Genomic DNA, 144,179 nt, shown 5'->3' on the forward strand with positions numbered 1-144,179 from the left:
ATCTTTTCCATCTCCATTCTTTTTGTTAGGGAGTAGTTGATGTGTAGGTTTGTTTCAGTGTTTTAGTTGCTGTATTTTTGGGTATTTTGGAGGAGACCCTGGTCTAAGAGGCACTATAGAAAGATACTGGATGGGGTTGGGGATTTAGCTCAGTGGTAGAGCACTTGCCTAGCAAGCACAAGGCCCTGGGTTCGGTCCCCAGCTCCGAAAAAAAGAATAAAAAAAAAAAAAGAAAGAAAGATACTGGATATGACTCTGCCAGTTGCTAGCCAAGAAGAGTAACAGGCGCTCAAGTTTCTGAAGTGAAATGGGATAAAAATATCTTCCCTCAGAGTTTAATAAGACTGCCAAAGGTAACAAACTTACAAAGTATAAAATAATAATAATAATTAATAATAATAATAAAAGGTAACACCACTGTCTCCTCAAAGGAAAAAATAAGGACTCAATAGAGCAAATAAAATAGAGATTTCCAAAACACTGAAAACATTTAAAATAATTTATACCTTGCTGTTGAGTCAGGCGTGATGGTGCATGCTTATGAAATCCTAGCACTCGGAAAGCTGAGGCATGAAGAGCTTGAATTGAAGGCAGACTGGGATACATAGCAAGATCTTGTTTTTAAAACATAGCAGAAGGGCTGGAGAGATGGCTCAGTGGTTAAGAGCACTGGCTGCTCTTCCTGAGGTCCTGAGTTCAATTCCCAGCAACCACATTGAAATTTCCACAACCATCTATAATGGGATCCTATCTCCCCTCCGGCACAAAGGTGTACATGCAAATAGAATACTCATTTACATAAAACAAATAAATAAGTCTCTAAAAAAACAACAAAATCTCTGCAGAAGGACTGAATTTCATTCATCTATAATAACACAATTAGGCTTTGGGGAAAGATGTTAACAGCAGTATAGAATAACTTTTAGCTAAACTTTACTTCTAAGTTCCAAGCCAAGTGTGTTGTTGTTGATGTTGTTGATCTTGTTGTTGTTGTTGTTGATGCTGTTGATGTTGTTGTTGTTGATGTTGTTGTTGATGTTGTTGATGTTGTTGTTGATGCTGTTGATGTTGTTGTTGATGTTATTGTTGATGTTATTGATGCTATTGATGTTATTGTTGTTGTTGTTGATGTTGTTGATGTTGTTGTTGATGTTGTCTGAGGTAGAGTGCAGTGGGGGGGTTGAAGAGCACCCTTTGACACTTGGTAGATATTGGTTAACTTAGATTATCTTTCTAATAAACCCTGTCACACAAATAGATCAGATCTGAGGCAGGCTCTCTCACTTACTGCCTTCCTGTTTCGTCCTCCAAAAATAAATCATGAACATATCAGCATGCTAGCATTCAAATTTACACAAAAAGTAAGTTGTTCCTAGGCCCCAAAAAGTCATAATTATTTGACTCCTCAAAATCGTTAATGGTCTATTTTTCTTTTCTCTTGCTCATTAAACAGTATACATCTCTCCTATTTGAATTTGTGGCTTTCTGGCTGTAAAAGAATCTTACGGCTACAAGTGTAAGAAAGGCCATCTCTCTTGCCTAAACACAGTGCTCTGAACCCCCTGCCATGGCTGAAAATCTCCCTCTGTCACTTAGCAGTTGGTTTTTGGTTGGTTGGTCGGTTTTTGGTTTTATTTTGTTTTGTTTTGTTTTGTTTTTGTTATTAGTCAGCATTCTCTACAGGAATAAAACTGACAGAATGAACACATACCACTGGAGGATTTATTAGATTGTCTTACATGATAAGGGCTGGATAGTTCTACAGTGACCACCTGCACAGTAGAGAGACCGTGGTCCCAGCCCATCACTGAAGGGCTGGGGGCGTCCAGCACAGCCACTGGTCTTCCGTCTGTGCTGAAAGGCTGAAGAAGCTGAGGTGTTGTCTCAGCAAGCCCGGTGGCAGCAGAGACAAGCACACTCACTAGTAAGAAGTGGGGGCTGGCAGGTAAAAGGCACTGCTGTTTGCTTGGACCATTTTACACCAAGGTTACTCCCCCCACTGGGAGAGGATTCTTCCCACACAGACTTAGACACACTGACCATTGAGATGAACCATCACAGATGGCAAGTTTCGTAGCCTGTGTGGTCCTCAACTTTCCCACTTGTAAAGTAAGAATAATAGTAGGCTCGCACCCCAGTGGGTGCAAAGTGCTAGCCCCATAGTGGGCACTAAACGAGAGTCTCTTGTGAGATATTGTGCTGGATACTTTTATGTCAACTTGACACAAACTAGAGTTGTTTAGGAAGAGGAAGCCTTAAGTGAGGATATGTCCAGTCTGGGTCGCCATGTTGGCTAGCCGGTGGAGTATTTTCAGATTAATAATTGATATGGAAGGGCCTAGTTCTGGGGTGGGGGCTACCTGTGGCAGGTGGCTCTGGGTGCTTGCTGTAAGAGTAACGTCTCCTTGAAGAGTGTAGGAGCCAGGTTCCAGGATCACACTGACTGAGGGCTGGAGAGATGGTGCAGTTGCTAAAGTGTCAGTCACATAAGCACGAGGATCCAAGTTAGACTTCTCCAGAACCCATATAAAAAACCAGAGGCGGCAGAGCACTGCTGTATCCTAGCATTGGGTATGTGGGTAGGTGGAAGGAGAGAGGCAGATTTGTGAAGCTCAGTACCTGAATTAATGAGTTTTAGATTCAGGGAGAGACTTCACAAAAGTAAAAGTGGAGAGCAATCAAACACCCCAACATCAGTACCAGGCTTCCATGTGCACCAGCGCCACATGCATGCATTTCTTCATGCACATGCACGCACACAAACACACTAAGAAGTATACACACCATGAACACATACGACAACACACATGTATCAACAGAGACACCACCCTGTAATTGTGCCTTGGTGGAGTTCCCTATATACTAACGAGAGCAGAATAAGAGAGAAGTGACAGTGGGTGATTGCCCAAGCTGGTCTACTTGAGCTCACCAACAGCAGGCTCCAGCTAGCCAGCCATGTGACTCGCCTTGGGGACAGCAATCCTTCAGTCTTGGTGACACCTTCAGGGACCTAAGCCCAGACTGATACATGACTACAGCTTTATGAGAAGGCTCAAGGCAGAGACACTCAGGCACAGTGTTTGGAAAGATAGTAGACAATGGTTCTTATTTTAAACTGTAACTATTAGTGTGGTGTGTTACATAGAAGAATGAAAAATGATACTCTACATGCTCTAAGTGTTTTCCATATAAACACTCATGCTAAACCTATAAGGTTAGCACCATTAAATACTCCCATAAGTGGAAGAGGGGAGAAAGAGAGGGCAGGGCAGGAAAGTGGGAAGAAAGGAGGTGGGGAGGAACAGAGAGACAGAGGACAGAGGGACAGAGGGATGGGGAAAGGAAGGAAGGAAGGAAGGAAGGAAGGAAGGAAGGAAGGAAGGAAGGAAGGACAGAATAAAACAGTAAGCCATTTCATATCTGTGTTCATATCTGCAGCAAACACACTGCCCAGCCCCAAGTGCCAGAGCTGCCTGGAGAAATATGTGTATGTCGTAATTTATTCTGAATAATACTCTGTGTCCTACAAAATATTTTCCTTTCTATTTTGGTATCTAAGCATATGACTTCTGCAGAAGTCGACTCCAGTTCCGGCCATCACTTTTGACTTAGAGTAAGTAGCATGTTCTCCCAGAATGCACTTCTAATTCTACACAGTGTCTCGGGGGGGGGGTTATTCTGTGACTAGAACCTCACTTCCCAGACAGGGAAACACCACCTCTGCTAGGCTGCCTCTGTCAGCCCCAGCGTACACCCGAGGGTCCCCAGAAGAACACAAAACCAGCGAGCATCTGGCCTTCCTGTGGTCCCGTGGCTCTAGTCAATACCCGTGCGTGACATCGAGTGATGCTGTTATTGTTTTCTGCTGATGCCTCCTCTATGCCCAATGATGTTCTTTGAATGAAAGTTGAATGCTCACCCAAAGCACACAATAGGCTCTCAAATGTTCGCATAAGATTTAAAGATGAGAATCATGATATCGGTTCTCTGAACTACTCCATATTCACGAAGTCCCCTCACTCCCAGCAAGCCTCATTTCTACATGGAGGGCTGCTTAACCTCCCCCGTCAGGTTAGGTATTAAGGAATCCTTAAGTTGACCTGCTGTCTTCAGTACTGGACACTGTACCACACAAGGGACACTGGTATGCTCTGGTACTCAGAGAAGAGCAGGTGGGAATGGAGGGGGAAACCTCGCTGAAAAGAACCCTGGCAGGAGCATCAGGGCTCGGTCTGCACTGTCCTTGCAGTACATGTGCAAATATTTGGAAGACTGGCTTGAGGGGCTGGAGACAAGGTGGCTCACAGCTCCCTATAAGTAAGCTCTAGAGGATGGACCGTCCTCTTCTGGTCTCTGGTACCCACACACATGTAAGATACACACACACACACCAAACAAACAAACAAACAAACAAAACGAAACAAAACAAAGCAAAAACCTTAGCTTGAAAAAGAAAATCAGGTTCAGCATAATTATAAAAATGGAAAGTCTGTGAAAAGCACTGTAGGACGAGACTAGCATGGTGGCTTGTGCCTACAATTCCCACACTTAGAAGGTTGACACAGGAAGACAGCTATGAGTTAGAGGATAGTGCGGGTTGCCTAGTGAACACTAGGCCAGCCTTGACTACAGCATAAGTCAGCACCCCATATGAAATGTTTATACATGTAACTTATATATACAATGAAGCAATATTTAAAGTACTGAAAGAAAAAAATGTTGTCTATATGTTGTGTGTGTATGTATGTATAAAATCTCCACATACATATTTTGAAGCAGCCCTAAGGTGTGCTAGACAAAGTAGAGAAGAATATATTAGAGCGGTTCTATCTAAGCTGCACACACTCAGAAAGCTACAGGAAGTGTTGAACGTGTCACCTAGAATGTTGTTGATACCTTTAAGGGATGCATGGTTAACTTACTGAAATGAAAATTATAATAGTGAATAAAAAGTACCCTGACTTGGCTAAATGCAGATTATATAATATAGACAACAGTAGTAAATTCCAAGGCAAAAGCAAAGAATTTTTAAAGAGAAAAAGAAAAAAGCCAGGGGAAAGACTTGCTCGCTCCAAAGTAAACTATGGAATCCTGGTATGTAGAAGGCTGAGGCGGGAAGAACACAGTTAGACAGGGTTCTGCCCTACAGGAGAGTTCCACATCAGCCGGCATTCACATCAGCCCGCATTCACATCAGCCCGCATTCACATCAGCTGGCATAGCAAACACTAACAATGTTAGCTAAGTAACAAAGTAGCAGAGCAGCCGAACTGTGGGAGAGCAGCTGTGCCAGGTATAGATGCAATTATAATTTCCAAAAGGCAGGGGGAGGACCTAAATTATGTATACAATGTAGCTAAAAAGAATCCGAGATGTTCATCTACACAAGACTCATGGAAAAATTAAACCAAGACATCACACAGCCAATTTTCTAAAAATACATATATGAGAGAAAATGTCTTAAAATCAGCCACAGACAAAATAAAGATCTTTATACTTAGGGTGCCATAGTAAATATTTTGACCATTTTGTTGTTATTATTGGAGATAATGCAAATAAAAAATACGACGGAATATTTGGAGTTCTGAAAGAAAAATATTGTCCCCATCCTGGGAAAATACGTCAACGAGGAAAGTAAAGCTAGGTGTAAGGGTCCACATATGCAATCCCAGCACTCGGGAGGCAGAGGCAGGGTGGGGCCAAGGTCAGGTGCAACCTGAGCTACACAGAGGAAGATGCTGCTTCATTGCAGGGTCTGGGGGTGTGGCTGGGTGTGGCTAGGTGGGCACCACTGGGCCATGACATACATGTGGGCAGAAGGCACATAGCCAAAGCTGGTTCTCTTCTTCACTGTGGGATCCTGGGATCAAATCTGCTCACCCAGACTTGTGTGGCAAACACTTTTTTTTTTTTTGGACTTTCTGAAAATCTCCTTTGTCAATTTTTATTTACAAATGTAAGATATATGTCTTTTCTATTTTTTTATTGGATATTTTATTTATTTACATTTCAAATGTTATCCCCTTTCCCAGTTTCCCCTCTGGAAATCCCTTATTCCCTCCTTCTCTCCCTGCTTCTATGAGGGTGCTCCCCCACCCACCCACTCCCACCTCCCCACCCAGGCATTCCCCTACACTGGGGCATCGCACCTACCCAGGACCGAAGGGTCTCCTACCATTTATATCCAACAAGGCCGTCCTCTGCTCCATATGTGGCAGGAGCCAGGGTCTCTCCACATGGACTCTGGCAAACACTTTTACTCACTGAGCCATGTCGCTGGCCCTGTATACAGACTTTAAGCAGCTGTTTACTTTATAGCAATTATACTCTACTGAAGCTATGAAAATTGATGAGAGAAGGTGAATAAATGGCTACTTAAGCCATTTAAAGTAATAAACAGAATAAGAGGTATAAGCAAAGTAAAATCAACAAAAGTGCAGAGACGTGTACACTCACCAGCGGTAGCAGTGCACATTTTTAATCCTGGCACTTAGGGAGCAGAGGTAGGCAGGTCTCTATGAGTAGAGACCAGCAGATCTCTGTGAGTTCAAGGCCAACCTGGTCTACAAAGTGAGTTCCAGGAAAGCCAGAGCTGTGTAGAGAGACCCTAAAAAGAAGACGTTAAAGTATCAAATGATCCTACGAAGCCCACTGTTTTGTCCTACCCGTATACAGATACAAAAATAAAGTTTAAAAAAGAAGTAGGGAAGGGAGATGCCGGGATGAGGAAGAGGCGCAGCACCCTCTCAGAGGCGAAGGGGAGGGGGGACTGGAGTGAAGAACTCTGGGAGGGGGACCAGGAGAGAGGGCAACATTTGGATCGTAAATAAATAAAACAATTAATTAAAAAAAAAGAAGTAATAGCTACCAACGACCATTAAATATAAGTGTGATTGATGCATTAAAAGACAGAATTGAGACATGTTCTGTACACAAGAATGACAAAGACACAAACCAACGATGGAGTTGAGCATAAGGAGTATCAGGGACCACGTGTGGCAAAGACAACAAGCGCTCCCTACTTCCTACCAACTAATAAAACTAATTTAATAAGATTAAAATCTCAAAATGTAATCAAATTAGATAAGGATTAAGACTTGGGATACTTGGGATACATGGCCCAGCGAGTATGTCACTTGTCCCACGTGCACAGGGACCTGCTTTCAGATCCCCAGCATCCCTGTAAGTGCCAGGTAGGCATGGTGACCCTTGTAATGCCATTGCTCATGAAATGAAGATCAGATGCCGGGATCTGGTTGGCTGGCTTCACTAGCTGGATTGAGGACCTCAGGGTTTAAGTGAGAAACCATGTCTTAAAAGATAACATGGGGGGGGGGAGGTGGTTGGGGATTTGGCTCAGTGGTAGAGCGCTTGCCTAGCAAGCGCAAGGACCTGGGTTCGGTCCCCAGCTCCGAAAAAAAGAAAAGGAAAAAAAAAAAAAAAAAAGATAACGTGGGGCATGTGGCCCATACATATACAGCCACCCAATTAGACAAGATGGATGAAGCAAAGAAGTGCAGGCCGACAGGAGCGGGATGTAGATCTCTCCTAGACACAGCCAGAATACAGCAAATACAGAGGCGAATGCCAGCAGCAAACCACTGAACTGAGAATAGGACCCCCGTTGAAGGAATCAGAGAAAGAACTGAAGAGCTTGAAGGGGCCCAGACCCCTTATGAACAACAATGCCAAGCAACCAGAGCTTCCAGGGACTAAGCCACTACCTAAAGACTATACACGGACTGACCCTGGACTCTGACCTCATAGGTAGCAATGAATATCCTAGTAAGAGCACCAGTGGAAGGGGAAGCCCTTGGTCCTGCTAAGACTGAACCCCCAGTGAACGTGATTGTTGTGGGAGGGCAGCAATTGGGGGAGGATGGGGAGGGACACCATAAAGAAGGGGGAGGGAAGGGATTTAGGGGATGTTTGCCCGAAACCGGAAAGGAATAACACTCGAAAGGTAAATAAGAAATACTCAAGTTAATAAAAAAAAAAAAAAAAAAAAGATAACGTGGGGAACAACTGAAGACACCTTCCGTCAGTCTCTGGCCTCTAGGTGCACCCTTCCACAAGTGCACACTCACCAGCACACATGCATATGCATGCACCCACATACATACACCCACACTATACACATACACATGCGAAAGATAACCGAGGTGGTAATGAGAGTATACAAATGCTGGTCCACAGCTGATCCACAGAGGGGGTCTTGAGTTGACTTTTAAATTATCAATCTATCTAATTAACTGTTTTTCAAATGTATATTGCCATACCTAGAAATTCTTCAAAAGCTATGAGTTGCTTAGAGGGCATAGTTAAACAACATTATGCTGATTTTAATCTTTAATTGCCAAGGCTAATTACTGACTCTAGGAAGCCACATGTATTGAGAGTCTTTGGGGACAAATTACAGCTTGTGATGGGGCCATCTGCTCCATTAGCAAATTATACTTTGGAAAACACGGACAGTACTAGTTTAATGTCATTATCTCCATGATTGGCGGCCACGAGATACAACAAACCTTGCATACCAGTCACACCTCCTGCCCTATTTTCTATACAGGGGTGGGATTTCTGGCCACTGAAGTGGTGGATTTCTGTGTTGTTGAGGCAGGACAGAAGGATCGGGAACGTAGACATGAAAGGTGCCCTTCAGCTCAGAAACTGGGTGAAGCCTCTCACCAGCTGAGAACTAAGGATTACAACACAGGCAATGACATCCTTTAAGGCCTTGTAGTAGTCTCACCCACAAGCATGTGGTTTCCTTGGTTCCCAGCAGAAACCGCACTTACAGGAAAAGATGGGTCCTAAACCCTTTGTGCAACCAAGAGGAGCTCCTGCTGGTGTCTTACTGGATTGCAGTCTCACCGAAGGCACCTTCAGAGCCAACGTCTAATCCCAGTAGAGTGCAGAGGTAGAGGTGGGGCATGTCCCTTGGGAACCTGCTGAGCAGTGAATCCCAGAACCCTATACATAGTCACCAGGAGAACTCTCAAAATACAGCTCTCTTGGAGCAGCCCGTACCTGTGTTCTCAGGTGTGCTTTACACACACACACACACACACACACACACACACACACACACACACACACACACACACACAGAGCCCCCAGGTGCCCTCCTTTCTGCTATTAATAAATTCCAACTCTCTCTCCTATTGGCTCGTCCTGAAATTCCTTCCCGTGTGTAAGCCCAGGAGCGGGGGTTCTCCCAGTGGGGGTCTATGAGGAGAACCCAGGCTGCCGAAGGTGAGAGAGTGCAGGGGACAGTGTGGAGCTGTCCTTCTGTCACTTGCTCTCTCATCTTGCCTCAGTTCCCACCAGGGTGGATGTGAGGGAGCAGAGGGATGAGTCCAATCTGTGATGTCCTAAATAAAGGGCTCTCTATAAAATACCCAAACCCAGTTAGTACTTGGCGTTTAGTCCCGGCAATGGGATAGTATGGGACGGGTTTACAAACCTTAGTCCCTTGGCCATCACAACCGCTGGAGGCTTCCCTGAAGCTTCTACGTCTGAGGTCTGTGAGGGGTGCCAGTACCATCAACAAACGCTTGTGTGGTGCTGTGGGGGTGGGGTAGAATCCTTCTCTCAAATTCACTTGGTTCTTTGGCTCTCGGCTATTGCTCTTACCGTATTTTGGGGGAGGTTCGTGAGAGAATTTAGAGGGAGGAAAAGGAAGGGAGAGATGATATCATTGCAATGTTTTATTTTTTAAAAAAACATTAAAAGGAAGAGGGTGGAAGAAACAAGTTCTGAAAACAGCCTGGATGCTGAGCTCAACCCGAAGCACGGGGTAAGCCCTGGCCAGCAGCCCTCAGAGGCTTCCAGCTCAACGGCCCCAGCCTCCTCACTGAAAATATCTAGCATCTGATGAAGCAGCTGCGGGTTAAATTTAGCCTTGGCAAACTCCGGCCTTGGCTGGGTGCTAGAAGCATTGGAGTGGATGGATGGAGAGTGGATGGATGCGTGGATGAAGAATGGATGCATGGGCGGATGGACGGATGGACAGATGGATGGATGGATGGACAGATGGATGGATGGGCAGATGGACAGATGGACAGATGGACAGGCAGATGGATGGACAGGCGGATGGATGGGTGGATGGACGGACTTAGCACAGGTGTGAGAGCCTAGGCTACTGTGGCAAGTGTGGTGATGATGACGCAGACACCTGGGGAGAAGCAGAGCCAGAGAAAGGTGAGTTGGGATGCTCTCCGCTCTCAGTGGCCACCAGCCTGGCGCAGCCCTTTGGCAGATGCTAACTGGGTGCACAGCCAAGGGAAGCATGGAGATGCAAGGGAAAGGAGCCATAGAGACAGCGAGAGTCTGCAGAGCAAGGTCCCTCAGAAAACTGCTGTGGGAGATCATTCAGTAATGTCACATTAGCCAAGCGAGATCCTGCACTGCGTCCACCGATGTCCAGTGTGACCTTCGTCCTAGCTGTGTGTCAGAGGCCACCTCAGGGCTTTTATGTCATCATCATCCAATCGTTGTTTGCTTCCTCAGTGATCTGTTAAAGAGCTAACAACTATGGGCTTTGTGCTTTCTTGGCTAGCAAAGTTACCACCACCAGGCCTGGAGGTGGAGGACAGAACATCAGGGAAGGAGTAATTAGCATGAATAAACTAATGAAGAGAGTGTCTCTTGTATTAATATGCTGAGAATGAAGTAAGCGGCACACGCACACAGTAACTACTCCTGCAGGTAAAGAAATTACCCTCCTTGTTTGGTAGATGAGACATAATTCGCCTTACTTGGGGCTTCCGTAAAGATTAAATGAAAGAACCCAGGACGTGAGATAGGTCATTTCCATAAATGTTGGGTGAACTTAGTTGTCAGAGTGCCAGATTCTGTGGGTCAGGAGTGGCTGGTGTGGGAGAATCCCTCCCACTTCACAGCTTGCCACAGTCTGGATTTGGCATCCTCTGTACCCAAGGTTGCCTGAGCATCACATGGCCACAGTGCCACCTGCCGGCCATCTGGAGTACTTCAGCTGTGCTGCTGTTCCACACAGATGGACCTGCTTCTGCTCCACTGCAGACCCAGGCTGTGAGACACTGAGCTGCACTGCTGTTGGAGAGGGTTACCTGGGACTTCAGCAACCTGGTTTCCAGTCTCCTAAGCAAGGCACGAAGACTGGGGATCAATAGCCCAATAGTTCCCCCGTTCCAAACCTAACTTACAGGTTGCTTACCTTAATTGCGGACTGGGATCTCCTGTACACACACACACACACACACACACACACACACACCCCATCTGCATCCCACACCAGACCTATGTGGGATTAGACTCTGCATGAGGCCAAGGGTGATTCTGCATGAAAAAGGAAACCTCAAAGTCTCAACCCAATTCTGAGAACACAACGCTGATGCCTCTTTGTGCCCCTCCAGTCACCTCCAGCCTTTCGTGGCTGTATAATGATGACATAAGCGGAACTCTCTGCACTTAAAACCAATACAAGGAGCTGGAGACAAGAGGAGGTAAGGAAGGTGAGAAGCGGGAGACGACTGAGCAAACAGAGGGCAAGAAAAGCGGCCACACGGAAGCAGGTGGGAAAGAAGGAAAAAGAGAGGAGGCAAGATTAGAGGAGAGGTGTGCAGAGATGGGAACTGGGCCAGAGGTGTGCAGAGTTGGGAACTGGGCCAGAGTCTTGGAATAGCAAGCAGCAACCTAAACAAAAACCAGTGAACAAATATTAAAGATCAATGTATGGTTAAGAGCTTATCTGCGGTGTTTACCGGAAGTCCCACACCCGCGGATCCCGGCCCGCAGCAGCTCTCTGCTCCCAGAACCCGTGGGAGAGATACCTTACCGCCTGGTCAGGTGGGCACTCCTGAGGCTGCAGAGCAGAAGAGACCACCAACACTGCCCACCCCTGCCCACATCCCTGGCCCAAGAGGAAACTGTATAAGGCCTCTGGGTTCCTGTGGGGGAGGGCCCAGGAGCGGCAGGAGCCCTGCCTGAGACACCGCCGGAACCTGAAGGAAACAGACCGGGTAAACAGTTCTCTGCACCCAAATCCCGTGGGAAGGAGAGCTAAACCTTCAGAGAGGCAGACACGCCTGCGAAACCAGAAGAGACTGCTCTCTACACACATTGCTGATTCCAGAGGAAAACACCGAGGCCATCTGAACCCCTGGTGCACGGAGGCTCCGAAGAGGCGGCGCAGATCTTCCTGGTCGCTGCCATCATGGGAGAGCCCGTGGGCAGAACCCTCATGAGCGAACTTGAGCCTCGGGACCACAGGTAAGACTAACTTATCTGCTGCAAGTGACTTGCCGGGTGGAATCGGGACAACAGAGGCAGAATCCCTCTAGTATCAGGAACGTCCTGCGTTTACCGGAAGACCCGCGTCCGCGGAGCCCAGACGTCAGCACCTCTCTGCTCCCAGAACCCGTGGGAGAGATACCTTACCGCCTGGTCAGGTGGGCACTCCTGAGGCTGCAGAGCAGAAGAGACCACCAACACTGCCCACCCCTGCCCACATCCCTGACCCAAGAGGAAACTGTATAAGGCCTCTGGGCTCCCGTGGGAGAGGGCCCAGGTGAGGCAGGAGCCCTGCCTGAGACACCGCCGGAACCTGAAGGAAACAGACCGGATAAACAGTTCTCTGCACCCAAATCCCGTGGGAAGGAGAGCTAAACCTTCAGAGAGGCAGACACGCCCAAAACCAGAAGAGACTGCTCTCTACATTGCTGATTCCAGAGGAAAACACCGGAGGCCATCTGGAACCCTGGTGCACGGAGGCTCCCGAAGAGGCAGCGAGATCTTCCCTGTTGCTGCCACCGAGAGAGATCCTGTGGGCAGCACCCCTCGAACGAACTTGAGCCTCGGGACCACAGGTAAGACCAACTTTTTCTGCTGCAAGTGACCTGCCTGGTGAACTCAAGACACAGGCCCACAGGAACAGCTGAAGACCTGTAGAGGGACAAAACTACACACACGAAAAGCAGAACACTCTGTCCCCATAACTGGCTGAAAGAAAACAGTAAAACAGGTCTACAGTACTCCTGACACACAGGCTTATAGGACAGTCTAGCCACTGTCAGAATTAGCAGAACAAAGTAACACTAGAGATAATCTGATGGCGAGAGGCAAGCGCAGAAACACAAGCAACAGAAACCAAGACTACATGGCATCATCGGAGCCCAATTCTCCCACCAAAACAAACATGGAATATCCAAACACACCAGAAAAGCAAGATCTAGTTTCAAAATCAGATTTGATCATGATGCTGGAGGACTTCAAGAAAGACGTGAAGAACTCCCTTAGAGAACAAGTAGAAGCCTACAGAGAGGAATCGCAAAAATCCCTGAAAGAATTCCAGGAAAAAACAATCAAACAGTTGAAGGAATTAAAAATGGAAATAGAAGCAATCAAGAAAGAACACATGGAAATAACCCTGGATATAGAAAACCAAAAGAAGAGACAAGGAGCTGTAGATACAAGCTTCACCAACAGAATACAAAAGATGGAAGAGAGAATCTCAGGAGCAGAAGATTCCATAGAAATCATTGACTCAACTGTCAAAGATAATGTAAAGCGGAAAAAGCTACTGGTCCAAAACATACAGGAAATCCAGGACTCAATGAGAAGATCAAACCTAAGGATAATAGGTATAGAAGAGAGTGAGGACTCCCAGCTCAAAGGACCAGTAAATATCTTCAACAAAATCATAGAAGAAAACTTCCCTAACCTAAAAAAAGAGATACCCATAGGCATACAAGAAGCCTACAGAACTCCAAATAGATTGGACCAGAAAAGAAACACCTCCCGTCACATAATAGTCAAAACACTAAACGCTCAAAATAAAGAAAGAATATTAAAAGCAGTAAGGGAAAAAGGTCAAGTAACATATAAAGGCAGACCTATCAGAATCACACCAGACTTCTCGCCAGACACTATGAAGGCCAGAAGATCCTGGACTGATGTCATACAGACCCTAAGAGAACACAAATGCCTGCCCAGGCTACTGTATCCTAAAAACTCTCAATTAATATAGATGGAGAAACCAAGATATTCCATGACAAAACCAAATTTACACAATATCTTTCTACAAATCCAGCACTACAAAGGATAATAAATGGTAAAGCCCAACATAAGGAGGCAAGCTATACCCAAGAAGAGGCAAGAAACTAATCGTCTTGGCAACAAAACAAAGAGAAGAAAAGTACACAAACACAACCTCACATCCAAATATGAATATAACAAGAAGCAATAATCACTATTCCTTAATATCTCTCAACATCAATGGCCTCAACTCCCCAATAAAAAGACATAGATTAACAAACTGGATAAGAACGAGGACCCTGCATTCTGCTGCCTACAGGAAACACACCCTCAGAGACAAAAAGACAGACACTACCTCAGAGTGAAAGGCTGGGAAACAACTTTCCAAGCAAATGGTCAGAAGAAGCAAGCTGGAGTAGCCATTCTAATATCAAATAAAATCAATTTCCAACTAAAAGTCATCAAAAAAGATAAGGAAGGACACTTTATATTCATCAAAGGAAAAATCCACCAAGATGAACTCTCAATCCTAAATATCCATGCCCCAAATACAAGGGCACCTACATACGTAAAAGAAACCTTACTAAAGCTCAAAACACACATTGCACCTCACACAATAATAGTAGGAGATTTCAACACCCCACTCTCATCAATGGACAGATCATGGAAACAGAAATTAAACAGAGACGTAGACAGACTAAGAGAAGTCATGAGCCAAATGGACTTAACGGATATTTATAGAACGTTCTACCCTAAAGCAAAAGGATATACCTTCTTCTCAGCTCCTCATGGTACTTTCTCCAAAATTGACCATATAATTGGTCAAAAAAACAGGCCTCAACAGATACAGAAAGATAGAAATAATCCCATGCGTATATCGACCACCACGCCTAAAGCTGGTCTTCAATAACAATAAGGGAAGAATGCCCACATATACGGGAAACTGAACAATGCTCTACTCAATGATAACCTGGTCAAGGAAGAAATAAAGAAAGAAATTAAAAAACTTTTTAGAATTTAATGAAAAAATGAAGATACAACATACCCAAACTTATGGGACACAATGAAAGCTGTGCTAAGAGGAAAACTCATAGCGCTGAGTGCCTGCAGAAAGAAACAGGAAAGAGCATATGTCAGCAGCTTGACAGCACACCTAAAAGCTCTAGAACAAAAAGAAGCAAATACACCCAGGAGGAGTAGAAGGCAGGAAATAATCAAACTCAGAGCTGAAATCAACCATGTAGAAACAAAAGGACCATAGAAAGAATCAACAGAACCAAAAGTTGGTTCTTTGAGAAAATCAACAAGATAGATAAACCCCTAGCCAGACTAACGAGAGGACACAGAGAGTGTGTCCAAATTAACAAAATCAGAAATGAAAAGGGAGACATAACTACAGATTCAGAGGAAATTCAAAAAATCATCAGATCTTACTATAAAAGCCTATATTCAACAAAACTTGAAAATCTTCAGGAAATGGACAATTTCCTAGACAGATACCAGGTACAGAAGTGAAATCAGGAACAGATAAACCAGTTAAACAACCCCATAACTCCTAAGGAAATAGAAGCAGTCATGAAAGGTCTCCCAACCAAAAAGAGCCCAGGTCCAGACGGGTTTAGTGCAGAATTCTATCAGACCTTCATAGAAGACCTCATACCAATATTATCCAAACTATTCCACAAAATTGAAACAGATGGAGCACTACCGAATTCCTTCTATGAAGCCACAATTACTCTTATACCTAAACCACACAAAGACCCAACAAAGAAAGAGAACTTCAGACCAATTTCCCTTATGAACATTGACGCAAAAAATACTCAACAAAATTCTGGCAAACCGAATCCAAGAGCACATCAAAACAATCATCCACCATGATCAAGTAGGCTTCATCCCAGGCATGCAGGGGATGGTTTAATATACGGAAAACCATCAACGGATCCATTATATAAACAAACTGAAAGAACAAAACCACATGATCATTTCATTAGATGCTGAGAAAGCATTTGACAAAATTCAACACCTTCATGATAAAAGTCCTGGAAAGAATAGGAATACAAGGCCCATACCTAAACATAGTAAAAGCCATATACAGCAAACCAGTTGCTAACATTAAACTAAATGGAGAGAAACTTGAAGCAATCCCACTAAAATCAGGGACTAGACAAGGCTGCCCACTCTCTCCCTACTTATTCAATATAGTTCTTGAAGTTCTAGCCAGAGCAATCAGACAACAAAAGGAGATCAAGGGGATACAGATCGGAAAAGATGAAGTCAAAATATCACTATTTGCAGATGATATGATAGTATATTTAAGTGATCCCAAAAGTTCCACCAGAGAACTACTAAAGCTGATAAACAACTTCAGCAAAGTGGCTGGGTATAAAATTAACTCAAATAAATCAGTAGCTTTCCTCTACACAAAAGAGAAACAAGCGGAGAAAGAAATTAGGGAAACGACACCTGTCATAATAGACCCAAATAATATAAAATACCTCGTGTGACTTTAACCAAGCAAGTAAAAGATCTGTACAATAAGAACTTCAAGACACTGAAGAAAGAAATTGAAGAAGACCTCAGAAGGTGGAAAGATCTCCCATGCTCATGGATTGGCAGGATTAATATAGTAAAATGGCCATTTTACCAAAAAAAGCATCTACAGATTCAATGCAATCCCCATCAAAATACCAATCCAATTCTTCAAAGAGTTAGACAGAACAATTTGCAAATTCATCTGAATAACAAAAACCCAGGATAGCTAAAACTATCCTCAACAATAAAAAGGACTTCAGGGGAATCACTATCCCTGAACTCAAGCAGTATTACAGAGCAATAGTGATAAAAACTGCATGGTATTGGTACAGAGACAGACAGATAGACCAATGGAACAGAATTGAAGACCAGAAATGAATCCACACACCTATGGTCACTTGATTTTTGACAAAGGAGCCAAATCCATCCAATGGAAAAAAAATAGCATTTTCAGCAAATGGTGCTGGTTCAACTGGAGGTCAACATGTATAAGAATGCAGATCGATCCATGCTTATCACCCTGTACAAAGCTTAAGTCCAAGTGGATCAAGGACCTCCACATCAAACCAGATACACTCAAACTAATAGAAGAAAAACTAGGGAAGCATTTGGAACACATGGGCACTGGAAAAAATTTCCTGAACAAAACACCCATGGCTTATGCTCTAAGATCAAGAATCGACAAATGGGATCTCATAAAACTGCAAAGCTTCTGTAAGGCAAAGGACACTGTGGTTAGGACAAAACGGCAACCAACAGATTGGGAAAAGATCTTTACCAATCCTACAACAGATAGAGGGCTTATATCCAAAATATACAAAGAACTGAAGAAGTTAGACAGCAAGGAAACAAATAACCCTATTAAAAAATGGGGTTCAGAGCTAAACAGAGAATTCACAGCTGAGGAATGCCGAATGGCTGAGAAACACCTAAAGAAATGTTCAACATCGTTAGTCATAAAGGAAATGCAAATCAAAACAACCTGAGATTTCACCTCACACCAGTGAGAATGGCTAAGATCAAAAACTCAGGTGACAGCAAATGCTGGCGAGGATGTGGAGAAAGGAACACTCCTCCATTGTTGGTGGGGTTGCAGACTGCACAACCATTCTGAAATCAGTCTGAGGTTCCTCAGAAAATTGGACATTGAACTGCCTGAGGATCCAGCTATACCTCTCCTGGGCATATACCCAAAAGATGCCCCTAACATATAAAAAAGACACGTGCTCCACTATGTTTCATCACAGCCTTATTTATAATAGCCAGAAGCTGGAAAGAACCCAGATGCCCTTCAACAGAGGAATGGATACAGAAAATGTGGTACATCTACACAATGGAATATTACTCAGCTATCAAAAACAATGACTTTGTGAAATTCAGAGGCAAATGGTTGGAACTGAAACTATCATCCTGGGTGAGCTAACCCAATCACAGAAAGACATACATGGTATGTACTCATTGATAAGTGGCTATTAGCCCAAATGCTTGAGTTACCCTAGATGCCTAGAACAAATGAAACTCAAGACGGATGATCAAAATGTGAGTGCAGATCGCTCATGAGAGACACAGCCAGAATACAGCAAATACAGAGGCGTATGCCAGCAGGAAACCACTGAACTGAGAACGGGACCCTGTTGAAGGAATCAGAGAAAGAACTGGAAGAGCTTGAAGGAGCCGAGACCCCATATGTACAGCAATGCCAACCAACCAGAGCTTCCAGGGACTAAGCCACTACCCAAAGACTATACATGGACTGACCCTGGACTCTGACCTCGTAGGGGTTGCAATGAATATCCTAGTAAGAGCACCAGTGGAAGGGGAAGCCCTGGGTCCTGCTAAGACTGAACCCCAGTGAACTAGACTGTTGGGGAGAGGGCAGCAATGGGGGAGGGTTGGGAGGGAACACCCATAAGGAAGGAGGGGAGGGGATGTTTGCCCGAAACCGGAAAGGAATAACATTCAGAAATGTATATAAAAATACTCAAGTTAATAATAATAATAAAAAAAAAAAAAACCGGAAAACAAGCAAATGGACAAAAAAAAAAAAAAAAAAAAAAAAAAAAAAAAAAGAGCTTATCTGCAATAGACCAAACAAAGCTCCCGGATATTAGCAAGAAACAGCACAGTTATTAGCAGAGAGAGCTCCCAGATAAGCAAAGACACCAAGATTCCAACAGCCAACATGCAGGGACTTGGCCAGGTACACAGCTTCAGAGAATTACTTTTGCCTGCATAGTTGACAAAACCCAAAGCCAGTTACTTATTCCCGGGAGAGGGGTAGAGGGAATATTTTCCTAAATGCTGCTGGTAGTTACGTATGTGAATTGTCCCATTTGAACACAGAGAAGCTGGCACCATAGAGCAAAAAGGACCACACATCATTCAGCCCATCTTCCCTGGGACCGGATGCCTTAGGGGCACAGCATCAGGGGAGGCTGGTGCTTACATATAATTGTTACTCTCGGAATACCTGGCTACAGAAGTGCTGGTAGAGAGAAGAAGGCTATTAATTAACACGGTACTGTGGACTGAATGTTGGCGTATCAGGCTGGTTTGATCATGGCTCCATATAGCAGCTACGAGAAATGAGAAAGCCAGGTCACAACTGGAATTTAAGGCATGACGTATTTCTGTGTAAGAGTAATAAGAAAGCAACAATGTTCCCTATGTTGTGCCACTTTGGAAAGTACAGAATGACAGAGTCGTGTGTGTGTGTGTGTGTGTGTGTGTGTGTGTGTGTGTGTGTAGCATACACTGATACAGTAATATTGAATGTTTCAGTGAGTCGATTGTTACACTCCTTCACTATCACCCTGCTGTGTTTGCTACTTTAAATGAGTAGAAGCGTAAGTAAAGGTGTCTTAGGATTTCTATGATGAAACACCATGACCAACAGAAAGAGTTTATTTTCCTTACAATTCCACATCACTGTTCATCATAGAAGGAAGTCGGGGCAGGAATGTAAGTTGGGTTGGGTGGGAACCTGGAGCCAGGAGCTTTGCAGAGGCTATGGAAGAGTGTGGGATGATGTCATCATTCAGCAAGGCAGGACCAGGATAAGGCAAAGCCTATCATTGGATGAGAAGGAAAGGTAGGTGGAGAAAAAGTCTAGAAAGGAGAGAGGAGGAGGAGGAGGAGGAGGAGGAGGAGGAGGAGAGAGAATCAAGATGGAGATGACGGACCAGGATGACCCAGATCCAGGTGGACTAGGTCAATTTTATCTTGTCTAGGTGGGTGGTTTATATCTTTATCAATTGGCAGTGAATTTATTGTGTGGATGTATTGTGGATTGAGAGTTTGACATATAAATCTAATTGTTAAACTACAAGTTTCTAGAGCTTTGATATTTACCGAGCTACAGGGGATGTGAGTAAAGTTCCCGGCAGGCAGAGAGACAGACTGTCCCAGTTCTGGAAGCTATTCTAGGCTATAGAATGCCTGGGGCTAGCATGGTGTGGTGCCACACTAGAACAGCCCGCCGAACACAATGTGTGTGTCAGGAGTGGTAGCAACCCGCCACGGGACCAGTGTGTGAAGGCAGCTGGCAGAGAACATGCCGGAACCCATTCCACCATTTTTTTATTTTTACCACAACAGAAGAGTGCTAGTTACTGGTTGGTTTCTCGTGGCTTGCTCTTACAGCACCCACAACCACCAGCCCAGGGGTGAAACAGCCCACACTGGTCTGGGCCTCCCCCCAATAACCACTATCTAAGAAAATGCTCCACAGGCTTGCCCACAGCCAGATCTTTCTCCATTGAGATTTACTTTTAGATGATCCTAGTTTGTGTCAAATAAACAAAAAGCTGGCCAGCAGAGTGAGAATGGGCACACAGTAGGTTGACAGCATGCATTGCTTGGAAAGGAAAGGGGACCTCTGTGGATGTGAGAATAAAGATGGAGTAACTGACTTAACAAGGAAAAAGAAAAAAAACCACGAAAACCTTTATAACAATTACAATTATAAATTCTAGGTATATCTATAAAATTATATATGTGTGTTTAAGCATGTATAGTGTCTTAAAACACAGCAGTGATGATGGATCTGGTGGCACAGTCCTAAAATTCTGGCTATTCACAAGGCTAAGGCAGGAGGATCACAAGTTCAAGGTCTGTTTTAGATACAGAACAAATCCAAGGCCAGGAGGAGCAATGTAGTGAGCCCCTGTCTCAAAATCAAAAGTGCAAAGATCTTTGAGTACAGTCCAATGATGAGATACCTGCCTACCAGGTACACAGTACAATTGCCAGTACCACCAAAAATCGTAAGTAGCTTTCATGCACTAATCTTTGGAGCATAACCAACCAAACCTAAACTTTCAGTGATGTACTTTACGGGCATGTCTCTCTCACTCTCAGAACTGGGATCAGCCAGGGTGGTCGAATTGGACTGTAGACCTGGTCCTTCCAAGGCACTGTGAACGTTGCTGTGAAACCCGAACGAGCTAAGGCACAGTCATCTCAAGGAGGGTGGGAAGCTCAAGCTAAGCCATGTGACTGTATTTAGATCTGTCCCCCAAGGAGTCCCATGTCTAACCCAACACTGTAGGGTAAGGAAATATACTCCAGTCGGGGATATGTGAGTGGGGGATATGAAGGCAGAGTAAAAACAACATCAACAACAAAAAACTCCCCAAAGTTCAGTGGGAAGTTAAGCAGTGGTAGATGGAGGATGATCTTACCCTCTGCTTGTGAGAACTGGAGGGACAGCGGAGCAGCAGTGGTATGGAGACATACTGTGGTTGGATATTGACTGACGGTGACCTCCACCGCCCACCAGCTGGAGCTGGGTCTCCAGTGTGCTGGGCTTGAGGCTGTGGAAGCTTTAAGAGCGTGGCATACTGGAAGGTAACAAGTCAGGTTAGGATGCTGCCCTCGGGAGGGATGAATGTTGTCCTGGGGTATCTGGTTATACAAAGAGCAAGTTGGCCTCAGCTTGTTCCAGCTTCTGGTCTCTTAAGTGATTTCTGCCACAGGTGTTCTTGCCGTGGTGATGCTTGCTATGAGGTCCCCATCAAAGGACAACACTGAAGGCTAAATAAACGTACTTATCTCTGTGAAATTTCCACCATCAGATATTTTGTTACAACAGAAAATAGGAACTCTAGGAACGGTTACACAAGTGTCACTTGGGAAGTACAAATAGCTCTTTCCTGACACAGAATTACAACAGATGTGACATTTGTCAGTGGAGGAGCATAAAGTGGCACAACGTTTCAGAAATGTTTAACGATATCTCTTGGAACATCAAACTTAATACTTTTTGATCTATAATTTCTCTCTTACAAGGAAATTTTTCTTGTGAATATACCCACCAAATTATATCAAGTAAAGCAATATTTGTACAAAAAAGAAAAGGGAGAAGAGGGGGAAAAGAAGAGGAGGAGGAGGGGAAGGAGTGGGGATGAGGAGGAGGAGGAGGGGGAGAATGAGGAGGAGGAAGAGGAAGGGGAAGGAAACCTGGAACAAGTACCTGATTAAACAAACCATATTTGTAGTTACATTTCTGCTGCTGGGATAAAGTCTCTCACCAAACAGCAGCAGTGTGGGGTAGAAAGAGATAGAGTTCATTGTGCCAGGAAGGCTTGGCCACGGGTAGGGAAGACAGGCAGGGCAGGAAGCTGGCTGAACCTTTTATCCACACACAAAAAGCAGAGAGAGGAAACAGGAAGTGGGGCAGGAAGCAGGAAGTGGGGTAAGACTGTATACCTCCCTGCCCTGGGTGATATATGTCCCCCATCTCCTAAGGGTTCCTCAACCAAACTAAACCGCAGTATCTACTGGCACCTCCCGCTCAAAGGCAGGAGCCTGTCGGGGAACATTTCTCATTCGGACCACTACAAAGTAACGTCCATTAAACGAAATATTCTGTAATTATTTTAAAAATACAAGCATCAGTTTGTATATAGACATAAAGATATCCTCAAGGTACACTACTTACAAGATGGAGGTTCAGAAACAACCTGAGCTAAGAGCACACATATATTTTCTACTTTAAAGCAACTGTGTATGTGTATGTGTGGGTGTGGGGGGGTGCTCTCACTGTAGCCACAAGATACAGTTTCACCCTCAGAAAATTTACAAAAACTGCTTCTGACAAGACTGGCTGTTGGCACAAGCATGCGGCACCAGGGACTCATACACACTGGCAATCATGAAGGGCCTGGCACCCAGTGCTGCTGCCCAAACTGAGTTGACAATGCAGAAACGGCAAGAGCTTTCATTTTCTTCCTTTTTTTTTGATTGTCATAATAATCTAGAACTAATATAAACTAGAAATTGTAGTGAAGCTTTTAAACAAAGGCGGCTTTCTCAGCATTCGCTGGAGAATGTGAAGTTATACGGGTTGAAGATTAGATCAATTAAATGCATTTGATTTGATGAAATAAACGATCAGCACAGACTAATCAATCATCCACAGCAGGTCTCTACCAGCATCCCACCAGTCTCTAGACTAGGTTCCTCGAGTGACCTGACAGATGAACGCATGGCCTGCTCCACTGGACAAATTCTTCATCCAACATGGTGCCCATCCAGCCGATTTATTGGACAAAGAAAATAACTGAAAAGACTTGACAGAGGTCCAGTGAGATGGTTCACTGGGTAAATACACCGGACCTGCCAGACGGATGGTCTGGATTTGACCCTCAGAAGCTATAGTGGAAGGATATACATATTATACGTATATGTATATTTTTATATATGTATGTATTACATGTGTAATGTGTATATGATATCTATTAAGTGTATATAATATTTAATTTATAGTATATTGTATGTAATATATTATATATGCTACATATTGCATGTGCACACACACACACACACACACACACACACACACACACCCAGGAGCAGCTATGTTCTCTCTAAGATCAATACCTGTCAGCACTGTGATATGGCTACCTCCCATCTAATTTAGAAGAGGGCAAACTAATTAACCCACTACTGTGTTCACATCTGGCCTCCACCCATTTGGTGAGGGATATAGAATATTACTTCTAGCTACAATTTATAAAAAGAATGTCTATGCTTCTGGGAAGAATGATCGTATATTTAACTGTCTTGTGGTGCTAAATTCTAGTGCTTCAGGCTCTAAAATTCTCATCACATTTAATAAGAAAAACCAGGTCAGGATGCCTGGTAAACGGCCAAGCCAAGACTCTAATTCTATCGTCCTGTTCTTGACTGGGACACTTCATCAGCCAGCTAGAGAGTGGCCAAGCAGCAGAGGACCAATGGGAGCATCTTGGTGGCATCTGCCAACACTTGGTGCACATCTGTCTATCATGATGTCAGCAGCGGAAATCGACACAAGGCTTGTTCTTGAAAGATGAAAATATGGTGTCTACTGAGGCTGTCAGTGGTCACTGTGTAAGGACAACACTTAAGTAATGTGACCATACGAGGCATGGACACAGGAGACAAAGGTTAAGCACTACTTGAGAGACCACCTAGCATAACCCCTGAACCCCTGGAGCCAGCTGTACCTGAAGACAGAATCCTCCCGGTCTTCTCTAAGAGATGACATATTGCCTCTTTGCTGAAGTCTCTTCTGGTTGGGTTCCTGTCATGCAGGTCTCCCAAGAGACCTCTGCTGATGCAGTGGTGCACACATCCCACGATGATGAAGAGGAAGCTCACTATCCCAGAACCCAGGGTGGTGCCGGCAAGACCACCTGAACAAGCTTTCCCTGGAGTGTATGCAGGGGGATGTCCTGTGTGATCTTTGATGGTATTTTTGGATTTTTTTTTCTGCCAGTTATAAAAATTCCAACCTGGTGAGATTTCTCCCAGCTAATTTATCATGGCTCTGCCCGTATGAAAAGACTCAAAACTTGGGATTTTACTGCTCCCCCCCAAAAAAAGACAAAGACTAGAATCGGCCCCTCCACAGTGCAATCAGTTTAGACAAATTATTGATGCCCAGCTATGAATGCAGAAAGAAACGCTGCAACAATGGAAACTTAAAAGTAAGCTGAAGAGAAACAGCGTATTTTGGCCACAATTTCATTTTGGGGGGTTTGTTTGCATTACCAAGGAAATGGACATAGTGTCTAAACAAAATGTGTGTGTGTGTGTGTGTGTGTGTGTGTGTGTGTGTGTGTGTGTGTGTGTGTGTGTGTGTGTGTGTGTGTAATATGGTCATATATATGGCCAGGAGAAAGCCTACTGTGTGTTGGACTAGTACACTATATTGTGGAAGATACTAGGTTTGTGTATTGCCTTCTCCAGTATCCTGGAAAAATGTCCTTTTCAAACCCCATCACAGCAAGTAGTAGTAATGCACACCATGTATGCTTCATGGATATATCATCTGTGTGTATCCTGCCTAAAATACACCAACTGAGAACATGTTCAGTAATTATTATTTTACATTGTGTGTGTGTATAGGTGTGTGTGTGTGTGTGCGCGCATGTGCGCGTACGTGCGATCTGCATGTACTTGTGCTTGAGTGTGAAGGTCACAGAATAATTTATAAGAGTCAGTTCTCTCCACCCACCATGAGTCCCAAGGATAGAACTCAGGTTGTCAGACTTGGCAGTAGTCACCTTTACCCACAGAGCCATCTTACCAGCCTTAGCAATTATGTTTCTAAGAGAAGGGGCACATAGTATCAGACCTCTAGATCCCAGCAGTGAAGCTCAGCGGTGCTCCTGATGTTTCTGTAGGGAAAAGCTGCCTGCAAGCTCAAGGCATTCCGCCTTCCCCAGCGGCTGTTGGAAGGAGTTTTTGTTTTACTTTTTAAAGTGTGTTTCTAGGGCTGGCGAAATGGATTGGTAGTTAAGAGAAATGGCTACTCTTACAGAGAGCCCAGGTTTGGTTCCCAGTACCCACACAGTGGCAATTGTTTGTAACCCCTGGTCTAAGGGATCTGATGCCCTCTTCTGGACTCCATAAGCATTGTATACAAGTGATAGACCTAAATACATGCAGGCAGGCACACATATAAAATGAAGGTCAATATTTTAAGCAAGTCTCCGACCACACACTTAACTGGCTTCAGTAGGAATTACAATACTTGGATCCTTTAGAGCTTGGGATGGCGGAAATAGGTCAGCTATCTGGTATGCAAACTGAGGGGAGGAAAAGGTTACAAGTATTCTTAAGGATAGGTTACAAATAAAAGGTAACTGGGACATGGTCAAAAGAAATTAGAATGCTTAAAGTGTTAAAAAGTAGCAACAGAGTAAAGCTTTTTTGCTCTGCTCTTGCTAAAGCCTACAGGAATAGACCTGAAGGCCCAGCAAAGCCTGGCTGGGTCCCATCCCATCCCATTAGCCTCAACAGAAGAGTGTTATGGAAAGAGAAAGTAGAGGCCAGATTGTCCTGGGCCCACTCTCCTACTCCTCCCAATACCTTGCCAGAAAGAGCTCTGAGCTGCTGGGCATGGCAGGAGGAGCTGCCCACCAACTCTGGTTCTGTTCCCAGTTCCTCCAGGACCGTGGCTAGCTAAAACCAACCAGGCACGTAGGTGCCTTGGATGTGCCGGCTGTGTTAAGATGGTCCTCTGGTGGTTTGATTACTCTCTTTAGAAATCGCTGGATCTAGGGAGTGGCAGGAAAAAACTAAGCCACGCAGAGGCGTGGGTGGAGGGCTGACTTGGGTCCAGGCAGTATTCCACAGGCTGGTCAGCTGTCTTCCCTTTAAGAGGGTAAGCTCATTAGCCAGGCTCGGTGGTGCACAGTTCAAGGTCATCCACAGTGATTCTAGTCCAGATTGGATTACATGAGAAGCTGTCTCAAAACAAAGATTGTGAGCTCCTTCAGCTCTAACCATCAATATAACCGCTGTGAAAAAGCGGGTAACTTGGTGACTTCAGTCTACAGGCCCAGCACTTGGCAGGCTGAGACAGGAGGATTGGCCTGCTTAAAATATACAGTGAGACCTTGTCTTTAAAAAAAAATAATAATCACAAGTAAATAAAGACAACTTCAAACTTTAGAATCTTGATGTTAGTTTTTACTTGAATCAGAGGCTACATGTTCCACGACTGGCTAAGGAACATTGAGAAAACAGAAACATTCTTACCACAAATACTTTGTGGATCCCAAAACCTGGTCATCTTAAAGGCACCAACAGGCACAAATCTCCCACACTTGTTGGAACTTGGAGTCACCATGAATCTTACATTCTCTTATTTGCTGGCTATGACTTCTCTGTCCTGATGGTAATTAACCAAGCCCAGGGAGAATGGGCTGGCTTGTGGTTAGAAAGGGCTACAGAGATTTTCCTCTCCCCACAAGTCACAGAAGTGGTGCTGTCTGTTTACTCTTTGACAATAAAAATAGTACTATTGATATACAATGCAAGGGTTGGACATTTCCTTCCGCCCAGATCCCATTATTTGGACACTGTGTGATACACGGCCGTGCTCAGCTGATGTTTGCTGAATAACTTATTTGCTGGCTTATCAACACTAAGAAGACTCTGGTGGAAGTGAGAGTTGACTTTTCCCCGGGGTCCCCTGAAACAATTGTCTCTAATTTGCCTCAAGTCTTTCTATGAAATAATGAGGAATTTTTCAAATACATGCCTTCATATTATGAAGCAGGCTGAAATGAGTCAGAGATGAAATTTAATTACATCCGTCGATCTGCTAGAAACAACAGTGGCTTCCAGTGCAGTGGGTTAAAAAGGACTGTGTACACGGAGCTATAAATCAAAAGTCCACTAGAGGGCAACAGAGAGCCAGGAATCGACTGCAGAGCTCTGCATTGGTAGGAGCTGGGCTGACGAAATTCTCTAGGCCTCAGTTCTCTGAGCCAAGGAGCAGACGCCAGAAGGATGAGACACAGCTGCGGTGGTGAATGGAGCGATCAATCGAAAGCTGAAGAGGAACTAGGCAAGGAGTCTATGAGATGGCTCCGTGGGTAAAGGTACTCTCTGCCAAACCTACGGACCTAGATTCAATTCCTGGGTAGGAGAGAACTGAATCCTGCACTCTATTTTATATACGACAAACGCACGCTAATTAATTAAACGTTTAAAACAAAGAAACTAAGCAAGGCAGAACCCAGGAGGCTTGGATGTGGAAGCTCACCTTACTGAGGAACACGAGCGCGGATGCAGTGCTACAAATACCAAGGGGCAGAGAGACCGTGCCAAACCAAGGTCCCACATCTCAATTCACCAGAAGTTCAAGAATCTTGTTGAGAATGGAGGGCACTGAGACCTAACCATCCACTAACCCACTCAGCCTGAGCAAAGAAAAGACTGGACTCACCTGTGGTGACTTCTGAACGGTGTCGGTGGGGACACCATTTCAGGCCTTCGGCATTGATTTGCTGTCCTGCCCTCGCTGGCCAACTGTGTGATCAAGCGCTCCACGTCTCCTTTTCCTTTCCCATCAACTGGGTGTCATAATATGGTGCAAGCAGGACCTTGAAAAAAAACATTTTTAATTCTGTTTATGTGGGGTGGTAACGGTGTGCTCGTGTGAGTGCAAGACCAGGCGCAGAGGCCACAAGAGGGCGTTGGATCCTCTGAGGCTGGCGTTACAAGAGCTTGTGAACTGCCTGACTTTGGTGCTAGGACCTGCACCCAGGGCTTCTGCAAGAGCAGTAGGTGCTCTTAACTGCTGAGGGATTTAACGGAGGTTTGATATCTTACAAACTTGGTTATTTAAAATAACCCATTGATCCCAGCACTCTGTAGGCAAAGACAGGTGGATCTCTGGGTTCGAGGCCTGCCTGGTTTAAAGAGTGAGTTACAGGACAGCCAAGGCTACGTGGGGTAACCCTTCCTCGGAAAAGCCCTAGAATAAAATAAAAGGAAAAAATCCAAATTAAAAGCCCAAAGCATTTCTGTCATCAGATTGACATTTAATGATGCACTTGACCAGACTACCTGACTCTGGCCAGTCATGTCACCTTGGAACTTCTTGATTCTTGACAAGATTTAGGTTGTTGAGGTATAGAGGAGATGTGGACATTTGCTTTATTTCCAGTTTTGCACGAAAGCAAGACTTTAATATTTTTATTGCACATTAGATGATTTCCATTCACTAAGCGTCCCCAATACCCGCCCTTGGACGGCTGCAAGGATTGGATGTGCTGTGCGAACCACAGACAGCAGCAGTCCGTGCCAATCACCTCAGCTCAGTAGCTTAACCAACAACCACTCACACGTCTGGAGCCAGCTAGAGATTGGATCATCCCAGCTAAATTTAGCTTACCTCCCACCCTCTATCCTCCCGAGGTTAGTCACCTACTCAGGGCAGCAGTGAAGGACAGGAAGCACGCAGAAAGACAGACTGACCCCATGGGCTCATGCCCAGAACTGGGTCAGCACAGCTTCTGCCTTTTCTATTACGTGGCCAAGCCCAGATCCAAGGCTGGGAAAATAGGCTCTGCCGTGTGACTCATACCGTGTCTTTTTATTGTGGGTTTCCCACAACCACAGTGTGGATGCCTTTGATCAGGGACAGTCTGTCTGTCTCGTTCATGTTGCTTACCACTGGGAAAGGAAAGGATGGAGAGGTGACGGGGTCATATGGGGCAGGAGAGGCAAGATCTAAACAGGACTGGCTGGCTCCAGAGATCATGACCTGAGTTATTATGTCCCATTACCTGTCTTAATAAAAGATGGGTAAGTTATTACAGGCTGTGTAAGATCCGACAATATTATAGGGTCCTAAGTGCGACCTAATGCATTTTTCCTGAAGCCAGAGTCTCTGGTGGAAGCAACAAATTGCTGTGTTTATTATTGGATTGGGCGGTGACACAGAAAAGACAAAATAAGAAGGCATTTGAAGGCACGGGGGCTAGCCTGGGCAACTTGGCAGGACCCTGTCTCAAGAGTTTTCAAATATAGTTCACTGATAGAAGTGTCTGCCTGGCACGGGTGAGGCTCTGGATTCCACCTCTGGATTCCTCAGTAGAGGAAAAGAGGAAGAGGAGAGGAAGAGGGAAGGAAGAGGAAAGGAGGAGGAGAGGAGAATGGAAGAGAGGAAGAGGAGAGGAAAAAGAAGAGGAGAGAAAGGAAGAGGAGAGGAAGAGGAAATGAAGAAGAGAGGAAGAGGAGAGGAAGAGGAAAGGAGGAAGAGGAGAAGAGAAGACAGTAAGAGGAGAGGAAAAAAGAGGAAGAGGAGAGGAAGAGGAAAGGAGGAAGAGAGAAGAGAGGAAGAGGAGAGGAAAAAGAAGAGGAGAGGAAGATGACATGAAGAAGAGAGGAAGAGGAAGAGAAGAGGAAGAAGAGAGGAAGAGAAGAGGGGGAGGGACAGGGGGTGGGGGAGGAAACAGAAGAACAGAACATAGCCTGTCTAGCAAGTGAGACAGCAGATCGAACAACCTAGAAGATGGAAGAAATACTTGCAAACTATTTCTCTGACAATGAGCTAATAATTGGAACATAAAAGAGATTCAAGCAATCCAATGGTAATAAGCCCCAAACATTGTCAACAGATATAAATAGACATTTCTTAAGGAAGATATGCAAATGGCCAAGAACATAAAAAGGATAATGCTAACAGTCACTCAAGAAACACAAGTCAAAACCGTAGTAAGATGTTGCAAGAATGGCCATGACTTGTAAAAGACAGCAAAGGCCGTTGACTAGGAGGAGAAAAGGGAACGTTTGCACACTGCTTGTGGAAATACAAATAATACAGCAGCTCTGGAAAACAGTAGGGCTACCTGGAAATTAAAAAAAAAAAAAAAAAAAGACTATCCAGCAATCTCACACTTACAGAGGAAGTTAAATCAGGATATTCGAGAGAAATCTGCATGTTCAGGTTTATTCTAGCAATAGTCACAGTGCCCGAGAAATGGAAGAAAGCTAAATGCCACCAGATAAGTGGACAAAGAAAATATGGTCCATAGGCTTAATGGAATGCTGTTTGGCCTCCCAAAACAAATGAAACCCTATCATTCGTGATAAAGCATAATTAGATGGAGGTCATAGTATTTAGTCAAGTAACCAGACACAAGGATAGGAGCTCGCTCACTGTGCAATCCCCAGCATGGACCAGTGGAAGCCAAGAGCAACCTGGTGCCTGAGGATGCTGGAACAGGAGGAGGGACAGATGGGGGTACAGATGATGACCAGGTGGACTGAGTCACAGTACAGAGGGAGAGATAAGTCCAGCTGTGACGTCACTCAGGAGGACTGTCGGCAGGTGAAGATCACATGGCCCACAGGTTTTTAAAGTTATTAGAATTTGCAATGCTTAAGCATAAGTAAATAATAATCGAGGAGATCAGTATGTTTACCTTAGTTTGGACACTACATGATATATATCATTTATTATATAGTATTATATATTACACGTTATTATATATGATATGCATTGTACATAAAGGGTATATAAAGTTTTCAATGTGTTAGCTTGATGGAGGCAATTATTTTATAAGGCTTACATTTATTGAATCAGCATGTTGCTATATATATTAAATATGTGCAATTTTTGTCCATCACTAGAGCTAAAAAATATTTTTTAAAAGACACTACTCATGAGAAAGACTAAGCCAGGCCTAGTGGCCCAATTTATAATCCTAACTATTCAAGAGTCTGAGGCAGGAGGCACAGTGAGATCCTGTCTCAAAATAAAATAAATATTCTTATTAAAAGATTTATTTTATACATGTGAGTGTTCTATCTGCATGTATGCCTGCATGCCAGGAGAGGGCACCAGGTCCCATTAGAGATGGTTGTGAGCCACCAGGTGGTTGCTGAGAACCGAACTCAGGACCTCTGGAAGAAGAGGCAGTGCTCTTAACACCGAGCCATCTCTCTAGCCCCCCAAAAGCACCTTTTAAAAAGGTTGAGGATGCAGCTTAGTGCAATTGCTTGGCACGTGTGAGGCCTTAGATTCCACTGAATTCTCAGAGACGCAGAAAATGAAAAGGAAGAAAGTTGGGAGGAAAGCTGAGGAGGAAAAACAAAGGAGACAAGCCACAGGCGGGAGAGATGACCGGACTGTAAGAGCTCCCAAGACAACCCGGAAGGATGTGGCCCATCCTCTGCCTCCAAGCCGTCCTACGTCAGCCTAACTTAGGAGCGTCAGACCGTTTCCACAATCACCTCTGAAAACGCACGTCAGTGTCTCAGACTCTATCAGCAAGTTTTGTTACTAGTAGACCTGAGTCATCCGGTTTAGCTGCACCATGACTTACAAGGGTGTTCGTCTGTGAGGCTGAGCGCCGGGGTTGCAAACCAGCAGACTGTGGGCTGGAATCAGCCTGCAGACATACTGTATTTTGCCTGCACTGACAAAAAAAAATGCTTTAAAAGTTGCCAACATTTAAAAATAGAGAGTGCTCTATTAAAATTCCAACTGCTCTTTACCGCTGAAAGGGCTTTCTTTACTCAGAATTAACATTCAGTGAAAGTTTGTTAGATGTCACATGTAAAATCTGCACGTGGTGTGCACTGATAGCTGGCCTTTTACTTAAGATCAGAAGACTCCATTTTTCTCCTTACTCTCCTGTCAACTTTAGGAAACTATATTTTCTAAGGAGGCAATGATTTAAGCCTTCAATTTTATTGGCCAAAGTCGCTCATAATTCTCTTTTATTGTTGTTTTCATTGTCTATATCTTTTTATTAATGTCATAATCATTTATCTTTCTCCTTTTTGTGGGATAATGTTGCTGGAAACCTATCCTATTGTTCATGTCTGTGCACCAATTCTCTGTTATTTCTTTGCTATTGTTACTTCCTGTTTCAATCATTTACTTTTATTATTTCTAAATTGCTTTCTTTGTATGTGATATGATGGATTTACTTCTAAATTTTTGACATCTGAATCCTAGTTCATTGATATTTTCTAATTTAATATTTACTCATTGGTTTCCGAGTACTCTCTTGACTGCACCTCAGAAGTTTTGAAATATAGAGTTTTACCAATCAATTTTAAACTATTTTAAGTTGTGGTGGATTTGGTAAACTAGCATTCACTGTCCATTCCAAATCTCTCTATATGCTAAGAAAATATTTCAGAGTCTGGAATGTTAAAAGTCTCATCTGTCAGACTCCCTTGCAGCTATGGTTCTGTGAATTAGGTTCTTCTAACCAGATATACTTTTACATTATTTTAAAGGTAGAAAGTTAATACCACCTTTCTGCTGAAGCAAGGTCATGGTATTTTTACTTCAGCGGCATTCACATTTATATTCTCTCTCTCTCCCTTGTCCCTTCCCTCCCCCTCAGTCTCCCTCTTTCCCTTTCTCCCTTCCTCTTTCTCACATGGGAGCCCAAAGTTGACATTGGGTATCTTCCTTGATCACTCTCCACTTTGTTCATTGAAGCAGGATCCCTCAGGTGAACCTAGAGCTTATTAGTCAGTCAGTCTATCTAGATAGCTTGCCCCCAGGGATACATGTGTCTTCTGAAAGAAGGGGTTATAGGCAACTACTATGCTTTCCTGGATTTTATGGCTATTACATGGGTGCTGGGGATTCAAATTCTGGTCTTTCCATTTGTGCTGAAAGCACTTTGCCCACTGAACCATCTTCCCAGCCACATTCCCACTAATTTTTGTCTGTGTGATCTCCAACTTAAAGTGATATATTTAAAAGTTGTACTATTGGGTTTGGAGACATAGGTCAGCAATGAAGAGAGCTCGCTTCTCTTGCAAGGCCCCGGGTTTGGTTCCCAACACCCAGATGGAGGCTCATAACTGTCTGTAACTCTGGTTCTAGGGACTCTGACACATTCTCCAGCCTCTGAGCACACCAAGCATGAGCATGGTGGACATACATACATGCAGGCAAAATACTCACACACATAAAACAAAAATTAAAAAAAAACTTTTAAAATTTGTACCGTCATGATAGATTTATCACAAGTGATTTGACATCTGGTTTTAAATATTATAATTTCGTGTTGTTAGGTACAGTGTGGGGACCTCTGCGATCTTCACAGGAATCAACATGATGGTCAGCTGTGGGAAGCAAAAAGGCAGTTTGGGACAACACAACTCAGTAGCCAGTGTGGTCTGACTTAGGGAGTCTGACCCCATGTGGTTTATTTTAGGCGTCTTTAAGCACAGTACAGTCTGGTGAAAATTAGTCTTGTGAGGATTATCTCAATCCCATGTGTACAACAAAGCATAAACTAAATCTCTCCGAGGAACGAAATAAGATAAGTACAGATCAAACTTGACTACATTGACATTCTTTGTAAAGCACATAAGCTACCTTAGTATCACACACTGATAACTGTAATTATTTTGTTACTATTTTGTATAGCTGCAGTAACTGTAGACCCCTTTGTATCAATTTTTTAAAATGTATTTAAAATGTGTGTTTGTGTGTGTATGAGTGTATGCCTTGTGCGCGCGCGCGCGCACACACACACACACACACACACACACACAGGCCAGAAGAGGCTATCAGATTCCCTGGACCTAGAGTCACAGGCAATCATGAGCCGGCGGCTATGAGTGCTGGGAATCATAGTCCAATCCTGTGCAGGTGCTCTTAACCACTGAGCCATCTCCTTAGCCCCGTATCAGTGGTTTAAAGAGAACCAGATATGGATACATAATGACACACATTACTAGTGTATTCACCTTTCCTCTCTCTTGGAGATTTCTCTGTTTTCTTGCAATTCAACTTTGAATTTTTTTTTCTGGTGATGATTTCTTCGTAAATTCAAATTTGATTTTCTGAAAAGAACTTGATTCCTCATGCTTGAGAAATTTTCAGTGAGTGGAATTTTCATTTGGAAAAAAAAATGTTTTATTAAAGTCATTTTGCCACTGTTTTCTGGCTTTCATTTGGCTATAAGAATCAGTCTGCTCTGATTGCTAGTCCTTGCTACTGTGCCTGTTTTAAAAATGTATCTTTTTTGTCCTGTTGCCTATGCTTCGCTTATAATGTATCCTGCCGAGTTTCTTGTAACGTAGGTGTGGTCTTCCTGAATCCAGGGATAAACTGCTTTTGACAGATGAAGACCATTCTCGGCCTTCATCTCTTCATGAGCCCCTCACTGAGGTTGTCTCCTCCTGGAGCTGTCAGATTCTTCTCTCTACCCTCCGAATCTCATTTCTCTCTCATCTTTGGACCCGCATCCTTCTGGTCTGCATAATGGATAACTTCTTTCCTTTACTTTCTAGCTCTCTGGTTCTCCTCTAGCATCATCTAGAATGCATTTGCTCCATCATTGGAACGGTTTTTTTTTTTTTTTTCAGTTATGACTTTTGTGCTACCGGAGATTCTAAATCTTTATAAAATTTGCTTGGTGGTTCCCTAGAGCCTCTTCTTCACTCACTCTTTAAAATTTTTGCACTTGTCTGAGCACATTAAGCATGACTGTTTTATCATTTGCATCTGATGATCTAAAGTCTTTAAGTCTCCTCCTGATTTTTTTCTTACTTCTTTTCCTGATATTTTGTTATGTGTTTGTTATTGAAACAGGAACACTACACAGCCCTAACTGGCCTGGAACTTGCTATGTAAACCAGGCTGCCCGGAAGTGGATGCCATCTTCCTCTTCCTGCATCTACCTTTTTGCTGCTGCTGCTGTTGTTGTTGTTGTTGTTGTTGTTGTTGTTGTTGTTGTTGTTGTTGTTGTTCTCTGTGTAGCTCTGCCTGTCCTGGAACTCAGACTGGACTCGAACCCACAGGCCCTCCTGCCTCTGTTGCCCAAGTTCTGGGATTGAAGGCACCACCACCAGGGCCTCCACCCTTCGACAGTGTGTCCCAACAGCTTCCTGTTTCCTGTTTGTTCCTGGTGGCCTCCAGTTGCAAGCCTCTTTTTGGCTCCCTTCCTTCCCCTCTTGATTGGACCTTGTTCTGCTCACTTTCTTAGCAGTGAGGAGTTCCCTAGAGGAAATCTCTTAAGCTGTTGTTGAGTCTCCTCCTCTTGGAAAATTTCAGGTGTGCAGCGGTTCCCTTGGGACCGGATCAGCCCAGGGCAGGTCTAAATATAACAATGTTTCGGGTTGGTTTTTTTTTTTTTTTTTTAACTCTCACAAGGTAATAAATTTAGACCTGGACTCTAAGAAAGCCAGTTTTTCTTTCTAAATTGACAGGGTATTTTGAAGACTTTTCCTCTATCTGGCATTAAGGTAGAAGTAGGGAGTCTCCTTTCTGTCCTTCAGTGTGCCAGGTTTATCTGTGCCCACTCCTACCCTCAAATTGTAGCCTGCTGCGTTCTCACCCTCGTGCGGAAGGCTCTCCTCCTGCACATCTCGCCTCTGACATGCCCCCGCTGGCCCTCATCCTACAACACCATCCTCCCCACGACCAGCAATGACCTTCAAAGTGCACAGCCTTCTCTCCAACCTCAGAGTTCACTGGGCACTACCTCATGAGAGGCCTCTCCTCTCTCATTTCTTGACCCCTGTAGATATCCTTTGGTGGGGCTTACTGATATCTTTCTTAAAGCTTGTAGTCTGCCTGCCATTTTAAATTTTGTTCTTGCAACTGGGAGAGTACGTCCTATTGGCCACTGTATCTGACCATCCGAATTCGATTCCCAAAACACATGGTCAAAGGAAAGAACCAATCCATACAAGCTGTCCCCTGACCTCTACACGCCTGCTGTGACACGTATGTGCCTAAGACACACACATTCTCTCTCTCTCTCTCTCTCTCTCTCTCTCTCTCTCTCTCTCTCTCCCTCTCCCTCTCTCCCTCTCTCCCTCCCCCTCTCCCCCCTCTCCCTCTTCCCCTTCCCCTCCCTCTCTAGTGGACAGATATTATGAGCAGAAAGAAGCATTACCATCCAGTGTCTGCCAAAGGACCTGACCCTCGGTGTGAAGCAACCCATGGGTCCAACTGCCAATTAGCAGTGAGCACAGAGGTCAGAGGACCACAGGGAAGCCAAGCACTCAAAGTAACAAGATCCAGACTACAGGTCAAGGGACTCAGCTGACAAGTAAGGCAAGAGGCAGGAATCTATATTAAAAACGACTCGATAGGATATCAAACAACTTCCAAGAGAAGGGACAGTGTTAAGCTGCGATGTGGAGGGCCACACAGGTAGGTGGCTGACTAGGAGGAAACACAAGGAGGCAGTGCCGTTATTGCCTACAGAGTGGCTTCTGAGGTGGGAAGAAGGCAACTGTTGATCCGGCATCCTTCCCATCGCTCATTAAGCTGTGCTTCTGTGTGGTTTTCTGTCTTCGGTTTTCTTCCACAGTCAAAGGGGCTTCTTAAATGTGAGGTGCAGAGAGGCTTGTTCTCAAAATTCAGTCTCACTGCCCACTCGATTTTTATCCTATCCCACATGAAGGTGTCAGTAGAAGTTTTCAAAGTAGACTCTAAGAAATGCGAGGAAATTTGATAACATTTATGTCAACATACAGGCGTGGATAGAAGTAGATACATGTGGAGCTGGGAATACACACCATCCCCACCTGTGCCCGTCTTATCCCTGCTGTCCCCCGGGTAAAATATTTACACTTCATCTTGTCATGAGTGACCTTCCCTGCTGCCTGTGTCTGAGCTCTTCCTCCCCTGAGCTCCATCCATCCCAAGGTATTCTGGGCTGTTTTATAATCATGTTCCTCTTTCTGGGTCACTGAGAACTGAGCATGTCTAACTGGATGCTTGTGCCCCTTAAGTATGAGTACAGTGCACTGCACAAAATTGTCATCAAGGAGCACCTGTTTTGCAGTGTAAAGCACTTGCTGTCTTTTCTTTCTCAGCTGATAATTAAGTTAAAAGGCCACTGTCACCATTGGCTGCTTTTAACAACATTGTTGCTCATTCTGTTATACTAAAAATGATTTTACTTAGTATGCAGTTATAAGTCATGAAGTCTGTAACTTGTTTGGCAGCTTCCATATGAAACAGAAACATAGTTGCCTTGAAGAACTGGCCCAAGAATTGAAGATTAGCACTGGTCGTGCTGACAGCAATTTTCCAGCAGAGGGCAGTAGAGGGCCGAGGGCCGGGGCAGCAACCCGCCTCACAGCGTTTTGCTCTGGAGGCTTAAAAATTAAGTCTGTGTTTTTAATCTGTTTTAAAGATGTGGAATGTAAGTCTTAGAAGTGTCACAAGACCACAAAGTGGATCATTTTATGAAACCCCTATTGGGAATACTAAAGATGATGGTATAAAGAATAGCCTTCAGGGGCTTGCAACCCCGTAAGAACAATACCAACCAACCAGAACTCCCAGGGACTAAACCACCATTCAAAAAATACACATGGACAGACCGGTGGTTCCAGCTGCATATGTAGCAGAGGATGGCCATGTTGGGCACCAATGGAAGGAGAAACCCTTGGTCCTGCCAAGGCTGGATCCCCCAGTGCAGGGAAATGTCAGGACGGAGAGGTGGGAAGGGGTGGGTGGATGGGTGGGGGAACACCCTCAAAGAAGAAGGGGGAGGGGGAGGGGATAGGAGGGTTATGGACTCGAAACCAAGAAAGGGGATAACGTTTAAAATGTAAATTTAAAAAATCCAATAAAAAATGTTAAAAAATTAAAAAAAAAATAGCCTTCAGGTTAGGAGCCCTAAGTTTGAATGTAACCTTTTGTATGAATTTTCCATTGACATTGTAATGACCACGCACCTTGTAACAACTGAAATATATTATCTTATGTTTCTGAAGGTCAAAAAAATTAAGTCTGGATTCCTGGAAAAGCAGGAAGTCTCCGATTTCAAAACGTTGAATTTCCAGAATTAGAAAATATGGATCTCAGAAGGAGCATAGTTCAACAGGGCCCGAATGTGTTCCAAGTTCACTCATGCGGAGGGTGGTAGTGGGGGTAGTGGGGGGGGTAGTGGGGGTAGTGGGGGTGTTTCTTTTTTGTGTGATATGAAGCAATGTTTTGCCTGACTCAGAACTTCCCTCTGGAAAGCGACCTTTCCTCTGAACGCTGACTTCCCAGAATTCATCTTCACGATGTCTTCCCTTCCTACCAGGAAGGCACAAGTTAATTGTTCCCACTTGAGAGCGTTTGCCTCACCTCAGTCCAGTCATTAGGGCCTTTGCAGAGAAGGTGCCCCTCACTTGCTTTGTAAAGAGGCCAGGCTTAGGGTCAGACCCTTGGAACTCAGAACCAGAGCGGAACGGATGCCAGACTAAGGTTTTAAAACAGAAAACTCGCCACACTGGTTTTCTAAGCATGAAGAAAGTCTTACAAGAGACCTACATCTGGCCTTTGGGGTCTCTGAGTGTCCCTGCTCCACCATCTCCCCACCACCACTGACTATGCTAAAAATTCAGCTTGAAGCCAGTCTGTGACCTTAGTGACTGTCCAAAGAATGCCAGCAGGCCATCCATGTGGACAGAGGAAGAACAGAACGTGCAGAACAAGAGCTTACACCTTTGTTGGAGTTACCATGGATCATCTGTCCCGAGACAGCCGTGCACATGGTGGCAAGTGCCCAACCTGGAGGTACACCACCCTACTTAAGCCTTAAGGTGACCACAGAAACCTACCCTGGCCCTTTGACTATAGCAAAGCGGCCATCCTCCTAAGTGAACTGCTCCCCTGAGACTCCTGGTACCTTCAGTCTCTTGAGTTTCCAAAACTCCATCTAGTCTTGGACAGCTCTGCAGTACTTTTAAGTGAATACCAGGCTGGGGTTGGGGATTTAGCTCAGTGGTAGAGCGCTTGCTTAGGAAGCGCAAGGCCCTGGGTTCGAAAAAAAGAACCCCAGCTCCGAAAAAAAGAACCAAAAAAAAAAAAAAAAAAAAGTGAATACCAGGCTAACCCTTAGGTGGTTAGCTCTGTCAGGACTGTCCACTGTGGGTAGCACCATTCCCCTGATAAAATCCTATACTGTATAGAGAAAGGAAAGTGAGCAGCAGAATTTATCCGTCGGTCTTTCTTCCTGACTGTGGATGCACTGGGAGCAGCTGCTTCAAGCTCCTGGCACTCTGACTTCCTGTCATGAGAGACTGTACCTGAAACTGGGAACTAAAATAAACTATTTCTCTCTTAAATTGCTTCTGTTCTTGCATTTAAGTGCAGCAATCAGAAAAATAAAGCCCACTGGCAATACACAGTGTCTGCAGCCCTGCAGAAGGGGACCTGTGGCTGCAGTGTCACCTGAGCTGAGGCAGGCCCATCTTCTGAGAGTCTGGGGCTGCCAGGGCTACATCGCAAGACTGCATCTAGAAACAAATGGGGGAGCCGTTCCCTCCAAGCTCTCGTGTAAAAGACCTGGACCCCAGCTGGTGCACTACTTTAGAAACTTTAGAAGTGGATTCAAATCAATTAAAGGAAAGAGATAGCATGCCCCTGGGTTTCATCTTGCCGTGGCCCCTGACTGTATTCCCCTCCTCAGCTTTCTTACTGCCATGGGTAAAGAGCTCTCTACTTTGAGTGTTCCCAACACCATGGCATTATGCTTCTCCACGAACCTAGAGACAACAGAGCCAAAGACTATGGTCTGCAGTTTCTAAAACTGTGAGCCAACACAAGCAATTTCTTCTTACGAGTTTTGTATGCCACTGACTCTGTCACAGCAGTGAATACCGCCGTGACAAAGGAGCCAGATAAGAGGAATTTAGCTTTTATGGACCAGAGGGTCTCTGGCAGCTGCTCAGCTCTGCCAGCGTATCGGGGGAAGCAGGCACAATGCACTACCAAGTGAGTGTGGCTGGCTCCCAATAAAATCTATTTACCAAAGCAGACGGCCCCCCATGGAGGTCATAGTTTGCCAACATTCAGAGTGGCAGATGTTGTAATAGAGTGAGGATTTCTCCAGGGTAGAGGAAGTGTGCTAATCAACGCTCTGGTCTAGACATATACTGTAAGCCGAGCAGCAGGCTTTGCATCAGCCGGGGATCAACCGTGTCTACTCCAGGGTGCACACATGTAAGTCAGTGGAGTATGGGTGGGGATAGACTTTCTATGTCTGTCTCATCTAGTTTCATTTTAGATTATTGATCTTTTCTATAAACGTGTGATCTTGGGAATTCGAAGTGAATTATCTCTAACATGCTGTGGTGATTGTAACATGCTTGGCCCATGGGAAGAGGCACGATGAGGAGGCGTGGCCTTGTTGGAATGGGTGTGGCTTTGATGGAAGAAGAGGTTTGCTATGTAGGCAGCCTTTGAGTCTTCTAGTGCTCAAGCTCCACCCGGTGTGGAAGAGAGCCTCCCGTTAGCTACCTGCAGAAGACGCTCTCCTTCTGGATGCCTTTGGATCAAGACGTAGAACTCTTGGCTCCTCCAGCACCAAGCCACCTTGCATGACTCCATGCTTCCCACCATGATGATAATGGACTGAACATCTGAAACTGTAAGCCAGCAGCAGTTAACATTTGCTTTTATAAGAGTTGCCTTGATCATGGTTTCTTTTCACAGTGATAAAATCCTAAGACACAAGCTGATCAGAAATCAGTCTTCTAAATTTCAGAGGAGGACTGGGCAGCACATGTGTTCCTGGAGTAACAGTATATGCCCTTTGCCACTCCAGGTTGGTCTGAGCTGTGCATGTCCACCAGGAACTCTCCCAGAAGGAAAGCAGGGGCCACACCTCCTTACAGGCATCTTGTTCAGAGACTTGCCTCTAGAGGAGTCCTGGACTCACCATTCTGCTTTGAGTCTGGCCAATAGTTACAGCTACTGGTCAGAAACCAACCAAGTGATGTGCATGCACGTGCACTCACACATAACACACACACACACACACACACACACACTGCACAACTTCTCAGCAGTTCAAGCCTGCGATGTCAGTGGACAGGTTACAACTGCACATGCATCACTCACATTGTCATTGTGGCTGACTAGAGCTATGACAGGTTTATGGCATATGTACAGCAGCATCTTGTTCAAACCAGATTGGCACGTTGTGACTGATAGGTTCAGTGTCTAGAAGGAGTGCCTTTTTATTTCCACTAAGGGATATAGAGGACCTAGATAACCCATGCAGACTCTTCTGGGGCAGGAATGTCTTGTGAGTAAGGTGTACTTTGCAGAGGTGGTGGGGCAGGAGGATGGGAGGGAAGGGAGTTGGGGGAGGACTTTTCAGAGCCACCTAAGTGAATCCTGCTGAATGATTAGCATAGACCTCTCAGAGAAAGGGCTTGGAGGTGGCAGTGTGAGCTCAGGTACTGAGATGAACAGAAATAACAGAAAGTATCTTTCATTTGCGGCTGCTACTTTTCCTAGAGAGGCAGTGAGGTGTGGGTGGTAAGGAAAGGCAGAGGGCAGTGTCTTGATGATTCATACAAACAAACAAAAGCTCCTCTTGGGAGGAGCTCCCTCTTCTTTAGGTAATAATTTCCCAGATCGCCTGTTCCACAGCTCTGCACTCTCTACTGTGCTGTCTAGGGAACTTCTAAGCAAAACACTCCATCCTCTACTGAGCAAAGAGGTGGGCATATGGCTCAAGCTCAGAGATTCGCACTCCCTCCCTTTTCCAAGAATGACTAACTCCTATGTCAACCTGACCCAAGAGATGAGGTGTTTTTCTAGGCTGTTTTTGAATACCATTTACATTTTAATCAGGACCTGGAGAGATGGCTCAATGGTTATGAACGTTCTTAACCATTTTTGATCTGGCAGAGGACCTGGGTTCAGTTCCTGGCATTCACATGACAGCTTACAGGGGGCACAATACCCTTTTATGACCTTTGTGGGGCCTCTGATGCATGTACATACCTACAGAACACACACACACACACACACACACACACACACACAGACATACATAAACATACACACAGACACGCACACAGACACACACACATACACACAGAGACATACATACACACAGACATAGACACACAGAGACATACACACACACATACACACAGAGACACACACATATGCACACACACACGCACACATACACACAGAGAGACATACACACACATGGCCATACACACACACATATACACAGACATACACACACATACACACAGACATACACAGAGAGACACACAGACACATACACACAGAGACACACACATAGGCAAACATACATACACACATACACACAGAGAGACACACACACAGACATACACATACACACAGAGACACACACACACACACACACACACACACACACACACACACACACACACACACACACACACACACACACACGGAATAAAATAATGTTTTAAAACATTTAAGAGCTTGTACTGCTCTCCCAGAGGACCCCAGTTTGATCCCTAGCCCCCACATCAGATGGCTCACAATCACTTGTAAATCCAGCTCCAGGGGATCAGTTAATTCTGGACTCTGCAGGCACCCACATTCTTGTGCACATACCCATACATACATACAAGTAACCTAAAGAATTTTTTTATTAAAAAAATCTTAATCAGTAAAACAGACTTCCTTCTATGATGTGGGTCCTCTTAATCCAATTAATTGCCGTTGAAATAGAACAGAGAGAATACTCCTCTCCCAAACAAGAGAGAATTTATTTGAGATTGACAGCACGTAAACCATGCCGTCATGGTTTTGACTGACTGAACGCTGGTTCTCCCTGGGACTCCAACCTGTCAGCCACCGACTACCCAGAAGACCGAACATGCAGCTCCAGATCACAGCAACCATTTCCACATATCTGGTCCTGTGTCTTTATGGAATACTAATAGACTCAGTCTCTCTCTTTTTTCTCATGCCCAGGATCCCCGAGTGTAGACAGTCAAAAACAATGGAGCACACTCCTTCCAGCAGTGGGAACCACTGCTGTCAGGGACCAACCTCCTGCAACCCTTAGCTCTCTTTTCCTGCCTGTTCTGAGGTGATTCTCGGTCTCCTAGCAGTTTCTTGAATGGCCCTGTGTCCTCTGTCAGTCCACATTTACTTATTTCTGTGTTAGCTTCCTCCACAGGAACTTGATCCACAAGCTAGGAGGTGTTGGGGCTGGTACCTTTAGAAAAGGCACCAAAGGACCCGTTCACCCATTCTGTCATGTGAGGACACACTAAAGGCACCATCTGAGAGAAGAGGCTCTCGTAGGATACGGATGTGCTGACACACACGTACATCTTAGACTTCTTCCTCTGAAACTCTGAGGAGTACATTTTGTTCATAAGTTACCCAGTGAAGAGGACTTTCTTGCAGCACCTGAGCGGGCTAAGACTCTTAAAGAAAGTGCTCCTTTCTCTGAGGTACTGCTCTGTCTGGGAAAACTGCAGGAAACAGAGAAAAGGAAGTCATCCTGACTCACAGGGAACTTACCTCTTAAAACGCCGTTCCTGCTCAAGTAGATCAACTTTTCTTTTTCTTCAGATAAGGCTGTATAATATATAGCTCAGGCTAGTTTCAGATTCACTATGTAGCCTGGGCTATCCTCAGATCCCCATTCCTCAACTTCCTGAGAGCTAAGATTACAGACACTTGCCACCATATTCAGCTTCGAGAACTGTACTCCTATCTAAAGTTCCTCCCCCTTTCTTGCCACCAGAGGTCCAGCCAGATGCTCCCTCTCCCTGCAGCCCTGCCATGGATCTTCTTAAACAACCTAGATGCTGGTCTCCAGGAGGCACTGGAGGAGAACCGCAACTCTGGGCATTCTTGACAGTCACTGCTCCATGACCACACCAAGGGACAACCCTGGGACCCCCCCCGCTATGAGGGACTGTGCAAAGAACCTGTTTTTAGTCAGTGAAGGGCTCTACAGGACACTGACTCAGCAAAGTTCCTGCACAGGGTAACCTCGGTCTGAGCAGTGCAGCATTTGTGTCTCATCAGGACTTGTTTTGTGTCTAACATCCTTCACCGGAGCCTTTTTAATGTCTTCTGAAGCCCAGAGGATTTATCCTGGGATTATCGGGAGGAGCTTTGAGGAGCTCTGAAATGGCCAGCCATGCTTTCTCGCCAGGCAGCACAGTTGGCTAACACACCACCAGGCAGCATGGCTAACACAGCCGAAATGATCTTGCAGTAAGCAAGCATGCTATTGGCTTCACCTCGGGGGCGGGGGGCGGGGTCAATGACGATGGCTGGGAATCGTCACAGTTTACTTTAGCGCTCCTGGCACACTTTGGAACCAGTCTGCATAATGCAGTGTCTAAAGAACATGATTCCAGCAGAACAGAGCATGTTCGGTTAAAAATAGAACACAGGCACAGTGCTGTTCATCTATACACCATGAGACTGGGGGGAGGAACAAAATTAAATAATAGTCCCTGGGGGTTCATGAACACCTGCCCCTGTCACTCAAATCCTCCAAAAGCTGGGGACTGCCAGCACATTGAAGCAAGCCCTGCCCTGAGACCAAATGGCTAAAATAAACCAAACTGACCCAGTTAAATCAGGAAACATGAATGCACCTTCAAGCAGGCCACAGTTCAGTAAGCCTCTCTAGTCCAGGACCCTTGGGGAGTTAACTTTGTGTTAGACCAGACTAGACTGCCTTAGCGCCCACATCAAACAAGCTGGGCGTACAGCTGACCGGAAGCCGAGGCTGGGCTGGACCGAGTCTGCTCTCCTGTGTTTCCACTGGGTGTGCACCTGTTACTTCAGTCTGCAAGACATGAAGGGCAGTGCTCGCTCTTAAGCTGTAGGGAGTCACAATGAATGACCCACTGAACAGACTTGCAAAGTGCTAAGAATCAGAAAGGAAATATTTTGAGTTTCCATGCTAGGAAATAATTTTGACAGGTAGCAGGATCTGTTTTGTGTCAGTAAAGAAACAGATATTTGCTGTCTGGGTATATAAAAGGCTAAGCTGTCAAAGACAATATTGTAAGAATATGGGAAACTAAAGAGAGAGGAGGCTGCTTCCGCTCCCACGGTGTCATTTACCCACACCCGACTGGCTGGCTGCTTCGCTTGTGTGACTCATCTGTTTCCATCTACAGCACCATCCCATCCGAATGCAGTAGTGGGGAGACGCTCTGCATCCCCCCTGTCAACTGTTCGTTTCTGACTCTGAGACTCTACAGTAGTAATATTCTCCATGTTTTACAGCCACCTGGGGATGTTTTTAAAAGTCGCAGTGCCAGGGCTGGAGAGATGGCTCAGCATTTAAAAAACACTGGCTGCTCTTCTGGAAGACCTGATTTGATTCCCAGAACTCACGAGGCAGCTCAGAACTGTTTGCAACCCCATGCCCAGAGAATCCAACGCCCTCTTCTGGCCATATGAGCACTGCACACGCATGCAGACAAAACACCCATATGCTTAAGATTTATTTATTTAAAACAAGCCCAAGCAGTGCCAGTAGTGAGTGTAGGGTGTGGTCTGCAGTGGGTAGAAGTGAAGAGCCCTCCCACTGGATGCTAATGTGCACCCAGGAGACATGGGCAAGGGTTTCCTTCTGTTCTGTTCTGGTTGAGAACTAGGTCTTAGATTATGGAACAGGCTGGCCTTGAACTTCAGATTTTTGCCTCTGCCTCCCAGGTTTTGAGTTCATGATCGTTCATGATCGGTGGCCTCACTGTATCAACATACCTATGGAGGATTTCCTTTTGAGTGTGTGTGCGTGTGTGTGTCTGTCTGTCTGCCTGTCTGTCCTCTCTCTGCCCCTGTACACACACACACACACACGCACACACAGAGCAGAGAAAGAAAAGTGTCATTATTCCCTTTTAGGACAAACGAACCACATCCAAAGCCTTAACTTACAGACACAAGCCAAAGAGGTCACTGATAGCTCATGACGAGTAGGGCAATGCTGTACCTAGGAACACTGGTGTGGCTGCCAGACTGGCTCCCTGGTGGCCTGGGCTGGGTAGGAGCCCTGGAGTTGCAGAAATGCAAACGACAGTGTAGTTCTAAGTCCTGAAGCTGCAGACTAAAGGCAGGGCTATGTGGGCCTGCCCAGAGAAGGGGAGCCACTGGTTTCCTCCCCCAGCACTTAGGCTGCTTTGTGGAGGGCCACAACAGAGAAGGGCCTTGCCCTGCTCCCATTTGATGCATCTCTGCGGGCCTTGGTGGCATCTCCAGCAGAGTCCTCTGAACTTAGTTCACTTGAAAGGGTATTCGCCTATCAAACTCATAAAAGTGGCTGTCCATGTTGCTGCACAGGATAAAATTAAAACTCACTTTGTCATCTATCCAACACTGACCCTCATGGGCCCCTCACAGAGGGGGGCCCTGGGCTGCCCGAATGGCCTCATTCTTTTCAAAGCACGCGATCAAGGGACATCGTCTCTGTTTCAGGCCTGTTGATCGCTCCTCAAATCCCAGCTGGTCTTCATTAGACAAGCTTCACTGCTGGCTCAGCCCAGTGTGCCTGAGGCTGTGCTTCATGAAGTAAACTTGAGGTCTATTTGTTTTGTTTTTGTTTCTTATGGACATTTCTGTCTCACAAGAAAACTATAAGACCTTAATTTGCATTTTATACCATTCCAATGGGTGAGGGCATCCTTGGCTGGAACCTCGAGGGTTAGAATAGCACAGGCCTTCCTAGTTACAGCACCAGGCTCAGCCCATGCCACCAGCCTGCAGCCTCTTTCAGGATTTGAGCAACCGAGGCTACAAACTTTGGAAGGAGAACAGCACCACATCACCTTGCAAGTCTCTCCATGTTGATCTTGACAAGGCTGTGTGCCCCTCTCCTTTGTGCTTCTATACATCCTTTGAAGGCCACTAAACCACGCGGCACAGTCAAGCTGAGCCCCCCACAAAGTGCACGTGCCCTGTGAAAAGCAATTCCCTGTCCCCTGGCTACATACACCACTCCAGCAGTACTGTGCCATGACGCAGCCCATGGCCACTGCCCTTAGGAGCTGTCTCAAGACCCTGCTCTCCTTCCAATGGCTCCTACTCTCTGTCGGGTGGATGACCAACGCTTGTTGCTCTGGCACATGAGTGGCATCCTGGATGAAGCCTTGGATGACGAAGTCACTGGTGCAAATGGCAAGGACAACCTCAATGTCACTGCACGGCTGATATCGGGCAGACAGCACATGCATGTCCAGTCCTTCCTGCCCACTCATCAGCTCATACTGAAGCCTGTGGTCCTCCTGCAGAATACCCTCCACAAATGGACCACCCTGCTCTAGGCTTAACTACTGCACCTGGCCAACCTCAGCACCGATGTCCCACACCAACAGTCTCAGTTCTCCCACCACACCCACCCCCAAAATATTGGCTCTAGTGGAATCAACCAATGACTGTATGAACAGTCGGTTTGGGGCAGGTGAGAGGGGTCGGACTATAGGTTATCAATGAGCACCCACTTTGGGCACATCCACTCCACAGAGCCTGCTGAGTCGAGCAGGCTTCTCTGCTCTGCTTCCTTGCTATGTGCCTCCTGGGTGCACAGACGCAGAAGTCTCTGGAGAACTGAACACGGGCGCTACCCAGCAGCGTGCTCTAGTCCTGTCTGTGACCAGTGCACACCAGCAGCTGCACGCAAAGAGTAGATTCCTGACCAAGCCAGTGGGGCCATCTGGCCTGTTCCAAGCTGCAGCCAGAGCAGCTCAGGGAAGTTCAGGGTAGTTCAGAGTCATGGAGGCTGCAAGCACAGGCGATCCTGCCACTGCAAGAGCCAGGAAAAGGTGAAAGATGCACAAACAGAACTCCTGGAGACGCTGGACAAGGCAGGAAGGCAATGAGGAGGCTGGGCAAGCCCCGTTTAGACACTGTACGCCCAGGAGAAAGGCCTCACCACAGGAGGCCGTCAGCCAAGATGAACGAGGTGGAAGGATGTGTTAGCCGACTCTGTCAGAGCCACAGCCAGGGTCAGTGGTGTCCCAGCCTGTCCTGGGAGTCAGAGCTGGAGTGTTTGCCCCATGCCGTTGACATGAAGGGTGGGCCGGTTCATGAGCTAGAGAAGCAATAACTCCTCCTCCCGGAAATTCAGAAAGAAAAAATAATCTGTTATTAGGCCTGAAAACCATCACCCTGGTGCAGGAGGTTGAGGACCTACCATTTCAAGCTGCAACAGGTTGACTGTGTCAAGGCAGTTATGAAAAGATTTACTCCAGGGTCTCACAAAGGAGTCATAGAACAGCCACTGCTGCGGCTGATGGAGGAGTCACCGGACCATCTAGGTTTGGGGCTAGCACCTCCCAGGGCCAGCATCCCCTAGGGCCAGCACCTCCCAGGGCCAGCATCTCCTTTGTCTGTCTACCTGCCTCCACTGGTACCACCGACCCTGCCCTCTGCCGCCCTAGGAGGCCCATGCAAGAAAACGGAATACAGCACTGTTTGCGTGGAGAAGAAGTCTCGTCTCATAGCTTACCCTTGAACAAAAACTCACAGCGAGTGGGCCTCCCGAGCGCTGGCGACACAGCCATGTGCTGTCACTTCCAGCTGGATAAAGGATTGAATTTGCTGTAGAGATAAGCACTGGTCATTGTTTGAAGCCTATTTACCCAAGGTCTTAATGTGAAAATTAAGTCCTCTTGTTAAAAATAATTTAACACGGAAAGATTGTTTGGAGACCTGAGCGTGGACTGGGCTCCCCCTGCGGGATGGGGGAGGGAGGGCCGAGTTAAAGTCTCACAGGCTGCCTTTTGCTCCTTTTAAGACCAGAGAGGAACACAGGTGCTGGAGGTGGCATTGATGATTGTAAGATGTGGGCAGTACTGTTTTTATAGAAACAAAAGCTACATTAACTTCGCGGACTTCGCGTCTTAGCATCGTGAGTTTCTAGAGAAAGGACTCAAGTCATTTCAGATTCTGTTGTTTGCCCAGCCTCTTCCAAAATACCTGCGATGTTTTCGTGGGACTCAGCCACAACTTGTGAAAGCTACTTCGTTTCCAAATTAAAAAAAAAGTCAAAAACTATTTTTTTTAAATTAAATTAAATAATTTTCTTTAAAAAAAAAATCCTTGGGCCTGGGGTCTCTTCCGTGGCTGGCTTTTCCTGGTCACAGCTGCTCTCTTGGTTTCGTGTGTCATGTCCTTGCTGAAGCCACTGGTCTCCAGTCTGGAGCCTCTCTGCCTCACCAGCCTGCTTCTCCACCTGTTGACAGGGTTGCCAGCTGCGGTGTCCTGCGGCTTCTGGGAGTCTCGGCCTGTGACAGCCATCTTTCTAGATCCAGGTAGTCGCACACCAGCTCCTGCTTGCGGTGGCCTTGAAGCTTTTCAGGATGGTAACTGCTCAGAGGCCACAGAGAAGTCCCTCTCTGGAATTCCCCTGCCCCTCACTGTTCCCTGCTCCATTCTCTCCACTGGAGCCTGGGTGAGAGGATCCATGGCGCACATACAAGTTAGGCTCTTCCAGGTCACAGCCATTCATGAGGAATTGGTGCTTATGGTAGGGTGACAGCCTTTGGTGAACATCTCCTCGCAGACCTGGGAGACTCTCCGGCTCTGTCTCTCAAGCCATTGCTGCTTCTAAGCACAGCTCAGCTCCAAGTAGGGCCAGCAGTGCCACTTGGGCTTCAATGGCTGCTAGGGGCCAGCACCATCTCCACAGACAGCCCCTGGGGCTCTGGGGCTGAAAACCCCTATTGTTACAAACTGAGCCACCACCAGGAGAGACAATCCCTTCATCCTCTGAGTGACTCTCCTTTCTTGGTGGCAGAAACAGGGAATCACCAAAGTCATGAGGCTCAGGGGCCATCTGGGAGCTCCTCAGATCTCCAGAGGTCTTCAGCTCCTCTGGGGCTGCTGGTGACTATTATAGTTGGTACGGCCAGAGTGGCCATTTTCCCCTACTCTTTCAGTAGCTGCCTTTAACTAGTGCCACCTCTTGCTGCAGTAGCATCAGCTCTAACCAAGCTGCTTAGGCATTAAGACTGGGAGACGGGAAGGGAAGGGTGTTGGGAGGGGGAGAAGCAGAGAGAAGAGGACAGCCTAGCAGAGCAGTGCCTGCTAGAGCTTGTAGTTGTAATTAGCTTTCAAAGATGGCCTTTTTTAATTGCTTTTTTTTGGTTGGTTGGTTGGTTGGTTAGTTAGTTGGTTGGTTAGTTGGTTGGTTGGTTAGTTGGTTGGTTGGTTGGTTAGTTGGTTGGTTGACTTGGGGAGTTTTTTGTTTTTGTTTTTGTTTTTCAAGACAGGGTTTCTCTGTGTAGCCTTGGCTGTCCTGGAACTCACTCTGTAGACCAGGCTGGCCTCAAACTCAGAGCTCCACCTGCCTCTCCCTCCCAAGTGCTGGGATTCAAGGAATGCACCATCATCACCCAGCTTATTTTTATTGCTTTTAATGGAGACAAAACCCTAAGTAGGACTATGTACGTGTACACAATGTGCATATGTGTACTTTGTCTTAGTTAGGGTGTCTATGGCTGTGAAGAGACACCGTGATCACAGCAATGCTTACAAAGGACTACATTTAATTGGGGCTGGCTTTCAGTTTCAGAGGTTCAGTCCAGTATCATCATTGTAGGAAGCATCACAGAGTACAGGCAGACATGGCGCTGGAGAAGGAGCAGAGACTTCCACATCTGGATCAGCTGGCAGCAGGAAGAGAAAAAGACGCTGGACCTGGCTTGAGCATTTGAAACCTCAAAGCCCGCCCCTAGTGACACACTTCCTCCAACAAGGCCACTGTTCTCCAAGAAAGCCACACCTGCAGAAAGTGCCTGGTGACCAAGCATTCAAATCTATGAGCCTGTGTGGCCATTCCTATTCAAATCACCATCATACTGTATACCTTTAGCTCAAACGTTTAACTTTTAGGCTGCGTTTAGTGCAGGAGCTTTTATAAGCAGCCAGAGGGGCTCACCAGTTCTGATCTGGGCTGCCATGGTTAGTACAGACTGCAGCCTTCACAGAAGGAAGCTTCAGTAATCTGAGCATGTGAAGACACTGAGCTGTTGCTCTCTGAGTCATGATTAATAAAGCATACACTGCTATCCATCCTTTTCTCCAGTCACTCCAACAAATACTTGGAATTACCGACTTAAAAAGAAGAGGGTTGCTTTGGTTCGTGCATGCGTGTGCATGTGGAGACCAGAGGCCAGGCAGTTTGCCCATGCATGTCTGTGACTCCACTGCAGTCGTCCAGCCAGGTCCCTGGAGCCTGCAAATCACTTGGTCCAACAAGCTGGTGAGTCCCTGATTCAGTGAGACACAGTCTTAAAAGACCAGGTAGAGAGTGGTAGAGGCCAACAAACCAGACATTTGCACATGCACACACATGCATGTACTGCATATGTGCACACCCACAGAAATGTAAAAATAAACCCTCAATGGCTCTCCAGTACATTGATCTTTGAAAAACAATTAAAATGTAGCTGAATAATAGAAATTCTGTTAGCAGAATTCCAGACTTTATTCAAGAGGTATTTGGCATGGTGGAACATGCCTGTAATTTAGAGGTAGTACTCTAAAGCTGAGGAGGTTTGGGGTAAACAGAAAGATCTAACAAAAAGTGAGGAAGAGAGGGCGAGGAGGAGGAAGGGAAGGAGGGAGGGAGATGGGGAAGAGGGAGAGAGGAAAGGAGTAAGAATGTGTATGTTCATGTATGTGTGTTGGTGTGCACCTGTGTGCATGCACACGTGTGTCTGTGTGTGTATGTGTGCGTTGGTGCACATGTGTGTGCATTTGTCTCTCTCTCTGTGTCTGTATGTGTTGGTGTGAATATGCACATGTGTGCGTGCGTGCGTGTGTGTGTGTGTGTGTGTGTGTGTGTACATACATATATGTGTTTGGGGGAGCAAGCAAAGGTAATTTTAAGAGCATTAATTTTGCACAGCAGTACAAAAAATCTTTAAATCACTTCTTGTTCTTCTGATTTCTGCTCACTTGGAAAACAATCAAGGCTTCCAGTATCTTTGGACATGGGAAGTGAGACAGGAGCAGGAGAACAGACTATAAGGTGTGTGCCACCCTTCCAGAATTTTCTGCATCTTAAGGTCATGGGGTTAGCTCAAAGGGGGACAGGCAAGCTCTATTGGGGCTGTTTTAACCTCCACGTGAGTGAGGCATTTCATAAGGAGAGCCCCTTCTGAGGCAGTGGCCTGGCAGTGGCCAGCCCTAGCTTCAATTAACCCCTACGTTAAAAAGCCAAACAAGAACAAGAAGAGAAAATTGCAAACATATCAAAGTCTATAAAATGTGAGACTCCAGTAGATTCTACCACACTTCTTAGCACCACAGCCGTGTGAGAGTCTTTTATCCCTGGTAAGTATCCAATCTCAAGAACCAAGGCTGACATTGTAAAGACATGGTGCACAGCCAGATCAGACAGGCAAAACTGGACATAGGCATGTGTTCCCTGGGATTGAAGACTGACCCCAGAACTAACTCACCAGCACACATGTAGAGGCCAGAGGCTGACAGTAAGTTACCTTTCCTCTATCACTCCCTACCTGACTGTTTGACACAAGGCTCACGGCTTACCATTTCAGCTAGACTGGCCACCTGCTATGTTCCTGAATCCATTTGCCCCTGCCCAGCGGTGCTGGAGTTACAGATGTGCATCACCTTGCCTGGCCTTTTTCTCAGATCCTTTACCCGAGGGGCCATTTCCTAGTCCTTGAAGTGGATATTCCTAACCAACCAACCAAGAAAAGCAATTCAGGATTAAAGTAAATCCCACGAGCTACCAAGGCGTCTGGCTGACCTGGGCTCCCTCTGTGGCACTCTAGACACATAAAGGAATGACCATGTGAACAGGTGGCCCTGATAGCAAGTCTTAAGGGAGCAAACACATCTTTGAAACGCGCTGGAAGCCTGCCATCGTGGCCTCACATTTGACATAAGAAGCAAAGGTACCTTCATCCTGCTGGGTGAGCTCTGCCCCAGCACAGAATAAATATTTGATAGGTATTTGAGGAGCCAAATCACCTGCCTGTTTGAAGTACATTTGGAATGTCTGTCATGCCAACAGCAGAGACAATAGCCTGCTGTTAAGCAGGGAGAACATGTGTCTTTCTCTCCTTGGCCCTGTAGTATGAAGTCAGTTTCCTGGGGCTACTCTGTGTTGTGATGCAGTCCCATGTGGAAGATGTTTATGGAGGACGTCAGAGAAAAAGAGGGGAAAGAGAGAGACAAAGAAGAAAAAGGGGAGGGGGCAGGAAGGGTCTGCCTTTTATTTAAACTATGATGTAACCACTCACAGGTAAAGGTGGGAACTGAACCAAATGCATGCTGAGATTGTATGGCCGTTGCCATGGCAACAGATGCATGGATCCCTGTCGCCCGTGAGTGATGTCACTGATGGGTTCGGAGGTGAAAGCCTGTTCCTGATACCAACACTCTGGGTGAGGAAAAGAGGGTGAAGGGATGAGAAGAGGATGGGGTAAGGCCCTGCCCCCTCCACTCTCCATCAACGTCTCAAAGTGCTCTTGATGGCAGGGACAAGGAAGGAGGGGAAGTAAAGGGTTTTCTTCCAGCACTTAGTAGGTACCAAAGATTTGCTGGTTGTGTTATGTGATTCTCTTTCCCAGTTCCCCAAACAACCTTTTAAATATAGTTGTTGCTATTTCCATAAACTATATGAATCTTGAGAGAAATTAAGGAATTTTTCTGAATTCACACAGGAATTTAAACCTGGCTCTGCTGCCCAACTCCTGCTCATAAATGGTGTGTCTTGTCCCCAATGCTATTCTGGCCTAGATGTTCTGCTCAGTGCTGGCTCAGCTGCCACCACGGTATGAACTAAGCCCATCTGGGATCAGGCAGGACTTTCCCCTTTGCTATAGCTGGGTAATCAGTTGGGGTGGAGCGCAGGATATGCAGTTCTGACCTCTTCCAGCAGTTCCAGACTTAGTAGAAACAGAACACAAGCTTTGGCTCCTCGACTGCCAGTCAGAGCAAGCCCACGGGCACCCAGACGTGGTTCCCACAGGACTTTACCTTCCTATTAGAGATACAGACTGACAATGTCCCTCCTCTCCCAAGGACTCTCCAGGGCTCTCTCAAATGGCCTGGAAAGTGTTGTATGGCAAGGCAGACACTGCCCACTTCTCAGCCCTTTCTCTTCCATGTTCTCTATGAGGTAAGCAGCCCTGGACACTGCTTTCTGCCTCCCAGCTCACCATACTTGTCCTTCACTATCTCTGCTCTGAGTTTTCAATAAAGTGTCAGCCTCAGTTTCCCCCAGAATCCAGACTGTTTATGCTTGGACCTAGGGTTTTACATAATTGTTCTTAATATTTTCTGAGTGCCCATGAGCCTGGCACACAGAACAAAAGCTATATTCTTGACGTACCCTCCATTTAGCCATCTGACCCCTGCATCTTATTCTCCGCTCAGGGAAACCATTCAGAATTCCTTTCCTTTTAAAAATATATAGTGTTATATTCATATGAGCTTCTATAATGTATTTTTACATTGTTTTAAATCTATAAAATCTATGTATAAATTTCGGATATTTATTTTTCCATTTACTGTTTATTGCTTAATTGCTAGGCTCAGCCACACTGTTGTGAATTAGTGCAATTCATTTAGTTTTACTGCCATGTAATAGTCAGTTGTAAAAATGTGTCACAATGTATCCTTTCTCCTGCTCATGGGCATCCTCTGACTTTGGGCTTTTGTCTCCTGGATGCTACAGCTGTAGCCATTATTTTACGCCTCTCCATTTTCCGCACCTGCAACTTTCCCTTAGGCCCACCCCTCCCATCCCTGGGTTACATGTAAATGAATGCTTGGCTTTAGGAGATAATGCCCAACTACTTTCCATCACATTGGGAGTGTTCTGGAAAGTCCAATTCCTACTGCCCCATTCCTTCTGATGACTGCCAGAGAGAGAAGGGGGGGGGGAGAAGAGGAGGGAGAGGGGGAGGGAGAGGAAGAGGGAGAGGGAGAGAGAGAGAATTGTTGGCTGAGAACCAAATGTGTTATCCCCCCCCCCCGGCTGTTTTGCATTTTTAAGAAGGTTTGGAGAGGTAGTACTTTAATCCAAAACAATAAGGTTCTCAGGCTGAATCTCTGGAGGGCTTTATCATGTTTGCGGCTGAAATGCAGTCTGACATCTAGGGCTGTAGTAGGCCTGAAGATACAGTAGTGGGAGATAGCAGGCCCATGCCTTAGAAAAAGAGCACCATACAGTGTGAGCACAATCTCAGGCTTCCTAGTTCTTCTCTCTCTCTCTCTCTAAGATCTATTTATTTTTATCTTATATATTGCATTGTTTCAAGGTAAGCTCACCAGAGGCCACCCCCTGCCCCCAGGCCACTGTTAAAGCTAAAAAGAAAGTCTTTATTGCTAGTTGGCAGGCGGCTGCATGGGGAACTCGCCCAAATCATGCAGCCCGGAGCCTTACAGCCTTTGTCTTTTATGCACAAACCCTCATCTTGCTGGTCACACTTCAGTTAGCAAGAAACAGAACTACAGAAGCCGAAAAGCAAGGTTAGTGCAGTGAGAGGCTTCCCTGAACTATGACTAGGTCTTTGACGGATTAGGTCACTGTTCCTGGTTTTGCAGGTGTTAGGGCCTGGGCTTTAAGGTCAGAATGGTGCCTCTAACATGATGCTAGTTGTGCTAAGTCCTGGGGATCTGGGTCAGTGTTTTGCTTGCATGTCATGTATATGTACCACATACATGGGGTTACAGATGATTGAGTTACCATCTGGATGCTGGGAATTGAACCCAGATCCTTTGCAAGAACAACAAAGACTCAACCACTGAGCCATCTTTCCAGTCCTGATTCCTAATGTTTAAAAATATGTATCTTCCTTCAGGTGAGCTAGGCAATACAGGCTAACACGAGAAACCACAAGCAGGCTTCAGAGAGATGGACAGGCATATGGCAATCTTGAAGGTACTCGGGGTCCTGGTTTTCAAGTCCCAGCATGGTCTTTGCTAGTATCACTCCCGTCACTGGAAATATCCCTAGAAAGCTCAGCCTCTCCTCACCAGGGCAACTCATGCTTGGGTGAGGCACAGGCATAGTCACTTCTGCAAAGGCTGGTACCCCGTGCTTCTACCCAGTTTCACCCGCACAGAGATCTCTTACAATGGGTAGAAGTGTCTGTAGGGCCTCTGCTCACTGAACCCGTCCTTCCTAGTGCTTTTGCCTCTACTTGGCTCTCTTCCATTTTTCCTCCATTAATTTATTTATTCACTTTACATCCTGACTGAAGCTCCCCTCCCTCCTCTCCTCCCAGTCCCGCCTTTACACCCTGTCCCTCGTTTCTCCCTCCTCTTCTCCTTAGAGAACGGTACCCACCACCCATCCTAGTGCATCAAGTCCAAGCAGGACTAAATGCGCCCTCTCCTATTAAGGCCAGACAAGCCAGCTCAGTTATGGGAAAGAGATCCAAAGGCCCACAACAAAGCGAGAGACGGCTCTCGCTCCAATTGTTAGGGAACCCACATGAAGAACAAGCTTCACATCTGCTACATATGTGTAAGGGGCCTAGGTACAGCCCCTGCATGCTCTTTGGTTGGTGGTTCTGTTGTACTAAATAAAAACGGAGCACCATCCCACACTACACCAGGCACTGCAGGCCACATGGCGCCCGCCGGTGGGCTATTCTTATCTCGGCAGACTCTCTGGTCTGGAGCTCCCGAAATCTCTCCGCCTGACTTGCTAAGTTCCCATGGCAGGTCGCTACCTTGCCAGACACAGGCATCCAAATTCTGCGACAGCTGGGGTTCTCCGTACCTATCTCTGGAACTCAATTGAGTCACCATGTGAAGGAAAACAGCACACAAACTTAGTTTAGAATCAACAGGTAACTCAATTGCTGGGTGGGCGCAACTATTAACATTCTTTTTTTTAAAAAATCAACATTTGGTATGCTTTATTGAGAGGTGACAAGTAGAACAGGTAAATACAGTGGGGACTGTGTGGGGAACATGGGTAGGACTATGCAGGTGAGATGAAGAAATCGGTACCGGGAAATCCACTTCCTTAGTCACTGACCGTTTCTCCGTGTATTCGTTCACCAGCTCAACTACTAACATTCTAATCAGTAAGCCATACTAAATTACATGCACCAGGATCTGCCATCCTACCAGGGGCCTCTAGTTCATTACATCTTTTACCCCAGCCCCCAAAATTGCAAATCTCCTTCCTCCTCTTCTCTTTCCCCTCTGACCTGGAAGTCTCCCTACTCCTTGCCCAGTGATTGGTCCCCTGAAATCGTTAGTCACTAGGGGAAGGTCCTTGCCACATGGTTCAGTCTTTAAGAGCCCCCATGGGCATGCGGTTGTTGACTCTGTAGGTCTTCTGGTGCCCTTGAGTCCCCTGGCTCCCTCATTTCTTCCTCCCATTCTTCCATAAGACTCCCGAGCTCCTCCATTGTTTGGCTGCAGGTGTCTGCATCTGTTTCCATCAGCTGCTGGATGAATCGCCTGAGGAGACAGTTATGCTCGGCTCCTGTCTGCAAGCACAGCAGAGTAGTATTAATAGTGTCGGGTGGTCTCTCTCCTGTGGGCTGGGTCTCCGGTTGGGCAGCCATTGGTTGGTCATTTCTTCCATCTCTGCTCCATCTTTGCCCCTGATTTCTTGTAAACAGGACACATTCTGGGCTGAAGGTTTTGAGGGTAGTTTGGTATTCCCTCCCCTGGAAGTCCTGCCTAGCTGCAGGAGGTAGCCTCTTCAGGCTCCATATTCCCCACTAAGCCGGTGGGCTCTCTTACAAGCAGCAGGATGGTTTCTCGCTGCTTCAGACCTCTAGAGATTTAGACTATGTACCCACAGAATAGGATACTTTTCTGAAGAGCTGATAAAATACCCAAATATTTCTGCTGGCTTAAATACAAGTTCTCCCATAAACCAATCACTGCTCTAGTGGGATAGAATATGCAGATTAGCTGAGCCTGGACCACATCTTCAAACCTGAGCCGGCTCACATGAGGAGGAATACTTGGGATGTGGGGAGAAGGGCATATGTTGCCCTCAAAGGGATGCTGGACAGACATAAAAACTGAGCTACTAAAAGACAGGAGAATAGTTTTAGCTTCTTTTATGCTTCATTTTCACTAGTAAGTAGGTGAGAATAATCCAAAACCTATTTTATATTGATCTCTGGTATTCTATTAATGCTGGTATAATAAGCCTTGTAATGTAAAAAAGAATGTAAATCAAACCAAATGTGGTGTCATTTGCCTGTAATCCTAGTATAAGGGACTCTAAGACAAGTGATTCTGAATTCAAGGCCATCCTGGGCTATATAGGGAGACGAATAGCCAATAATTAGACCAAAAATCCAATGAAACAAACAAAAAGATAGTAAGTTAACTACTGGACTTTGTCCTGTAAGGCTTAATCACATGCTTTCATTAAGGGATGCCTGGGACTGTGTTTAGCCTATCATGGTCCTTAACACCAAGTAGAATCATAACTTAAGGGTACGGTTACAGTTTTGTACTTAGGCTTCCCACACTGTAGCCAACCTGGCAAGAGAATAATTTTTTTTTAAAGATTTATTTATTTATTATATATGACTACACTGTAGCTGTCTTCAGACACACCAGAAGAGGGCATCGGATTCCATTACAGATGGTTGTGAGCCACCATGTGGTTGCTGGGATTTGAACCCAGAACCTCTGGAAGAGCAGTCAGTGCTCTTAACCACTGAGCCATCTCTCCAGCCCCCAAGAGAATGATTTTTAAAAGATACCTTTATACTATCAAGACTTCAAAGAATTAAAATTTTCCCAGGAAACTTATTGTGGACTGAAGCCCTTGTACCAGCCAGAGGACAAACTTGTCTCTCCACGTAAGATTTTGGATAGTTCTAATAACTTATCAGATGCCACCAGGATAGAAGCAATCAAAGGGGAATGGTAATGGGAGGAACCACGCTGTGACCGGGGCCACTTAGTTAGCATAGCTCTTGTCCTTATTTAAGTCTAAACCTGAGCTCAAGACTCTGAAGATCAAGTCAGTGTGTGGGGACCATGTCCGTGGACCTCACTCTTCATCTCAGTGGCTACACCAAATAACCCCTTTCTATGCTCGTCCAAGTTACTTGTCTTTTTAATTAGTATATTGAAGACAAGTGGTGGCTGAGTCTCCATAGCCCAGGCTTTGACCCTAAAATCTCAGGTAACGACACTGAGGTTCAGGAGCCATTCCGGCCTTTTCTCTTCATTTGAGTTACTGATCTCCAGCTGCTGGGGCTTTCTGAGCAGCTGTCTGGTTAATTTTTTTCCAGGGCCTGATCATATCCCTTCTTCCTTTCTCTCTTAGTCACTAGCTACTCCAAACCAACTCCTTTTCTCTCTCTTCTCTTCCTTTGACCTAGAGTTCTTGATACTGAAGTGTAGCAGAAGCATGGCATGGTACAGGGCTGCGGATGGCAGAGAGAAGCTAGGCCTCAAGGTCAAACCGCACAGGCAGCAATTCCTAGTGGAGGATGTGGAATCTGTAGAATTTCAAAGGCCTGAGAGAGTCATGGGGTTGTTCCGAGAATCTCCCCAGTCAATAGAATTGGATCATGTATGTACATTGTGAAGACTGCAGTCCTTGTTAATTCATCTGTTTCACTACAGATTTTTAAGGGTAATTCAATTATAGATCAGAAAACAGAAAATAGTGTGTTCTCTGTTCTCCCTGTGTCTCCCCCTACTTGACAATGGCTGTCACTGTTTTATTGTTATTATTGGCCTACTCCTACATCCTAAAGGATGTAAACTCTTGCAGAACAAGGACAATATTGTGCTTCTTCTTGTATAATCAGGGCTTATCAAGGTGCCTGGTGCACATGAATGGCTGGTGAATAAATGTTGCAAAGGCCAGGTGATGGTGGTGCATGCTTTTAATCTCAGCACTCGGGAGGCTCTGAATTTGAGGACAGCCTGGTCTGCAGAGAGAACTCTAGTAGAACAGCCAGGGCTACACGGAGACCCTGTCTCAAAAAGCCATTAGTTAATTAGAAGCAAAGAAGGTAGCGGGTATCCAGTCTCTCCTTACAGGTGGTCAACAACCACTTTTGCTACCTGTGCTAGGTTTGCCCTGCTTTTGCTGCTTTCCTTCCCTCAGCACCTAGCAGGCTCTCCACCATGTTTCTAGGCATTCGGTAGCTCCCATGTCACTCCATGGCAGCCCAAACTTTGCCTTGTAGTGAAACCTACCTTCCTTGGATTGTGTCCCAGGCTCCAAGATTATCTCTTCATACACTCAAGTGAAAACTTCCATCAGTCTCACTGCCAGAAAAAGAAAATCGGATGATGTCCTGTTAAAGTGTCGTTCTGTAATAAACCGTGTAATGTGATAATCCTTTGGGTGTTTGCATTTCAAACCATGGAGCTGCTGGCTATGATGACATTTCAGGGTTTAAATGACAACGTAGAATGACAAGTAGATGATAGACAGACAGACAGACAGACAGACAGACAGGCGGATGGGTAGTGGGGTGCTCTAACCTCTCCTCGTTCTTCCAGGCCATATCATCAAGATGCTCACCTGCCTTGATCATAAAGTCAAGGTTACCTTAGGAGATTAAAAACAGCAGGGATGAGAAACAATAGCCCAGAGTATCTTAAATACAGAGAATGGAAACCTTTGCTTTCCCTCCAAGGTAAAGAACACAAACCAAGTGAACTGCTTGAGAGTAAAGACTTTCTTATTTAATTTATAAGAAAATCACAAATGATTATCGCTTTAAAGAGACATGGGTTGGGGGACATGTGGTGTCAAATGTCTGTAACCACAGCACTCAGCAAACTAAAGCAGAAGGTTCGTGAGTTTAAGGCCAGGCTAGGCTACACCCTGGAACCCTGCCTCAAAACGGTGAGCTGCAGGTGGAGAGACAGCCCTGGGTTATTCATTGAATACCACAAAACACAGCAAAAAGTCAAAGTGTAAAAGACACAAAGCTATGAAACAGAACAAACGATCAGAGCAGTTTACCCTGAGGGATCCTTTAAATGACCATCTCCTAAAGTACATTAATAATTAGACCAAATTGCATTTATAATTAACCTTCTAGAAACCCAGCTGGTATGTGAAGTGATTTCTTCTGCCTAAAGCAATTATGTACAAGCTTCCAGTGTTTTCTGTGTTGTTGGTATTTGTGTTTTCCAGCTTGTTTCTACTTTGTCATTTGCATATTCCCCTCTTCGCATTCCCCAAGATGATTCTGTTGTTGCTGCTGCTGAGATTATAGATTTCTGTGTCTAAAGAAGCCAGCACAGAAAGCGATCACTTTTGCTGGTCTGTTCCTAGTAAATGCTGTGATAACACTTCAGAAGATCATGGTGATTCTGGAAACCCAGGATCAGGAGGACGGGCTTACTTTAGACACAGGAAGTTCAGATCCCCAGGCCTTCCTGTCTGATAGGCTTAAAACAAAGCACTTTGACCACCCTGTTCACTGTCCTGGAAAATCTATCACACTCCATGCTCTTCTTGGCAGGAACCCAGGTCTCTGTGAGATAGTAAACAGGAGAAGCAAATCATTCTTTTAGAACTGGTTCATGCTGCTCTTCTCACCTAATATCAAGAGAAAGCCTTCTATATAATACGATATTAAATTTGAAAACTCTGTAGAGACCTTTGAGGGCTCTGCTTTCTGGAGACAATAAAATGTGGAAGTGCTCTGAATAATGACTTCTGAAACAAGTTGTTAAAAACTGGTTTGTACAATGTTCATATTGATGCTGCTTACCAGTGCATCCTGTGGGGCGGGGGGATGATTTGTCTTCATTCACAAATCCTGGTTTATTATCAAAAATACTCAGTGTTAACTGACATATGCAAAATCAGTGCAAAGTAAGCAAAAAAATTGAATAATAATGTTCTGGGAAAGCGTGCACACATGACAAATCCAGTCAGGACCCAGTGGTTTTCCTGGTTTTCACCATCGTGTTTTTGCTTCATGCAATATTGTGCTAGTGTTGCTAACTTGCTGCCTGCTCTTGGTCATTGTTACCACACTGGGGCCTGAGAGCTCTTTACCAGCAGGATTGGAAACACCGCTATTGCTATTGCGCAGTACCAGCTAGGGATCTCTCCTGTTTGTGCTCTAGGCTGCTGCCACAGTGTCTCTTCCAAACCAACATCTCCCCACTTACTCAGCTTTGCTGGAAACTAGCCTTCTGCCAATGCAGTCCACACTTGTAGGCTGGTGTGTATGGCTGGGCTGGTCCTCTACAAATGTTCCCTTTCTCCACCTGCTGCATACGGAATCACCGGACCCCATATAGGACACTCCTCCTTTCAATCACTGTGCGTTGTCCTAGCCTCCTACCTAAGGAAGTCCTACGCAAGCTTTAGTGCTACATCACTTCCTCTGTGAATCCTTTTCTGACATGCTTCCTTCCTCTAAGCCTTGATTCCAGATCATTAAGATATGGATCATAGTTCTTACCTTTATAAAAACTCAAAGGTCACCTGAAACATGACTAAAAGTTCTCCAAAAAGTGTAAAATACTATACAAAAGCCAACTTATACCACTGCAGGAGTTATTTACATAATAAATCTGTTCTCTTTAGAAACTTAAGTGTTTTGATGGTAATAATAACATCTACCGGAGTCTGCCCAGCTGGAAACGGTTGAAGTGGGGCACAGCCTGCAGATGTGGGCCAAAAGATCCATGATCTCTGGCCTTTCAATTCTCTAACTGTTCTGTGCTTCATTAAGTGCAGGCAAACTTAACTCTTACTTTATCAACTTCCTATAGGATTCCCTGGCAGTTAACACATGTCCTATAGCAGCAGGGGATTCACTAGAGGGTCTCTTGCTCCTTTTTTTTTTCCTGACCAGTCAGCCTGAAGCTTCTCGCTGGCCAGGAAGCCCGTTAACTCTTTGTGAACCGGAAAGAAACAGGAAAGATGTCACTCACACAGACACATATACACCAGCTGAAGTGGAAAATGGCTGCACCACCTTTCTTTATTGCTTTCAGCCTTTTATATCCTTAATACAAAACGTTCTCTGTGTGCGAATGTGTACCTCATAGATAAAATGTTACATAAAAGGGGAGTAACAGAACAATATCAATAACAAGTTCAAAGCAGTGTTTCACGCTATAAACTCACTCTAAGTTCAAAGCAATGGTTTCTCATGGCCTTGTCTTATCATAGAGCACACCTGTGGCTTTAGCCCTGGACCTGAATGTTTTCCCTCGAACACAGATTTGTCCCAAGCTTATTTCTCTTTTTAGTGTCATTATGAGAGCTCATTGTATTTCTTATTAAACAGCCTTTATTCACTCTTATGAGGAGTGAGCACCTTCTATTCTTGGCTCCAACTTTGTTACATCTTTCTAGAAAACAGCTAAAACCATCTCTTAAAACTTTCTTCCTAGGATTATCTGAATTAAATCAGGGATTCTATAGAATCATTTATTCATGTAAACAGCATTAATTCATGAGAGTTAATCTTTATGTGGTTCTTCAGGAAATCTGATCAATAGTGTGGTTTAATGCCCCGGGATTATTATATTAATTTAATAATGACAGGAAAGGCATTATCAGCTGCAAGATCATCTTGAGATGAAGGCTCTTTGGGACCTTGCCTCACAGAGCTGGCCAATCACAGACCATGCAAAAGTGGTGGGCCATCTCCAGGAAGGCTCCTGACAAATGTCTACAAATTAGAATGTTTCCCCTATTTACGTATTGCTTCAGTGAATCCAAGTTTCGAAGGTGCTGAGAATTATGCTCAATTTCAAAGCAAACTGTTTAAAGAAAACTAGATCCATACAGAAAGATTAGAATAGCTTAGTTCTGTGTGGTGTTCAGTCATAAAAAAATTATTTGCTTTCTAAAATTCTAGTCTCAAGTTTTATGTTTCTTTATCAATAGAAGAATCTTCCTTACAACTCTCTCTGTCCAATAAAGGATAATCTCTTTAAATAGTTTTTTTTGTTGTTGTTCTAACACTAAGTCTTTGCTGCTTTTTGGCTATCTAATTTGTAGATTGATATAGCTACTGTTTCTGGGACACGGTGATAGTAAAAGGTTACATCTATTCAGTTCTTCTCACAGTATCAGAAACTCTTCATCATCATCGTCTTCATCATCATCGTTGTCATCATCATCACCATCATCATCATCATTAGGTCTCAGGTGCCCCAAACCACTTGGCTCTGCAACAGAATGGAAAATAAGGATTTATTTGCTTCCCAACTGAACATTAACAATCTAATAAGACTAAGTGTGGTTTTCTGGATTGGGTCATAGAGCAGTAAAAGAGCATTGATCTACTGATGGAGTTTGACTATTTCTGTAGTTTAATCAACAGTAATATGCCAATATTAAATTTATTTTTTTTATTTTATTTTTTTCTGGAGCTGAGAACTGAACCCAGGGCCTTGTACTTGCTAGGCAAGTGTTCTACCACTGAGCTAAATCCCCAACCCCTTAAGTTTATTTTTAATTAATCAATTTTTTTCTTTAGATAGAATCTCATGCAGTCTAGGCTGACCTTGAACTCCTGATCTTCCTACCTCTATCTCCTAAGTGTTTGGGGTTACAAGCATGTCACGTGTTCAGTTAATCAAAAAAATTATTGATAAGTGTATGGTGGCTACAGAAGGTGCTAACATTAGAGAAAAGTGGGTAAAATGTATACAGAGCTGTATTTTGTAACTTTCCTGTACATCAACTATTACTATGAAATTGGAAGTTCATGGGCCTGGAGAGATGGCTCTGTGGTTAACAGCACTTACTGCTCTTGCAGAGGGCCTGGGTTCCTAGCTTCTACATGGTAGTTCCCAACCATTCATTAACTCCAGTTCCAAGGGACTTGACACCCTCTTTGGATCGCCAAAGGCACCAAGCATACACACGATACATATATATTCATCCAGGCAAACCACTCATACAAATACAACAAAATAAATCTAAATGGAATAATAAATTTTAAAGACTAAAATATAAATAAAAATATTGCAAGTTTATGTTTAAAGGCTTTAATTATTTTGAGATTTACTGAGTTGTCTCATTTATGATTTCTATTGCTGAGAGAAAACACCATGACCAAAATCAACTGTGTGTGTGTGGGGTGGTATTTTGCTTACTTCTACAGTTTAGTGTAGTCTATCACTGAGAGAAGTAAGAGCAAGAATTCAAACAGGGAAGAAACCAGGAGGCAACAGTTGATGCAGAGGCCATGGAGGGGTGCTGCTTACTAGCTTGCTCCCCATGGCTTTCTCTGCTTGCTTTCTTACAGGAAGCATAATCAAGGAAATCCCAGAATTTTGGAGCCAAAAGTAGGAGGATCTCTGTGAGTTTGAGGTTAGCCTGGTCTACATATTGAGTTCCAGGAGAGCCACCAGGATTACATAGAAATAGCCTGTCTCATTCCCCACCCTGCCTCCCAAAAAAAGATCATGCACCAAGGGCTGGTCCTCAGGCCAATCTAAGAAGTTGTTGTTCTTCTTCTTCTTCTTTCTCCCCTTCTTCCTCCTCCTTTTCCTCCTCCTCCTCTTCTTCCTCCTCCTCCTCCTTCTCTCCTTCTCCTTCTCCTTTTCCTTCTCCTTCTTCTCCTCCTCCTTCTTATTCTTCTTAAAGATTTATTTATTTTATGTATGTGAGTACACTGTCACTGTCTTTAGACAACCAAAAGAGGGCTTCAGATCCTATTAGAGATGATTGTGAGCCACCATGTGTTTGCTAGTAACTGAACTCAGGACCTCTGGAAAAGCAGCCACTGCTTTTAACCACTGAGCCATCTCTCTAGCCCCAATCTAGGTTCTTAATGGAGGTTCCTTTTCCAAAGGACTTCAGCATGTATCATGCTGACATGAAGCTAGTCAGAATACAAGACTACTGAATCCGTGTATTGCACAATTAAATACATGCAGCTGTTTATTCCAAAATTATTGTGGAATCTACTAAATGAAAAAACTATTTGTATATATAAACAAAGACTCAGGTAGGTTTTGAACTTGATTTTGAAGTATTCAAAACTACTTTTCAGGAAAAAGAAACAAAATATTTAGTTGGGAATTAGTTACAAAGACTTATTTTGCCAGTAAGGTGCCAGAAATCTTGTATTCCCACCAAGAAGAGCAAAGCATATTATAGCTACCCAGTGACGTGAGTTTTGTCTAAATATGGCATCCTTTCTGGCCTCTGAACATTCATCTCTCAATCCCAGGGTCATAGCCTGGCAAATGTTTTGTAAGCAGCAAAGAGAAAGTGAAACAGTGACAAATTACTTAGCATCTCCACAGATCTACATACTACTTCAGACAGCGCAGTCTGGCATTGCAAGCGTTAATTCTACAATCACCCTCATAAAAGAAATGGGAAGAGGACTGGAGAAATGAGTTATATAAGATTTTTCGCTACCTTAAGCTCCACTGTAGATGGCCGCAGAACCATTTCCACAGTTACCAGATAGGCACTCTTCCTTTGATGGTCTAGAGACTCTGACTGCTCTTGCAAGGGACCTAGGTCTGCTTATTAGCACCCGTATGGCAGCTCCCTAGTTTCAGAGGGTCTAACTTCGGATACCCTCATCTGTTCAGTCTCCACAGCCTTTCCCCAGATTTGAGGAAATGACCACAGTGGTAAGCAGTGTCGATTCACCATCATCATGAACAGTCTTTCCAGAGTTTGAACAGTTACATTGTCAATGAAATGCTACTGTTATGGGAGTTTTACACCCTTGTTATAGAATCAGCAAAAGACTCTTATAGCTATCTTTTTAACTAATCACACACCCTGGCTCTGCCGCCCACTACTGACTCCTTCTCAAGCAGCAGTGCCACACTGTATGTGACTGAAGACTCATGATTCCTGTGCTTCTGCCAGATCCTGAAATGATTGTCCTTTCTCAGCCTCCTGAACAGCTGTGACTAAAGCAGACCTAGGATCCCACCTGTCCCCCGGGCACTGCCTGTACTAATAAGCGCATTAAGCCTACATTTTAAATGTTCCTTCTGATGTCCATTTCCAGTGCCAGCCATGGCTGTTTGAAAACGTTTATATAAGATTTTTCACTACCTTGAGCTCCACTGTAGATGGCCGCGGAATCATTTCCACAGTTACCAGATAGGAACTCTTCCTTTGATGGTCTAGAGACCCCTTGACTGGTGTTAAGAGACAAATCTGTGATTGGCTCAAAGTAATAGGTAGTATTTATCTAAAACAAGCAGTTGCGTTTGTCCAGTGTTGGTGGACATAATCCTTAGGCTATATAAGAGGAAATTCAGGCTCAGTGTGCTGACTCAGAGATGTGCTGGTGTTAACTCCTCTGGTATTGCTGCCTTAGGCCCCCACACAACTGCTCTTAAGTGGTCTTGCCTACTTTTAGTAGTGCAGGATAAGTTGGTGGCACAGGAATGTAAAAAGCGACAAAGTCAGAAAAGCAGTGGCGGCAAGATGGCCCCCACACAGTAGCAGGTACCCTGTGTCTAAGGCTGCAGAGGTGGGCAGCCCTAGCAGTCTAGATGGAGAGCCAAGACTAACCGATAAAACCTTATAATCAGCCAGAGAAGTGCAAGAGTTCCAGAGAGCTGTTAAGCCTTCGGGGCCAAAGGTCTCATCCTGGGCCAAGAGCTGCCAAGGATGGAGGAACTCCAGTGTTCTCAGACTTACAAACCGGAACACCTGTAGGGTTAAGTTGTGAAGGCTGTGACACTAGAGGGTGCCACTTGGCTGCTGCTTCTGGCTGGATTCAGCCACCTAACAGAAAAGAAGGCTGCAAAGAGACCACTTCCCCTGCCTACCCACAATTCCTATCTATGTATAGTCAAGCAAACCTCCGCCCGCTGACTGGTGTCAGGACTAAAGGGACGAACCATGTGGGTACAAATTATTTCGGACCTCTCAGCTCTATAAAGTTTCGAGATGAGCATTATCCCGTTCTGTTAGCATCTATCTCATTTCGAAATTACATTGAATATATTTTTGAATATTTTTAATATTCTACTTTGAATATTTTTTTATTTGAAGCAAAAGCTAAGTAATCCATTCGTGGGTTCCTACCCAACAGACATCAGCAGAAAAGAGCTTTTAAGAAATGCTGAATGGAATACTCGGAAATACGAGTGAAGGAAGGAGGAAGTGTTAGCTTGATAGCAAATGGTCACTACTTTTAGTTGTAGTTGTTCTGATAGAATAATCCAATGACATTTCGTAAACACAAATAAGTTCCTGGAAGCTGGAAATGGGATCCTCTGTGGCAAAGATCTTCCTTCCTTCGCTGTTGGGTTGATCATCTCACCAAGCATGAAGACAGGCCGCTATCCCAGCCCTCCAAAATATGCAAGGTAACAAGGAAGTCAGAGAAGAGATGTCTAGATTGTCCCCACCCCCATTCTGGAGCAGGAGGGAGGGTTTCCTAAGACAAATCATGAAAGATGTTATCTCGACCCCCAAAAAACCGCCCGAAATACAGGCCTCGCCAGACGGAGATAGAAGTGGAGAGATGAGTTGCCCTGTGAGACCTTGTCAAGTCATGAAAATGGGTGGTCTTTCTCCTACTCTGACTCCCAGCAACTTTCAAATGTCCGCGGACATGTTTGGTGAATCATACTTTCAAAGTACCCCCTCACATAAGGCAGGTTCGCCAGACCGCTGTAGTTTTGCAATAACTATTACTTTAAGGGCTCTTTAACACGACCTTTGAAGCGAGGCTTTGTCTGGGTTCATACTTCATACATTTGTCCAGAAAGTTCAGAGCACGGTGAAGAAGGTGACAGAAGGGCGTTGTGGGGGCGGGTTGTAACAGCCACAAAAGGGCATAGCAACCAGAACGCCGCCCAGGTGGAGGTCCGCGCTGCGCAGGCGCAGGGGGGGGGGTCCCTCCGACCCCACCCCCACCCCCGCGCGCTCGCGACGGCCGGAAGCCAGACTGGGGGGGTGCCCTAGGGAGCGCGCGTGCGCTGTAGAGAAAGAGATAGGCTTTGGGGAAAGGGGCGCGGCACACGCATGGCTTCCAAAGCCTACTTGATGCGCCAGCGGTTCAGCCGGCTGAGTCAGGTGCGGCCCGGGGAGGAGCCAGCCTTTCCCAGCCCGGTCTCAGCCAGGCCTCAGCTCACCCTCTCCGTCTCTTCAGTGCGGCCTCAACCGCCGCCCGGCTCCGCCCCAAAGGCTAGGCCGCCCCGCCCCGAAGGGCCTTCCTCCCAACCTCGCAGACACCGCCCTCAGCCCCGCCCCTAGGCTCGCCGGCCCCGCCTTCCCGCTCTCTCGGCCGAAGTGCTCGGGTGTCGCTGCTCCCCTCCTCCGCCCCGCGTCCTGACTCTTTTCCCTCCTTTCCCTCAGAGGATGTCCACCTTCCAGATCAACCTCAACCCGCTCAAGGAGCCGCTCGGCTTCATCAAGATCCTCGAGTGGGTGAGTGCAGCCTACGACGCGGTCCTCGCCCAGTCCAGCGCGGGGCGCCTTGCGGGGAGGCGGGGCCCCGGTAGTGAGGGAGCCCCCGCGCTCGAAGGCCGCGGGGAGGAGATGGCGGCCGGCGTCGAGTCTCCGGTGCCGGCGGCTCCTCCCGGCAGCCCCTAGCCGCGGAGGCGTGGGAGCTCGCTCGCTTTTTTCTGAGGCTTCACTGCGGTCCGCCAAGGAAGACAGGACTTCCTGCTGCGGTCCAACCGATTACGGACCGCCCGGAGGCCCCTGCCTTCCGCGGGCGAGGCTAGACCTGGGTTGCGTCCTTCGCTGGCGGCGGGTACGGGCTCGTGTTAAAAATAGTGTGTCAGGGAAGCGAAGGCAAAGCCCTTGCCCCGACCCATTTAATACCTGGCCTAGGGTGGACGTCGAGATTGTTTATAGTTAGCTTTAGCCACATCCTGCTTGGAAAGTCAGCTTTCAGCCCTTTCCGGCCAAATAATCATTAACATCAAAAGAGACTTAGTTAGACCTCGTCACGTGCGGTTAGTTTATCAAGCTCTGCGATTTTCCTTCAAACTTCGCGGCCCACTATAGTTCTGTGCTGATTTTAAGAATGTTAATATTTAAACGCTCGGCATTTATTTGCCCAGTGTGCAGTCAGGTTGTGTTTTCATATCCGATAACGCTTAATTCCTTCACAGTTCATTTTGATGGTGAAAAAAATATAAGAACTCCCCAGTTTCGTGCATGTGTTTCATAGGACTTCGAGTTCTCCGATGACTGCTCTAATTTTTATATTTACACTATATGCCTCTAATTTTTATGAAAACTGAAATGCAGCTTTTGTCTTGCAACTGGCAAAAGACATGTGACTTTCTTTGCAAACCTAAGTTTAGAAGAAGGTTGATATTTTAATTCCAAAAGTCAGAGAGAAATCAAAGATGTGTAAAGGTCAAGAAAAGAACCTTACATTTAGTCTCATTGAATGTTACAATTCAGTTTAATAACTTAGATTTTTCACTTAAATAAGACGCAGTTTATATCCTTTCTTGAATATTTTAAATAGTAAAAGTATTCTTACGTGTCTTAAGAAACTAGTGCTTTCAGTTTGAAAAGTTTTTATTACGCAGGCAGTAATTTTGTAGTAAGGCTATAGAGTGCTAATGGTCTAGTTAATATTTACCCAACAAATATTTGAGTATCATATACCAGCACTGTGCTAAATGCCAGCTTACAGATGTGAATAAAACCATCTTTTTCTCATGATCATTCAAGGATGTAATGGAGATTATAAAAATGCCATATGGTAAATTCTTTATTAAGGATCCTTGTGAAGTGTAGTAGGAAGGCATCATTGGGAAAGATGGAAGAACATTTGAAGAATGAGTACTAACTCACTTGGGTGGTGGATAGGGATTGGCTTTCTAGGCAAAAAGAGTCCTGTGTTTAGTGGGAGGAAAGTTGAGGCAGCATAGCCTATGTAAGAAGGTATTTGCTTGAATATTGGGCAGAAGTATGGTCCTAAATTATTATAACAAGATCGAAGCCCTTGTTCCTTCTGAGGTTAGTCTTGAAAAACTGGTCCTTTGTGTACAAGTTATAAGAATATTAGGTCGTATATTGGGTAGTGTCCAGTTAAGCTCAGATTCCAAGTGCATCATTGAAGTTGCCTTTAGAAACTTTCAGTTGTTAACAGTATAAAAATGGCCAAACATGGAGACCTGCTGCTTTAGAAATTATGTGTACCTAAAACTAATTGTAGTAAGGATGGAGATGACTAGAAATTAAACTATGTATAGAAGTAGCACTTTTACGATGACTTTCATAGTTCTGACCAGATTGGTGATGGCCTTATTGTCTGTGGTAGAAATCATTAAGAATAATAGAAAAGTGTTTGAATTGTAATTAAGGATATGATGTTGATGACCCCTTCATAGTGTGTCAGTCCTAGTATATATGAACCTATAGTTTTAAAATACTAGGATAGACTAGAGATTCATCTGCCAGCAAAGAAGAAAGGAACAGTTAGGGAGGTAGAATCATCTTGACATCACTGTTAGAATTTTAAGTAAAGAATGTTCAATAATGTCAGGTACCATGAGAACTTTCTTAGAATAAGAACCAAAGTATGCCCTTGTTTTTAGCACTTGCACTTGAGGGACTGTCGATGGCATTAGCAAGAGCAGTCTCAGTAAAATCAGAACCCGGATTAATTTAGGCTAAGTGGGTGGATGTCTGGTAAGGAACTCAGTGAAGGTTGACCATCAGAGAAAGTTGGTGGTATTACAAAGAAAAATGAAAACTAGTTTCCGTTTACAGTTCATTTGTTTAAATACTTTGTCTAGAGCCTGCCATTGTAAGTTGATATGCAACAAAACACTCTGTTAAACTAACTTTTACAGTTGCTTCACTTTTTAAAAAAAAATTTTGCTTTTAGAGACAGGGTTTCTCTGTGTAGTCCTGGCTATCCTGGAGCTCATTCTTTAAATTAGTCTGGCCTCCAACTCAGAGACTCGCCTGCCCCTGCCTCCCAAGTGCTGAGATCAAAGGTGTGCGCCACCGTTGCCCAACTGTCAAACATATTAAGTGAATCAATTTCCAAACTTCTGGTGTGGTAATGAATACACTTTGGTAATACTGCTGATTTTTACTAAAGCCCAGCAGTTTTAGATTTCAGTCCATTTGCCTAATCAGTGCAAGTGTCAATATACTCAAATAAATGATGTCTTAGTGTTTTTCCAATAAGAATTTGGCCTTGACGGTGCCTGGGGAAGTCTTGGGAACTCTCAGGGGTCTGCAAGCTGAGGTCAATGGCAATGTTGGCAATAAGAACAGAATAGAGGTGAGCCCTCAACAGGACCTCTGGGTATGGATATGAGCACATGAGAAGGTGAACAGAGAGACTGGGGAAGCGGCTCAGTGGATAAAGTGCTTGCTGCAGACACCTGAGGACCTGAGCTTGGACCCCCAGTAGGTACACATCTGTATCCTCAGGACTGTCAGACTGAGATAGGTGGACCCCCAGTGGGTACACATCGGTAACCTCAGGACTGTCACACTGAGACAGGTGGATCCCTGGGGCTCCGGCTTCAGGTTCAGTTAGGAGCCTTGCCTCAGAAAATAAGATAGAGAGCAATACAGGAAGATACCTCACTTGGCCTCTGGCTCCATTATGGGTTGCACAGGTTAGTGCAGTCTTTGTGTGTGTGTGTGTGTGTGTGTGTGTGTGTGTGCTCGAGCGCCACCTAACAAGACCTGGACCAGTCTCCCTGCTGGAGAAGAAACAAATTGAACCTTCATTAAATACCCTGAAACATATGGAGAAACCAGTTTTTTAAATTTAAAAACACAAATTTTATCAGTGGCAACCATTTCACCAGTGTTCCCTCCATACTGTAACTTATTCATGTCAAGCCAGCCAAGTCAGCAGTGATGGTGCTGATTTCCTCTAAGGATCATGAAAATAATGGAAAAGTCTGAATTTTTTCATTATTGTTATTTATCACATGTGGATCAGGATAACTTGCTGGAGTTGGTTCTCCTGCCATGTGGGACCATTAGTGATCCAATACAGGTCATGAGGCTTCATGGCCAGCAACTGAGTCACTGGCCCAGAAAATGATTCTAAAGTAAATATATTTATAGTCCCTGGACTATGTAGCTCTGTACTCAACCAAACATGTTTTAAGAGTAAAGATAACTTAGATGCTTTCAGCATAATGATCTCTTAATCAGAAGAGACTTGTAACTATTTCAGCCATGTCTCAGGAATCTAAGTCCTGAAGGGTTATGGGACTGTTAGCAGAAGTTTGTGTGGTTGCACTGTGAAGAAGTGCAGAGAGTTTGAATAAGCATTCTGATTTCATTGCTTATTTCATGAGAGTAACTTGAAGTGTTCTCAGTGTTTAACTTAGTAAAAGCAGTAAGTGTATTTTTATAGGAACATTCACATGCAGTATATTTTCAAGTCTATTTCTAAATGTTTTGATTGCTTACTTTTTTCCCCAATTTTTATTAAATTGGGTATTTCTTATTTACATTTCAAATGTTATTCCCTTTCCCGGTTTCCAGGCCAACATCCCCCTGACGCCTCCCCCTCCTCTTCTATATGGGTGTTCCCTTCCCCATCCTCCCCCTATTACCACCCTCCCCACAACAATCCTGTTCACTGGGGGTTCAGTCTTAGCAGGACCAAGGGCTTCCCCTTCCACTGGTGGTGCCCTTACTAGGCTGTTCATTCCTACCTATGAGGTTGGAGCCCAGGGTCAGTCCATGTATAGTCTTTGGTTAGTAGCTTAGTCCCTGGAAGCTCTAGTTGATTGGCAATGTTGTTCATATGGGGTCTCAAGCCCCTTCAAGCTCCTTCAGTCCTTTCTCTGATTCCTTCAACGGGAGTCCTGTTCTCAGTTCAGTGGTTTACTGCTGGCATTAGCCTATGTATTTGCCGTATTCTGGCTATGTCTCTCGAGAGAGATCTAAATCTGGTTCCTGTCGGCCTGCACTTCTTTGCTTCATCCATCTTATCTAGTTTGGTGGCTGTATATGTATGGGCCACATATGGGGCAGGCGCTGAATGAGTGTTCCTTCGGCCTCTGTTCTAAACTTGGCCTCCCTATTCCCTCCCAAGGGTATTCTTGTTCCCCTTTTAAAGAAGGAGTAAGATTGCTTACTTTCAAAATGAAATATTAAACATAAAGAAATTTATGTAGATAACTTTGGTTTAATGGTGACACTGAGTAACAGTGAGGATCCTACAACTAGAAGTGCTTTGTTTCGGCACTCATAAATTAGATGAATTCCAGTATTTTCCAGTAGAATTCTGAGAAGGAGCAAGGTGTATAAATAGGAAATAGTACTGTGACTCTGGGTATAGGATAATTTACTGAAAACACCAGGTGTCCCCAGTTTTTTTCTGCATGAACTTTCATTGGTGTAAATACTTTGCACAAAGCTCCTCTATGCATCTATAATTTGGGTGTAAATTTTAATGTTAGTACCTGAAGACATACTATACATTTAGAACAAATTTACATTTATATATTTTATTTTCTTTAGCTTGATTTTTGAGGTAAAAGTTTCAGATAGTCCAAGCTAGCCTCAAGCTTACTTTATAGCCAAAGCTGACCTTGAATTCCTGATCTTCCTGCTTCTAACTCCTGAGTGCTGGGGTACTGAGTACACACATGTGCCACACACCCAGCTTACATTTTTCAGTCTGCATTTAAGTAGTATTACAATAATGTCCCCCCAACTTGTAATTTGATTAAGTAGATTTATTTCTATCTTACAATGTGGCCTCCAATTCTCTTTTGTACATGAATGCATTATCAGTCTGTACATCTTAGCAGATAATTTCAAACCATATCATATAGAGGTTAGTTTGGTTACAGTTATTTTATTCTATAAACTTGTCTAGACAGGGACACTCACATTGGAATATATGAACAATAAAAATGAGAAAATAACAGGTTATTGTTCTGTCCTTCCAAGTATGGGATTCAGAAGCTAGTTTACTACATTCACATATGACCTTCTTAATAATTCAGGCTCAGCAGTGAGATTTTAATTTGTCTAAAACCATATAAATAGAAGTTTAAATGTTTAAGCTAATGCTCAGCTGTAGGTTGAATTCCAGGTCTGTGGTGTCATTATTCTTGGGTAGCTGGGGCTAGGAAAAATGAATTACAGACAGGGCAAGCAGCTAACTGGTGTCACTTATTAATATAGAGTTAATAGTATAGATTAACAGGTTCATAGAGCTACCCATGTAAAGCAAATGAATGGAGCAAACTGTTTGAAAGAAAAAAAATAGTATGACTACTAGCTTTAAAACCCATCTGCAATATAGAGAGCCAATTTGGAAAGTTCCTACCCTGTTTTTTTTTTTTTTTTTTTTTTTTTTCTTTTTTTTCGAGCTGGGGACCGAACCCAGGGCCCTTGGTTTGCTAGGCAAGCGCCCTACCACTGAGCCAAATCCCCAACCCCCCTACCCTGTTTTTAATGTCACTTCTATTCCATCTGATTGCTTCTCAATGAGAATGTGATTCTGATGTTGCATTACCAGGAAACCCAGCTTTTGTGTGAGGTACCCTAGGTTTAATGATAAATTTACATTTTAAAAATAAATACTAAAAGAATTATACAAATCTTAGATATAGGTTGGGTTTTACTGATGGGCATCCAGTATATAAGTTAACTCTTTTGGTATGGGTTTGGGGATTGTTTGTTTGTTTGTTTGTTTGTTTGTTTGTTTTTGTGGTTATTTGAAGCAGAGTCTCATTACATAGCCACAGTTGGTTTGGAACTTGATATGTAGATCAGAGTGGTCTCAGACTCAGAAATCTGCCTGCCTTTGCTTCCCAAGTGCTAGAATTAAAGGTATATGCCAACTCTTCGAGCTAGTATATAACTTCTAATCATGGTCAGACATTCTATAGAATAAAAAAATGGAGAGATGGTTGTATACTTCTCTAAAAATTATTTTGGGTGTTTTAGTTATTATAAATGTGTGCTTGGGCCTTTTTTTCTGGGTAAGGTGAATACAAGAATTGCTAGCATGAACACAACACTTGATAGGACAGTACGATACTCTCTAATTCCTACATTAAGAAACTAAGTGGGCTTTATATATTATATATATAACAAGATACACAAGAAAAATAGTACTGGTAGAGTTATTACAAAATGGGTTAATGTTTGTAGCAGTTCAGGAGAATTTATCAGTTTTACCATAGTGAATTAGAAGCTTAAAAAAAGTTCAGGATTAGGGGCCTTCTCAGAGGAATATGTGTACAACTAAGACATAAATACTGGAATGTTTCAGAAACAGTAGAAGTACACTGTGCAATGATAGCAGTACCTGGCAGAGAACAGAGTTTAGCCAAATCTAGAAAGACAGTTGCAGCTGCATTAGCCATGCCATTTATGCCATATTTGGGAAGTATTTGATTTGTTTCTTAACTATATACCTGAAAATTACTGGAGGAGTCCCCTTTAAACTAGGGTTACATGATGAGATTGCAATTTCAGACTAGTGTGACATCATTCTAAAATAACTTTGTTCAAAAAAATAAAACAAAGCAAACAAAAATATACCAGTCACAGAGTAATTTAATGTTGTGTTAACAAAAGTTCCTGTGTAGGGAAGGCTGACCTTGACCTTCTGAGCCCCCTTCCCCTCTGGAGGGCTAGAATTACAGGCATGTGCCACTACTTCCAGTTCATTCAGTACCAGGGAATAAACACAGGACTTAGTGCTTACTGGGCAACTCACTTAACAGCTGACTATATTCCCAGCCCCAGACTGTGTATTTTTATTTTAAATCTTTTAAATCCATGGCATATTTTCCACTAACAGCATGTCACAATTTAGATGGCAACATTCACTATTAGCAGCCATCAGTAGCTGATGGTGATTTTATTGGATTCTTTAGAGCCCACATAATACAAGATGCGTGATGATTGGAATGAGATTAGAAACAGGAAAAGATTGTTTAGCAACTCCCACTGAAATCTGGTTAAGTGCCAAAACAAAGAGTTGTGGATGTGATACAAGCAGCTTTTAAAAAATTGTTCAAACTGGGTATGCTGGTGAAGCTAAAACATAGAAGTAGAAACAACAAGTTGTACAGTTATATGAGTTGAAGGCCAGCCTCATCTACAACGTGAGGCTTAATCTTCAAAACAAAAGCCTTTTTAAAAGTTTCCATATTCTGTATAATCTTATGCAACATGATTTTTTAACTCAGCATTAGGTTTCTGCAACGCATCTATATTGACAAGCTATAGTTCCCGTATCTTTTTCTCCCCGTCTCCTCCCTCCTCTTCCTCCCTTCCTCCCTCCTCCTCCTCCTCTTCCTACTCCTTTTCTAAGAGTGAGGGGCTCGAGAGATGGCTTAGATATTAAGAGCACTTGTTCTTGCAAAGGACCTGAGTGCCACCCATGTGGCAGCTCACAATCATCCATAATTCCAGTTCCTGGTACTCTGTTGCCCTCTTCAGCCCTTTAACAATACCAGACACTCAGGTGGCTCACAGACATATGCAAGGAAAACTTTGACTAATGCACATCTTTTTTAGAAGATGGTTTGAATATAGTGCAAGAAGGCAGGGAGCCAGGGCAGTAACTAGATACACCTGTACCTTTTTGATACATAACTTTGAGAATGTAAGAATAGCTACCACGATCAGTTTTCCTATTGCTTTTCCCTCCCTCCTCCTTTGATATAAACAGTATTGCTGTGAACATTCATATGTAAGTCTCAGTACTTGAGAAAGGGTCTCCTTGGACCTTTGGACTAGTGAGTCCTTTGTGACATTATTCTTACAAGTATTTCACCTACTTGTGACTTGCTTTATATTCAAAAGTTGACTTTTAATTTATTTTATCTGTAGTTGAAATTAACTATCTTTTATGGTAGTGCTTTTTAAAAGAATCTTAAACTCCTCTACATGGTCGCAGATGTTCTTTTTTAAAAGCGTTCTCATTTAAGTTCACAACTCACTTGAACCATTTTTGAATAACCCTTTACTAGTTATCTATTACTGTATAATAAATTGCCCCAGCTTAGCAACTTAAAACAACAGATATTCATTATCTCATAGGTTCTTTGTGGAAGGGATCTGGGAGTTTGGGTTCAGGGCTTCTCTTGAGGTTATTGTCAGCTATTGGCCAGGGCTTTACTAATCTCATAGCCTCAAGCTCAGTCATGTGGTTATAGGCAATACTTGGTCTCATGCCCTTTAAGTCTCTGAAATTTACTTGAGGGGGTGGAAGGTATAGGGGTAGAGCACTTGGCGTAGCATGCTTAAGCCCTTGGGTTCAGTCCCTAGCATGTGACATGGGGTCAGGGGAGGCCTACATGCTGGACATGGTGATTCATGCCTGTGCTTCTAGCACTCAAGACGGATCACCATGAGCTCCAGGCTAACTTGGGCTAGAGTTATGAGACCTTTCTCAAAAACAAAACCCACAAACGTTAAATAGTCTGACTCTCCTCCCAATTGGCAGTGAGCATCGTGAAGTAGTATTAGAGAAAGTTCAAGAGAGTGCAAGAGACAGAGATTGGCTGCGGGAGGGCAGTTTGCTTGTTTTAGGCAGCCATATGTATCTGGGCTGGCAAGACTGCATAGCCAAAGGTGCCCTTGAATTTATGGTTCTCTTTAACTCCAAGTCCTAATTACACGGATCACAGATATGCATATTTTATTCAGTGTTGGGATCAGTCCCAGGGTTTCTTGCATGGTAGGCAAACAAGCTACCAATTGAGCTACATTCAAAGACCAGAAATAGCAGTCTTATTATAATGTAACATTAGAAGGAACTTGTTTCTTCTGATGTATTCAGTACTCTGTATAGATAAAACTTAAGGGAAATTAAGTTTTCCTCTTGATGGAATTGTGGCAAAGTATCTAGACATACCTTATGGTCAACACAGTCCTTGCTCAGTCCTGTGCAGTGGCAAACTCTGTCAGGTAAAAATGTTCAAGATTCCAATCTGTTTCTGGCCTCTTTAATTTGATCTGTTGGTTCAGTTTGTTTATATTATTTTCATCTTTAATAACCTTAAATGTGAATTTATTCCCAAGACTCAGTTCTTGCCTTTCTCCTGCCCTATATATTTATGTATATTTATTTGACAGAATATCCATATTTATCAGTACCTATGGAATCTTAACAGGATACCTCAAACTGCACACAGGCATTACTTTTCATATGTGTTACCAAATTCTTTTTTGTGTATTTCTTCTTTGGAGGAACCTCTGATTATTACTACAATACTAATTGTAATATTTAATACCCTATAAGATTTAATACTCGAATAACTCATGAGAAACCATATCTAGCTTTCCATTATTTTGAGAGTATTTTCCATTATTTCCAAATAATTGCGAGTAATCTGACTAAAATGAGAACAGGTTTTAGATTCACAGTTTGCATGGCTTTAGTCCATCATTGGCAGACTCAGTCACTGGACCTGTGGTAAGTAGTGCTCGGTTTAGTAGCTCTTCTTCAAGACAACCTAGAAGCAGAAAGAGACACATAGGGCTGGGTTTCCAGTATTTCTTTGAAAAGAATGACCTTTCTTTTAGTAAGACTCCACTTACTAAAGGTTCTTCCATGTCCCCATCATGCCATAGGTTGGCAGTATGTACTGGCATCTAGGGAACACACATCCAAACTGTAGCATCACATATTTAACATTGTAGGCTTTGATAGGAATTATACATAAAAATGTTTCTAATGTTGGATGTGTGTAACATTTAGCAAAGAGACCCCAAATCTCTTTAGTTTTCTATTCTGGGAAGGGCAAACAGTAAGTATAGTACGTAGGCAATCTTAAAGGTGATGAAGAAGAAATAGAACAGTGTACATAGAATGTTAGAGAAAGGTGGTAAGGGAGAATCCTCTCTGCTGAGATTACATCTGCGTAGTGAGCTGAGCAAGTGAGGAAGTGAGCATGTGTTAGAGTTGGAGGGAAAAGCCAGTGAGCCCCTGGAGGAGGTGTTTAATGAATAGCCAGCAGATATGTAATGTGTGGAATGATAATGCAAAGGAAAAAGCAATGTAATATGTGAGTTAAAGATATTAGGGAACTAAGAACTAAGGAGTTGTTTGAGGGCTTTTAGAAGAGGGTATCTACTCTGCCTTATATATGTGTTTAAATTAGTAGCGCACTGAAATTGTGGCAAAGAGGGAACCAGGAACACTACTATTAAGGCTATTAGTGCAGAATCCAGCCAAGAAGTTGATACGATGGCCATTTAGATTAGGAAGTGGTGATAAGTACATTCCATGTGTATTTTGAAAACAAGAACCATTGACATTTACTGAAGTTTTGAAATTTCAGATACTATAGCACCCAAAATAAAGTATTTTTGTTGTGGAAAACAATTTATAGAACAAAAAAAGTTAAATCTTATATCTTGTATTGCACTGAAAAATGACCAATATTAAAATTTTTATGTATAACCCTTCTGAATTTTACTCTCTTTAGGTGTAAATGTGGATATATATGTAGTATATTGTATGAATATTATATTGTACATAAATTCTCTATGTAATGAGAATGTTTCATTAATCATCAATATTGTAATTAAAAGCTTATCCTGTTGTATAAATGAATTCTAGTTTATGTGACTCTCTAGCAATACTTAGAATGTTTCTGGGTCTTTCAGGTAGAATTTAAGGAAGCTTTGTTATATTATAAGTGTATACATAATCAATAAAGCGGTTTCCAACTACTTTTTCAAACCCTGAAATTCGTGAAAGTGATGTTTCACAAGCTCATGAAGTAGCCTCTCGTTTTTAACAGTTCACATCAGTAATCATACTTGCACTCAAACAAAATCCAAAACACCTTTAGTTTTTGCATTTAAATTTTTTTTTTTTTTTTTTTTTTTTTTTTTTTTTTTTTTTTGGTTTTTTTTTTTTTTTTTTTTTTTTTTTCGAGCTGGGGACCCAACCCAGGGCCTTATGCTCCTAGGCAAGGGCTCTACCACTGAGCTAAATCCCCAACCCTTAAATTTTTGATACAGAAAAATGGGTCTTATTTTAATTTCTTTGGTTTTGGTTTTTTTGTTTTGTTTTTGTTTGCTTGTTTTGAGACAGAGTCTCTCTTATTTCTTGCTGACTTGGAACTCTTGATTCTGTGTACACCAAGCTGGCTTTGAACTCAAAGTAATCCACCTGCCTCTGCCACCAGGCCCAGAAGTCTTTTCTAAAGTTCATATTGTATGGGCTAGTATATTATACTTGGGAAAATAAAATCTCATTTGTTGACATTTGTTCATTTTTATAAAGCTTTTTATAAAGTAATTTATAAAGTAATTTCTAGAATACTTATGAACTTGGTTTTAATGATCTCTGTACTTTTGTTTTAATGACCTTTATTTTGGCTGTAGTAACGTTTTGTGTTTTGTTTTCTATTTTTTGGTTTCATTTTATGTAGTTTGCCTCTATCTTTGCTTTTGCCACCTGTGGTGGGTTTAAGGGCAAAACAGAAATTCAAGTGAATTGTCTTTCTGCACCTGGTGAAAATAAGACGGTTACAGCTACTTTTGGTTATCCATTCAGGTGAGTTATCTTTTACTTGTCCAACAGCTGTTCCAATTTCATACTTAGTCATTAGTATCTTTAACAATTCTGGATCCAGGCAGAGGCCTGATATCTCGTGAGTCTCTGCTCCTGGGAAGAGCAGAGATAGGAAGAGAGAATTCCAAGACGATCTGGTGTGGCAAGACACTGCCTCAAACACATGGACTTGGGAATGTTTTCCAACTTTGTTTACTGAAGGTGGTAGAATGTTTTAGATTTGCATGATTACTTGTCTTTAGTCAGACTATGGTACAGACCAGTGCCTGTCTGCAAATTTTTCCTGGTCTCTAGAAGGAACGCTATATACAAAGGGGAGTATATTTATTACTTTCTAGTTGCTGAGACCAAATACCTGACAGAAGGAAGAAGGAAGAATTGTTCTGGCCCACAGTTTCAGAGTCTGTACCACACTAAGTTGACTTCATGCACGTGGGGCAGAAGATCACTTGGTAATCAGAGTGTGTGGCAAAGGCGGCTCTTCATCTCATGGTAAAGCAGGCATGCCCGGAAATGTCCTCCTGCCTCTAGGAAAGCCCTTGGCTAAAGTCCAGAGCCTGTCATAAGAGTGTCACCAGAGAACCAGGCACTCTGTACATGAACTTCTGTGAGAACGTTTGAATGGGCCAGCCATGATGGCACATGCCTTAATCCTAGCACTCCATCTCAGTGAGTTTGAGGATTGCCTGGTTCTACATAAGAAGTTCCAGTTCCAGGACACCGAGGACTACATAGAGAGGCCCTGTCTTCAAAACCAAGCAGACTATCATCACAACACAGTAGATCAGAGATGGGAAAAAATGGGGACTACTCTGTTAGTGAGCCAGTCTGCTACCAGAACACAAACATAGTTTATGAAGATACATATTTCTCGTATTTCCGCAGTTACCAAACTAATAGTGTTTTATGTCATTTTAAGACATACATAAAGAATACATGTTTCTCAAGAATAAAACCGTGTTTATTTTACTTTTAAAGGAAAATGAACAGTAACAAGTATCTCTGAGTTCACTATCACTGAAAAGTTTATTGTAAATATTGTGTCTAGGATATGAATCTTCTCCTTAGCTTGCTTTACTTAACCTGTCAAAGACTCAATTTTCTGCCCAATAAATTGAAAATACAATCTTTTTTTTTTTTTTTTTTTTTTTTCTTTTTTTGAGCTGGGGACTGAACCCAGGGCCTTGCACTTCCTAGGCAAACGCTCTACCACTGAGCTAAATCCCCAACCCCTGAAAATACAATCTTTTAAGAATGTTTTGAGAATTAAGTTTCAGGATTTTACTATGTATCTCTAGTTTGCCAGGAACTTGCTCTGTAGATAGCTGACCCAGGAATTGATAGAGATCTGCCTTCCTCTGCTTCTCGAGTGCTAGGACTAAAGGCTAAAGACACCTGTACTCTCTGCAAATAAAATACTACATTAGAGATCTGTATATCCCGAGAGCTTACTAATCATCAAAGATTTTCCATCTCTTATCCATTTGTTTTGTTAATAGTAACCATCTTTAATAGCATTGGATTTATAATTTATAAATGGGGAAAATGTCAGGCAGTATGAATTTTCATTTAGCTAATAAATCAAGGTTTAAAATATGAACCATGGGTTTGAAGAAATAGGTCAGCAGTTAAGGGCACTCTTTTGGAGGACCTAGGTTCAATTCTCAACACCCACATATGGCTCACAATTGTCTGAACTCTAGTTCTAGAGGATCTCATACACCCCTCTGGTCTCTGCAGCCATGAGGCACACGTGATATACAGACATAGATGCAGACAAAACATCCCCACAAAGTAAAAATTAAAACTGAGTCTCTAGGTTGGTTGAAAATACATTTTTTTTAAAAAAGTAGAATATCATCACAATTGGTCTCCTAGAATTAGTGACACAGAATAGAAATGTAAGTTGTGAAGTATTTTTATAATTCCTCCTAATATGATAAATTTTTATTATAGGAAGATAGTATCTAAATGTTAAAATGTTTAATTCCATTTATATTCAATCTGTCATAAACTGAATACATTTATGGGTATATGTAGTATGAAATTTTTGGTTTAGTTAAACAATTTAAATCTTTTTTTAAAAAGAAAATGTTTTTAGTGTACTTGGGGATCATATTTTGAAATATCAATACTCTGTTTAAGTATTTCTGTGTTCAGAGAGTCCAGTCATTCATTACTTATTTGAGTCTTTTTTTTTAATAGGTTGAATCAGGCATCATTTCATTCAGCTCCAAATGTCAATGTGTGTAAGGTGAATTGGGAAAAGCATGTCCTCATAGGCGATTACTCCTCTTCCGCACAGTTCTATGTTACCTTTGCAGTCTTGGTGTTCCTGTACTGCATTGCTGCCCTTCTCCTCTATGTTGGTTACACCAACCTCTACCGGGAGAGTCGCAAACTGCCCATGATCGTAAGTAACCGTTTTATCCCTTTATACAAAAATAATATGTGCACTATAAGTAAGTTACAGTTCAAGCTAACTACAGATGTTGTTCTCACCAGAAATACAAATTATTGACATAGGTGTTTGACATGAGGAGAGCTTTAGTTATTAAGTTTACTTCAATTTTCATAGTCTGTTTATACTTCAGGGATTTTTTTTTTAAGCCTAGAAAACTCAAATATTTGATAACTTTTAAGTTTTAAGTAGCGAACATTTAAGAACTTAGTATCTTTAATTTGAAGACTTGCAGGACACAAATCGCATTTCTATTTCTCACCCTTTTCTCCTTTTCTCCAAACTCCCTGTATACCACTACCTTTTCTCGGGGAACTGCATGGTCTTTATCAGTAAACTCCGGCCCAAAGGTCAAATCTGACCTTTTAAAATAGAATGTTTTTTAGAATGTGGCTCTACTTGACCCTTTATGTTGTACATTGTATATGGCTGCTCTTATGCCAAACACTGGCCCAGATCCTTCTTATAGTCATTATCACTGGTATCAGTGAGTTACATTTGAATGTCAGCAGAGGATTAGATTTGAAGTCCTGATAGCTTTCTGAGGGCTTCAGAGTCTACTGAGCTAGAAATAAAAGTAATCTTTGAGATTATCAATGGCAAGTCTATCGATAAGCCATGGTTTATGTTAGACCTCCACTATAAAGGAACGGCTGTACGGTCAGTGTAGTGTGGAGGTCTTGCGATACTAGGCATTAGTACCTATGAAAAAAAAAGCACTGAAGTCTTCAAAGAAGTTGTGAATTGACCTTAAATAGAAGGCTGTTTTAATATGAAGGAATTATTAAGTTAAGTTATATTTACCAACTTGTTTTTAATTTTTGCTGCTTGGATCATAAGAATGTTAATGGTAAGTAAAGAAGTAAAACATTTCTTATCATGCAGATTTCTATTCATGTCTGATAAATATAAGAAAGCTAGATGGTTTCATAAAATTCTTCTTGGCTATTAGTTATCTTTTTAAAATGTTTATTCATTACAACCTAGAAGTCTGTAGCTTTGAACATTTTAGGCATTGCCTTAAGAAGTGACTAGATTGATCACAGATAATTTTTTTAATTCTATGTTATTAAAAGATTTTTTTTTTGCATTTTGTAACTACCCCAACAAATTCCTTTTTTACTAAATAAAAAATTAACCCTCTCTTGGGGTTGGGGATTTAGCTCAGTGGTAGAGCGCTTGCCTAAGAAGCGCAAGGCCCTGAGTTCGGTCCCCAGCTCTGAAAAAAAGAACCAAAAAAAAAAAAAAAAAAATTAACCCTCTCTTGTACTTTATCTAATAATTTAAAAAATATTATACTTAAGTAACTTAAGTAAATACTAAGTTGTTTATAGAGAGCTTTCTATATGATCAAAACAATCTAGTTGTATGTCACTCAGGGAGTCATAAGTAAATTTCTATATTAGAGTGATGCTATTGATCATACAGATATTCCAGAGTTGGTCTCATCAATGGTTTTTGCTAATAAAATGTAGGAGAAGTATTTATTTTTTGTTTCTTTTGTTTTTGTGATAAAGAGCCTCATATAGCACAGGCTGTCCTGCTAAGTAGTTAAAGATGACCTTGAACTTCCTGATCTTTCCCCTTCTGCTCTTAAGTGCCGGGAATGCAGGTGTATGCTATCATGCCCAGCAAAATGGGTGCTTCTTATTTATAAAAGTAAAATTCAGGAGCTGGTGAGATGGCTCAGGAGTTGAGAACACACATTGTTCTTCTAGAGGATCCAAGTTCAGTTCCCAGCTCCTATATTATAAGGCTCACAACTGTCTGTAACTCTAGCTCCAAGGGGATCCAGTGCCCTCTAATGGGCTCCCCTCTACTCCCTAGACACACACATGCACACGAAATTTAAAATAATAAAGTAAATTTTTAAAGTTAAATTAAATTTTGAATGATTTAAATTGAATCATAACTATAAAAAGGAATCATATATTTTAAATGTAACATTGACTTTTAGGTACCATTGATTAATAAGCATAAGTTGTTGATTTTTAACATTCTCAATTCTATACTAAGTTATTTTAAGTATTTTAGTTTCAGATTTTTTAGTCTAGGTTTTTATCTTTTAATATAGGACTTTTTGTATTAAGTAGCAGATGGCATAGTGGTGCGCTAAATCAGGAATATCAAAAATAAAACACAGCAAAAAAGGATTTTCAAACTCTAAAATCATTTACAAATCATGCTTTAACTTAGGTTGGAGCCCAGAAGCTCCAGGTAGCTGCATTGCAGGACTCTAGGTAGAACCATTCACTTAGACTGCTGTGTGACTAGAGTCTAGGAGGACATAATTTTCAGGGATCTCAGTAATCCTTCACTTTTTGTATAAACATGGTTTCACGTGGAGGAGTTTAATGAGAGAAGAGGAAAGGAGAGGAGAGGAAAGGCGGGCCATGAGCATGTGGAGGGAAGGGCTGGGGTGGGGAGGACAGGGACAGAGGGGAAGAGAGCAGAGAAGGAAGAGCCATGGAATTAAATGGAAGCCTGATTTCTTTATTGCTGATCTGAAATGTGCTACTTTTAAGTCGATTGCGCACTAACTGCTTATTTTTCTCTAGGACTTTATTGTTACTCTTGTTGCTACTTTTTTGTGGTTGGTGAGTTCCTCGGCCTGGGCTAAAGCTCTTACAGATATTAAGGTAGCTACTGGACACAGAATTGTTGAAGAACTTGATCCTTGTAAGTCAGAAGTGTCATGCTACTTTGTCTCTGTGACTAGTATGGGGTCCCTGAATGTATCCGTGGTAAGTATCTGATACTTGCACAGTTTGTTTCATTCACTAGAACAGCATTGAAGAAAGCAGTAACCTCCAATAATGTGAATACATTGATTCTTGTTTTATTCAGCTGTTTGGTTCTAATTTATATGTGTGTGTATGTATGTATAAGTATACATATATATTTACTTATGGAAAATATGATCTGTAACCAAGATATAAAGACTGAAAAATATTAATAATGATGTGCCACCCATTGTGGTATAGTATCTTAAGTTATTCAGCCATTCTGAGAAGAATGTGAAAGGCAGTATTGTTAGCTTGTACAGCTGAGAAAACGTATGCAGCTCATGCATTATATTCCTCTTAGGAGGCACAACTTTTGAGCCAGATCTGACTTTGATCCGGTTCTCTTAAGTCTGGTTTATTAAGAATATATAAAACTAATATTTTTAAAGTTTCTTAAACCCATAAAATTTAATATATGTAATTCATTGAATATTTTTCTATTTTATCAAGCTGAAATTTATTATCAATAATGTTGAGATATTCTATATTGGAAGGCTTTTAAGAAAATACTTTTATATAAGTTGAAGTCAGTACTGCCCTATAAAGCAATTTACCCACGTTCTTATTTGTAACTTTGTAATGTAAAAGGCAGTACTTGAAGCTCATGCTAGCAGAGTGCTTTGAGTAGAACAAGTTCAGAAGAATTGTGTGTGCACTTACACGAAGAAGTGTAAGGCATTTGCTACTTAGTACCTCAAGCTGCTTACCCAGCTCTTAATTCATAAGTCATCACAGATTGATGGAAGGACTTTGTTAAATAACAGGTAGGTTTAATTTGTTCCCCCTCTGAAATTTCATCTAGTCTCCACATGAGTATATGGAAAGAAAATTTTTGGGTGTTGATCAGTGCAGGATGTAAAGTAAAATTCTGGCTCTGGCTGTTGGAATAGCAGTGAGCAGTCATAAGAGTGAAGGAAATAAGAGATTCAAACTATTCTGAATGAATAAAAATGAGAATTTAAAAAATATGAACTCAGCTTCCCATTGACCCTCTTCACCCTGGATACCAAAGTCTAAATTCAAATAAAAGGAAGATCTTACTTTTCTCACATGCAATCAGAAGTTCTACATGCAGAAATAAAAGGTTTTCATTTTGGTGGTTTTATGTTAGATATAGAGGTTTAACATATTATGCATGTCATACATCTATAATTTGTATAGTGGCTGTATGTAGTCTTCATTTTTTATTCTACTTTGTATGTATTTTAAAGCAAACATTAGATTTTTCATACTTGTTTTCCTCTCTCATAGATCTTTGGCTTTCTGAATATGATACTTTGGGGAGGAAATGCTTGGTTTGTGTACAAGGAGACCAGCTTACATAGTCCATCAAATACGTCAGCTTCTCATGGCCAAGGAGGTGTCCCACCCACTTCTGGAATGTAATTAAAGGGAGAAATACACTGTATGAAATGTGTGCTATACTATGCCTTGTTGCCAACATCTTGAGAAGCATTATTGTTTCTAATAAAAAGTAATGGCTTTTTCAGTAAATTGGTGGGTTTAAAAATTTGCTGCTTTTCTACATAAAACGTGCCTTTTCTAGAAATTTAAGATGTAAATGTATTTTTACATGTAAGTTTGAAAATTCAGGAGCCTGTTATGAGATGATGTTACTTTTAACTGAACAATAATTTAACTAAGTTGCTTCTAAAGTGTTTACACCTTAAACTTAACATAAACCTTCACTCAGAGAACAGTTATGTCGTATCATAATATAGGAAGAATGTTTGGAATATACACTACTGGTAGTTTGTACACATCATATCCTTAAGGCTTGGCTTGTTTAAGAAAACCTATTTGCATAAATCATATTTAGAAAAAATTAGTGCAATTTTATATTTGAATATTGTTCATGTTAAAAAAATTTGAATTGCAAAGACCGGGTATATATTTTGTTTCTGTTTTTCTAAATGACCTGCTGTACTTATTAGGTGTACTAAAATTGTCTTAGAAGCAAGAGTTTGAAAATTGTAACATGTATAGAGTTAGCTTTGCATTTGGGTTGCATGGGGTCTACTCATTATTTCTGGTGGTTTCTTAGGCTTGTGAAGAGCATGGTTCCCAAGATGGTTTTCTATGTGTCCACACTCTCAATGATGCTTGCTTACCATCCTTTGTTCATACCAAGAGAGGAAAACCTACTGTTTTCCAGACCCTGTTTAGAGGGTTACTAAAAATTAAGGTTGCCTTTTACTCTTGAAACATTTAACATTTAGTCAATGAAGTTGCTTCTCCTAAGTTTAACATTGATATTGTGAAAATAAATGCAGTTCAGATTTCTTATTTCTTAAGATTCATTCTTCACCAAAGGATGATTAAGGAATTATGCTCATAAAAAACAAGTAAACTGTATTGTGTGTGTGCTGTCTTTACATACACATTTGTGTGTGTTCAGAATACAGTGCTTTTTGTTCCTGGCTTTTTTTGTTGTACATGGATTCAGACTTCCTATTCTTCCAGGATGATGTTTGTATGTAAAGCACATCTTATGGTATTGCCTTATTTTTGTTGCTTTATTCATGGCAAAGTGTCAGTTTGAGAATGTATGTTTAATAAGCAAACAATAAAAAAGTTAAAATAAAGAATGCCCCGTTGTTATATTGCAATGAACTCTTCATCCTAGAGGTATAATTGTTGGAATATGGAACCTCTTTTCAAAGCAGGAGATAGAATTACAATAGTATTCTTAAGTGCCAATAAAACAGACTAAAATGCTTCAGACACTCATTCTTGTTTGAAAAATATTTATAACTCTTAAGATTGTTTTCCTGGTAAATATTTTCTAATTGGTCACTCAAATAGGAAAGATTACTGATTGAGAAGATAGAAGATACAACTTTGGGCCTGTTTCTCTATTTCTCTTGGCAGACTGCTTGTCTAGCTAGCATGCACAGGGCCCTGGTTTCATTCCTCTGCACGACTGTATAAGCCAGCTATGGCAGCTCAAGCCTGGAATCTCAGCACTCCAAGTTCAAGGTCATCCTTCCCTACTTGGGGAGTTTGAGGCTAGTCTGGGGTATATCAGGCAGGTGTACTATTTTCCTGTTCTCTCTCTTTCCTTACCCCCTCTTTTCCTCCCTCCTTCCACTCTTCCTTTTTCCTCCTCACCTCCCCATCCTCGAGCTAAACTACTGGGATTTGAACCTGCCCTTGGCCAGCTCAGGAGCTGACTAACAAGGTGAAGCTTACATTTGTATCTGAAAACATGGAAATAAGAATCCTGACCTTGGGCTAGAGAGATGGCTCAGGAGTTGGGAGCACTGGCTGCTCTTCCAGAGGACCCACATGACATAACCACCTAGAACTCCAAGGGGGATCCAATGTCCTCTTCTTTTTTCTAACTTCAAAAACATATATGAAAAGCAAATTGGTATAGAGCCGGGAAGCGGGAAGGGCTTCATGCATGTAAGCTTCTCTCTTTGTAGTGTTTACAATTTGGTTTTCCTTAACCAATCCTAAGTGTTTGGGTGTGTGTGTTTTTCTGTTGGTGCAGATGTTGGTAGGGCTAATGAAATAAAAAGTTAGTAGTCCATTGAAATTAGTAAATTCATAAAGGGCTTCTGTTAACCTCCCTCCCCTCCCCACTGCTTTTTAGTGAACACTACAGAGACAGTTTCTAGGACAAAAACAATAAAAGCTTTAACTGCCGAGAAGATAGGCCACAGAGAGCTATTTAGAGACAGACTCATTGCTAATCCTTTTAAAAGGTAAAGATCACATGGATAAAGATTTTTCAGTTTGTAAAGGGTAGGGGTGGCATTACATGATATTTTATGTTTAGGGCATAATTATAATTTTATGTAATAGTCTCAGAAATAGGTGAATGTATAAAGTCATATAGAAGACTTCATATGCTCCGGATTTTTAAAAGAAATAAAATATTGCTAGAACAACTTTTTCCCTTGAGAGAGCGTTGGTACCGATAGCTCAGAAATGACTGTTCTCATCAGTACTTGATGCTGCTAGGTTGTTCATCACTGCTCTGAGTTCAAAGTGTCACCCTTGTTTAAAACCCGTTTGTGATTGCTCTTGGGATTGTCCTCTCTTTCCTGTAGTTACTACCTCCTCTGCTTCTCCTGCACTCCATTCTCATACCCTTAGCTGAGTTTTCTTCTGTGAGCCTTTTCCTGTGGATGTAAGCAGTCCCCTGCATCATCTCGCTAGTAACCCCTTGGTGATTTCGTGGCTGCAGTGTTCTCCCTGCCTATGGCTTGTATTTTCACTGGATTTTGTCATATGAACTTGCTCATTGCAATGGCATGCAACTATCTTCCTCAGGGGTTTTAATTTTCTGCGATGGTTTCGGCTATGGTGAAGTCACATTTTCTTGTACACATTTTAGAATCCTCTTTTCAAGTTCCTAAAGATCCTTTGTGAGGTTTCATTTGTGAAGAATGGCACTGAATTTATACATCAATTAATTTGTGAAGTATTACCAAATTTATAATGCCACAGTTTTGTATTTATAAACATGGTATATTTCTTCACTTATACTTTATGCTTTCCAATAAAGCTGTGTAGTTTTCTACATAAAGATTTAAGACTGCTTAGCCTCAAGAGTTTCCATGCTGTTTACACAGTTACATTAGATTATATTTTGAATTGAGTTGTAACTGTTTATTGCTGCTATATATAAACACATGTATAGATTTTTATCTGCTGATAATTATAGAAGTTGGCAGTTTTTCAAACCTTGAATTTTTAATATGTAAATTATCCTGGTATTTAATGTTTATCATCTACAAATGGTGATAGTTTTATCATTATGTTTGGAAATTACACTAAACTTTCTAATTATTCTCTAATTATAAAGTGATCAGCAAGAAAGCCTGTTTTAAATATGTAAAGTATGCATTTACTGACATACTGAGAACTGCTTCAGCACATCACAGTAACCACAGAACTGCACAGTAGTGTATTGGTAGCTGTATTTACATAAACCGTGGCCAGCTCAGTTGTTTCTTGTAGAGTTGACTCCTCGGTGGGAAACACTGATGGACTTAAAGCGATCACGTGAGAACAGTCCTGTGGCTCTCGAGTTGCACTTTGACTTTGCTTGGATAAGAATATTATTTAGAGCTGGGTAGTGGTGGGGCAGCCTTTAATCCCAGCACTTAGGAGCCAGAGGCAGGCGGATCTCTAGTTTGAGTTTGAGGCCTGGTCTACAGAGTAAGTTACAGAATAGCCAGGGCTACACAGAAAAACTCTTGAAAAATTAAAAAATAAAGGAAAAAAAAAAGGCATTTAAAACCAAAGCCTCAATAGCTTGCTGAGTTACAAAGAATGTGGCTGGGTTCTTTAAGCTGGTTTTTGTTGAGGCGTAGTTGACACATAATAAATTACACGTGTCTGAGGTATACAGTTTTAATATTGAAATGTAGCTAATGAGGGCTCACCACATCTAGAAAATGAACCAGTATCAGTTACTGCCCAGAGTGGCTCCTACCCCTCTGCCTTACCCACTCCAGCAACTTGTCACTGGGTGTTCTCCAGAATGTTATGTGACCCATACTATAATTTTTTTTCTGAGTGTTGTGTGTGTGAATTACCACAACTTGCATTTGTATTCCTTTGTTGGTAAAGAGGCTGCTTGGAACTTTAGGCTAATGACAGTTCACAAGTCCTTACGCTGGGTGCAGTGGAACATACTTACAACCTCAGTACTTGGGAGGCTGAGGCAAAAGAATTTTGAGTTTGAAGAAAGGCTGGACTGTATAATGAAACCCTATTTCAAAAGGTAACAAAAGGACAAAAAAGTGTTAGTTCTGGCACATAACTTTAGACTCCACACTCAGGAGGCAGAATTCGGCAGATCTTGCTGAATCCAAGTCCAGCCTGGCCTACACAGTGAGTTCAAGATCAGCTAGGGTTAGTTACATAGTGTGTTGGCTAGCTTACCTGACACAAGCTGGAGTCATCAGAGCAGAGGAAGCCTCCATTGAGAAAATGCTTGGATAAGGGGCTAAAGGCAGGCCTGTAGGGCATTTTCTTAATTAGTGATTGATGGGGAAGGACCCAGCCCACTGTGGGTGGTGCCATCCCATGGCTGGTGTTCCTTGGTTCTATAAGAAGGCCTGTTGAAGGAGCCAGTAAGCAGCATTCTTCATGACCGCTGTATCAGGTCTTGCCTCCAGGCTCCTGCCCTGCATGAGTTCTTGATTTCCTTCAGTGATGATCGCTGATGTGGAAGCATAAGCCAAAGAAACCCTCTCCTCTCCAAGTTGATTTTGGTCATGGAGTTTTAACACAGCAATAGAAACCCTAACTAGGACACAGTGAGACCCTGTCTCAAAGACAACAACAAGCCAAAACAACAACAAAACGTGTGGGCATCCTTTACTAGTAAAGACCTCAGCATGGTATATTCCCGCCTTTCTCTCACTGGGGAGGGAGAGGCAAGAGGATCTGGGGTTAAAGGCCAGCCTCAGTTACAGGATACCACCCTCCCCATCACACACACAAAAGTAGGGCTGGAGGGTGGCTGAGCACTTAACACTTCAGTCTCCAGTGTCTGTCGGCCATCTAGCTCCTGTTCAGGGCATCCTATGTTCTCTTCCATGGACATAGCATACACATGTGGACACATACATACCTGTAACGGTTTCAAAAGCTATGTTAAAGGAAAACTATTAGTAGAACAGCAGGACCACATGGGAGTGATATTTTAACTTGAGAAGCTGCCATGGTGGTTCTGTACCATCAGGATATGAGACTCCAGTTAACATCTTTACATCTTTTTGGGAACGTGGGCAGAGTTTGGAATAGTTTTGGGCTCTGTAGTAGTGCCGTTGTGGTTCTGATTCTAAAAATAAACCTGCTATTGTATTTTTTTTCTTCACTTTGTCTTTCAAAGAGCAGACTTACTGTTTTGTGTTTTTTAATTTAATTGTATTTTCCCTTATGGATTTACTTTTGATGTGTCTAAACCCTCTCCTCTCCAAGTTGTTTTTGGTCATGGAGTTTTAGCATAGCAATACCAAGTGCAGAGGATTTCCATGACCTCGTTGTAAATAAGATCTATAGTAAGCTTGAGAGAGAGCAGCACCCACATTATTTCCAAAGCAGAAGTACACCAAGGCTCCCAGTCCAGCCCCGTTTAGCCTGTACACATAGGCCAGATCGTCCAGATCAGGACAACACGTCCCTGCAGCTCTCTCCGGACAGAGGAGCTGACTGCAGTGAGTTGAAGGCTCGAAGATTTGGGGCCACCTGGCTCCTCCATCCTCTGTCAAACATCCTGTGCAACCACACGGGATGTGGAACTTCCTACTACCCCAGAAATCAGACCTTTCCTCTGGGGGAATTGATCAGAGATTCCTTGGTGGGGTACTGGGGGAGGAGCTTTGAAGAGGCTCCTGGCCCTGCCCCACTCCCATCCCTCTCATGCCCTCTTTCTCTCTCATCCTCCATGAATGAATCATCTCTACATGCCTTCTCTTTAAAGCCACGATGAGATGAGCTTAGATCTCCTTATATTGCTCTCCCTCCCACCTCTAGGCCTTGAGCCGCTCATACTAATGGAGGTAACTGCCTTGGCCTCCTTTGCAAACCACAGCTGCTGCTTCCATTCATTTACAGTTAACACTCCCATCCCCACACCATACACCTTCTAACACACTAAAGTTTTAGATTAGCAAAGGCTCCGTTCTTTTTTGCCAAGAACAGAAAGACCCTCTGGTGACTTAGCACTTATTTGTATCATATTAGCCAAACGCCTTACTGTTTTGAAGAATATAAATGAAGTCTACCCAGACATTTATACCCTCTACACATAGGCTCAGAGGGCAACTCTGTCCTCTGCTGCAGAGACACTATAATAGGATTAGGGATGAGATCCTTTGCATTGGTTTGACAATGTGTCGGTTATTATCCTTAGCAAGGGCAATTTCAATGGAATTTAGGGCTGGCCTAATTAGAGTCAGACAAGAGAATACCAGGTGAGAGGATGAAAAGGAGCAAATGCCAGTGATTCTTTTGAGGTCCTTTGCTGCAAAGGGAAATGGAATTTGAATAGCGGGTTTTATTTTTTAAGCTGAAAGAAAACATTGATTCTCTTTAGAACTGGAAATGCTTGCTGATAAGGGGAAGAAAGGACAGATGATTGCAGGGCCAGAGACAGGTGGAAAGGCAGGATCCTGAGTGAAGGCTGTCTTGATGAAAGCACACACAGTCCACTGCATTAGGGGATAATTGTGTGTCTTTGCACTTGTGTGTTCTGATGTGTGTGAGCAAGTAGGTGTGTGTGTGTGTGTGTGTGTGTGTGTGTGTGTGTGTGTGTGTGTGTGTCTTCAGAGGCCAGATGGTTGAGCCTCCTATGTTTTCCACACTGAAACTGGAGTTCACTGATTCTTTTAGGCAGACAGTGAGATCCAGCTCTGCTTCCCTCATGATGGAATGGCAACCGTACTCTACGGCACCCGGTTTTCACAAGCATGGTGGGGATTGAACCAAGATCCTCATGAGCCATCTCCCAGCCCTGCCTAAAACAATTTTTAAAGAAGTTGCTTAGATCTTGTGGGCAAAGAGCATTCTCTTTGATTGTGTCTGTGTTCTGAAAATAAGCAAAATCATCATCTGAGAATGTGCAAGAAGACAGTATACAGTCGGTGAGCAAGAGGGCAAGAGACACTGCTAGGTATGGTGGGCACTTGTAATTCCAATATCTGCGAAGTGGAGGTAAGACAAGTGGGGTCGGGGATGGGGCTAGAGAGAGGCCCCATCTCAAAACAACTAATGACTAGGCCTGGAGCTTGCTTAGATCCATAGTACTGAAAATGTTTTAAGAAGACCGTACTAGGGATTGTAGCCAACACAACAGGACAAGGAAAAAAAACTATCCAAAAGGAGAAACTAAGCTATTACTATTAAATAATAAGTGTCCAGGTCCAGGAGACCCAAGACGAGCTTCAGTCACCAGAAGTAGCTCAGAGAGATAGTAGGATGGAAGATAAATATACCCAAACTGCACAAACAATTATTATAAGAAACTCCAAGTAAGGTTGTGGACTAGAAGCTACCACTGTATTAGCAAAGAAATTAGAATGAGAAAAAAAAATTGAGTACCCCAAGGGGAGAAAGAACAAGCTTTAGAAGTTGAGAGCACTACTAGAAGAACTGAGGTGTAGAACTATTACTAACCACTAAAAAAGCAAGCCATGCTAACCCAGCCCAGCTGTGCTCCCTGGCAGGGGGAGAGGAAGCAGAGGCACCAGGAGTTGCAGGTTTTGGTGAGATTGTAATTCCTTCAGCCAGGAGAGAAGAATAATCCCATATTAACCTTCCATATGATTCAAAGAACATTGGCCAGGCACCATTTTAAAAAAGAAACCTGTATAAAAGTGAGCTCCCCTGGCAACCAGATATTAGGAACAGTTACAAGTCAGGGAAGCTGACCTTATGTGCCAGAGCCCCAGGCTGAGAGGGATGGGACAGTTGTGCAGCTTGGGGTGGGGATGGGGTTGCAGATACTGAGAAGCTGAAAACGGTAGGCAGTAGGAAGCTGTCTAGGCAACGACATGCACAGGGGAAAGTAGCAGAGGCCTCAGCAGTGACTAACTGGAGGCTGACAGCCCTGCCCCTGAGATCGGGGGTGGAGTAAATGAAGCATCAGTTCACTGCTATGGAGTCTGAGCTCTGAGGCTCCAGTGGAATGAGTCGCCCACAGCCATAACTCCCATGTCTAGAGCAGGGGTTCAACACTCAGGAGGCTTTGGAAATTACAGAGGCAGGTCTTCCACCTACACAGATTATAGTGCTAGAGTTGCTTCCCCATGTCCAGTGCACTAGGAAGACGCTTCCCTCCATATGGCACTTTAGCCACAAGTGTATGATCTGGGGAGTCTCCCAAGGGTAAGTGTCTTAATCACTGCTCACTTGCTGGGAAGAGATACCACGACCTTAGAACTTATAAAAGAAAGCATTTGAGTGGGGCTTTGCTTACAGTTTCAGAGGTTTGCCTTATTATTGTCATAACAGGGAGTATGGTGGCACGCAGGCAGACGTGTGCTGGAGAAGTAACAGAGAGCTACACCCTGACCCACAGGCAGAAGGAAAAGAGAACCACTGGGCCTGGCTTGGACTTATGAAACCTCAAAGCTCATCCTGAGTGACACACTTCAAGGCTATACCTACTTCTACAAGGCCACGCCTCCTAATCCTTCTCAAGTAGTGCCACTCCCTGATGACTAACATTCAAATATTTAAGATTATGGGGTCATTCTTACTCAAACCACCACAGTGGGGTAACCTGCTTAACCCACAGACCACAAAGCTAGTGGGCACTTCGATACATAAAGAGAAGTGACTACTACAGACAGTTCTGACAGACATTGAGCACCTGTCTCATGTAATCTCAATCCCATGAAAGATACTTAGCAGGTGTGTTATAGCAATCTGTGAGGAAAATATAACAATAGTGACACTATTATATACACTAGAGATGCAATATATACACTAAATGTTGGGGCTCCTAATTTCATAAAACAAACATTAACTGTGTAAAAGGTCTCATGGGTCCTGATACAATGGAAGTAAATAATTTGAGTTCCCTAATGATATACCTCAAGATCTCAAACAAAACAAGCAGCAACTTTCAGAGCAGAGAGGCTGGAGAGATGGCTCAGTAGTTAAGAGTATTAGTTGCTCTTCCAGAGGACTCAAATGTGAGTCCTAGCACCCACATGGTAGTCTAACTCTGGATCCAGAGTCCTCTTCTAGTCTCTGCAGACATCAGACACTCGGTGCACAGATACAGATTTAGGCAAAACATCCATACACATAAAATAATAAAATGTTTTACAAAATTTAAGTCACGGCAGAAAAATCATTAAATAACAACACATAGAATCAAAGAAAAAGTCATTTGAAAAAAAATAAAACCAACTAACCCCTAATGAAAAGAAAGAGAAGTCCAAACTAATAAAATTACATAAGGAAAAAAAAGATTACAGTAGATACCAATAAAATCCTGAGGAGTACCAGGAAGTGTTTTGAAAACATATTTCAGAAACATAGAAAGTTTAGAAGAAATAGATAAATGTCTAGATACATATAGCCTACGAAAATTAAATCTGGACATTTACAGCTTCAGTGGGTCCTTTAACAGGCAACAGGATTGAAACAGGAACAAAAAGTCAACAAAGACTAACCCAGAACTAGATAGATCACTTGTCAGATGCCATTAAGCCTTTAAAATAAGCTCCTCGAACTGTTAAAGTAGAACATGGAGGACATAGCCACTCACTGTACAAAGTCAGTATTCCCTTGATAACAAAACCTGAGGAAGACACAGCAGATAAAACTATTAATCGACTTCCTCGATAAACACAGATGCAGACATTCTTGATAAGACTCTGGAAAACTGACTTCTAGAAAGCATTAAGAAAACCATATGCCATAACCAAGTAGTTTTCCCTCCAGAGACACACAGATGGTTCAGAAGGTGTAAATCAGTCCGTGTAACACAGCACAGAAATAAACTTGAGGTCACATGATCTTCTCCAGAGTTTCAGGAAAGAGCTCACTGACATTTAAGAAAAGCCTGAACAAACCAGGAAGGGATAGATTATATCTCAAAATTATAGGCATGTGTAGATAAAGCCCAGCTGACAGTAGACTAAATAAGAGGAAACTGACAGCATTTCCTCTGTACAGAAATGAAGCACACTTACTTAGTTTATTTACAAGTATTTGAAGTATTTCTAGAGTAGTAAGAGGAAGAAATAAAAGGAATGTAAATAAAGGAAGAAATCAAGCCATCCCTATTGGCAGACAACATAATCCTATACTTTGAAGACCCTAAAGGTTCCATAAGAAAACTCTTAGACCTGTTCAACACCTTCAAGAAAGTAGCAAGACATAAAAATCAATATACAAAAATCAGTAGCCTTTCTATATACCAATAATGAACTTGCTGGGATCAAGAAAAAAATCATTCATACTAGCTTTTTAAAAATCTAATAAGTCTAATCAAAGTAAAGTAAAGTAAAACACCTCTACAGTGAAAATGTTAAGACACCAAAGAATTTTTTTTTTTTAACTTGAAACAGAAGATTCCCTTTCCCGAAACATCCCCTAACCCTCCCCTCCCGTTCTTTAAATTGCAGCCCTCCCCCCAACAATCTAGTTCACTGGGGTTCAGTCTTAGCAGGACCCAGGGCTTCCCCTTCCATGTTCTTACTAGGATATTCATTGCTAGGCATCCAAGTCCATAATCCTGTGGTTGCTTGGCATTGAAATGGGGTCTCGGCTTCTTTCTCTGATTCCTTCATTCCTGTTCTCAGTTCAGTGACACCAAAGAATCTTGAAACAGAAGATGAAACGAACTTCCATGTTCATGGCCAAGCATAATTAATCCTGTGAAAATGGCTATATTGTCTAATGCAATCTGCAGATTTAATGCAGTTCCCCTGAAAATTCAAACGGGATTGTATGAAGTTAAGACCTTTTGCACATCACTGGAAACAGTCAGAAGGGCAATGAGACAGTTTACAGAGTTGAAGAAAATCTGTGCCAACCAAACATCTGGTGAGATTAATTCCTACATCTTATAAAGAACTCCAAAAAAAAAATTAAATAGATAAATACTGCCCCATCAAGCAAATCGTCCAATCTGAGTGAGCTAACAGACTGAACAAACAGGTCTCAGAGTAAGAAATACAAGTGGCCAAAAAAGGAAGGAGGAAATGTTTGGGAAAATATCTGGCACCTTTATCCATCGTTGAAATTCAAACTTAAACTGCTTTGACAGTACATCTCACTCTATTCCGAGCTGATGCGGTTAAGACAACCTATGACAGCAGATGTTGGCGTCGAAGTAGAAGGAGCCCTGTATGCTTCCGATGGGACTGCTCACAAGTGCAGTCACTATGGAAGTAAGTGAGGATGCTCGGGGGGGGAGGGGGTGGGGAATAGGACTACTGTTCAGATAAAGGGTTAAACTGAAGTTCCCACACACAGGAACTAATGCTCCTCCACGAAGCCCTCCCTGGATTGCCAATAAAAAGCCTGGTGCTAGGTATGAGGCACCTTGACTCGTTGATCAGAGGTATCCTAGAGACCCCAAAACAATACAGACTATTTCCACCGCTCTTGGTTGCTCACCAGAACTTGATGGCAAACCCCTGTTGCTGAAGACACCGTGTACTTTGGTTATAGAATATGGAGAAATCAAGTTGGTGCTGATCTGGAAGCTTCCTCCCTGCTAACAAAATTTCACAGTACCAGACAGTGTTATGTAAGCTGCTGTGAGGGAAATGTCACCAACAGCCTTACCCAGCTGTGAGCCCTGTGAGCTACAATGACAGACATGATGACACATGCCCATGGGTGCGATGGTGCTGAACACTACCCAGCTAAACTACTGTTTTCTGGCTGGATTTAAGGACCAATCTGAGGAGGAAACTCATGCCTTCAACGGTGCAGGGTTGGGGAGTTCAAAGACCCCAGGTTCAAAGAACCTTCTACTCTTAATTTACTAAACATAATGTCCACACTTCCTTCTAAATTTGTGTCTCTCTGCCCATAGATTAGTTCACCCACTCAGGCCTCGCCACAGAAGTTTCTTTGTGTGGTGGACAATGGATAATGCAGGAACTCGTAACTCATCAAAGCACAGAGAATGAGTGTCAGCACCGTGCTCAGCCACAGATGGGACGTCTGCATCCCCTCTCCCACAGCTCAGGGACCATCATTGAAGGAGGAACCAGAAGTCGGGGAAGACCAGAGAGAAGCAGAGTCTGAACATGACAGAGCCACTGTCACCATGAACTCAGAGGTGCTGCATTTGATGCACAGGACCCACGGAAGAGGTTGGGCATCCCTTATCCAAAGTGTCTGGAACCAAGTGGTTTGGAGTTCAGATATTTTGGTTAGGCGGTCTTTGAAAAGGTGAACACTTGAAGAGAAAACCAGGGTGTCTGGTCAGGCATTCGTAGAAGGGAAGCATCTTGACAGCCCTAGGGAGAGGCTAGGCTCAGTGGTAAGAGCATGCCCATCAGAGATCGTCCAGAGGGACATGACATATGAGTGCTATGACATATGGCATTTATTTAGAAGATCAGGTCTGAAGCCATGGTGCTTGCAGTGGTTTGAATACGCTTGCCCCGTGGGAAGTGACACTATTAGGAAGGGTGGCCTTATTGGAGGTGTAGCCTTATTTGAGGAATCGTGTCACTGTGGAGGCAGGAGTTTGAGGTCCCATAAACATGCTCTGACCAGTGTGATCCAGACCATCCTCCTGGATGCCTGAGCAATACAGTCTCCTCCTGGTTGCCTTTGGATCAACATGTGGAACACTCAGCTCCTTTTCCAGCACCACGTCTGCCTGCACGCTGTCGTGCTTACCACCATGATGATAATGAACTAATCCTCTGAACTGTAAGGCAGTCCCAATTAAATGTTTGCTTTTATAAGAGTTGCCTTAGTCATGGTGTCTCTTCACAGCAATGAGACCCTAACTAAGAAGGAACCTAGCACTGCCCCTGTGACACACCTCCTCCACACAAACTCCAACAAGCCCAGCTCCTAATAGTGCCACTCCCTATGGGACTATGGGGGCCATTTTTATTCAGATCAACAATGAGTTCATTTTTTAAATGTTTAAATTTGTTTTGTTTATTTGAGACAGCTCTACCAATCCCAGAACTTGTGGCCCTCTTGTCTCAGCCTCCTGAGTATTGGGATTATGAGCATATGCCATCTACCCAGCTTATAAATTCATTTTTGAAAAGCAGTGAATATCGAGCACCAATGTAGGAGGTGAAAGGATGTGATTGACAGGTTAGGACAGAGTAAAGGCTGTTGCTTCTTCCAGGTGGGAATAGTAGTAGGGGGCGGGGATAGAAGTAGGGAGCCGGGGATGGTAGGAGGAGGGTTTAGGGCGAGTCAGAAGGGGTGGGGAGAGTGGGAGGGACGGGGTCAGGAGTCTAGCTCAGGATTGGGTGTCAGCCTTATCATGTTCTTCAATGCATGAGAGTGACATAAAGGCAAAAGGCCAACCGTACACTAGTAACAGTGGACCGTCCATGGAGAATGTTATCAATGCTTCTACGCATGTCAGTGAATTTTTTAAAAGCATATGTTCATGAGAACTATAAAGGAACTTTTCCTTAACCCCACTACCCAAAGGCAGCAGACAGTTCCTTAAATGTTCCACTAATGACCGGAACAAGCTTTCAAATGAAATGTGAAGTGTTGCAGTTCTCCTCAACCAATCAGTGTCTTGTGACACTCTCTGCAGTTATGGCCAGGGGATAGAAAACCTTGGCTCTGAACTTTAGGACAGAAAACAACAAAGTGTCCTGGAAGCCTCTTTAGGGACGGGTTTCTACTCGTTTATTTTAAAGTCGAGTTCCAAAATGGTTGTCTAAACCCTAGGGCTAGAAAGTATTGCAGGGTAAATGCTCATCCAAGCGCTAACATTTGTTTTAGACCAGGTTTATACTGTCACACGCTTTATAATTTTCCTGTGTGGTTGCTTATCAAAACTTTTATAACATTATACACTCTTCATTTTCCGTACTGCAATATAGAAAGCAGTTTTAATTCAGAATGAGTAAACTAACTAAATGTAGGGTTTAATTTTGCTTTGTTTTTATTGTTGTTGTTTGTTTGTTTGTTTGTTTTGATTAAAAGAGTCTCTCTGGTGTTTGTTTTAGTGTGTTTGTTTGTTTTTTAGTGTTTTGTTTGTTTTTGCCCGACTGTTCCAGAATTCAAGATCCTCCTGTCTCAGACTCTCAAGTGTGACACCATGGTTCATGGAGGTGCTTTAAAAGCAACATCCTTCCTCAGACAAGCTCACACACAGTGCTTACTACCTCACGGGCAGAGCCTCATAGCTAGTCACTGGATACTGTGAAAAGTAAGTAAAATTCCAAAGAAAACTCATTTCTCTAAGATTCTCGTATGCTTCCAACTATCTGAACTTGGGACTGAGACTCTCCTTCCTACCTCAGGGTTAGCATAAGGGCCTGTGGGCTGCCAGCATGCCAAGGTCCCGGGTAGCAGTAGGAGGCCACCAAGTGCACACAGTAAGTCTACCCCCATTCCCTCGCTAGCTCTTGGGCTCACTGTAAAGCACACAGTGTTCTGACAGAAAACATCCAGTCAAATCAGATGTGTTTAATGTAGACTCCCTGATCAGGAATGCAGCCCTAGAGGTGAAAATTTGTTCTCAGGGTTAAAAGAAAAAACAAAATCTATCTTGTGGAAACCAGTTGTAGGGTGATTTGGTTTGCGTGTAGGCATTAAGAACAAGAGTATTCGCACTCAGCTTACTGGGCCTCTTAGGCAACAAGGGAAGCTTAATGGAAAGAACGGAAGCTGGTGTGGAGTTGTACCTCCCTGGAGACCGCCCTGGCACCCTCACCCAGATGGTGGGGTTCTCCTTGGAAAGGGAAAGATCCACTCTAAGCAGACCTTGACCTGCTATTTATTACAAAACTTACTGGAAATTTTTCATGGTAATGACTGAGGCAGTCTGGTCACTGACATTTTAATTACCTAGTCATTGAAGAACTGTAGATGTTTCTGATGTGACTGATGACCTGGTGCTTGACACAATCACTTCACATTATCATACCAAAGGTTCTTCAGACTTATTTCTGGTTGATCATCCTCTCAGGCTGCCACTCCCCAAATGTCATCTTGAAAATCTTTCTGCCCTACAGCTGTTCTGAGGAGTCAGTTAATGACGTGTTAAAAACAAAAAAACAAAAAACCTTAAATGCCTCAGGAATGAGCTGGCTGGACCTTGGGCCTGGCTATCTGGAAGGCAGTAAGCCCCTGAAATCCAGCTCCAGCTTTCCTTGTGATTCTCTGGTTGTCTCTCATGATGCAGGAAATCTCATCTTGAAATTTTTTTCAGAAGTAGGACAGAGATCTGAAATAGGCCTGGCAGCTTGATCAGGACTGGCTGTCTCTGTCAGCAATATATAAAATGTGTTTTTCAAGGATAAACAAGTTTGGGTCCTACCTAGGCCATAAGAAGATACATGATCTCTGTGCTCCCAACCCCCACACTGTTTACCTTTGTGCTTAAACAGGAATCAATGCCTTCCCCAGACCTAAGGCTTCTTAGAGCCAATCCCCTTTCAACAGAACCGCATTTGGGTGAGTGTCGGTCTCCAGTGAGGTGAAACTCCACACCAGCTTCCATTTCTGGCAGCTAAGCTTTCCTGGTTGCCTAAGAGGCTCAGTAAGGTGAGTGTGAATACTCTTGTTCTTAACACCCACACAGGTGGTTTCCAAAGAGATCAGAAGAATTTGTGCATGCCTACAAGGTACTCATCTAAAGCATCTTGGGGCAAGGGCTCTGTGATAGAACACCGGATTTATTTGTTATGCAAAGCTTCACCCCCAAATACCAGCTCCCTGAGTTGCTCAGAATGTCCTCAGAGGGATGCCTGATGCACCAGGCTTCCTGTTTTCTGTAGAATTAGCACAGCATGCTCAAAGCATTGAGGCATGAACGCAGCCGGTTCTGGTGGCTGTACCTCTTGTACCTCTGTACCTCATCTCTCTTGATGTTCTCAGGTGACTAAACCTGTGATCCTAACTCCGTCTTCAACCGTGTAAGGAAAATGCTCAGGGGAAGCTGGGATGGCCCTCTGCTTGTCCCCGAGACACGTGAAGGTTCAGCTAAAATAGAGACAGAGAAGTATAAGTTGCACCCAGTCCAGCCTCTCAGAGTGGGGTACACGTGTTTTGGAGGACAGCAGAGTGGGGTGAGCCTGAGGAGAGGAGCTACAGAAGAAAAGCAACATCACCCCTTTAGTTTCTCCAGAATTAAATGAAATGCCTAGGTTTTAACTCTAAGTTAAGAAGTCCTGTTGCCACTAAGACAAGCCTTCCTTTTCTGAAGTGGGTCTGGCTATGTCCATACTGGACACTCACCATTGCCCTAAGGCTGAGCACGATCAGACTTTGGTCCCTGGTTGCACCCATGTGTGTAGAACTCCTGCTGTGTGGCAAATGAGAACAATGTGGCCCCCTCCTGGGGAGCTCACAGTCCAGTGAGAAGGAACAAGTCAACTTTTGGTGTGACAGGCTCATCAGCGCTGCTGGGGGGTGACCACTGAGAAAAGATCTCTGAGCTGGTGGGGGGAGCTGGTGAGAGGTTGAGTGCAGTGAACTAGGTAAGGACGGTACTCATTCTCTGGGCCGCTGTGTGACCTGGCTATGGTCCTCCCTGCCCAGCTTCCAGTTACCACTGCTTCCTGGCCAGATACAAGATTTAGAGAGAGGGTGCCAAGCCGGTGTTCTGTGTCTGGGCCTGCAGTCACTATCTCCTTCCTGAACCTGATGGCTTACAAGTCAGAGCTCAGCCTTGGGGCATGCCCTGCGGTGGGATTGAGTGATGTCATGCTCTCCTTGACTCCAGGAGCTCCACACAGATACCACTGGTCACCGGTCTGCAGACATTGCTTGTGACCCAGAAGAGCTGAGCAGTATGTTGTTGGCAGCCTATGATCTGGAATCCTGCCTACCGGGTGTGGCGGGCGGGCCAGGTGGAATTCCAGGCATGTTCTTAGCGGAGACCCAGAATGAATTCTGGTTGTTGTTTCTTGGGCTTTTCCTGGGATGGGGGTGGGGGGGCACCCTGCTCAGCCTCATCTCAGGAGGTGTCCCTCGGTATCCCTCCTTGACACTCTCTCTTCTCATTCTTTGCTACATAATATCCTACAGAATATTCCCTCTTCCCGAAGCTCGCCTGGCTCCTCAGAAGGGCATCACTTCTTCCTCTCCCACACAATGAGGTGCTGTTGTGTGAAGTTCGAATCTGAAGAGACTTCGCCTCTCGGATTTCTTTGTGCTTCACCATATGCTGTATTCACTCCAAAACCAATGTTTGTTTTTCTGATGAAAACTTGCTCATTGTCCTCCTCCTTCCTGGGCTCCCACAGCCTTTTGCCCTCTGCCACAGCTTAAGAACTCAGCCATGTACTCTATCTGTGGACTTCTGAGCCTCCCCAGCAGGCCCTGAGCAGATTCCACGGGTGGAGCTTCCTTCTGCTGATATGAAGGACTCAGCCAACGCTGACTGTAAATGTCATTCGACTTTCTTCTTAACCATCTTTAATCTCTGTGGTCTTAAGCTTCCTGTCTATCATCTGCCTGTCAATCTAATCTAATCTGTCTGTCTGTCTGTCTATCTCTCTCTCTCTATCTTTTGTTATTTTTGGAGACTGGGTCTTACCTTGTAATCCTGGGTAGACTAGATTACTAGCTGTCCTCAAAAAATCACAGAGATCTGCCGGCCTCTGTCTTGGGAGTTCTGAGATTAAAGGTATGTGGCCTCGAACATCTTAGATTTCATCAGTCTTCTAGAATTGTAGTGTTATGTAACCTGGGCTCAGAAAACAGTATCAAACTGCTATTACTCCAGCTGCTATGATTTGTTCTCACTCGGGAGTCTCCGTCTCCTGGAAGCACCCATAAGACAACTCACTGACTTATAGCCTGCTGTCGGGTAAACTCAGACCCTTCCCAGCATGACAGGGTACACACGACACAGGCAGAGGACGCAGAGTGCATGACCCAGAGGGATGGCTCCTGCTCTAGAACTGCCAGGAAGGCTGGATGGCTGTAGCACATACTTGGTCTAGGATGTAGTAAGAAATCTTACACTCTTTATATTGGTCTCCTTAACCATCCCATATAACATATACCGCTTTTGTGCTTTCCACTGACAGCACATGATTTCATGTGTGTGTCCTTTCTCTGTATTTCCCCCCACATCATGGCTAATTCTATCAGAGATCAATGCAGTTCTCTACATAGACCAGAAGCCAACACATCAGAACAGGCCGTAAGGACAACCAGGTGTGTTTGCACCATGCACCAGCACTGTCAACCCTCGTTGGTTCTTGGACCACTCCTAGAAAGTATGGGGGTCCTTTTAGGCCCTAACATTTCAGTCATGTTAATGGCGGGTGAGTGGAGCATGACAGGGTGGCATTCAGGGAGGTCACTGGGGTATCGGAAAAAAGTAATCTATGGAGGTCATTAGAGCAGAAGCGAACTCACATTAAAGCTATTAATAATGTTAGGTGAGGGCTGGCGAGATGGCTCATCAGACAAGTGGGCTTCGTGCCAAGTCTGAAAATTTGAGTTCATTCCCTGGAAATCCATAGGTTAAAGAGAAGAACTGATTTCTATGACTGACTCTGACATCCACACATACAAATATAAATTACATGCATAAGTATATACTACCTGTAAAAGCATATAATATATAGATACATTATATATACTTATATATTAAAAGTATACTTATATATTAAATATTTAAGGTTATACATTGTATACATATGTATTATAAGTACATTTAAGTGTATATTTTAAAGCGTATGTGTAAATATGTATGTATATAAAAGGTTGCTCACTGGCAGGACCTGATAATTGATTAGGTACGGAACACACTGAAAGGGGGTCACAGATGGCTGTTTGGTTGACCAGCAGAAACTGGGAACATGATTGGAAGCAGGGTGATTAAATAGGCCCACTACTTCCTGTCAAAGCACGGAGGCCATTCTCTTATAAGCATTGCTTGACACAAATCCAAGGAAAAGTGATCTGCTGCTGGTGCCAGGGCCCGAGTGTGCACTGCCAGAAGTGTGTACCTCACAGAACCCCAAAGAGACAGTGATGGGGGCTCTGGCTGTCATTTCTGTGGTCAGATGCAGGTCAGAGAGGCTCCAGTCACTCAGCGCTTTCACATTTCTCTTTTAAAATATTTTTCTTCTTCTTTTTTCCTGTTGGCTTATGCAGTCCAGGCTGGCCTCAAACTCATAGAGCTCTGCCTGCCTCTGCTTCCTGAAAGCCAGGGTTAAAGGCACGCTTTACTACACACACAGTCTCCTTTTAAAATATTTTTACAGTTTAAACTTTCAGTTTTAAACCTCTTTGAGCTCATCTCTGTGGATGCTCAGACAGACATTGGCAGATCAAGATACTGAGCACCGGTACCAGAAGGTTCCACACCCCTTTCAAGTTCTTATCCAAGGTAACTACTACTGAGTATCTTCATCTAGTTCATTCCTGTTGAGCTTCCTGTAAACAGGACCACACACATGGTTGCTTGTTGTCTTGTATTTTTGTACGCTTCCTCCGTCTCTCCGCATAATTACTGTGAGGTTCACGCAGGGATTTGCTTTCCGTAAAAGCTGTAATCTTCCTTTGTATAAACACACCGAAATTTGTCTACCATTTCCTGTTAATGGGCACGTGGTTGTTTGGTCTAAAATTGCACTAGACTTTCTCCACAAGTCTTTTTGTGTCTACTTACTTTGCATGCATGTGTTCATGGTGTGGGTGCATATGTGGTGTGTGTGTCGGGGGTGTTTGCATGCATATAGTGTGTGTGTGTGTATGTGTGTGTATCCACACACTCACACATGCATGTGCAGGTTCACACACATGTGCTTGTGTGCATGTGAGGCAAGAGGAGGAGGAGACAACTCAGGTGTTGCTCCTTCTCAGGTGCCGTCGCCTTCTTTCTTGATCCTGGATCTCTCCTGGATCCAGGGCTTGCCCATTAGGCTAGGCTGTCTTGATCCACCTGTCCTCACCTATTTCCCATTGCCATTATGAGAGCACACCACCCACCTGACATTTTACACAGATGCTGAGGGTCAAACTTTACAGAGTGAGCTGTTGTTTCTCCAGTTCCTGCTTCTCACTTTTGACCATGGCATGGAGGCTGCATTTTTGTGTGTGTGTGGTTTTTAAATTTTATTTTAAAGTTTATCATCATCATCATCATCATCATCACTGCACGCGCGCGCGTGCGTGCGTGCGTGTGTGTGTGTGTGTTACATGTGCCACAGAGCACTTGTGGAGGTCAGAGGGTGACTTTGTAGAGTCAGTCCTCTGCTTCCCACTTTATGTGGGTTCCAGGGGTTGAACTGAGGTCACCATGCACCTTTACTCCTTGAGTCATCTTGCTGGCCCAGGGGAAGGTTATTAAGGGGAAGACCTGACAAAGCCCCGGTATGGTAACTGGTCTTGCCCTGCAGTAGCCTTGAGGAGCACCGTATAGGAACTCAGTCGCCACTGTCCTAGATGATGTCATATTACTCTGCCACTAAATGTTTTATTGGAGAAAAAAGGATTTTAAAGGATCATTTTGTTTTTTTCTCTCACCTCTCTTTTGTTGTTGTTAGTTTGTTTTTCTAGACAGGGTTTCTCTGAATACCCTGGCTATCCTGTAACTCACTTGTAGACCAGGCTGGCCTCAAACTTACAGTAATTTGCCTGCCTTTGCCTCTCTGTCTCTGTCTCCGTCCGGTCTCCATCTCCGTTTCCGTCCCCCCCCCTCCTCTCTCTCTCTCTCTGCCTCTCTGCCTCTGCCTCTTGCCTCTCTGCCTCTCTCTCTCTCTGCCTCTCTCTGCCTCTCTCTGCCTCTCTCTGCCTCTCCCTGCCTCTCTCTGCCTCTCCCTGCCTCTCTCTGCCTCTCCCTGCCTCTCTCTGCCTCTCTCTGCCTCTCTGCCTCTCTGCCTCTCTTGACTCTGCCTCTGCCTCTGCCTCTTAAGGCGCTGCCGTAAGCATGTGGGTGTTGTTAGGCCCAAGGGCCTCTTCTATCCTTGTCAAGGGGAGTACTAAACTTCTCTGTTTTCTTTTCTTTTCTTTTTTTTTATTGGATATTTTCTTTATTTACATTTGAGATGTTATCCCATTTCCCAGTTTCCCCTCCAGAAACCCAGTATCCCATCACCCCTTCCCCTGCTTTTATGAGGGTGCTCCGTCACCTACCTACTGACTCCCTCCCACCTCCTCAACCTGGCATTCCCCTACACTGGGGAATTGAGCTTTGACAGGACCAAGGGCCTCTCCTCCCATTGATGCCCAACAAGGCCATCCTCTGCCTACAGATGCATCTGGAGCTATGGGTCTTCTTTGGATGGTGGTTTAGTCCCTGGGAGCTCTGGGGTTGGGGGGGCCTGGATGGTTGGCACTGTTGTTCTTCCTATGGGGTTGCAAATCCCCTCAGCTCCTTTAGTCCTTTCTCTAACTCCTCCATTGGGACCCTGTTCTCAGTCCAATGGTTGGCTGTGAGCATCCACCTCTATATTTGTCAGGCTCTGGCAGAACCTTTTATGCTAACAGGAGTCTGATAAAGCTGTCTCCTGAACTTCTCTGTTTTCATTCAACACTTTCTTTCCCTTTTGAGAAAGGGAAAAGAAAAGGTATAGTCTTACACGGTAACCTAGGCTGGCCTCAAACTCATAACAATCAAGTGCTGGGATGACGGGTGGGTGCCACCACCCACAGCTTCAAGGTATCATTTTTATGTGCTTACAAAGGAGTTTGCGTTCATGGGGTGGAGGGAGAGGGTCTCTCCACATGGCCCTGGCTATCCTGGAACTCACTGGGTACACCAGGCCGGTCTCTGACTCTACAGCTCAAGAGTTTGCGTTCTTGACAAGGACTAGGAGAACAATGAGATAGGATACGAATCAAGGAAACCAACGATGCCCTTGGGAAGTGACATTAAGCCACCTGCAGCACGTGAAGGCTTTCCTACATCATACATGGAGGATGTCCTAACCTCCATGAGATCATCACTCACGCTGTAAAGCATCATTTCCCAGAACTGAGATGAAAGAGGGACTCTCGCTAATTTCTGCAAAGAACTTCTATTTCGTGTTTCCCAAGTGACTCTCGTCTCCATGGCAACACCACTAGTAAATACCCAGTTTCCTAATGCTAGCCTCCTCGAGGATTGCAGGCTTCAGATGATTGAATGGTCACTGATTTAAGAAATCAGTGGGTACCACATGAGGCGGCTCATACTAATTTTAACTTAACCTGTACACAGAGACACAGCTCTTAATTTTCCTCTTTAACAAACAAAGACATGGAAATGCAGAGAGGTGGATAACCCACCCAAAGACACACAGCAGAGCCAGGGTATGATCTCATATACTTCTGGCCCCATGGCCTAGCTCAGTCTGACCTGCTGCTTATAGGGAGGGCTAAGGAGCATAGCCCCAGCCTGGTCAGAGCACAAGGGTTTGGAGACAGCAACTACATCCTTCACCTCCCGCATGCTCTATTGAGCCTACACCCCTCCTCCTCAAGCAGTTACATACCTGGCCTCTGATGGCACAGCCAACATTACTTCCTATGTTCTAACTTCAGAGGACAGCGGTCAGTCTCTCTGTAATGAGAGGAGCCCATTGAAAGAAAATTCTCCAAAGAAAGAGCCACAGAGAATCATTTAGGAGAGCAAGTGCCTTAGCCAAGAATGGTAGCTATTCCAAGAATCCCAGCACTCAAGAGGCTGAAGCAGGAGGAACCTGAGTTTGAGACCCACCTGGTCTATGCAGAGAATCCTTATCTCAGAGAAAGAAAAAGGAAACAGTAAGGGTATAAATGAATATTTTCTGCATTACATGGAACAATCTGCAGTCAGCATGGGGCAGTATGAGGTTGGGAGAAGCAGATCAGGGGAACAAACAGACATTCTACAGGTCATTCCAGAAGGAAATCCCACTCATCCTGAACACAGGATTTCAAGTATTAACAGGAAGCTTTAGAGGCAAGGAAAGGGTCAAGAGACAAAGGTAAAAGAAGGTGTCTCTCTGCTGGTGTCAAAACCAGCATTCAGACATACCTCGGGGCACCCAAGGTGAAGCCATGTTTCAGACATTGTTGCTCTCAACTTGAAGGTACATTGGCCAGTGGAACCCTTTTCTAGAACCCCGAATATTAGACTCTGAATCCTTGTTAGCTGTTAGCTGTGAGACCATTTAAGGTGCAGGAACCCAACTTTCTCCACCAACTAAAGAATTAGAAGGTGGGAAAGAGTTTGAAAGTCAAACAAAGCCAAAGTCTGTTCAGAGTGAAGTTTCAAGTGCAGTAGCCAACCCTTGTGAAAGGAGGGGATGGAGTCCAAAGGAGTCCTGCTGGGGTGCCAGCTGATACCTGGACATCAGAATCCCCTTTGGGGATGCTCAGTCTCATGATCAGACTCAAACAATGTCAATAGTGTTTAAAAGCAAGCCCCCAGAGCATGCAGGCAGTGAATGAATGTAGCTTCCCAGAGGAGGAGAATGGAGAAGAGAAGGGAAAGGCCATACTATTCCAGTTACACTGGCATGGAGGCCAGACACAGTGGACACACAGCCACCCAGCTATGACACAATGGACACACAGGACACCAGCCTCCCAGGGAGGAAGACTGTAGAATAAGGGAGCCCAAAGTACCAGAAAGGCCAATATTAAAAGCAAGCAAGCAAACAATCAAAAACCAGGAGACGGTAAAGAAAAAGAACAGGTTGCTAGAAAGACGGACAGATCCAGCCAAACCTCATGGCGGTACTAGTGGCAGGGAATTCTGGGCTAGAAAGGGCAGCATCTCATTAACTACTCCACCTATAAATTTAGCAAGGCTTAAAGTAAGCCTGCTTTTCTAGGGGCAGCCCCTTAGCCAGATGATTGACCTAACTCACTGAATTCACATTTTTTTCCTGTCTTGAGTAGCTTAGAATGTTGGGTCTCTACCAAGGCCAGAGATTTCATCCTTTCCAGTAGAATGAACCAGTTTTCCTTACTGTTCTGTCAGACAGACAAGAAGTTGCTGTGGTGGGAGGATCAGAGTCCTAGTAGACGGCAACTGCAGGGAAAGAGTGCAGGACTGGGAGGGTCAGCATGGATGGCCACAGTGTCGGGGCCCAGGAGGAGATACCTTCCAGTCCTGTGAACAGTGGGGACCTGTGTGATAAGATGCTAGCTCTAGGAGCACTGAGCAGTGTTATCTCCCAGAAAGGGGAAGGGCTTGGAGTACTAACCTGCTGCATAGCATCGAAGCTTCAGGGAGAATGAAGGCAGAGGCTGGTTGGCCCAGGGGGCTTGGCATGGGTGAGCCACACAGACTGGAGGAAGAGGAGCAGCCTAGGCTCTGTGCCCTGAGGTCTGTCCCTTAGCTGGGCAGAACCACAAGCCCCACCATTCAAGGCTCAACTGATGCCTGAGGGTAGAGGTAGATAGGTGACTGGGTGAGGAGTCAAGCTTCCACTGAACTAAATACCCTCTTCAACACGAGCGTGAATCATTGACATGGGACCCTCTGACCACCAAGGAGTTCAGATGCAGTGACTCACACAACCCTTTTGGTCTAACTAGCAACCTTTTCAGCCAGAGTAGATGCCAGACCACCAAAATGCCCATGACTTTTAATCCAGGCTCTCCACTGACCTTGGAGTACAACGGGAGAACTGAAGCTGTGGGCTTTCCTGGTCATATACTCTGAATTTGCCCCAATTCCGCAAACCAGTGCCTTGCCTCCTGAGCTTCTCATTCTCTCATTCCTCCAGCAGTCCACGGCTGGGACATGTACTTAGGATGTATTGATGGCAGGCTTAGCAATGAGCCTTCTCAGAGACTATGAGCTGGGGTTCAACGAATCCAAGTTCCAATGCAAGCCGCACTGCTGCCTGCTGTCTGGGAGGCAGAGATAGATGTTAAGTCTCTCTAAGGCTCAGCTTTCTTGTATATAAAGTATGGCTAATTCTTCATGGAGCTGATAGGAGGATTAAACACAGAAGCATATGGCAAGCAGGAGGGGGCCCAACAAATGAGTTTCCTTTATCTCCGCAACCAACTGCCTGATCACTCCTCCAGCAGAGGAAGGGAAGCCAGTGGAACCTGTCAGGGGAGGGACCCTGTTGGCTTTCAGGGTCACATCTGTCACTGTGGAGGGTGAATGACACATCTGCTGGGTCCCGCGTTTATCCTAGGGAGAGGCCTTATACTGCAGCTGTTGCCACAGCGCCCCACGGGGTGATGTTTGCGTTGCGGCTCTGTTTCCGCACAGCGTGGCACGATCCTTGAATCTACAGCCCTGTCCCGATGACACCTGTTTTCTCCACACCAGCTTTCCAGCTCCTCCTGGACTCACAGTCTCTCAGCCAGAGGAGGAAGGGAAGGATTTGGTGGGATGGTCAATGCAGAAGCCTTTAAAGGAAACATATCGGTCTTTAAAAGTTATTTGAATATGATTACCGTGCATGAGAGCCCATTGTTGGGAGCAGGTATGCATGCCAGATGTGTGTGTGTGTGTGTGTGTGTGTGTGTGTGTGTGTGTGTATGTTGATGACACAACAATGTTGTAGAGTCAGTTCTCTCCTGTCACTTCTATGAGTGAACTCAGGTTCCCCTATGTTTCCCACCTTTGCCCATGAAGCCATTTTACAAGCCTTACGTTAACCTTAAGAGTGTTTCTGTATCAAAGCAGAAAGACTCTTACTGGATTTGACTTGTTCTGATGAGCTGCAGTTTCACCCTCAGCTGTCACCTGGACAAGCTCTACAGTGTCCTCCTCTGATGGGATTTGAGCATTTGATCACTGCAAAGTCACTACACACCTCTACACACCTTGGAGTTGCTACAGGACATGCTTAGGGACATTACTTCTTGGGATGTCTGTTAAACCCCAGAGGCAGGAAAAGGGCTCTTGGCTTGATTTTTAGGCAAAGACATCAAGTCTGAGAGAATTTGCCTGAAGTCACATAGTTTACTGGTGCCTTGCTGTTCTCCCACTGCAAATCAGGAAGAAGCAAGCACAATAGTTTGTCTTGTAGAGCTTTAGCAATGCATTCTGCATACATGTAAGCAATCCACTTCTCTCTTGGGCCTAGCACCCTGTTACTATTGGTACAGAAGGGACATAGAAATATTACCCTTGGACCATGCTGTAGACTCTAGTTTGGGGGGGGCAGTATACATGGGTTGTTGGGGTGGCTGGCCTCTTTATTCTAAGGCATTTAGTCTCTCTTAGTACATGCCCATTGCATCAGCAAACTCAAAGAGTTTGCCTTGAGCCCTGTTCTGAGAGTCCTGCACCAGAAGCTTCTAGATGCCCCTCTGACCCTGTGCTCTATGTCAGGCTAGGCAATACTCTGTCCAGAGCAGACCTGTGTCCCTGCGAACCTCACACATAACAGGGGCATAACAGGTCTAAAAGGCCACTACCAGGCAGCTCTTGACAGGTCAAGTCAGATGGGTGTATGCAGAACAGACAAAGCCTGTGCAGAGAAGGAGGACAATGGCCACTTCCCACTCACAAAAGGTCACTACATCGCCTTTATGGAGGAGTCATATTACCTTTTGCCTTGGTCACTGTGCTATTGCTGTGAAGAGACACTATGACCATGGCTACTCTCACAAATGAAAGCATTTGATTGGGGCTGACTTACAGTTTCAGGGTTTAGTTCATTGTCATCATGGCAGGGAACATGACAGCCTGCAAGTAACATGGTGCTGGAGAAGTAGCTGGACTTCTACATTGGGATCTACAGGCAGCAGGGAGAGAGACAGGGCTTGGCATGGGCTTTTGAAACTTCAAATTCCATCCCTTCTAACAAGACACACCCCCTAATCCTTTCAATCCATTCAAGTAGTGTAGTACTCCTCGATGACTTCAGATAGGGGGGCCATAACTCTAAAATGGTGATTAAACTTTAGTATGAGTTTCGGAGAGGACGTTCAAACCATAGCATGAAGATTCCAGAGTCTTCTGGATTTGCATTCAATCCAATCCAATTTCTTAGGATATGGGCGACTACAGGCTGGGGAGATGGGTCAGTGGTTAAGAGCACTGACTGCTCTTCCAGAGGGCCTGAGTTCAATTCCCAGTAACCACATGGTGGCTCACAACCATCTGTAGTGGGATCTGATGCCCTCTTCTGGTGTGTCTGAAGACAGCTGCAGTGTACTCATATGCAATAAAGAAACAAGCAAGCAAACAAACAAATGGCTATGGGTGATGGAGGGAAGTCTCCTGTAACCTCATAGCGACAGCCCAGTACCATCTGAGCGAGTTACCACATGGTTGCTCCGTCAGTGTCCATGATTAGTGAGTGGTCAATAAATGGTGCTATATTCATAGGTGTGGCCACTCACTTAGTTCCTCTCAAGACTACGTATTGCTCTTCACGTGCAGCTCTTTCCTTTTGTTTCTTGTTTCAGCTGCAATTCCGTCTCGATGGACGGGACTGTAAGGCTGCCTTCCTCACGAATGTATCCCCCACTCCTGCAAGGCTGCCTAGTGCCTTGTAAGAGCTGGGTTTGCAGAGAGAAACCAAAGGGCGAAGGACTCAGAACCCAAGAAGTAAAATCTCCCTGTGCAGTTGGTTGGTGCTGCGTGGAGACTTGTCCAGCCAACCTGTTTGAAGGTCATGAAAAACAATAGCAGCCTCGGTTGTAGAACGGGTGGGACACGAAGTAGAGAGAGTAAACTCAAAGCAGGAAGGCACTGCAGTGAGGACACAGATTGTGGCTAGGTGGACTGTCAGCCTCCATACTGACCACAGGGTTCATGGGTCCCTAAGTGAGTCATGTCAGAAAGTGACTCCCAAGCCCTGTTTCTGTCCAGCACTTGTTCTCTCTTGGACATAGAGCAGCACAGAAGTTTCTGGTTATTCCAGAATGGCTTTCCTTATCTCAAGATATGCTTTTTACTGCCCATGTAGGTGCTCCAAGACAAACCAGGATAGGCATCTCGACCTCATAAGCTCAAGAGGAAAAGTGCCTACTGCCACTGAGGCCGCCCTGTTTACACCGTGCCTTGTTGTGTGCGGGTTGCCCACGGGGAAAGGGTAGCTTTGTTGGCTTAGGGAAGCCATTTCTTACCTGACATTATTACTTGATTTGATGTAAAAGATGTTGATTGACAGCCTGTTTTCCCACCCGAGGTCCCCATGGACCCCATGGAGCTTAGTCTGGAGCAGTGAGGGGAGGGAGAATTTGAAATGTGATCCTTACAGCTCTGCTTACTGGCTGGGACTGGAAGGGGAATAGTGTGTGTGTGTGTGTGTGTGTGTGTGTGTGTGTGTGTGTGTGCGCGCGCGCGCGCGCGCGCGCTGTGCCCCAAGGACAGGAGAAAAAGGCTGCTTTGGGAAGAATGTAGAGGGAGACTGCAGAGTCCAGGCTTCACAGACAAAGGTCCACTCTGGGGCAGATGGGCTTCAGCCTAGCAAGGCATTAGGCCTGGACTCAGGATATACATCTCACTGAATTCACTGCCCCATGTGCTCTCCTGAGTTTAAAATGCTCATTCACACTTCCTCCCCAATTCTTTCTGCTCCACTAGGATTACATAACTCCATGCATTTCTTGGTTCTAGGCCTTTTTGTGTTTCTGTGCTATACATACATATTTTTTCTAGTTTATGGCTTATCTTTTAGGTTTCATTACAGTAACTGCAATAAAGCGAGAGTCTTCATTGTAATGAAAGTGAAATTATAAGTATTCAATGAGTTGAGATTTGCTGTTGTTTTGTTTTGTTTTAATGAGATAGGGTCTTACTATGTAGTCCTGATTGGCCTGGAATTCATTCATTCTGTAGACCAGGCTGGCCTTAGACTCACAGATCTTTGCCTGCATCTGCCACCTGAGTGCTGAGATTAACGTGTGTGTCACCACACTTCACTTGATTTGTGGTCTATGGTGTGTGTGTGTGTGTGTGTGTGTGTGTGTGTGTTTGTGTGTGTGTGTGCCTGTGTATGTGAATGTATGTGTGTGTGCATTTCTTATGAAATTCCAATGGTTGGAGACATCACTCTTGGTCTTGCAGAGGACCCCAGTTCAGTTCTCAGCATTCACTTCAGTTCATAATCACCTGAAACTCCAGTTCTAGGGAATCTGATGATTCTAGACTCCAAGGGCACTCAACTACACATATAGCCACCAACATATACTCATAGTTAAAAATAAAATAATCTTAAAAAAAGAAACAAACTTAGGACCCGGAGGAGGAAGCATGAGTAAGAGCTGGAGGCTGGGGAAAAGCATTGTGGGATGCTATTTATCAGGCATGACATAGCTGTTACGCTTGTGAAATCCGTGCTCACCTGCATGAACTCTGAGCAAAACTCACCCATCAATACTCTGGCCCAGACTCGGGAGGACTGCATGTGGTCTCCTGAGGAGTAGAGACATTTTCCTCAACGCTATAACTGCTGGTTAGTTGTCTACCCTTTGTTACAGATCCCCTCGTTAAATTCAGTGGGTGTCTGTCTGTCTGTCTGTCTCCCCCCCCACATACACACACACGCAGAGAGCCATGAAAGTAGAGAACCCATCACTAAGAAGAAGTTGTATAGTGGGAGAAGAAGCAGGAAGTAAGTAATGGGGGTGCGGAGTAGGATGGAAATGTGTTATTACATCTGTGAAAATTGTCAGTTAATTAAAGTTACATGAAGAGGGAAGAAACTTCTAACCCCACAAGCAAAGACGCACTTTGATTTCATTTTCTCTGGATGAATGTCCCACCCACAGAGCAGCTGCTGCTGGTTACTGTTCCAAGACAGGGATGGGCAGACCCTAAACATACCATGTTGTTGTCCCTGGTGCTAGGAGGACCGTGGGGACCCTGTTCCTGTAAGCTGGAATAAGCGTCCACTGTAGTCTAGCTTCAAGCCACAGCTCCAAGCAACCACTACAAACATCCCCAACCTGGGCTCTGCATACAAGGTGCCTCTGAAGAGAAGCACCATGGGTAGGTGGAGGCAGCCCATCTTGGAGAAATCTCAAAGCCCAGCTTTGAACGTCCTCTGAATATAGTGGCTGTCACACAGCTGTTCACCACATGCCAGGATCTGCCAGGGACCAATCTCCTAGCTCATGACAAACCCTCCTGCCAAGACCACAAAGCAGGGCATTGTAACACTGTGTTAGCCTGTGTCTTCCCAGGGTAGATCTTCAGACGGAGATCATCCCAGAACATTGTGGACAAAGGAGCCATAGTTGGAGCTGGGCTTGAAAGGGAAGCAGCTTAGAGAATGGAAGCCCACTCCCTCCAGCCACCAGGTCCACACCCACCTCCCAGGACGGGGCCAGAACAGGGCAGCAGTGTAAAGTAGGCGGCCCTGAGCTATCGATGCCAGGTCTGCTTCCAGGAAGCTCGCAGACACCCGCCCTGGCCTGATTTTCTTGTTCTGCTTGTCAAGGCTGTTAGAAGACACTTGACAAATATGCCAGCACTCTGGCCTTTGAGTCAGGGCTGGGGGACATTCTTAATCACTGAACTGAAGAGAAGTCAGAAGGCCTTTAAAGGAAACCTGTACTTCTATTTCCCCTGGCAGTCTGGTATTTAAGGAGCCTGAGAGGAAGGGGTGGAGGGCGGCCCACTTGAGGCGTGCACACCTGAGCTGGGGGCTGAGTGGTGCTTAGGTTCTAAATCCAGGTCTCTGGGAAGGAGGTGTGTGTGGAAGAGTAGGGGTGGGGCTGAGGTATGGGGGATTGAAGGGATTTATTGACAAACGTTGCATTTAATGAATATTTTCAAACGCCAATAGCAAGAACGGCTGTTGGGGGATGGGATCTTGGTTTTGGTTTGGGGTTTTGGGTTTTCTTTTTTTTTTTCACCTAGAAGATACTGAAATATAAATTTGCATCTCCCCTCATCAAAGGAGCCAGCCTTGGTCTCTTTCTGGGTTCCACTTGGCCAGCCTTACACTCTCACTTCTGCCTTCCGGTTGTGTTGTGGCCCACCTCAGCTTCCTGCGACTCTCCCTCCCCTAGAGACTGCCAAACTTCTCACCCCGTTCTCTGCCTCTTTCCCCACAGTGGCAGTGAGTCTAGCCATTTTAACTATAAACTCCCATTTAGGTCAAAATATTAACAGACCCCTTCCCACCCATTCTATTAGACTTACTATAGACTCTAACATATATTGTATTTTCAGTGAACTAATTACCTAGCAGAGTCTCATAGATGACCCGGTGGGTCGAAACTTGCCAGTGAAGGAAGTAACCATGAATTTGGGAACCATATTAAATGCAGCTGTGTCTTACATGCGTGCAGCTAGAGGCCTCTGGAAGCCACTAGATCACAGATGCCAAAAGCATGGTTAACATCTCTAGGCAGCGGAGACAGTGTGTGGGTGAGTGCTGGCTGCACACTCTCTTCTTGAAGAGTACAATGGTCGTCTCAGGCCCAGCAGTGTGCTGCTTTCTCTGGGGTTTCCCACGGAGCCAACTCAGGGCTTCTGGTTCTAGAACCCTGTTTTCTGGTGTGGATGTGGCCCAGGCTTCCTGCTACTGAGCAAAATCAAGACCCATCAGAATAGGAACACTGCTGGAAGTCAGAAGGTTCTTCACCATTTGTAGGTGGAGGGAAACAAGCCCCACAAAGAGAAATCGAGGAGGTTCCCCTAATGGGTGTGCTTAACAAATGTAGGGGTGTTCCGGGGTCCTGGAGGTGAGACACGGGCACTATGACCCCACAAGGCCAGTTCTGACTCAGGGTTTGCTTCAGGTTGATTGGACCGATTTCTCAACAGAGGCACTACGGACCTGAGTAAATGTGTCTTCACTACCGGCATGTGTGGCCACAATGCCCCTGAAGGGTGTCATGGTGCCACCTTCTGCTTCAGTCTTGAAACTGCACCTTCACGGAACTCGTCCATGGGTCCGCTTCCTGCCATGACTTCCCAGCCCCAGTCCTCATATTCAGGGAGGTTGCTTGGCCTGTTTCTTTTCTTGGAGGTCTAGTTTCAAAACTATCTGTAGGAGTGTGTTTTGTACAGTCATATTATGAGTCAATGAGAACATTTTTATTTTAATTAATTAACTCTACATCCTGACATTGTTCCCCTTTTTCCTTCTCTGCTCAGTCTCTCCCCGCCTCCTATCTACTCCTCCCCCTTTCTCTTCAGAAAATGGATGTTGGTCAGCTTTGGCATGTCCAGTGTCAGTCAGACTAGGTGCCTCTTCTATTGGGGACAGACAAGGCAGCCCAGGGGGAGGAAAAGGTCCCAAAGGCAGGCACCGTAGTCAGAGACAGCCCCTTCTTCTGCCGTTAGGAGTCCCACATGAAGACCAAGCTACACAACTGCTCTATAGGTGAAGAAGTTCCAGCGCAGTTCTACCCCACGCATGCTTTCCGTTGGCGGTTCAGTCTCTGCGAGCCCCTATTGGTCCGGGTTAGTTGATTTTGTAGGTTTTCGTGTGGAGTCCCTCATCCCTCTGATTTCTCCAATCCTCCCTCCCCATCTTCCTTAGGATTCCCCAGGCTCCCCGTGAAGTTTGGCTGTGGGTCTCTGCGTCTGTTTGCATCAGTTGCTGAGCAAAGCCTGTCTGCAGACAATTATACCAGGCCCCCGTCTGCAAGTACAGTAGAAAACCTGGGGTGGGCCCCTCTCACGGCATGGGTCTTAAGCTGGAAAAGTTGTTGGTTGGCCATTGTTGAGTTAAATAATAAAAAAGGCCACCATGCTAGTGCGGTGGACAAACCTATGGGCCTGGCCTGTTCTCATCTGGGCAGACTCTCTGACCTAGAGCTCCAAAATCAGCCCCACCCAACTTGCTACTGTAGGGTTACATTTCTATTATTTAGCACAACAGGCCATTACCTCATTTTCTGTTCCATCTTCACCCTAGCACATCTGATAAGCAGAACAAATTGTAGGTCAAGGGTTTTGTCCCTGCGTTGATGTCCCAGTCCCTCCATTGGAAATCTTGCCTGGTTACAGGAGGTCACCATTTTAGGCTCCTTATCTTGCATTACTAGGAGTCTTAGCTAGAGTCACCTTCATATGTTTCTGGGAGGTTCCCTTGCCTTAGGTTTCTAGCTTGTCCCAGAGGTGGCCCCCCACCCTGGACTGATACCAGTTGTCTCTCCCAGTACTTTCTCCCTCCATCCTTCCCTACCTGATTCCCATCCTCTTACCTGATACCCCCCTCCTGTTCCCATTCCCACCCCGCAGTCCAGACTCCATCCTACGCCCAACCCCCATCCACCTGCACTGTTTTACTATTTCTTCTTCTCCATGAGATTCACAAATCTCCCCCTTGGGTCCTCCTTTTTACTTAGCTTCTGTGGGTCTGTGGACTGTAGCCTGGTTATCCTTTATGGCTAATATCCACTTATAAGTGGGCACACACCTTGTTTGTCTTTCTGGGTCTGGGTTACCACAGACCCAGACCCAGGTCAGGGTGATCATTTCTAGTTCCATCCATTTGCCTTCAAATTTCATGATGTCACTGTTTTTAATGGCCGAGTAGTACTCCATTGTATAAACGGACCACATTTTCTTCACCCATTTTTCAGGTGAGGGCCATCTAGGTTTTTCCAGTTTCTGGCTATTACAAACAGAGCTGCTATGAACATAGTTGAGCAAGTGTCCTTGTGGTATAATGGGGTATCCTTTGGGTATATTACCAAGGAGTGGTATAGCTGTGTCTTGATGTAGGCCTATTCCCAATTTTCTAAGAAACCACCAACTTGATTTCCAAAGTGAATGAACAAGTTGGCACTCCCGCCAGCAATGAAGGAGTGCACCTCTCGCTCCACATTCTCGACAGCATGACCTGTCACTTGAGTTTTTGATCTTAGCCATTCTGATGGGTGTGAAATGGAATTTCAGAATCATTTGATTTGCATTTCCCTGCTGGCTAAGGATGTTGAGTATTTCTTTAAGTGCTTCTCAGCCATTTGAGATTTCTCTGTTGAGAATTCTCTGCTTAGATCTGTGTCCCATTTTTTTAATTGGATTATTTGCTTTGTTGATGTCTTGTTTCTTGAGATCCTCTTATAGTCAGTGTTGGAGAAGGGTATTTGGTTAATTTTGGAGGAGTTTCTGTGAGGTGCTGAGAAGAAGGTATATATTCTTCTGTGTTTGGGTGAAATGTTCTGTAGGTATCTGTTAGATCCATTTGAATTATAACAACTGTTAGACCCATCATTTCTCTGTTTAGTTTCTGTCTGGATGACCTGTCCATTGGTGAGTGTAGGATATTGAAGTCTCCCATTATGAATGTGTCGGTTTCAATGTGTGATCTAAGCTTTAGTAATGGTTATTTTTTTACAAATGTGGGTGCCTTGCATTTGGGGCATAGATGTTAAGAATCGTGATGTTTGGTGGATTTTTCCTCAATGAGTATTTGTCATGGAGTGTCTTGTTTTCTCCATTCATGATCATTGAAAGTCTTGCTGGGAATAGTAGGCTGGGCTGACATCTGTGACTTCCTGGGTCTATAAGACATCTGTCTAGGATCTTCTGGTTTTTAGTTTCTCTGTTGAAACGTCAGGTGCAATTCTCATAGGTCCTCCTTTATAGGCCTTTTCCTCTTACAGCTTTAAATATTCTTTCTTTGTTCTGTACATTTGGTGTTTATTGTGTGGTGAGAGGATTTTCTTTTCTGGTCCCAACTATCTGGTGTTTTGTAAGTTTCTTGTACATTTATAGACATTTCTTTCTTTAGGTTAGGGACATTTTCTTTTATTAATTTGTTGAAAATATTGTCTGGGGCTTTGAACTGGGAATCTTTCCCTTCTTTTCTTCCTATTATTCTCAGATTTGGTCTTTTCATAGTCTCTCAGATTTCCTGGATGTTTTGTGCCAGGAATCTTTAGATTTAACATTTTTGATGTATCTATTTCGTGTATCATATCTTCTATGACAGAGATTCTCTCTTCCAGCTCTTGTATTTTGTTGGTGAAGCTTGAGTTTGTAGTTCCTGTTCATGTACCTGGGTTGTCCATCTTCAGGAGTTCCTCAGTTTATGTTTTCTTTATTGATTCTATATTTATTCTCAAGTCTTGAACGGTTTTATTCATTTCCTTCACCTGTTTGATTGTATTTTCCTGTATTTTTAAAGACTTTATTCATTTCCTCTTTAAAGGCCCCTGTCATTTCGGTAAGATTGGATTTAAGGTCATTTTCTTGTGAGTCAGCAGTGTTGGAATGTCCAGGGCTTGCTGTAATAGGATAGCTGGGATCTGATGGCACTGTATTTCCCCAGATGTTGTTGATTATGTTCTTAGGGTGGCCTCTAGTCATCTGGGTCTTGAAGTTATTGTAGGTGTATGTACTGGTTTTTTTTTTTTTTTTTAGTTTATCTTTGTTAGATAGGTGGGGTTTTAATATTTTTCTCTTGGTCTCTCTTTCTATCCTCCTCTGTCCCCCTTTCTCTGCATCTACCTGATTCTCCAGGTCCCACATTCCCTTTTGTACTAAGACTGTCCTATGTCTGGTACCTCAGAGGGAACACCTAGTATTATGTAGCAGGAGGGGCTGCTTTAGCGAGCATTTATCAGCTGTATGACAGGCCTAGTATAAAAGGAAGTTTATTTGGGACCTGGGAAGGGGGTCTTGAGAAGGTAGTAGAGGCAGAAAAAGAAAGGGTACAGAGGATAGGAAGGGGAGAGAAAAAGAAGGGAACAGACCAGCTGAGAACACATGGAGAGGGGAGAGGAGAGGAGGAGAGGGAAAGGGAAGGGGAGAGGAGGACACTGGACAGGACAGGACAGTCCTTATGTGCCTGGCTTATGCCTGGCTCCTGGCCATTGCTTAGGTAACTGTTGGACAAAGCCTAGAAGAAATGTTAACATCCTGGCCTCACACCACCATTTTATAAAATACAACGGCTGTGGCTTCTGGGAAGGATGGGGGTCAATAAAAGCAAATTTGAATGAAGATAGTTTTGTTTTACTTGGTGTAATATTTAAAAAGTATCACCTTAAGCATTTCTTTTTAATTTGAGGCAACTTTTGGGGTGAGTTTGTGGGTTACAGAGCATGTATGTGTCGGGTCTCGTTAAGTTTGGTTGCAACAACAAGTGGCCTCAACATCTCAATAACAAAGAGTCCGAAAGGCCTGTCCCTCAGGTTAGTTACTGGAGTAGTCAGTGGTGGCTCTGGTCCACTGCAAGACTAATAATTTCCAGGAAGACTTCTTCCTTCCCTTAAAGAGTAGAGCAGCCCTGAAAGAAAAGAGCCAGGATGCTCCCCATCCACCACACAGAGAGCCTTGGTGGGCAAAAGGAAACTACAGGCTGCAGGAGATTCTTCCTCAGGCTGAAGAGGTCCTAGGATGCCTGTCCTTTCCAGAGCAGGCAAAACTGCAACAAACAGTGTCCCCAGAGGGAGGAGACAGGCCATCGGGTTGAGTCCTCAGCCAACACACACACACACACACACACACACACACACACACACACACACACACACACACACACACACACACACACACACACACACACACACACACACACACACACACACACACACACACACACACACACACACACACACACACACACACACACACACACACACACACACACACACACACACACACACACACACAGGAATCCCAAAGTTGTCTCAAACTCGAGGAATCCAACCACTTCACTTCCAAGCCTTCCTAGTCCATCTGCCACAAGATGAGGCAGGAGGGATTCTGGGCTCACAAGAAGACTTCAGCTGATGTCAAAAAGAAGACCAGGGATCTCAGGACAGAAAAGCAGGGGGAACCTGTGGCCTGCAGGTGGGGTGTGGCAGCTCTGTTGGAACTGTTCACACCGAGTTGACTCTGAACCTTCTTTGCCAGCCTCTCACCAGAGTCTCTTTTCTCACAGGACAAGAACAGCCCAGCTGGGAATTACAGGCGATTCCTTCCCTTCCTTGAAAGATCTCTTAGCCCCAAGAAACAAATTTCGAAGTTGATTGAGAAAGGGAAGGGTGGGGTTCGATATGGAAAAAAATAAAGAGGGGACAGATGGTACTTGCTAAAACTACCAGATTCCCCTCCACCTTAGTTAATCTGGGAGTGACCTAATTTACATACTATTTGCATGAATTTCCATTTCAAATGAAAGCTGCCTAACTTCAAACATATAGGAGAAAATAAATGAGATCAAGCAATCTACTGTAATTGAGCAGAAAGGATGAATGGCAGATAGAGCTGACCTTTAAGCCCTAGCTAGCTCAGAAAGGGAAGGAGCTTGCCCTTATCCCCTAGTAAGAGGGAAGCTTTCTGTAGACTCCTACCTCCTGAGGGTCTGTGGCCAGTGGCCTGAAAAGCCTAAAAAGAGGCCACTGGGCTCTCTCCCAGCCCTCCTTCCCTTATTCAGTCTTCCTAGGCAGAAGCCGAGCTGGGAATACTGCAGAACAGGCAAGGAACTCTCTACACCAGAGTTGACACATTAGCAGGAGAGCAAACAATGGGAAGCCAGCCTCAAGTATGGCCTCTTCCAGGAGCCCAAGGAGAGTTGACCACGCACCTGCGATACTCTGCCCAGACTCCTGTGATGGGGATTGTTTCTGCCCCACCCCACCCTGCTTGCCCTCTGCCTGCATTAGCTTCCCATCCCCTAATTCTCATCTTCCATCAAATCCCAGATCTCATCACACCACCCCAAACCTAAGTGAGCTCCCAGGAACATCCTCGCTGGGAGTTGCCACCGTCTGGCTGCCCGTTGGCAATCCAGTGATGTCATTCTAGCACGCCACTCACCGTGTTTACTGAGCATCAGTGCTTTCCCTAGATTCTGGTCTGATTCAGATCTGGGGAGACTGCAAGGGCAGGCCAGATGGGCGCAGAGCCAAGGCTGGAAGCTAGGGTGTACCTCGTTCTGTAGGAAGTCACCTAGGCGAGTGCTGACTGTGGGCCTGTTACCAGAGATGAGCTAGGTTTAGTGAAGGATGTGATGAACATGCTGCTTATTGGCTTACAGACAATTCTGGTAGGCTTATCCCAATAGCAACCTAGCAAGACCTAGCAACAGCTTTCGTCATCACCTATGTGCCAAGTGTGGGTGGCCTGGTAGCATATGAGGACTGACTGTTAGCATCTGTCTAAGCTCCACGCCCACAGTTACCTGGCAATAGCCGGGTATGCCTGACAGTATAAAAGGGGCTGCTTGACCCCTCCTCACTATCTTCTCTTGCTCTTGTTCTTCCTCCTCTTCCCCTTTGTCCCTTCTCTCACCATTCCCCTCCCCCCTTCCCTCCACGTGCTCATGGCTGGCCTCTACTCCTCTCCTCTTCTCCTGCCCCCTCCTCCTCCTCTTCTTCCTCCTCTTCCTCTTCTTTTCTTCTTCTCTTCTCTCTCTCCTCTCTCTCTCTCTCTCTCTCTCTCTCTCTCTCTCTCTCTCTCTCTCTCTGTCTCTCTGTCTCTCTGTCTCTTGTCCCTTTCCTTGTCTCATCCTTACATTAAACCTTTCCATGTGGAACCATGTTGGCCTGTGTGGTTTGTCCGGTGCGAGCCGAGATTTCTACCCCAACACTGACCGCTCACTACCGCAGCCTCTCACCTCCCTCCTCTCTTCCTCTCTCCCACTTTCCTTTCCCCATGAGTTTCTGCTGAGCCTCTCTTTCGTTCTGCCCTTCTTTGTCCCTCCCTTTCTCTACCTCTACCTTTTTTCCAGGTTCCTGGGTCCCTCCCTTCCCCCACAATAAATTTTCTTATATTAGATTTGTCACACAGCATGATTTCTACGAACCTGCCAGGGACCTCCTTACTCCCACCACTGCTGCATTGTATGTCATTACCCTGGCCATCACAGAATGCCTTCCCCAAGAACCATCTCCTGTCTGTGAATCAAATCCCTCCCACGTGATTCTCTCACCTTTAGCATCCATGCTCCACCCCTCCCACTTCCTTGGCAGAGATGCAGGTCAGGGTAGCCTCGGGCTGTGCATTCAAGTTCTCTGGAAGCAGTTTCTGTTGCGAGTCCTCAGGGCATCCATCCCTCCCTGTACCTGACGCTAAAGCCAAGAGGAGTCTCTCCTGACTCCCACTACCTTGCTCCATGGAACAAAAATCAGAACAGTCTAGCCACTTCCTTGGGGTGGAAGGGAATGTGAGGAGACATGAGAGAGGAAAAAGAAAAGACCGGAAGGAGTGTGTTCATCAATATTTCAAACATGCTCTTGTCCTTATGCTTTACTAGAAAATAATGACCTATCTTATATAAACCAACCAAACCATGGCGATGGTAGGGAGGAGATGAGGGAAAAGTTGGTAGCAATACAGAAAAGGAGAAAAAGACTGACTGAATGGTCAAACTCCGTGTGTGTGTGTGTGTGTGTTTGTATGGGTGTGTATGTGTGTGTATGCGTGCATTTGTATATGGGTGTGCATGCATGTATGTGTGTGTGTACATGTGCATGTATGTGTGTGTGTGCATGCATGTGTGCATGTGTGTGTGTGCATGTGTGTATATGTGTGTACATGTGTGCATATGTGTGTGTGTGTATGTGTGTATGTGTGCATGTGTGTGTGTGCATGTGTGTATGTGTGCATGTGTGTATGTGTGCATGTGTGTATGTGTGTATGTGTGCATGTGTGTATGTGTGCATGTGTGTGTGCATGTGTGTATGGGTGTGCATGTGTGTATGTGTGCATGTGTGCATGTGTGCATGTGTGTGTGGGGCTGGGTGGGTGTTTTGCCTGTATATATGTCTATGCAGTAAGCATGTACCTGGTGCCCAAGGAGGCTAAAGGAGTCTCATGCCCTGGAACTGGAGTTACAGACATTTGTAAGCCATCACGTAGGTGTTGGAAATTGAACCCAGGTCCTCTGGAAGAGCAGAGAGTGCTGTGAACTACTGAGCTACCTCTCCAGCCCTGGTGCTGCTGAGTTTTTCCAAGACTGCGCCCCCTGAGCCCTCGCCCACCAGAACCCTGGGCCAGGCCAATGGTGCCTGATTGCTGGGCAGCTTGGAGATCAGTTTACAGATGCCTGAGATGGCAGGAGTTCAGTGAGCAGAGCTTCCGTGGATGCTCCTGCTGGCCAAACAGAAGGCTCTGAAAAACTAGGGGTTTCTCATTCCACCCAACCTTTAAATAAGGCCACTTCTTGGCCACACCATTTCTTTTCAGGTCATCTCATCGAGACACAGGACTTCAGATTTGTGGACCACCCTCCTCAAACGCCGTAAGTCAGCTCAGCCGTGGGGTGATAGCCACTACAATATGCAAATGAGGAAGTGTGGCTGTGAGTCAGTAGGAGGAGTCACAAAATGTACATTCTGTCTCACTTTCCTTTGCTGTAAAATTATTCCTCTTCAGATGGTTTTCATTTAAAATCATTCTTAGTTCCCAGGGCACAAAACAAAGCAAACGAAACAAAGTGAACCAGAACAGCACATTGGTCTCTGCTTTAAGTCAATTCTAAAGCAGAGGGTGGATCTTAAAGGTAGGTCGGAGCAGATGGACTTAGGAAAGAGTTGACTCTGGAGGTGTGAATTGAAGCTCTTTGAATGCAGATAAAGCTATCGGCTTTCTAAAGTGCAACACTTATCAACAGAAAAGGACCCCGTGTGTATGTGTGTATGTGTGTGTGTGTGTGTGTGTGTGTGTGTGTGTGTGTATGTTTGTGTCTGTCTGTGTGTGTACGTGTGTGTGTGTGTGTGTGTGTGTGTGTGTGTGTGTGTGTGTGTGTGCTTCCCCAGCATGACGGTGACATGCGGATTCAGACATGGGGAGAGCTCTCAGACGTTGAGGCTGGAGAGTCATGAGTGATGTTCTACTCTTTGCAGAACAGGTGGAAAGCAAGCAGACCACACTGGCTAGATGATACAGCAACTGTGGGCGTTCCTCAACCATCACCTTCTAGACTTCACATGGATTTTGCTTTCTCTTGTGTTCAGGTTGGCAACATGAGCCTATGTCATCGAGTAAATAATGTTAATTATTAGGATAAAAGCAGACATGGGTAGAGGCGTGATCCTTGAGAAAAACAACCTGGAGGTTTATTTCTGTTAAGTGCTTTAACTTTATAAAGTCTGTAGCTTTGCGCCTAGAACATAGTTGGGCATAGTTTTCAAAGTTTTAATTTTGTGTATGTGGGTGTTTTCCCTGCGTGCTTGCCTATTGCTCCTGGAGGCCAAAAGAGACTTCAGATTCCCTGGAATTACAGACAGTTGTGAGCTGCCATGTAGATTCTGGGAATTGAACCCGGGTCCTCTGAAAGAACAGCCAGTGATCTTAACCACTGAACCATCTCCGTAGTTGGGCAAAGTTTATGTTGAAGCAACGAGTGCTATTTATAGATTTCAGAAGCAATGCCTTGTTATTTAAAAAAAATTCTTTTTTCTTTTCAAGTGACTTAAAATACTATTTTCATTTAAAAATACATACCTTTTATTGAAAATAGGTTTTTTTCCCCTCTACCCCTGTCTTATTGTCTACCCAGCATCTTGTAATGAGGTATCTGATACATAGCTAATGCTAAGAAACGTATGTAATGAATGAGTGAAAGATAGAAATCCAGACATTAAGGTTTCAGGGACAAAGGCCCTGCAATGTGAGGAAGTAAAACACAACAGTGGGACTGGATGAAGTTCAGTGAGAGGCGTGTGTGTTGCTCCCTAACCATGTCAGCCATTTTAATCTTACATATGATATGCAGTGAGGGCCTGGGATGACTTTTGGAGATGAATTCTCCTGTCCACTTGGTCAGGTGATGAAAATTTTCCCAAGAATATAAGCTACACACCAACACCCAGAAGCATTCACTTGGTGTGCACAGAGGCACGCTTATGGCGGACCATGAAAGTGGCAGCTATTCTCCATAGTCCCCAGCTTCTGGGAGACGCGAACACGCTTTAGGGAAAGGCAGCACGGAGATCGCCTTCTAAGTAAGGTGGTAGTGGTGGCATGTGTGCTGAGGTCACATGGGGGTGACCTTTGCTGGAGCCTATGGTTTGAAGGGACAAATGAGGACTGAGACAGGGGCATGACGGATGCAGATCTCTAGCCCTTCCTTGTAAAAGTCCTCTTCCAAGGAATGCCCCCGGAACTCTTTCAAGATGCCTATGCTTTCCTTGGCCTTGAGTCTCTGAACCCAACGACATAGTGACTGTGCCGTGTCAGGATTCCTGGCTCAGACAGGGAGGTTTCAGAACTACTTCTGATCTGGGGGTGTGGGCATGTTTCAGTTAGGGTCCTTTTTAGTTTCCTCCTAGATGTCGAACATTCTATAATATTATATCACATGGGTTACGGGTTGGACTTGGGTCGTGTGGGATGGAAGGGTTTGGCAAATCACAAGACTAAAAGAGAATAAGGAAAAAAGCTGACATTTGCCTCCTGTTCTACCTCCATTTCCAGGATTGCAGTGAGCTGGGCTCACAGTGTGGAGGACCCTTCTCCTGCACATGGGGAACAGGTAGGATACTTGGTTGCAAGCAGAGGGGCTACAGAAACTCTAGGTCCTGGGATGTCTGGGTGAAGACAACGTGCAGTCCTATAAGAAGTTGAAGTTGTAAACAGCCTTTTCTGCCTGAAGCAACCCGAACCCTAGTGGCCCACCATTCAGGCGCTGCAGAAAGCTCCCAGGGGCTCTGAAATGCCTGCTTTTGCTGGGTAGTCCCACGGGGGCCATCCATCTCCCAGCACTGCCTCTGACCTAGCTCTGGAGGTCCTCTGGTGTGAGGTCCCCAAGTCAGTCAGGGTCCACGTTGTCCACACATTAATTGCCTTGGCCCGTGCTGACTTACAGGAACTCCACGGCATCAGCCTACTCCTGCCAAGTGGAGGCCCAGAAAGAAATGAGAGATGCCAGGGTCCCTTCGTGCTCTCAGGGACAGAAGTTTGGGTTTAGCCTTTTGTCTCATCACTTTGTCTTACTTATTGTAGGTAGGTAAGGCAAACATCTGGTACCCAGATCTCCACGCAGGCTTTTCATGCCCTGCTAACCCCTTCAGGGTTATAGCCCCTCCTCTCTCCCACCCTGTTAATTGGAATATGAACGTCACAGACGCTAAGTAAGTCAACAAGAAGCTTTTGTAGTTGACTGAACAGATGTGTTTCTGAGAAATGAGTATGTGAGCAATGTCTCCTTAAATGGAAGTCTTGGCAGCGCCCTGCCTAGAGGAACCCCAAGAGAAAGCCCTAGGCACAGGCAGCTGGCTTAATGTCTCGGGGGTGGGCACAGGGCAGCCATTCTTTCAGTGAGACCCCTGCTTCCCTTTAGGAACTGTTTCCACATAAAGTGCTCCCCTCCTTTTCTTAGGGACCCTGGCCAGGCATTGGGATAAGAACAAGGGACAGACAACCGCCCTGCACATCATGTGGCACAAGGAACACTCCAATGCTGGACCATGTACCACTCAGCCATCTAGTAGATTAAAACCAGAGGCTTTGAAGTTCCATCCCAGTCATGACTCAGCACATCGGCATAGGGGGCAGATGGGTCAAGCCAAGAAACACTCAGCTGAGCTGAGCCTATGTTGACTCATCCCAGGGTTCCGAAGAGTTCATTACATCCAAACTCAGAGAGTCTTGAATCTAGACTTGTATAGACTCCAACAGGTTCTTTATGGAAACTGACCACAAGGAAAGTCACCCAGCCTGGCTTTGTCCCCTTTCTCAGACAAATACTATTCCTGAAGCTCATACGGGTAGCGAGGACACCAGTTAAGGCATGAACCAAGCAAAATCTGTTCATGGGGCTTTTGGTGTGATACATCCCAAGCAAGTTCATAGTTTCCACTGCTTCAGAAGTGGTTAGTAAGGCAGGGAAAGCAAAGGCTGTCTAGTTTTATGTGAGCATGAAACAGGCTAGCATCATCAGAAAAGAGGAAGCCTCAGGTGAGAAAATCCTCCATAAGATTAGGCTGTAGGCAGGCTTATAGGGCATTTTCTTAATTAATGATGATGAGGGAGGGCCCAGCCCACTGTGTGTGCTGCCACCTTTGGGCAAAGGTTCTGAGTTCTATAACACAGCAAACTGAGGAAGCCATGAGGAGCAAGCCAGCAGGCAGCACCCATCCATGGTCTCTGCATCAGCTCCTGACTCCAGGTTCCTGCCCTGCTTGTGTTCCTCTCCTGACTTCCTTGGATGATGATATGGAAGTGATAGAAGTGGACGTCAATAGACCCTGTCCTCCCCAAGATGCTTTTGGTCATGGTGTTCCATCATAGCAATGGAAACCCTAACTAAGATAGATAGTCTCAGATCTTGGCCCTGGAACTGTTTATAATTAGTGGGGTGACAGGATCTTCTCTAACTTTCCTTGTCTATGAAACAGGGAGTGAGGCCAATGACCTTAAGTTCCATCACAGGTTGAGCATTCCATGGAGAGTTTTCTCTCCAAATTCTGCTCAAGCTACAGAAGCTGTTAGGTGGGCTCTGTGCAGTCGGGCAGCCTGCAAAACACGTTCACATCGATGTTCACAGTGACATCCCCAAGCCCTGGATCTGCCAGGCTGTCACCTTCCAGATACTGATCTTAACACATTTGCCAGCCTCTTAGATCTCTGAGCTACCTGACTGATTCATGGGTTAGTTCTCCTAGGGCCTTGGAGGTACAGCCTTTCAATGAGTCACTGTCTTAGAGCAATGATGTAACCAGGCCGAGGCTCTCCATGTCATTCCATGGATTGAAAGTATGGTGACTTCAAGTGACATCAAGCAGAAAAGCTTGCCACTTCTTCTAATCCATGCTTAATGCAGTTCGTACTCCGTTACTGGCCCATGTTCAGGTTGTACATGTGAAGCCAGTTGTCTCTTCAGTTGCTTTCTTTGGAACCAGTTGATGCTTGACCTGAAATGTCTATTGGCAGAAAAATGGAGCTGGAGGATGAGTCCTAGGTACCCAGACGTGGTCTTTCTGCCATCCTCTGCTAGAAGGGTTCCAGAGTGCAGGCGGCCCCAGAGGTCTCCAGGAAGGTTAGAGCTTCCCAGGGAAATACTCCCAGGCAGAGGCAAACGGGGGCTAATTCCTACGTACATCTTATGCACAGCTTCTCATGGGATGTATGGCTTCTTAAACAAGGGCATCAGGCAATAGCGGAGCCCATTCCTTTAATCAGCCATGTCTTCTCCAGCGTGGAGACAGGTTATCTTAGGGCTACCCAGACTAAAAAATGTAATTTGGGCTAGGGAGATAAGTCAGTAAAATGCTTGCCTTGCAAACACTAGGGACCAAGTGCAATTCCCCAAGCCCACATAAAAAGCCAGACGTGGTAGTGTGCACTGGGTTGGGTGGGGGGGCGCAACAGATGGGTGCCTGGTTTGCTGGGCAGACACACGAGCTTAGTCAGCAATTCCCAGTCTTCAAAAAGACCCTGTCTCAAAAAACAAACAAACAAACAAACAAACAACAACACAAAAACAACAAGGTGTTTGTTACCTGAGGGAAAAACACACAAATGCATCCTCTAGTGTTCACATGCACTTGCATACAAACATGTACACACAACCACACATATGAACATATACCCAACAAGCACACATACACACATACACACACACACACACACACAGACAGTGAGAGAGAGAGAGAGAGAGAGAGAGAGAGAGAGAGAGAGAGAGAGAGCCTCTTTAGCAACACTCCTTTGAAGATTTATTTTATTTAGGTATATGCTTTGGATGTGTTTCCTGTATGTATGTATGTATGTGCACCACACACATGCCTGTGAAGGCCAGAAATGGGCACCAGGAGCTGAAGTTACAAGTGTTTGTGTGGGTGCTGGGAGTCACACCTGTTCTTTTACAAGAGCAACATGTGCTTTTAACCTCTGGGCCATCTCTTTAGCCCCTGTGATACTCCTTTCATGGGGAAACAACTCCAAATTAAGACACAACTCTGGTGAGATCTGCCACAGGCTTGCCAGGTTATAACTCTGGCTGTATAGGATCCTTTAGGCTCAGAAGAAATTAACTTCCATGATTAACATTCCCCCAGGAGATGAAATAACTGGCAACCTTAATACTCTGTCCACTGAGGGACATGACATGCAAAGGGGACTTTTGGGACAGCCTATCCTCCAATCGGATTTCCTCTTACTGCCACCCCTGGTGGTTAAGGGTTTTATTTTGTCACAAAAGGGGGATTAGCATGTCTTTGAGTTCATTAAAAGCTCACACACTAAGTTAACACTGGTGATTTCTACACCTCCATAGTGATGGGCAGAGGCAGGTTTCTAAATGGAGCCTCTGGGTAACTTTACAGGACTTTGGCTTGAGGTTTTGACAGTAAAACACTACAGAGTTTACACAGGTCAAGACAGAGGGCAGCAGGTGGTTATCCACAGCCCTGCCCCCAGTCACAGAGGACGAACACAGGGCAACTATTCGATTACCCAGAGTGGAGTGGAGACAGCTCAACTGTCACGGCCACGCCCCATCTAGAGACCACCAGTCCCACAGCAAGGACCATGATGCATGCTCTGTGTTTCAAGGGAATATTGGGGTCCATGGATGTCTAACACTCCTCGCCCCTCAACATCACTCCAGAAACCCACAGCACAAAAGTCACCAGGGGATCACAAGCCAACTTCTGAGACAATAGAATCTGACACCATTCAGAGGGTCCATAAGTGTAACGCAGGAAGAAGAGACACTTCTTCCCGCCCATCTTCCCTTATTAATACACCAGAGAGTGTTCTGGACCTGCTGTTCTCGGAAGCTGACACATTGCCATTCTCACCTCCCACCTGAGGAAAATTGTCATTGTCCCCAAGAAGGGAACTGTCCCCAAACTTTCCTCATCCAGTGTCCTGTGCTCTCACCATGTGAGCCTATGCAGAAACTGCCTGACATTGTCTGATGCCCCCCCCACACACACTCTCAGTCAATTCTGCCCAAATTCAGGAAAGTGAATTTAAGAACAAAAAGAAAACAAGTCCACCGGAAGAGCAGAGAGGAGTCACGGATACATACAGAAGAGCTAAGTGAAAAATGCAGACACTCAGGCATGCCGATGCCACAGTTCCAAACCCAAGTGCCTGTGTGTAGTGGCTGGCAGCCTACCTATCCCAGGTGGGTTCCACTCTGTGCTTAAGGGGAAACATGGACCTGTTGCTGCCACAGAGGTATATATTGTTACAACAGTGTTTGTCAGAGAGAGTGTTGAGAGGAGTTGCTTCGTGGAGAATGGCAGACTTTTACATTGGCAAACATTTACATTGTGGGCAGGAGGCAGATTCACAGAGACAAGTGTATGCTAACACAACCATGTTTCCCAGGATGCTAATACAGAAGCGAGCACGGCCGGGGCTGTCTCCGTTCGTTTGCTGGCTTTGTGACAGGATATTGAGAATAGGCCATTGCTGATGAGAAGAAATTTATGTAGCTCAGTGTTCTAGAGACAAAAAAAATAAGGTACAGGCTGGTATCTGTGTGGCTTCCGGGGAGGGCCTCAAGTTTCACTTCATGGCAGAAAGCAGAAGGACCAGTGGGTGCATGAAGAAAGCATGGGCCAAGCTCAGGAGTCAAAGTATCAATCTCTTCATGAGGTTTCTGCTCTCTACCACCAAATCCCTTCCTGGATGCCTCCCTGGATAAGTTTCAAAGGGGACAAACCCTATTCAACCTGGAGCAGTTCCATATCTGTTATTTTCCAATGAAGGCATAGGCCGGAAGAGCAGCCAAGTGACTATTACTGTAAGTAGGGTAATTCAATCCCTTTAAAGGATTGCCAAGAAAACCTAGTATTTGAACATGGGCCATCATTTCCCTCAGAACCCTATGGTTTAAACATAACAAAACCCAACTCAACGAACTGACAAAGGCACTTGGTGATTCCCACAAGAGAAAATGATCTGAGGCAAGGACCAACCGCGGTAGTGGTGGACACATGGGCTTGACGTCACGAAACAGCATTCATCACAGCTCCATTCCAGTTGCAGCCATCCTCTGGCTGGCAAGCCCTTTCCTCAGCCCATCAATTAGCCAATACTGACTTTCCAGATTGGCAGCCAGTACCTACAGTTCTAGTCTCGTTGGTCCACCATGGGAAATGTACCCATGACTGAACAGTCACAGAACTTGGGGGCAGCAGCCGTCTGAATGGCTGGTGTAGGTCATGTGCTTAGTTACAGATCCAGCAAATTTTGTGAGTCCACCAGAACACAGAGCCTAACATAGAAAATGGTTGTTGCCTGAGAGATATCGAGCAGGTGGCAATCATAGCTTCCACCCCAAGAAGGCAGTTGAGCAAAAATTCTCAAACTGTCTTTAACCTCTTTAACTACCAACCAAATGGTTTTTAACTGTGTGTGTGTGTGTGTGTGTGTGTGTGTGCATGCATGTGCATGTGTGCACATGCATGTGTCTATGTGCGCTTGTGTGCACACAGTGCTAGAAATCAAAGCCAGAGCTTTCTGTGTGACAAGCATGGCTCCCTAATCTCGGTCATTATAATTTCCTGGTGAATTTATCAGTTGGGGTTCCTACAGACGTGAAACTTACTTAACGGCTCACAGAGTCTCCACATGGCTCAGGGTAGAAAAGTAAGTGGTGCTCCGACTCAGTGAACAGTACTCAGTTTCCACCTGTTCGGCACCAGGCCTTTGTTACGGTGCTGCCATGAGCATCTCTGTCCCTCGGCCACACCCTACCCCCATCACCAAGACAATCTCTTGCAGACTCACAATGCCTCACCGATGGCACAGCCTAGTGCATGCCTGAGGCCCAGCTGGAATGAGTCTATAACAGAGCTCTGATACCTGCCAGAGTGAGGTAGCATCTAGAACCTGGCAGCTTTGCTGTTACTATAATAAAACGCCTGAAGCAGTTACCTTATAAAGAGAAAATGCTTCCCTTGGCTTACTGTCCTAGAAGGTCCAGCCCGAGACTGGGAAGATCTACTTCTTTGGGGTTCTGGTGGGGGTGCGAGATGTCAAAGGCAGAGAGCACATGGCAGAGAAAAGTATTTACCCCCAGGGGCAGGGGGATAGAAAGAGGCTGTCCAAGATTCCCTTCAAGGACTAATTCCCAACACCCTAAACCCCTCCTACCAGGTCCCATTTCCTAATGGTTCCACTGCTAACTGTGCCACCCTGGAGCAGGGGCTTGCCTTTACCTCAGACCTTTGGGTGAATCATTTCCAAAGCAGTGTCCCACGTCCCAGGTTTGGGAAAGTATTAAAACGCTAAGCTGGCATCCATAAGACCGTGCCCCTACACTTCCCTAAAAGCTCAGGCTGCTTGTCTCTTCCTGCCTTTGGTGAAACTGAGAAATCGAGTCAAGGCTCTTTGTACACGAGCCCTCCCAGTCATACCATGAACCTATGTCTATCATAACCAAAGGAATTTTGGCCCTTACTACTCGAATGAAAATGTGCCTTGAAGACATTTCTTCTCAATGAGACTGCCTGACTGGAAGCTCACCCTTTCCTTATGAAGAAGATATCCAAGAGGGGCTTGAGCATGGCTATGCCCCTAATCACCTTGGAACTCCTACGAGTTCAGCCTGTCATAGCCATGTACAGAGGCCTCTCTGAGCTGCTACAACCAACAAAACGTCTCCCCAGCCGTGAATGGAAACCTGCCAAAGTCTCCCGGGTTGACAATTTCTGAAGGACTCGAGGATGCTCCAGAGGACACACTTGACTTTCTTCTTATGTCTGTGAACTGCTCTATTAAGGAGCCACCCCCAACCCCCCACCCATGAAACCCTCAGATTAGCCAGAGCGTAAGTGAAGGGGAGGAGAGGCACGGGACAGACTCGTTTATGTGCTATGGCTTTGAAAGATGTGCAGCTTTCCCCTTTAAGCAGAGGTCTCCGACCTAACACAGGAGCATAGCCGTTCTGTCTTGTGAACATGTAACCCAACCATAAAGCATCTCCTGGTGGAAAACATTGGGGTCATCGCCAACACGTGGTTATATTTAATAAACGTAAAGAATAAGGCCAGAGGGAATGACGACCGCTGCAGAACATCTCAAGCGCGCCAGGAATGCACAGCTCCTGGGAAGTGCCCGGAGAGCAGTATTGGAGTGTGATATGTTCCACTACCCTGTGGACGTGAGCAGAATCTGGGCTTTGACAGGACACCTTTCTCCCTGCGACCCTCCAGCTTCACCATTCCTAAGGAGGCGGCAGGTGCCCCAGGAGACCACTAGGTGTCGCTGTGAACCTGGGAGAGCCAGGCCTTCCTCTGAGAAGGGCAGGCACGGCTAGGTCTGTTTTCAATCAACACGTTGTCGGTTTTTCTCCCCGAGGCCCCAGGGGTGTGCTAGGAATTTTTATTTCTTAAGAAATCCTGTGTGATTCAGCTGCCCTTTGTCGGTCCTGCTTGAGAGAATGAAATCATCCTTGCTTCTGGCAGCCCCACTCCAGGCAGGGGACTTCCCAGCAGGAGAGCCACCAGCTATAGCCCCTACCTCAGGTCTCTCTTCTTGTCCCCACTTTAATTCCTCTTTCTTCCCCTTTTATTTATATCTCCTGTCAGTGTCACTATGACCTATTCCCTATCAAAGTCCCCATCCTGGAGGCCTCCCTTAACCCTCAGGATGTTCAAGACACCCAGAGCAGAGTGTTCTCTTCGCATCTGACTCAACCCCAACCCTGCCCTTTGAAATCTTCTGCCACAGGACCAGCTATGAAGCCTTTGGCGGCACTAAGGCTCTGAACCTTCCTACCACTGTAGTGTTGTGCTGACTCCCAGCCAGGTTAAGAACCATTGCTAGCTCTTTCTGAGCTTCTGTTCTCTGCTAGGTAGTGCCTTCAAGGGTACACACCAAGCAGAAAGATTGATCCGAAAGCTTCCAGGTAACCCAGCATGTAGCAGACATAGGTGGAAAGTGCTTCAAATTACCAGAGGGACATTCATATAAACATGGTGACAGCCATGACAGAATTTGGGACCTTCATTCTCTTGAATCTGCAGAAAGATGTCGTTAAAAGAACAGAATCCAGGAGTGTCCTTAGAGATGCCCACTTTACTGTGACAGTACTACAACCTCATTTACTGTGTCACAGTACTGATTAATTTGCGAAAAGACCAGCTGGGGGCTGCCTTGGTCAATAGCTATAGTTTGCTTGGCAGAGGGCCACGCTAACTGTCCTGGAGCCTTCCTGGAAAAGACCACTTGTGGGTAGCCGGCTGCTGTCTCCCCTCCAGGTTTGGGCAGCATCTCCTGGTTTCCAATAACCACATTTCTGCTGTGGTTTGGGGGAGATGGCAACAAGCCAGGTTCTGACCTTGGGTGTCTGAGGCTGCCTCTGAAAGAGTTGAGACCACAGGCCCTGGAAGCTCCTGCACAAAATTGGAGAGTGACCAACCTGGAAAGACTTTCCCAGAAGCAGATCTGGATCAGACAGGTGGAGGAAAGGAGCAAAAGAGGGGCAGTGCCTCTGCTGGCAGACGGAAGTAACTGTTCCCTTCAGCCGAGGAGAGAAAGTCTCCTGGCTCTCCTCCGCCTTGAGAGGCGCCTGAGTCAAGAAGCGCCTTCGTTTGCCGAGCTGCATGTATGCCACGTGGTCCTCTCATCTTGGGCGCCACTATGATGTCTAAGTATGTGGGAGAGCTAAGGAGAAGCAGACGGATTTGTGCACTGTGGAAAAAGAGGAACTGGAGACACCCGAGGATGTGAGGAACAGGCTGATATAAGAGGCCTGCGCTCCCATCTGAGGCCACGGTGACGTCCATGCCGGTGCTGCTGCTCAGTGCCATGTCTGAGCTGTGGCCATGCCCCAGTGGAGGTTTGAGTCAATGTGTGTGGCCCATGTTACCACCGAAGACCATGCAGATGTCCCTGGTCTGGGCTGCTGCCTGGGGCCATGTTGATGTCCAAGGGCTGCCCCGAGCTGGCCCCGCCCCTCACCTGCTCGGGCACTCTGGGAGAGCATGCTGCACCTCTCCTGGGCAGCACAGAGTCAGGAGAGCCAGCTGTAAGGCAGTGAGAACAGGAGAACTGGTCCCACCCCTTGCAGACATCTTTCCTTTCTACACCATCCAAAGCAAAGTCCTGGGTTGGGCGGGGCTGTGGGAGGCTCTTCAGTCCAAAGATTCATTTAGGGTCTGATCATCTGACACCTTCAGAACACAAACCAAAGGCCTTCACAGTTGAGCCTTCCCCATACAGGCAGAGGACACACCGCTCGACTTCCTGGCTCTTGGCTCCTAAGTATATTCTCCAAACTTCACTTTCTCATCTGTACTAAGGAGATGAAACTCGGACCCTACTCAGAAAATGCTGTGAGAGCCCGCAATCAGGTGGGGCGAGGTCTCACTTATTAGACCACGGTAACCCAGAGGCTTGTCCAGCAGATTGCAGACTGCTGTGGGTGGTGTGTGTGTGTGTGTGTGTGTGTGTGTGTGTGTGTGTGTGTGTGTGTGTGTGTGTGTGCTGGTGTGGGTGGTACTCCAGACCAGGCCTGGCCCCTCAAACCAACTGGATGGGATCTTGGAAAGGTCAGATGCCACACTGTGAGGCCATACTGACAAACTGTCACCTATCTGTTCAAGATCCTTGCAAGACCCTCATGCACTTCTGGGCTGAACGTGCAACAGAGCAGCTACTGTGAGATGCAATTTGGCAGCATCTCATAAAAGCTGTTACCATGTGACCTGTTAATCCCTTTCTGAGACACATGCCCCAAATAAATAAGAACAGCGTCCATGCAAAAGCCTGTAGGATAGTGTTCATTGCAGCAATATTCCCTGTATCAAAAAGAAGGAAACAACCAAAATAAACAGCCACTAATGAATGAAGGAATACATGGTGCATGCATGCAATGAACTCTGACTTACGTAGCTAGGAAACGAATGATGTACTAATACCCCTAAGATGTGCCTGGACCTTGGAAACGTTGTGCTAAGTGAAGCATGCAGAACAGAGATGGATAAATAGTTAAGGGGCCCATTTATATGAAATATCTTAATAGGCAAATCGGTAAGACAGAAAGATGATTAGCAGGTGCTAACGCCTGGTAGATGACTGTTCACGAGCACGGGGAAAACATTTGGGGATTAAATTGGGGTGCTAATGGCATTGCTTTGTGAATATAGTCAACCCCACTGGATCCTACGGCATGTGAATTGAATCCCAATGAAACGGTTACTTTTGAAAAGCCCCTTGGCACGCCAGCTGGAGTGAGTGCGTGCGCCCTGACTGGATGAACAGATGAGATGGGCAGTGCCGGCGTGGAGCTCTTGTGAGCTTTGCCTATAAATCAGATTAACCAGCCGAACCTCCCTCGGCTGTGCCAGCTCCCAGGAAGCCACAACCAGAACAGACTGCTTCATGAGAACGTTAACGTTTCTGAGCATGCTGAGGTCTAGAACTCGGACTTGCTCACTCCATGTTTGGGCTGCTTCTCCTCTAGACTCTGCAGAAAGATGACAAGGTTTCTAAGCATGCCTGCCCTCCTGTGGTTAGGAGACTTCTAGAAGAGAAATTCTGGGTTGGTTTTCCAGACCCAAGACTAGGAGTCTGGAAAATTCTGATCTGCACCTACGGCCACAGAAGGTTGCACCATTTCAAGCCCTGAGTGCTGGCTCCAAAGAACGTATGTGGAGTCATGCGTAAAAGCGAGCTCGTCTCCTCGTAGCTCAGGTCCCCAGTGGGAAGCAGGCAAGCAGAACTGTCCTTTTCTGCACCGAGCTGATCCAACATACTGCTTATTTGGGTTGAGCAAGAAGCCTTTAGCCTTTCTTGGAGTCGGGTGAGGAATTCTGACTAAGAAGCCCTGACCAAGCTTGTCTCTCTGCGTCTTGGTAGCATTGCTTAGAATCTTGGCAGGAAATTCAGTGCTGCAGAAGCACAGAGGGTTCTCTACCCTGCCAGTACATCTCCAGGGCAATGGCTATGGTGGGCTAGATACCAGGTGTTGCCCTCAGGGGAAGTCGTCGTGTAATCTACTACTTGGGGAGAGTCCACAAAGGACCTTTTACCTGATACAGGAACAGCCCCCGAGAGAACCCAGCACTTACTTCTTACCTGAGACCCTACTTCTAAAACAGAGCTGTAAGATTTCCATGGTCCCCATCTCTGCTGCCTGGCCCAAGCCACCACTGTCTCCTATCTGGATTAATCCAGTAACTACTTGTTGGTCTTCTCCTTCGATGTGGGTCCTCGCTCTCTTTACATCTGGTCTCACATCAGCAATCGGTGACGCTTTCAGCCCCTCAGAGGCTGTAATGGCTCCCCATCGCTTTGGGAGAAAAAGCCATGGTAACAATCCACTAGGCCCTCGGGATGTGCAAACTCCTCTCCAAACACCTATGACGTCATGTCCCCAACACCCCATAGCTCTCTGTCTGGAAGGTTCTTCTCAGGTATCTGAATGGTCCCCTCCACACTGACAGAGTCTCCCCTTCACTGTGTGGGCCTTCCCTGAGCTTCTCTTTAGGGTAGGGCTCCTGGTCCACTGGAACACCTGCTTTTTCTCAAGGTAGTAAATACCATTAATACATCATCTATAAATGTGTACAGTTTCCTTCTCTCAAGAGAATTATGGATGAAGTCTCAAGGGAAAAGCAAAGACTGTTAATGGAGTCAGCCACACTGTAGTGGTGGTGGTGGTGGGGTTCTTCAGGTATGCTCTGTTCGAGGCTGCTGGTCTGGAGAAGCTGGGGGTGGGATTGGAGTCTTTGCTCTTCTCTGATTGGTCCTCAGTTAGAACCAAGGCCCACCCACTTGTGGCCTATTTTGACATTTAGCAGCCTAGACTGTGGTGGCAACAGTCATCTTGCCCCCACTGATACTCAGCAGGCAGCTTCCTGGGCTGAGAACTGTGGGTAAGCAAGGTACTTCACTGGGAAGGTTGTGGGTCAGATCTATTTTTATATATGGCCCAGCCACAGTTTACTTCATGGCTCTCACCTCTCATTAGAACATAAACACTGCTATGTTCACCGCTATGTCTGAGCTATGTCCTCGCAGCTCAGAATGGTGTCCTCTTACTTTGTAACACTTGGTAGCAGCTAGCTGATTATGGGTCTGTTTATTTAGATCTAGAAGCTGGGGCCACCATATGTTGGTAGAAGGCACACCTCAACTCTACCTGATTTCAGCCCAGTCCTTCAAACGTTTGCTGAATGCTTGCTACATACTGTGGTGACCACTCCAGGCTGCATAACACAAGTACAACCTGAGAACACATCAAACGGCAGTTTCAGTGCTTCGATATATGCTCAAAACTAATCCTCAACTTCGATTTCTTCCCACCTTTAACACCCTCCCAGGTTCAAGGTCTTTTTTCAGACACTGTGCTGGCCTGAGTCTACTTTCCTCCAGCCCTCATTCAGTTCTTAAGACATACGCATGAGGTAAGAAAGGAGAGCAGAGGGGGCTGTTTGAGGGGAAGGAGAGATGGGGTTGACACAGATGCTCACCACTGCACCAAGATCCCTGGTCTCCTCTGTGAGCTGGTCAACTTGTGTTGGGTTATTACCACAGAGCAAGTGCCACAGCTTGTCCTGAGATGGGTGACACATAGGAAAGTCTGGGTGATCTGGGTCTCCCTTCCCCCCTCCTCACTTGACCTTTTCATGGGATCCAGATTTAAAAGCCCCATTTGGCCACAGGATTTATCAACACATGGGTATACGGTTACATCACCTGAGGCTGTCCTCCACTGGGGCATCTCAGGTACTTTTTGACAGTCTCCTCAGTAAGTAAACACACACACACACACACACGCACACACGCACACACACACACATGCACCTGCACACGCGCGCACACACACACAAGCACACGCACACACATACACACGCAAGCACACACAATTCTGAGTTACCTATTACTCCACAAAGGAGATTCAATGCTTGGGTCAATTTACCTTTCAGATAGACACTGAAGGAAATAGTTTTTAGAAAAATGAAACGAGACAGTTCATCCACAGCCTACAGTCTGTCATGGCAGACGAAGGGCAGGCAGCTAGCTCTATGGGTTCTCAGCCATGGACCTCAAACTCATGAGGCCAGATATGCAGCAGGAAGTGGGGATAGCTGTGCTCTCT

General features: G+C 44.7%; 1 protein-coding gene, 1 non-coding gene and 2 pseudogenes across 3 annotated transcripts; 1 reads left to right on the forward strand and 3 right to left on the reverse strand.

Annotated features, from left to right (window-relative positions):
• Positions 1 to 44,774: 44,774 nt before the first annotated feature.
• Positions 44,775 to 48,964, reverse strand: LOC116906047 (annotated as a pseudogene).
• Positions 48,965 to 49,160: 196 nt separating this feature from the next.
• Positions 49,161 to 57,130, reverse strand: LOC116906048 (annotated as a pseudogene).
• Positions 57,131 to 69,224: 12,094 nt separating this feature from the next.
• Positions 69,225 to 89,340, forward strand: Sypl1 (synaptophysin like 1). 2 transcript variants are annotated; one of them, XR_004388477.1, is made up of 6 exons: positions 69,225 to 69,407; positions 81,350 to 81,474; positions 83,698 to 83,905; positions 84,794 to 84,803; positions 86,512 to 86,697; positions 87,991 to 89,340. XR_004388477.1 is itself a non-coding variant. In XM_032907625.1 (5 exons), exons 1-5 carry the CDS (start codon positions 69,339 to 69,341, stop codon positions 88,123 to 88,125), a joined length of 723 nt encoding a protein of 240 aa, XP_032763516.1. In that variant the 5' UTR covers positions 69,228 to 69,338; the 3' UTR covers positions 88,126 to 89,340. The 2 variants fall into 2 exon arrangements, 1 of the variants encoding a protein (XP_032763516.1); XM_032907625.1 differs by lacking the exon at positions 84,794 to 84,803 and having other exon boundaries at positions 69,228 to 69,407.
• A 19,902-nt stretch (positions 89,341 to 109,242) lies between these two features.
• On the reverse strand, positions 109,243 to 109,367 carry LOC116906487. Its single transcript, XR_004388730.1, has one exon. It is a non-coding gene; the product is annotated as a U6atac minor spliceosomal RNA (small nuclear RNA).
• Positions 109,368 to 144,179: the final 34,812 nt, after the last annotated feature.

Source organism: Rattus rattus, chromosome 7, assembly GCF_011064425.1.
Source record: "Rattus rattus isolate New Zealand chromosome 7, Rrattus_CSIRO_v1, whole genome shotgun sequence".
Lineage (NCBI taxonomy): Eukaryota > Metazoa > Chordata > Mammalia > Rodentia > Muridae > Rattus > Rattus rattus.

Bases quoted from the DNA above. Each gene is read 5' to 3' on its own strand.
- Sypl1 (XM_032907625.1), top strand. From the start codon at position 69,339: ATGTCCACCTTCCAGATCAACCTCAACCCGCTCAAGGAGCCGCTCGGC. The intron at 83,906-86,511 runs GTAAGTAACCGT...ATTTTTCTCTAG, and splicing joins GTCGCAAACTGCCCATGATC to GACTTTATTGTTACTCTTGT. The intron at 86,698-87,990 runs GTAAGTATCTGA...CCTCTCTCATAG, and splicing joins GGTCCCTGAATGTATCCGTG to ATCTTTGGCTTTCTGAATAT.